The sequence below is a fragment of the Micromys minutus genome, assembly GCF_963924665.1.
Source record: "Micromys minutus genome assembly, chromosome: 15".
Taxonomy (NCBI): Eukaryota; Metazoa; Chordata; class Mammalia; order Rodentia; family Muridae; genus Micromys; species Micromys minutus.
The window spans coordinates 49,081,397-49,216,779 of record NC_137984.1 but is presented as its reverse complement, the minus strand read 5'-3'; the positions used below and the strand labels follow the sequence as shown (position 1 = coordinate 49,216,779).

The 135,383-nt window shown below is 41.3% G+C and overlaps 4 protein-coding genes and 1 pseudogene across 5 annotated transcripts; 2 read left to right on the top strand and 3 right to left on the bottom strand.

The window, feature by feature from the left end:
• Nucleotides 1-14,446: 14,446 nt before the first annotated feature.
• Nucleotides 14,447-26,413, bottom strand: RAB33B (RAB33B, member RAS oncogene family). Its single transcript, XM_080929193.1, has 2 exons — nt 26,028-26,413; nt 14,447-17,872 (listed from the first exon to the last, which is right to left on the bottom strand). The coding sequence occupies exons 1-2, from the start codon at nt 26,274-26,276 to the stop codon at nt 17,432-17,434; spliced, it is 690 nt and encodes a 229-aa protein (XP_080785319.1). The 5' UTR covers nt 26,277-26,413; the 3' UTR covers nt 14,447-17,431.
• Nucleotides 26,414-35,955: 9,542 nt separating this feature from the next.
• Nucleotides 35,956-95,426, bottom strand: NAA15 (N-alpha-acetyltransferase 15, NatA auxiliary subunit). Its single transcript, XM_080929478.1, has 20 exons — nt 95,069-95,426; nt 74,622-74,706; nt 72,223-72,327; nt 69,736-69,893; nt 68,768-68,902; nt 67,702-67,855; nt 65,530-65,649; nt 62,532-62,627; nt 62,073-62,179; nt 59,561-59,633; nt 55,063-55,232; nt 53,699-53,851; nt 52,617-52,745; nt 51,407-51,620; nt 47,819-48,012; nt 45,697-45,805; nt 43,584-43,682; nt 39,613-39,756; nt 38,253-38,350; nt 35,956-37,383 (listed from the first exon to the last, which is right to left on the bottom strand). The coding sequence occupies exons 1-20, from the start codon at nt 95,120-95,122 to the stop codon at nt 37,183-37,185; spliced, it is 2,598 nt and encodes an 865-aa protein (XP_080785604.1). The 5' UTR covers nt 95,123-95,426; the 3' UTR covers nt 35,956-37,182.
• On the bottom strand, nt 85,780-86,225 carry LOC308430514 (nudC domain-containing protein 2-like; annotated as a pseudogene). The gene has a single exon. The product of its transcript is annotated as a nudC domain-containing protein 2-like (transcript).
• Nucleotides 95,427-101,757: 6,331 nt separating the features above from the next.
• NDUFC1 (NADH:ubiquinone oxidoreductase subunit C1) lies at nt 101,758-105,836 on the top strand. The gene is made up of 4 exons (XM_080929401.1): nt 101,758-101,891; nt 102,511-102,614; nt 103,348-103,424; nt 105,693-105,836. The coding sequence occupies exons 1-3, from the start codon at nt 101,825-101,827 to the stop codon at nt 103,405-103,407; spliced, it is 231 nt and encodes a 76-aa protein (XP_080785527.1). The 5' UTR covers nt 101,758-101,824; the 3' UTR covers nt 103,408-103,424; nt 105,693-105,836.
• Nucleotides 105,837-113,073: 7,237 nt separating this feature from the next.
• MGARP (mitochondria localized glutamic acid rich protein) lies at nt 113,074-120,104 on the top strand (the record flags this gene model as incomplete). Its single annotated transcript, XM_080929599.1, has 4 exons — nt 113,074-113,155; nt 116,948-117,051; nt 117,597-117,690; nt 119,428-120,104. 4 exons carry the CDS (start codon nt 113,074-113,076, stop codon nt 120,102-120,104), a joined length of 957 nt encoding a protein of 318 aa, XP_080785725.1.
• Nucleotides 120,105-135,383: the final 15,279 nt, after the last annotated feature.

Below are 135,383 nucleotides of genomic sequence, written 5' to 3'. Positions count from 1 at the left end.
ACTCACAACGGCATCTCCAGCTCCAGGGGTCCTCATGATGGCCTCCTCTGGCCTCTGCACATAACTTCACACACGCATACTTATCCACGGAATTAAAGGTAAAATGGATCTTTAAAACAAAATCTTACGAAGACCTGCTTAGATGGCTCAGCAGATAAAGGCGCTTGCTGCCTAATTAACAGGCTCAGTTCAACCCCTGGAACCCATCCAAAAGGTGGCAAGAAAAGGACCAATTTTTGCAAGTTACTGCCTGCCATATACACACACACATATATATACACATGTATATATATGTAATACACATGTATATATATATATGTATATAAATATATATGTGTGTGTGTGTGCTGTGCCACATAGGCCCCTTGCCAATGATAAACATTTAGTTTATAAAAAAATCATTTACTGAAGGCACTATTCAGAGAGCCTGGACCCTAGGCTCCATCCCGTTGACAGCTGTAGCTAACTAGGACACGCCCCATCGATGACAAGTGCTCGGGGCTCTGTCCTCCTGGGTGTGTAGCGTGCATTCTTAATAACTGATGGCAGAGTGTAAAACCATGCTGTCTGTCCATCCGTCCCACATATCTCCAGCCTTACACACAGCAGGCCCACAGGCTGTCAGCAAGTGGGAAACAAGCCATCAACAAGCCTCACGGTGACCAAATGTGCACAGGTACTGTTGGCCTCGTGAAGAAGAGGGATAGAGTATGTGTAAGGTTTGACCCTCGTAGCTTGAAGTCAGGGAAATTTCCTGAGGTGGGGGAAAAATTTGGGCTGGAGAGATGGCTCAGTGGTTAAGAGCACTGACTGCTCTTCCAGAGGTCCTGAGTTCAATTCCCAGCAACCACATGGTGGCTCACAGTCATCTGTAATGAGATCTGATGCTCTCTTCTGGTGTGTCTGAAGACAACTATAGTGTACTTATATATAATAAATAAATCTTTAAAAAAAAGAAACTAAATTACCATTTCAGGCTGGGGAGAGACACCCAGAATCTGAAATCATTGTGTGTAGATTTCACAGGAACCTTAGAGGAACCTTGGTAGGAGGCAGGGCTGGCAGCACGAAGGAAGGAGAGGGCTGGGTTGCTCAATGAGCAGCTGGGACTGTTCCTGAAGGCCTGGAAGCCATTTCCCCGGAAGCCTTCCAGTGGAGTGAAGCTATGTTTGTCTTCAAAATAATTTTGTTCAACTGAGTTTATTACAGTTTTTAGAAACAATCTTGTTTTGTTGGCTGGGAAAGTATTGTAAATTACATTTGTTTACTGGGAGTAGAGATGAAGTGAGCACAAAGATGACTTTAGGGTGTTAGTTCTCTCCTTCAGTCAGTTTCTCCGGGGAGCTAACACAGGTTATCAACAAGCACAGCTACCCACTGAGCCATCTTGTCATCTTGTTTTGAGTCAAGGTCTGGCTATGTTACAGAGTAGCTTCAAACTGGGCAATCCCCCTGCATCCCAGGTTCTGGGATTACAAGCATGTACTACTATGGCTCAGAAACACTCTTGAAACCATGTTATCCCGAGACCTTTCTCCCATGTGCTAACACTATTGCTCCAGCTGTGGCAGGAAGACTTGGGTGAAGACGGAGGCCCGGGTGGAAGTAGGGAGCTATGCTGAGGAGAGGCAGAGCTTGGGTATATATATCCCCATACATACACACCTTTATATATAAACTTTTTATTTGTGAATTTCACACCATGCACCCCAATCCCAGTCACCTCCCCTTACCCTTGTACCTTGCAACCAACCCCCCTCCAACAGAGAAGCACCTCATTATAGAAGCTGTGGTGTGTCACAGTGAACCCCACAGTGAGGCCTCTGGCTTCTGCTACACTATCATACTCGAACCTCCCTGGGAACCCTCTTGAACACCCTGTTGTTGCCCTGTGCTCTGTAGTTTTGGATCCGTGGGAATTGGCCCCTTCATGCACTCCAGGAGTTCATCGATTGGCCAATTCAAAGTCCTGGATCTGGGCCTGAGAGATGGTCAGCCTGCCAGCTCTCCCACAACCACACTGTAGGGGTGAGCTCCCCTGCCCCATCCAGGCTCACCCAGTGCCACCGCCAGCAAGGGGCAGAGCCAGCTCCTCCGCTCTCCTGCCCCTCTGGGCTGGCTCATCTATGGCCATGCTGCCGTGCTGCCCAGGGAATTGCAGACACTGGTCTCCTTAGGATGTATTTCATAATAGCAGTTGCTGGACTGTGGGGCAAGGCTTTTAAAATGCAGAGCTGGAGAGACTGATAAGAGCACTTGCTGATCAAACATGAAGATTTGATCCCTAAGGACCCACATAAAGCTAGCTGTGGCCTCCACTCCATGCTGATCTCAGTGCTGGGGGAGGGGCAGAGACAGTGGAGACAAGAGGGCCACTTTGGGCTTGCTGGCCACCCTGTCCCAAGCATAAGGCAGAAAGTGGTAATGACCCTTTTCTAGTCCCAGGGCTCGGGAAGCTTAGAATATACAACACACACACACACACACACACACACACACACCACATGAATACAAAATGTGTTGTTGTTTAGGTATAGGGCAGAACACAAGTGTCAGTGAAGAGACACTTTGTCAATGACAGTTTTCCCGGCCACACAGAAGTACTAGGTTGACAGGAGACAGAGGAACCTAGAAGATTAGGGCAAGAGCTTTGCCTGCGTCTTCTGCAGGAAGGATGTTGAGGCCAGGGAAGCACAGAACGGATAGGCTCTGGGGTGCAGGTCCTTCCTGAGTTCCGACCTTGGGGTGGAGGTGACAGGAAGTGTTCAAGACTGTATGGAGACCCCTGGAGCTGTAGCCTCTGGCTGTGCTAGTTTGCATGTGAAAGACGCCAGTCTAGGGTTTGCAGTTATAGGAAAGAGCTGCCCTGAGCCAGACAAAGGCTCCAAAGCCAGCCAACTGCTGTCTTCAAAGCAAAGCTGCAGGACTAGGGATGTGGCTCAGTGATGGAGCGCTCACCTCACGCCATGTCAACCTTGAGGCTCTGGGTTTGGGTTTCCAGAAAAAAAGATGCAGGGCATTGAGTTAAGGGGAGCCCAGTGCTCGAAGTCTGAGCCACTGAGTGAGGAGAAGAAAGTGAAAGCTACCGCCCACTCGCTGGTTACTCAGGGAGGGGAAATCGCCTTCACCCCCAGCTTTTGTTTCCCAGACAATCCTTGACTTTCTCTGTGCCTCAGCTCCCTCTTGTGGCAAGGATTTATTATCATCGTTTTCTGAGGCCGAGATCCCATGTGTCTTCAAAAGAAGCACAAAGGCCAGGCATGTACCCCTTGGGAAAGGAGGCAGAGGCTGGAAAATCAGGAATTCAAGTCATCCTGGGCTATAGCAAGGCTAGCCTGGGCTACATGAGAACTTCTCAAAACAAACAAACGCAACAAAACAAAATGAAGAGTAAAGAGGAGAAAGAAGTTGGCCAGGGTTGGGTATGGCTGAGTAGCAGGACAAGTGCTCGATATGTGGGAGAGCCTAGCAACAAACACACGCACACAGACACACACAGATGCACATAGACACACAGAGACACACATTGACGCACACAGACACACACAGAGAGATACACAGACATAACAGACACACACAGATGCACACAGACTCACAGAGACACAAAGAAACACACACACACACACACACACAAAGAGACACACACAGACGCATATAGACATACACAGACACACAGAGAGACACACAGACGCACATAAACACACAGAGAGACACACACATACAGACACACATAGACACACACAGGTTCAAGCACACATCACAAAGGACAAAAACAGCTTTATCTAATCTTTTTCTTACTCACCAGATTGAATTTTGAATAGCTTTTTAATTGTTTTAAAAGCCCACATTTAAGATAGTACATTTGGTGCCTGCAGTAAACTGTATCAAACAAAGGTGGTTTATATTTAAAGACAAGAGCTCTTTTGTTTCAGTTTGGTGTGTGGTTTGGGTTTTGATTTTCAAGACTGGGTTTCTCTGTGTCCTGGAACTCACTCTGTAGACCAGGCCGGCCTCTAACCCAGAGATCCACCCGCCTCTACCTCCCAAGTGCTGGGATTAAAGGAGTGCACCACCGTCCCGCACAGAGGTATTTTTAAGTCTCTTGGCACTTTGAAGTGCTTAGCTGGACTGCAGTTATCAGATGTGGGTTATGCACCCATTAGTCCTGAAGGATCTAACCCTGAACTTCCCTAAGGAGTCGTCAGTGTCCAATGCCTGCTGGGGAGAGGCCTGGTTCATGGATGAAGTTGTCTTCTCCTTCATTATATCCACCAAACACAAGGAATTAAATCAAGTTGCAGGTAGTAGGCAGCGTAGTGTATTTCTCCGAGATTCTAGGATCCGGCTGCTACCTCTGGCAGAGAACACATCTCTCTAAAACAGGGACGTCTTAAACACCTTTACAGAGAGCTGGAAATAAGCCAGGGATGTCAGCACATGCCTTTCGTCCTAGCGCTCGGGAGACAGGAGGCAGGAGGATCTGTGTATGAGTCAAGGTTGGCATAGTCTACATAGCAAGTTCCAGGGCAACCAGAGCTACCTAGTGAGAACACATCTAAAAAACAGTCAGGGATGGCCAGGCCAGATGGCTCAGTGGGTAAAGGTGTCTGCTGCTGCCGTGGAGTCTAAGCATCTGTGTTTGGTCCCACGTGGTGGAAGGAGAGAACAGACTCCTGGGAGTTTTCCTTTCACTTCCACATGTGTACATGCATGTACAAAAATAAATTAAAATGCGAGTTAAAATTTTAACCATCACTCCATGTGTGTGTGTGTGTGTGTGTGTGTGTGTGCGCGTGTGTGTGTTAACGTGAACGTAGAGGTCAGAGAGCAGCTTGCAGAAGTCAGTTCCTTCCACCGCACAGAGCCCAGGGATGAAACCAAGATTGCCACAGCCCCAGCATGTGTGTTTTCACTGGCTGAACCATCTTGCCAGTCCTAAAAAAATAATTTTAGAAGATTCACATTCCAGCTTGCCATTCGAGTGGGTTCTGTATGTAAAGGAAGTAGCATACCTGTAGCAAGTAAATTGATTCCTAGAAGAGCAATGAGAGATTTACCATCTCTCGTGTATATAGCTATATTATAAACCTAAAATCATATATTACAATTATATACTTCACCCGAGTGCATGTGTGAACAGATGCTTGTGTGTGTGTACACGTGTGCACAAGAACACCTCTGGGATAGGTAATGACTTTGATACATGTGAGATACAGCTGGAAACCTGGCAGACGTCAACCACTGTTTCAAGTGTTGTGTACTTTGCCTTGACGCAGTCACTCTGGAACGGCAGATTTGAGTCTGTTTCAGGGCAAAGAGAAATCCAGCAAAAGGGGGAGGCGTGGGGAGCATCAGAAATACACAGCTGGCTGTCTACAGTTCTCCATGCGGGTTTTGAGGACCACACACCACCTATGAGCCTTGTTAATCACCAACAACATTCCTGAGCTCCCCTCCAGCTTCTGTGGAGTCGATAACTTCACACAGGAGATTTTCAAATGTCCGGTCTCTTGAACTCTATGCTCAGTCCCGTTAACTGCGTAGAGTTGCCTTGGCAGGACACAAAAGCCCTGGAGCTTTGCCCTGCCTTTGAGTCCAATAATTGATGCCTGGGGTAGTGTTTCTGGGTGGTCATGAACAGGTTAACAGTGAGCAGACAGAATGACTGTGACTGTCTTGAAAGTGCCCTCTGGGTTCTCTCAATGTCCCATCTTCTGCGAGAATGAAGACCATTCTCAGCAATCACTCTGAAGGGGCCCACGGTCATTGAGAAGGGCCCCAGGGGAACTCTGCAGAGAGACTTCAATCACATCAGTGTAGAGCTGAGTCTTCTTAGAAAGAAAAGAAAAGGTTCCGTATTGACAAGTGGTGGGGTAACAGAAAGGAGGCCACTGTCAGAAGCATCTGCAGTCATGTTTAGAACATGATCAAGGGTGTTAACCCTGGGCTTCCGTTACAAGATGAGGTCTGTGGATGCTCACTTCCCTATTAACGTCATTATTCAAGAGAATGGGTCTTCTGTTAAAATCCGAAATTTCTTGGGTGAAAATCCACAGGATGAGGACAAGTGCTGCTTGTTCAGTTTCTCAAGCCCCGAAGGATGAACTAGTCCTTGAAGGAAACGATGTTGAACTTGTTTCAAATTCAGCGGCTCTGATTCAGCAACCACACAGTTAAACACAAGGAGATGAGAAAGTGTTTGGATGGCATCTGTGTGTCTGAGAAGGGAACTGTGCAGCTGACAAGGGAGACCTCAGTTTCCTAGCTCCAGAAACAAGATCCTGGTCACAAGTACAATTTGGGGACAATAAAATACTTATATATTGAAAAAAATAAATAAAAGAAAGTGCTCTCTGGGGGTCATGTCAGCATCCAAACAGCAATATCTAACATCATCAGAGAGCATGAAGAATGAGTTTCAAGCCAGCAGGATGGGATTGAATAAAACACCTTTCAATGCCATCACAATGTTTGGAACTCTCTTCAAGCTAATCTAGGGGGTGGGAGAAGTAGTTGAGGTGTAGCTAAAACCAGACTGACCATCGATGGAAGCCGAGAGACAGGAGCTGGGGAAATTCATTGTTATAATGCCTGCTTTTATGTTTTCAAATCTGGAATCAAAAAACCATAAAACAATTTTAAGATTCCTGAAGGTTATTAACTATAAACATATCAAGCTCAAGAATCATTGAGGCAAACGTTACCGGTCACAATTCCAGCTGAGCAATCGCCTTTCTTTAGTTTCTGGGGCCGAGTGGCATCTAATCCCTGTTGTGAAATGAATGGTACAGGTGTCACTAAATGTCACTGCTATCAGAGAGCCCTCCTCCAGTCTGGTTCCCTGCTCATTAGGCTGCTCTGGGGAAAAGTGTTGGACCCATAAGCCCCTCTGTCCCTGTAGGACAGCCACGTTTCTCACCATGACTGCTCTGGGACTCTTGCTCTAGATGTCTTCAGGGCCATACGGATCCTGCACTGGCCACTCTAACATTCTGTGTTGGTTTGCCATTGTTCTGCACGGAGCGCCTTCTGCTGAGCACCACGGAGTTACAGCATTTGCTTAACCCTTTGTGTGGTGCCTGAAACACTGGAGAGTCTCATTCAGTGTTGACTGGACACACGGCTGGGTCTTTCCTGGGGATCTCCACTTGGAGCGCTTGTTCTTCAGTGAAGGAAGCATGGGCTAAGCGGTAGTGCAGGGCGGGAGTGAGGAATACAAACTCGGACACCCATCATAGTTGAATGGTGTCAGCACGAGGTAATCCAGAGCCAGATGAGTGGCAAATCAATCAATCAATCAATCAATCAATCAATCAATCAATCACTATAGCGAGAGAGTAACTGAGGTGGGCTGAAACTGGAAGATAGCAGGAGGCTTTGGCCATCATTCTATGACCCACTGTGCTAACCCTCTGGTCCAGTCTGATAGCGCAAGGTTGGGAGGGTGACCTCATAGAGTCAGCTCTCTCTTGACCTTTGATTGAAAGCTGTCTGACCTCCACACACTCTGTGTCCACACACACACACACATACACACACACACACACACACACACACACATACAATGAGGAGAAATTAAATTGGTATGAAGAAACAAGGTAAGAATTTAAAAAAAAAAAAAGAAATCAGGCTGGGTGTGGCGACACATGCCTTGAACCCCAACACTCAGGAAGCAGAGACAGGTGATCTCTGAGTTCAAGGCCAGCCTGGTCTACATAGTGAGTTCCAGGACAGTCAGGGCTTCATAGTGAAACCTTGTCTTGAACAAATCAAAAACTGATTTAGTTACAAGTAAACCTTTCAATTTGTAGTCAACACTTCACAGCAATGGTGAATATTATTATATAATGTGCTTCTGTCTGTCTCCAAATATAATCACTGTTTTCATAAATACTTGCTTTCTTGTGATCGTAGCTCGGTCCCACACAGGCTAGGTAAGTGCTCTCCCATTGAGCCCCACATCTCCAGCACCGGGATACTAATGGTTATCAGTTAACAATGTCAGCACCGGGATACTAATGGTTATCGGTTAATAACGTCAGCATAAATTTTAGTCATGGTTAGTTAGTTAAATGCATAGTTTGTTATATTCGTTTTCTTTTCATAGTTTTGGGCCAATCCGTTTTGCTTTTTTCTGAGTCTTCTGCATTTTCACAGATCATGTGAAAACTCCTTGGTCTAGTGTCAAGAATGATTAAAGAAGCCCCTGCAGAGGTCAGGAGCTAGAAGGCAGCTCAGTGTAGAAATGGACACCAGCTGGAGCCCGGAGGGAGCCACCTCCTCCACCAGGCGGCTCTGAAACTGAACCAAGGTGGAAGTGAGAAAGATGACTTGTGGCCCTGAGGACAAGGAAGAGGGAAGCAGGGCCAGATGGCAAAAGCCACTGCTACAAAACAAGAACTCCCAACCACGGTCTGCGAGTCGGTTGTAGAGGAGACATCTGTGAGAAGCTCTGCAGAAGCAGCCTGTCTCAGCGGGGCAGAAACAGCAGGACACGCCACGGAGCTCAATGCCTCTCTGGATCATCTGCCTCTGTTGCAGAGGTTTGTGAGTTCAAGACCTGCCTCCATTACAGAGTGTGTTCAATTCCACTTCAGCAACTGGGTGTGATCCTGCTTCAAAATAAAAAGTTTAAATTAAAATTAAAGTTCAAGTGGAGAGATGGCTCAGTGGTTAAGAACATTGACTGCTCTCACAGAGGTCCTGAGTTCAATTCCCAGCAACCACATGGATGGTGGCTCACAACCTTCTGTAATGGGATGTGATGCCCTCTTCTGTTATATCTGAGGACAGCTACTGCGTGCTCATATGTATAAAATAAATAAATAAATCTTTAAAAAAAAACTTAAAATTCAAGGCCAGCCTGGTCTACAGAGTGAGTTCCAAGATAGTCAGGGCTACACTGTGAAGCCCTGTCTTGAAAAACCAAAATAACCATCATCATCACCACCACCACCACCATCATCATCATCAAAGTTAGCCAGACAGTGGTGGCACAAACCTTTAATTCCAGCACTCAAGAGGCAGAGTGTGTGAGGCCAGCCTGGTTCCAGGACAGCCAGGGCTACACAGAGAAATTAATTAATTAAAAAATAGAACAGTGACAAGAATTTAACAAGCAGAAATGGCCCTTGCTTCTGTCAAAGTGTGTCATAAAGTGCGGGGACCGCTGATTGTCCTTTCCCTTCTGAGAGCCGGTCTGATGTGGGCTAAGTGGTCAGTTCTCCCTCAGCCTGCTGAGTGTTGTGGCTTCAGGTGAGTGCGCCATGCCGCCCCCATCACCCAGGTTCCCTTTCCAGTAACAAAACTCCCAGAAGGCACACGTTCCCAGCAAAGTCCCAGTGCCAGAGTGTCATCGTGCTGGGCAGAAATTGCTCATTTTCACAAAGCATGATTCAACCATCACATCAGGAAATGGTTCCTCTTGTAAAGCCCGTGGAACCAAATTGTTAGGGAATCAAGGGGAATCGTTTACAGAGTGATTTTCAAACATCAAATGCTTTGGGAAGAAGGGGTGATGGTGTGGCAGTGGAAGACAAGATACTGGCCTGGGAACTCGGAGCCTGGCACAGTCGAAGCTATTACAGACAGAATGAATGAGACCAGGAAGAGCCCAGGGAGGAGGCTGGAAGCAGCAGCCTTGCACAGTGAGGTGACATGGTGCCAAAGCTGTAAGCTAAAGTGGCAGCACCTGGTCCTGAGAAAGCAGCGTGGCCATCGTCTTCAGACTCTTCAGGTGACGAACCCTAGCCAATGTGGCTCTCAGCAAAGGGGCTTGCTGCCCAGTCTGGAGAACTGAGTTCAATTCCGGGGAAACACATAAGAAAGAATTGACTCCCCAACGTGCTCCTCTGACCTCTACACATGCCCATACTCTGAACACACTGTCCAAGTTTGCTTTCTGTGATAAACACTATCGCCAAAAAGACCTGGGGAGGAAAGGGTTTGTTTGGGTCACACATCCCCATCACACTTGATTGAGGGAGGTCAAGGCAGGCACTGAGACGCTACCTACTGGTTTGCCCCTCGTGGCTTACTGAGATTTCAGCCATCAAGTGAGCATCCCTGACCAGACTTAGCCTTGTCCCTGGGTTCTCTGTTCCACCATAAGCTATGCAAAAATCTTTACTGGAATTCATTTGCTAGATTGGCATCTCCCCCAGCTTGCTCTTGGGCATTAATTAGGTGTCACATTTGTCTTTTTAACAAATGGGTCCAGAGTCTAATGCAGCTCTAAACTTGGAAGGATTTTCAACAAGATGAAAAATTCTAACTTTTTAAAATGCTGACGGGGTGCATTTCAACATGCCATAGACTTCAGAAACAAAGGCACATCAGACCTGTTAGCATTCTGTCTAAGCTCCGCCCCACAGTTACCTGGCAACTGCCAGGTGTGCCTGACTCACTGTAAAAGGGGCTGCTTGCCCCCTCCCTGCTCTCTTATTCACTCTTGCTCCTCTCTTGCTCTTCCTTCCAGCTCTCTCTCCCTATTCCTTAATCCCCCCTCCCTCCTCTTGCTCATGGCTGGCTTCTACTTTCTACTCTCTCCTCCCTCCCTCCTCCCGCCCTGCCTCTACTTAACTCCCCTCCCCATGCCCTGAATAAATATAGTCTATACTATACCATCCTGTGGCTGGTCCCTCAGGGGGAAAGGGGTGCCTCAGCATTGGCACCCCTTCCCCCACACCACATCTTCATAGAACATATCCCCCCCTCTCTTTATTTTTTCATAAACACATTAATACCAAACCTTCCTAAGGAAGAGACAGCTTAAGATTCTGTCTCCTTTCCTTCCTTCCTTCCTTCCTTCCTTCCTTCCTTCCTTCCTTCCATCCTTCCTTCCTTCTATCCTTCCTTCCTTTCTTTCTTCCTTTCATTTTGTTTTTTAAGACAGGATTTCTCTTTGTAGCCCTGGCTGTTCTGGAACTCTCTGTAGACCAGGCCAGCCTCAAACTTGAGATCGGCTTGCTTCTGCTTCCCAAGTGCTGAGATTAAAGACATGCAGGTTTGAACCACCACTCCCTGGCTAAGTTTATGGTTTTCTAAAAATAACTATTAATGGCTAAGAAGTGGAACCTATCTAAATGATCATCAAAAAGATGAATGGATTTTTAAAAAGTGATATATAGACCTGGAATTTATTTTTCAGCCAGTAAAGTGCTCAGTTCTAAATGGGACCTCCCATTGATACTTGAGGATCATCTCAGAAAAGGGGGTAGAAAGAACATTAAGAGCCAGAACTAGAGGAAGACTTAAACGCCGGTTTCCAGACATGACAGGGGTGTTACACACGAGTTCACAGCAGCTGTGACTGCATAAGACCTGCACAAGGCGAGGTCTGTGAAAGGTTCAGCATAGCCTTCTCCATAGCTGAGGCTGTTGGCCATTGATGGCTGCTGGGGAAGGAGAATGAGAGAGAGAGAGAGAGAGAGAGAGAGAGAGAGAGAGAGAAGGGACCAGCAGGGAGGTGGCAAGGGAGTAAATGAGACCCGTGCACACAAAGAAACTGTCACAATGAAGTCATTACTTCAGGTGATAACCTAAAAAACAATTTTGAAGAAGAAAGGAAAATAAAGGAGTGGGTAAGGCAGCATGTGTCTTGGTTTAAGTGCATTCTCTGCAAAAAGTATGGCATAGCTTTCTGCATCACAGGGCTTTTCGTTGGTTCTGACATGAGAGGCCAAAAGGCCATAGTTTGTGGCAGACCTCTCATTCCAGACAGAGCCTAGCCACATAAGCCAGAGGAAGCTACTACGACCGCTGTTCAGAGTGACTTTTGTACCTTTTTATTAGAAATGGCACCGGGACCATGCAAATGTATCTTTAGTCACTTGCTTGGGGAGTTTTCCAGCTCTGGAACAGGAAGTTCACCCAACTTGAAGCTGCCATGTAGAAAGGGTACAAACAACAGGAAAGACCAACCTTAAGCTGCCCCACCTCAGCTGCCCAACCCTTCCCAACTACCCCTCAGATGCCATTGTCCTAGACACCCAAACCAGAAGAGTTTAGCTGAACAGCTTGCTATCCCTTACCTACAATAACTGAGGAATAACACACTGTTTTTATCAACTCAGCTTTAGGGAAGTTTGCTACGCAACAATAAATATGACATCATATTAAGTCATTTCATTGTACAGTAACCCAAAGAGTTCCTGTCAGTCTCTTTTCTAAAGTGAGGCTATGCCAGGTGTGGTGGTGCAGATCTTTGACCCAGCACTTGGGAGGCAGAGGTAGGAGGCTCTCTAAGTTCTAGGCCAGCTTGAGTCACACAGTGATGCCCAATAATTCAAAAGATGAGGAGACTGGAGACCACTAGCAGTGCTGTGGTTCAGCGGGTACTAAGCAAACCTGGCAACCAAAGCTCAAAGCCTGGAATTCATAAAGGTGGGAAGGGAAACTTGGGCCGATTTATAAGGTTGTCCTCTGACCAGCACATTGTTTCCAGTACACACACACACACACACACACACACACACACACACACACACACGAGTTATGATAAAAATTTGTAAATAAGAAACCTCACAAAAAAGGCCAAGGGTTAGGCAGAGCTCTGGGCATGAAGGCAGGCAGGAAACAATGGACAATCAGCCCAGTTCTGTGAACTCCAGTGGTCTCCTGGGTCACACATGCTGGGCTGAGACCTGAATGACTCCTTAACAAGATTCATCTGGCTTGACAAATATTGACACATTCAGGTGGCAGGACTGGAAATGTGGACAGAGCCTCAAAAATGTTTGCGTGCTTGCTGACCTGGAAGTGCAGGTGGGGGAGGCTGAAAGTCAGCTTAGCAAGGGCAAGGTGTGGCTTCTGTGCTGAGCACTCTGAAACTAAGGAAAATATAACTTCAAATACTGAATAGAGATTTTTCTCTACCTGTATCCACCTGAAGCTATCTGCTGGTCTGTGCCTCGTGACACTCGGTATAGTGAAGTACAGGCTGGTCGTGCGAGGATGCAGGTGGGAACGTGGTACCAAGTGACCAGTCCTTCAGGCACCGTGATGTTAGAGGCCTTCAGGACTTCTGCAGCAGCTCTAGGGACGTCCTGGATGTCACCGGTGCTGAGAGCGGTCCTGACAGAGGGCGCAGGTGAACATTCCTCTTGGATGTTGCCGTTCTTGTATTTGTCACACCTACACACCTATTTCTTTCCTGGGTCTGCCTAATGACTCTGAAAGCCACCCCAAGTCCACTAAGTCTTTCTGTTCTCTTTAATGTATTTATTGTGTTGGGGTACATGGTATTAAACCTTGGGCCTCAAGCATCCTAGGCAAGCACCATACCACTGCACAATGCTATCTATCAGCCTTTTAGATTTGTATTCATTCATTCATTCGTTTTGAGACAGAATCTCAACCCAGGCTGGCCTCAGACTTTGTGTGAGGATGAGCTTTAAATTCTGATCCTCCTGCCTCCACCTCTTAGGATTATAAGCATGCTGTGTGTTCTGCCGGGGTCTCAGTTATAGCTGTCTTTTGGGCTATTACAGTAAGTTGATTGTCATCATGACCTCACTGCCACATACCTTCCATCGCCACAGAGTTCCCAGCATAACTGTGATGATGTCATTCCCCTGCAACATGATCTTACTTGTTACCTGAGTAAAGTCCCCGTTTCTGTGAGGCTGTCCCTGCTGCTTCTTTTCCACCCCACCCCCAAAATCCTTTCTCTCATAAAATCCAAAAGACTGCCTTTGTTTATTTAAGATAATGGCCTTGGGCAAGTACCTGGATGGCCAGACCGCTCAACAATCCATTCTAGAAATAAGAACTTAGGACTGACAATCAGTTCATTTTTCTCTATATGGTTGCAACATCCAACATCAGAAATGATCAGTGGCCACATTTTCCTCCGTACTGAGCCGGAAAAAGAGAGAACTCCAGTTGTTGGAGGGAAAATGAGGACATTCAGTGTCTTTCTAACAGGTAGTCTAGGCTGTCCTCTCACTCACTAGGTAGCCAAAGATGACACTAGATCCTGGTCGTCCCATCCCAACCCAGGGCTTTGAGCATACTGGGCACATTCTGCCTACTACCTCCCAGGCCTGGTAGCTGTTTGATACTGTTCCCGACAGTCCCAAGCATACCAGGTCTGGCTCCTCTTTCCCTTGACTTAGAGAATACCTCACATGGACCTCAGAATATCATCCAGACGTCTTTGCTGCTGCAATGCTTCTACACGGCTCCACTCTGCGTACGCCCCTCTGCTGTCTGCTTATCTGACCAGTCACACTGTGACGGAATTCCTGCTTACTTGCAATGGTGTGCTTTCTGAGACTATCGTTTGCCTGCAGAGACTGAACCTTTGCTGGACCTTGCAGCCAAGTTAGGGAAGGTTAAGATTGTCCTTCACCTACTCTCCTACTGTGTGTTCAGCCACTTTACCTGCCTGCAAGGAAACAATGTCACCAGTCTTTTTTTAATATAAGGTTTATTTATTATATGTAAGTACACCGATGTACCAGAAGAAGGCATCAGATCTCATTACAGATGGTTGTGAGCCACTATGCGGTTGCTGGGAATTGAACTCAGGACCTTTGGAAGAGCAGTTAGTGTTGTTAAACACTGAGCCATTTCTCCAGCCCCTTCCCTACATTTTAAGTTCTTCAAAGACAGTCCAATTTGTTTATACAATCCCACAGCCTACAACCACTGGGGGAAACATAGTAGAATTTGGCAAACATTGGACAGACAAGATTATTTCAATCAACCAGATAAAGTAGCATGTACCAGTTCTAGCAAACCTAGGACATGGCCAACTGATGGTCCAAGTTAAGTTCCCGACATCGTGTCAGGTGCCTTCCCGAATCCATATCTGAAGGACGTGAGCTGATATCTGAGTAAGACAGCTATCACTGGATGCACGCTGGAGAGCTGAGTACAAGGGCACCTCAGATAGCACTGTCCAGAAGGGTCCAGGATACAGTTCTGTACCTGACACCCATCTCTAGTAACCTGTCATCTCTGTAAAACCCACACCAGCCATCTTTAGAGCATGGGATGTCTACACCGAGTATTCTTGAGAATCCCTTAGGTTTTAGACTTAGGGTTTGGTTTTAGTCATCTGTTTCAACTTCAGTGGCTGAGAATTCCTAATCCAAAAACTCTCAAACCAAAATCTGAAAGATTTTGAATGGAATAAAAATCACAGACTGGATTTTCAAATGAAGGAACTGCAGGCTGTACATATTTTCTGAAAACTACAGTAGACAGGAGGAGACATGTTCTTTCACTTTATAGTGAACCCAGGAAACAAAAGAAAGGAATACCATTCTTCATGGCAAAGATGATTTATTGTACATTATGGGAGAAATATTGAGTGACACTGTTTCACAGCAAAACTACTAACCTTGTTGAGAAAACATGAAAGGGCCTACCTGTCAATCAAGCTGTCTGTAGCCAACCACCACAGACGCCAGAGGAGTTTGCTTTGCTGTTCGAAAATTAAGATTTTTTTTTTCTAAAACATTTGTGACTTCCAATTAAATGTCAGCCAAAATAAACTCACAGATGTACAAAATGTGTGGTCTGTGCTTAAAAATAACTAGCTATTAGCTCACCGCCATGAAGTGACATCGACAGCCAATGAAGTGCTTTACAAACACTTTGGACTAAAGGCATTATCCTTGTTCACCTCATATGTATCTTTTTAAAACAAAACACTAAAAACTAAAGTGGTAGGTCGTTACAAATGCGATACAAATATGTTTTGATTAATAAATACTAAAATGAAAAAAAATTATGCTCTTCACAGAACTGTAAAGAATGCTCATTTTAAAAGTTACTTTTTTAAAAAAAAGTTATTAATTATGAGTACTGAGAAAACAGTGCTGAAACGGTACAGAAGAAAACATAGATGCGCTTGGCAAACATCAGCTCTTTCCTCGGTGTACAGAGCGCTGAAGAACAATGAACAGGTGCTCCTCCGTACCATCCTCAGCCTCCACAGGTGCTCCTCCGTACCATCCTCAGCCTCCACAGATGCTCCTCCGTACCATCCTCAGCCTCCACAGGTGCTCCTCCGTACCATCCCCAGCCGCCTGTCCCTGCAGCCATCATGTTTCACTAGTAAAGGACTTCACAGGTGAGCATTCATTTAGATAAAAGACAATCTTTAATGCATGATTATGAAAAATGTATTGGACTAGTCCTGGTGACACAGCCTTCAATCCTAGCAGCTGGAGGACCCAGGCTAGTCAGGTCTGCAAAGAGAGACCTTGTATTTAAAAAAGGAAGGAAGGAAGGAAGGAAGGAAGGAAGGAAGGAAGGAAGGAAGGAAGGAAGGAAGGAAGGAAGGTAGGTCAGTCTTTCTACTGCAAAGAAAGCCAAGCTGGGTGCTAATCTTGATTTCACTGTATTTTCTGAATTAATATTTAAGTTGTACAATCATCCCTTAAGTTACTTTCACCTACTTAATTAAATAGAAAAATTTTGCTTTTGTAATTGAATTGTCCAGCTGGAGCCTTCAGAATAATGAAACAAAAATCTGAAACTAGGTTGGATTATGTCTGTTTCCCATATTATGAAAATATTTAAGTAAAACACATTTTGGCTTCATTTCCTCTAAAATTGCCAAGGGTTGCGAGGTGTCACAGGAGGATGTGCAGACCCGGGCTGAGCGCGGCTTACACACCACTCTAACATCTTCATATGTAAACATGCTTTCTTTGTGCAAAGTCTTAACTTCAAATTACATGTACTTAGGGGAAAAAAATCTTTGTAAACTATTTCTTTCATCATTGAGGGACGGGTAAGATATTTTTCAATATTTAACCCATTTTTAATACCAAGTAACAGTTTGCTTTACCAATTATTATACCAAGGCCATAAAATTCAGGCATTTAAAGAACTCATCCAACAACACTATTACAGGATATTGGCTGAAACCAGCTTTGAGTCACCCAACTGACTGGGAACAGAGGACAAGGGGTACCAGAAACCAGCTTTGTATATATCTGATATTTCAATTAAATGTCACGGCTAAAATAAACTCCTGTTACAACTGCTTGCATTCTCTTGATTAGTTTTTAGTGCTTGAAGACACAGAGTAGAATAAAGCACCCTAATAGCTGCTCGCTCCAATTCTGCTCGGCATGTGTGCACCACACAGCATGTCTTTTGCTGCCCCAGGAACACAGAGTAAGGCAAGAGTGACCCTTAAGTTCCATGTTCACTTGAAGCTGCTTCATCTGGCTGGAACTAGAAAGACGGCCCTGGTCATCCTGCCTTTGCTTCCTTCCCAATCCCAGCTGTAAAGCGGCCCTTCCATTGCTGTCTCAGTGGCCAACTTGATTAAGAGGATGCAAACTACAAAAGGCGTCGTAACAATGGTAACAGCGGGATGATCCATTCCATTTAAGATTCACGAACTTAACCACTGTCACAAGCTTCTCTTCAGATAAGTCAGACCTGTGCTGGCCAGGCCTATGACTCAGCACCAGCAAGTCAATGCAGGTTTCGTTTCAGGTCTCAGGGTGACTCTGTTATCAGGCAGCTGGCTAAGCATCAGTGGTTTGTGGCTCTTTAGTTTATGAGCCAACGTCATAAATATAGCTTCTACATGGTCATTATCATTGGGGTTCTTGGCAGAGGTCTCAAACAAAGGCATACTGTGTGTGTCAGCAAACTTTTGTGCCAAGTCTGTGGGCACCTGAATCGCACTTCTCAAGTCACACTTATTTCCCACCAGAATGCGGGGTATGTCATTTGCCAGCAGATGCTGTTTGCATTCTTCTATCCAAGATGGCAGGCTGTGGAAGCTGGCCATATTTGTCATGTCATACACAAAGACGACAGCATGCACGTTCCTGTAGTAGTGCTGGACCATGCTCTTCCGGAACCGTTCTTGTCCCGCAGTGTCCCACAGCTGGATCTAGAGGGGGAAACCGAAAGCAGAGCTGACAGGCTCAGTCCAACACATACAGAGCAGCTCAACCACTGCTCCTGCTCCCTGACCCCTCTCACTTCTGTGTTACCTGCAGGGTCTACACTTCACGATTCTAGTCTAGTCACAATGGGACTAGCAAATATATATTATAAATCTGAACAGGTATAGCTTCTAAAAATATTTTAAGGATTACTGAAGGAAAAGGATACTACACACACACAAAAAAAAAAAAAAAAAATTAAAATACCCGTGGCTTGGTGCTATGAAAGGCCAGTGCTGAGTCAAATGTACTCAGTGGATTTTAGCTTTTAATCCTGTGTGCACACACATGCATGTATACAGGTGCACACACAGATCAGAGATCAGCTCACGAGTTGGTTCTCCACTGACCTTTGTGGGATGCAGGAATCAAGTACCTCTAACCTCTGGGCCTTCCATGTAGCCCTCAGTTTTGACTTGTATAGTTCTCAATGGCCTGGAATGCTCTATGTAGACTAGGCTGGCCTCAAACTCACAGAGATTCAAATGGCTCTGCCTTGTGAGTGTTAAGATGAGAAGCATACACCCCCGCCCAGCATCTTCATCTTCTTAGTAGCCTTCCCTTTTCCTAATTAATATAAGCATATTATCAGGGTATTTGTAAATCTTGGTTTCTGATATTTTCTTGGTACTTTGGGAGACGCAGCAACAGAACTGGAGTTAATAACATGCAACCAACCTTCCCAGGAAGAGGGCATCCCAGGAACGCTGCTGTCTCTCGGCCTGGGGGGAAGGTAGCGTGTCTGCTGGGCAAATCTGAGGACTGAGTTTTGTTGCTAGCACTCACAGCAGGTGGTGTACCAGTCATGCCAGTAACCCCAGCAGTGGGGGAGCAGGCCAGGCAGACTAACTGGACTGTTCAGTTTCCAGTGAGAAACCCTACCCCCAAAACTAAGGTCAATAGCAACTGAGGAAGAACTGTAGGCTCCTGCACACCTGCATACACAATCACAAACTTACACAAGTACAGCAGTGAAAGCAGGACACACGGCACAGCTCATCCTGCCCTTGCTGCCTGACAGCAGACATTTATCTTTCTAAGAGTAAGAACACAATTCTTCCGTCTATGAAGCCACAACTGTGCTCATTCCTAAACCACACAAAGACCCAACAAAAAAAGAAAACTTAAGACCAATTTCCCTTATGAATACTGATGCAAAAATACTCAATAAAATTCTTGCAAACTGAATCTAAGAACACATCAAAACAATAATCCATCATGATCAAGTAGGCCTCATCCCAGGGATGCAGGAGTTCAATATACGGAAATCCATCAATGGAATCTACTATATAAACAAACTCAAAGAAAAAAAACCACATGATCATCTCATTAGATGCTGAGAAAGCACTTAACAAAATTCAACAGCCCTTCATGTCAAAAGTCTTGGAAAGATCAGGAATCCAAGGCCCATACTTAAACACAGTAAAAGCAATATACAGCAAACCAGTAGCCAATATCAAACTAAATGGAGAGAAACTTGAAGCAATCCCACTAAAATCAGGGACTAGACAAGCCTGCCCACTCTCTCCCTACCCTATTCAATACAGTATTGAAGTCCTAGCCAAAGCAATTAGACAACAAAAGGAGGTCAAAGGGATACAAACTGTAAAGGAAGAAGTCAAAATATCACCATTTGTAGATGATATGATAGTATACTTAAGTGACCCCAAAAATTCTACCAGAGAACTCCTACAGCTGATAAACAACTTCAGCAAAGTGGCTGGATATAAAATTAACTCAAACAAATCAGTAGCCTTCCTCTACTCAAAGGATAAACAGGCTGAAAAAAAATTAGAGAATCAATACCCTTCACAATCGTCATAAACAATATGAAATACCTTGGGTTGACCCTAACCAAGCAAGTGAAGGATCAGTATGACAAGAACTTCAAGTGTCTGAAGAAAGAAACTGAAGAAGACCTCAGAAGATGGAAAGATCCCCCATGCTCATGATTGGCAGGATTAATATTGTAAAAAATGGCCATCTTGCCAAAAGCAATCTACAGATTCAATATAATCCCCATCAAAATTCCAACTCAATTCTTCATAGAGTTAGAAAAAGCAATTTGCAAATTTATTTGGAATAACATAAAACCCAGAATAGTGAAAACTATTCTCAACAACAAAAAAACTTCTGGGGGAATCATCATCCCTGACCTCAAGCTGTATTACAGAGCAATAGTCATAAAAACTGTATGGTATTGGTACAGAGGCAGGTAGATCAATGGAATAGAATTGAAGATTCAGAAATGAATCCACATACCTATGGTCACTTGATCTTTTGACAAAGAAGCTAAAACCATCCAGTGGAAAAAAGATAGCATTTTCAACAAATCATGCTGGTCCAACTGGCAGTCAGCATACAGAAGAATGCAACTCAATCCATTCTTATCACCCTATACAAAGCTCAAGTCCAAGTGGATCAACGGCCTCCACATAAAACCAGGTACATTCAAAACTAAGAGAAAGTGGGGAAGATCCTTAAATACATGGGCACTAGAGAAAATTTCCTGAACAGGACACTAATCAATGGTTATGCTCTAAGATCAAGAATCGACAAATGGAACCTCATAAAATCGCAAAACTTCTGTAAGGCGAAGGACACTGTCAAGAGGACAAAATGTCAACCAACAGAATGGGAAAAGATCTTTGCCAATCCTATATCCTACAGAGGACTAATATCCAAAGAACTCAAGAAGTTAGACTCCAGAGAATCAAATAACCCTATTAAAAATGGGGTACACAGCTAAACAAAGAATTTTCAACTGAAGAATATCGAATGGGTGAGAAGCACCTGAGGAAATACTCGACATCCCTAGTCATCAGGAAAAGGCAAATCAAAACAACCCTGAGATTCGACCTCACACCAGTCAGAATGGCCAAGATCAAAAACTCAGGTGATAGCAGATGCTGTCGAGGATGTGGAGAAACAGGAACACTCCTCCATTGTTGGCGGGATTACAAGATGGTACAACCACTATGGAAATCAGTCTGGCGGTTCCTCAGAGAATTGGACATAGTACTACCTGAGGACCATATTGTACCACTCCTGGGCATATACCCAAAAGATACTCTAACATACAACAGGACACATGCTCCACTATGTTCATAGCAGCCTTATTTATAATATCCAGAAGCTGGAAAGAACCCAGATGTTCTTCAACAGAGGAATGCATACAGAAAGTGTGGAACATTTACACAATGGAGTACTACTCAGTTATTAAAAACAATTACATGAAATTATTAGGCAAATGGATGGATCTAAAAAATATTATCCTGAGTGAGGTAACCCAATCACAAAAAAAACAAAAAAAAAAAAACACCCATGGTATGCACTCACTGATAAGTGGATATTAGCCCAAAAGCTCAAAATACCCAAAATACAATTCACAGACCACATGAAGCTCAAGAAGAAGGATGACCAAAGTGTGGATGCTTCTGTCCTTCTTATAAGGGGGAACATAAATGTTCTCAGGAGGAAATATGGAGACAAAGTTTGGAGCAGAGACTGAAGGAAGGCCATCCAGAGACTCCCATCTGGGGATCCAACCCATATACAACCACGAAACCCAAAAAATATTGCTGATGCCAAGAAGTGCATGCTGACAGGAGCCTGATATAGCTGTCTCCTGAGAGGCTCTGCCAGAGCCTGACAAATACAGAGGCAGATGCTCGCAGCCAATCACTGAATTGAGAACGGGGTCCTTAATGGAGGAGTTAGAGAAAGAACTGAAGGAGTTGAAGGGGTGTGCAACCCCATAAGAACAACAATACCAACCAACCAGAGCTCCCAGGGACTAAACCACTATCCGAAGAGTACACATGGACGGACCCATGGCTCCAGCTACACATGTAGCAGAGGATGACGTTGCTGGGTATCAATGGAAGGAGAAACCTTTGTCCTGCCATGTTCAATGTCCCAGTGTAGGGGAATGTCAGGGTGAGGAGGTGGGAGGGATGGGTGGGTAGATGAACACCCTCATAGAAGTAGGGAGAGGGGTGGTGGGAAAGGGATATGGATGGGAATCCAGGAAAGGAAATAACATTTGAAATGTAATAAAACATATCCAATAAAAAGAAAAGAGTAAGAAGAGCCTCACAAGAAAGGCACAGTGCAGTTAAGCATAAGCTTAAAATCCTACCAACAGGAGCCAGCACAGAACTGCTACCTGGACTGAAATTTTTTAAATGCTTCTTAAGTTTAGAGAGGATGTCTTTTGTACCATGGATAGGTCCTGGAAACTGTTTCTAAATTGTCACTATACCAATGAACCCTCCAAAGGTGTCTAATTTCTATCCTGGTGTGGCAATGCACACCCTTCATCCAAGCAGAGGCAGGTGGATCTTTATGAGTTCCAGGACAGCCGAAGCTACCTAGTGAGGACCTGCCTCAAAGGTATCTGAATCCTGTACTCAGGGCTGGCAAGATGGCTCAGGTATGGAAAGGTACTTGCCACCTTGCCTGGCAACTTCAGTTCAATGCCAGGACCCATACTATAGAAGGAGAAAACCACCTCCTACAAATCGTCCTTTGACCTCCACAGGCATGTGTGCATTCACACACACACACACACACACACACAATACATGCAATTTAAATTAAATCGTATGAAAATAACTACAATTCAGCAGCACATTGCTGTGTGTGGTCCTGCTACTCCAGAGACAGGTGCAGGAGTTTGAGACAAGCCTGTGTAACTGACTGTTCTAAATTAATGACTCAGAGGCTGGAGAGGCAGCTCAGCAGATAAGAGCACTTGCTGCTCTTCTGGAGGACTAGTATTTGGTTCACAGCTATCAATGACACTAGTTCAGGGAGACTTGTGGTGGTCTTGTGTGTGTGTGTGTGTATACACGTCTGTGTCTGAGACAGAGTCTCACTATTTCCTGGATAGCCCGAAACATTCTATGTAGACCAGGCTGACTTCAATCTCAGATCTGCCTGTCTCTGCTTCATGAATGCTGGGACTGAGGATGGATTCCACCACACTCAGCCCTGGAACCATAACCTGTGAGTGTGTTTGTTTTCAAAAAAGAAAGTACATCTTTTACTCTAAACCAAAGACTAACTTAAAATCAGACCCTAGGTATAAGGGACTATGCCTAATACCTCTCACTACCACCTCCTCTTCCACCCCACCACCACCATCACCTCCTCTTTTCTTTTTACTTTATTTTTCCAGTTGTTCAAGGGAGGGTTTCTGTATAGTCCTGGATCTATTTATTTTATGGGTACATTGTAGGTGTCTTCAGACACACCAGAAGAGGGCATCATATCCTATGGCAGATGGTTGTGAGTCACCATGTGGTTGCTGGGAATTGAACTCAGGACCTCTGGAAAAGCAGTCAGTGTTCGTAATCGCTAAGCCATCTCTCCAGCACTGGTTCACAACTTTATAGGTGGGCAAGCACTCCCAATAACCCATTAATCCATAATGAGATTAATTCACTAATCTATGAACTGAACTAATCCCAGTCAACAGATTAGTCTAATTAATCTATGAAGGAATTAATCCACTCATAAGTCTGAAGGACCCAATCACCTCCCAAATGTTGCACCTCCAAGTCTCATTATTTAGGAGCTTGGGAATTGTATTTCCAACACCTGAACTTGGGAGACAAATTCAAGCCACAGCTTCACTGGCTCACACTTGCACCTGGGGTGATTGGGCAACTTCCCCCATAACTGCTTACCCCAAAATGGACACACACCAGAAGCTTTCCTGTTTCCACAGGCTTCTATACTATACTGGCTGGGTTTGTGTCAAGTTGACACAAGCTAGAGTCATCAAAGAGGAGTTGAAAAGATGCCTCCAAGAGATCCAGGTAAGACATTTTCTCAGTGATCAATGGAAGAGGGCTCAGCCTATTGTGGGTGGTGCTGGTAATCCTGGGTTCTTTGGCAAGCAGGCTGAGCAAGCCAGGGGAAGCAGGCCTGTAAGCAGCACCCATCCATGGCTTCTGCATCAGCTCCTGCCTCCAGGTTCCTGCCCTGTGTGAGTTCCTGTCCTGACTTCCTTCAGTGATGAATAGCAATGTGAAAGTGTAAACCAGAAATACCTTTCCTCCCCACCTTGCTGTCTGGTCATGGTGTTCTGCTGCAGCAGTAGTAACCCCCAGATATATACCTAACCTAGTTTAGCTTTTAAAAGAAAAATTTACCTTCTACTCAACCAGCTCTTATTGCCATGCACACAAGTCTCTCTTTCCTCAGCTTCTGCTAGGACTTAAACATGGGGCTTATACATGTTGGTAAGCAACGTGCTGCTGAGCTACACCCATTCCCACACGTCTCCCTTTACTTTCTTTATACTATAGTATAGCCTGAAGATGAAGATTAATGTTTAGGGGGCTAGGGACATGATCAGACATGGTAAGAAAGTGCTTACCAGGGTAAATTTGAACCCTCAACACCTATACAACTACAATCCCAGCCCTAGAGAAGGGTTTCCTAGTCAGTCTCATGGAATCAGTGCACTCCAGATTCACTGAGAGACTACCTCAAAATGTAAGACAGAACCTAAGACTCCTGATCTCAACCTCTAGAGTCTAGATTTACCTCACTCACATACACACATGCTCATGCACACCTGTGCGTCCACACACATAAAATAAATGCAAATTTAAAAGCAAAGGGGGCCAGAGGAGGGTTGGTCTGTTAACTCAGATGATTTGCCCTTTATTGTTACTAGGGGTAAAAGTACAATCTCTTTGAAGGCAGGGAGGGTGAGTAAAGAAATGGAAACATCATGCCTCAAGGGAAGAAGGGTAGGAGGAGCAAATCAGCCTCTTCAAGTAGATGGATGTAGGGACTGCACTGTAAAGCAGAGTAAAACCAGTTGCTTAGGGCAGTCAGTAGTCCCAGGTGTGTGTGTGTGTGTGTGTGTGTGTGTGTGTGTGTGTGTGTGTGGTCTGTTTTGTTTGAGGCAGGGTCTCACTGTAGTCCCCCTGGTTGTCCTGAGACTAACCATATAGACCAGGCTGGCCTTGAACTCACAGAATTCCACTTGCCTCTCTTTCCCAGAATGCTAGACTTAAAGGCATGGGTGCTCCCCTCACCCACCACCATTCCACATGTTTAAGGAGTAGTATTAAGTAACCCTTAGTGGTTTTGCAATAAAGTGTCAAGGTTTACAGCATCAGGAGGCCCCTGGCTTGTCAAGGGTCTTTATTCTGCAGTTGGAACCCAACCCTTCAGAATCCCAACCTGGCTGTCTTGGACTTCCCTACTATGATTAGAATTTGAGTCTCAGAAGCCACCTGGGAGAGGGTCTGTTCTTGCATCAAGAGATATGATTTTGGCAAACCACTTAAGAACCATCATATATAAATGCCCTCAATAAGAAAATATTTTTCCCTAGATAAATTGGTTATAATACTGAAAATGCCTCAAAGGCAACAGGTTTTATTTCCACAATACTTAGCATTTATGCAATGCTCAAATGAATTCCTAGAAATAACGGAGGATTTTAGTTTTGTTTCTAAATTGGAGTGTTTGGGGTTTGTTTGTTTGTTTGCTCGCCTGCTTGCTTGCTTGCTTGAGACATGGTTTCTCTGTGTAACTAAGCCCTGGCTATCCTAGAACTAATTATGTAGATCACGCTGACCTCAAACTCACATAGATCCTGGTTTCTGTGAGATCCACCTGCCTGTGCCTCTTTAGTGCCGAGGTTTAAGGAGTGCCCCCCATGCCCGACTTATAACGGAGTTTTCTATGCTTGAGAAATTGCTGGGTTGCTTTCGGTCATGCCTCCCTGACTCCCAGCCCATAACTCTCACTCAAGCAACGGGGGTTGGGAGAGCGTGGGGGATGACCTCCCCTTAAACCCTTGACACTCAAAAGTGTGGTCCACAGACTCATTGCATGTGCGTTAGAGGGGAGCTTATCAAATCATAACGTGCTTTTGGAAAAACAAGATATCCCAGGTAAACCTGATGCACATTAGTGGTTGAGGAACACTGCTTCAGAAGTTCGATATATAGAAACACACTTTCCCACGCCACGGGGCGCACACTGCTGCCTAGACCCAGGGTGCGGTTCGAACACATGCCAAGAAGGGTTGACCTCCGCAGAGACAGCACCCCCGCCCCATCGGCTCACCTTGATGCGCTCTCCATCGATATCCACGGCTCGCTCTCGGAAGTCCACCCCGATCGTGGCCTCGGTGCGGTCGGGGAAGCGGCCGGCGCAGAAACGGTAAGTGAGGCACGTCTTGCCCACGTTCGAGTCCCCGATCACTATGATCTTGAAGATTCGGGAGCGGGCAGGAGGCAGGCACCCAGACGCCCCTGACACCGCACAGCTGGACGAGAAGCTGACCTCCAGCGACGACTCTATCTCCGAAGCCATCCTCCTGCCCCGCCCCGAGCTGAGCTGGAGCAGTGAAGCCGCGGGAACGGCGCCACGCCAGCAACAGCTCTTGCTGGCAGGGATACACAACGCCCCGCTCCCTACAGCCCGCAAGCACCGCAGCGCGCTTGCGCGAGCTGCCCCTACCCACCCAGATGTGGCGCCCTGCTAAAGCCCCGGCGCGTGCGCAGTAGGTCTCTGCCAGCCGGTGCAGTGTACCTGGAAAGATGCGTCGGTGCTCCCTGGCTGGAGGGCGGCGCAGAAGGTCCGCCTGAGGGACCTCTGTGTGCGACGCTCCAGCTTTGGACCGCCTCGCCACGTCCAGGGTTCCCAAGCTCTGGAGGAAGCGGCGCAGCTCCTGGGGGCGGGGAGAGACAGCAGAGAGGAAGGAGGTGCGGCTCGGCTGCCGTCTCGCGAGAGGCGGCGGCGCAGTGGTGTCGTGGCCGCTGTCTCGCTTTCGGGGTTGGGGTTTGGAATTGGGGTCTGAGGTCACCGCCTGGAACGGGGTGGGCCGGAGAGCGAGAGGCTGCTCAGCTCCTGGGTCTGATCTTTGTCATAGAGACTCTCTTCTGCCTCTGTCTCTCCAGTGCTGCAATGAAAAGTGTGCAGTAGCACGCCTAGCTCAGTTTGTTTTGTAAAAAAGAAAAATTGTTTTCGGGTGGTTTGAGCAACACAGGCCTTAAGTCTCTGTGATTCTCTTCATCTACATAGAGTTCCAGGACAGCCAGATTTCCCATGCTAACCCAGAGCTTACCCCATAGAGCTAGTCTTGGTAGCTAATTTGCTCTGGGATTCCCTCTCAGTCTTCCAAGGTAGGAATTACAGGAGAGCTTCCATGCCTGCTCAGCATTGCCCTGGGTCCTGAGGATCCAAATTTAGAACCTCTTACTTGCCCAGAAAAGACTTTAAACACTGAAGCCATCTCCTTATTCCCTTCTTTCCCATCCAGCCCCCCAACAGGGTTTTCATATTGTAGTTAAAACTGTCCTAGAACCTGTGTACAGAGACTGGCTCTGAACTTGTAGGAATCCTGTCTCAGTCCCCTGAATGCTAGGGTTATAGGTGTGATCACTATGCCTAGCTGAGTTTTTCCATTGGGTTTAAAAAAAAAAAAAAACCTAATGAAGCTGAGTGCAATACCACATGCCGATAATCTCAGCACAGAGACAGCTGGAACAGGAGCACGGTGAATTTGGGGCCTGCTTGCACTATAGAATGTTAGTGGTTACATGTTGGTGTCTTTTAGAGTCAACTGTGAAGGATCTGACATGTTAACTTTGTAAGTCAACAAGTTCCAGTGCCAGTTGGTAACTGGTATTTCATAAATGGCCCCTAGATCTGTCCAGCTTCATCCAGAAGAGTGATGGTCCCTTTTCTCATCCTTGAGATCAAACAAGACTCCCCCTAGAACAAGAAGAGAAAAATTTTATCACACAAAGATGATTGCTATACAAATATCCTGGAAAAGACAGCCCAGGAAGAAAGCTGTTGATCCCTTTGCCTGAATCTGCAGACACTGAATTAACCTTCCTTAAATGGTTAATGCTTCATGAGTTAATTTCACCATTTGTGTTCAGTGTTGGCATCATTTTTTTCCTAGAACTGAGATTTTCTGCATTCTTTGTATGCTAAGTAATTGGGCTTACATCCTGGACATTTTGAACATTTCATTTTGAGACTTGGGTCCTATTGAAATTCCATTGAAAATGTAGAACTGTATGATAGTACATGCTGAGGCAGGAAAGTAAGCATGACTTAAGTTCAGCCCACCTGCTACCAAGACGATCATGGACTAACCCCCTGAAAATGTAAGCAAGCCCCCAATTAAATGCTTTACTTTATAAGCTGTCTTGGTCATGGTGTTTCCCTAGAGCAATAGAAGAGTAACTAAGACAGAGGCCTCCTTTTTCTCCTGCTAAGGAAAAGTGCTTACATTTAACACAACGACCATACTTTCACTTGAGTGGAAATGAGCGGGCTCAGATGCTTGGATAAAAATCTCTGAATCCTTTCAGTGCATAGCACTCCTATAAGGCAACCCTGTGTGCGTTCAGGAAATACCTGGCCTTTGGGCTTCTATGGGAAACCTGCAGCACGAAGAAGTGTAATAAGGTGCTGCTTATAACCATTTTTGGTGTTGCATTGTGGGACGTTGTGATTGGGCCCTGGTTAATCCTCCTAGAAATAGGAATCAGACTCAGAACTACAAATACCTTGGCCATATAGCTAGCTAGACTCTTCTCTGACTAGATATAACTTAAAATACCCCATTGATTCTAGCCTGCATTGGCCATGTGGCTGGTTACCTGTGCTCAGGTACCATGAGTCCATCTTGTCATATCTATCTGGCAAATCTCCCTGCCTTCTTCTCTCCCTGAATTCTTTCTCCCACCTTCTATTTCCTGCCTAGGCCATAGGCTATAGGCTTTTTAATTGACAGGTGATGTATCCATACAATACACAGGTGTTCTCTCTACAGGATGTCTTGTAAAGAATGTCTCGGGTACTTCAGCTTCTGGCTTGACAAAAAGCAGCGGGATGAGAAGGTATAATGCACAGGAGTACATTCCACAGGATCCCAGTGGACTAATTCGATGAATGATGTCAAGGATGGTGATGGAGACGACAGGACAACTGGTTCTATGTTCCTTTCTGATTAGGACCAGGACAGTAATTAGAAAGGAGGAAGTGAGCGGGATACCTGCCTTGGGTCTAGTGCCAAGGGACTCAAGCCATGAACCATGGCTGCAAATTTTAAATAATCTGAACAAACCATGCTGTAGATCAAGTGTTCCAATAACTGATGAAGGAAATTTCTAGAAAAGTTAAGGATACAGGGTCCTTGGTGACAAGAACTTGTGAGGACCAAAACAAATTAGGAAGAGAGTCAGAAATTAGGCCAGATTAGGTGAGATTAAAGTTCTATACAATGGAGGCCAAGAGATGTCTCGTAGTTAAGGGCACTGGCTGCTCTTCCGGAGGCTCTGTATTCAATTCCCAGCACCCATATGGCAACTCACAACTGTCTGTAACTCCAGTTCCAGGGGATCTGAAACCCTCACACAGACATACATATGGCATAGAAGATAAAAATAAATCTTTTTTAAAAGTTCTATACAATGGTTCCTGGTGTAGTGGTGTGTGCCTGTATGAACAGCAAATGGGAAACTGAGGCTGGAGGCTCATAAATTCAAGGCCAGCTACAAACTTTTAGTCCAACCTCAGATATACAGCCAGACCCTAACCATGTCACAAACAAGTAAATGGGTAAAAAAAATATCTTTTGAGACAGAATTTTTATGTAGTCCTGGTTATCTTGGAACTCAATATGCAGACCAGGCTGGCCTTGAACTTATGTCCATCCTCTGCCTCCCAAGTACAGGGATTAAAGGCATGTATCACCATACCTGGCCAAATAAATGGAATTCATGGAAAAAACTGGAGTGCAAAATTTGGCAAGATGACTTCAGATTTCATAAAGAATAACATTTTGGTAAAAATGGCAATGTTCTTTAGACATAAAAACATAGTGAAACATAACCTGATGGTTTATGTTTAGTTTTAAAAAACTAAAAGCCTTTTCAAGAAAGAAAAAAAAAAAAAAAAAAAAAAAAAAAAAAGAGGCAAGCATGAGCATTGCCTAGACATCTGGAAACACTCCGGGATAAGCAACTAGACGGGACAGCAACATCAAGACAGTGGTAGAACATATAATTGCATGAACAAGGCATAGGTTCAGTACATTATGTTAAAAGAGAAAAGAAGCTGATAGTTTGTCAGCCAGGTCTCAGGCCCTCAGAAGGATAAGGCAGGAGGATCCCAAGTTCAAAGTCAACTGCTGAATGTAGCAGTAGCAGGATCTGCTCTCAAACAGTGTGTCTATCATGTTGACATAATGTCAAAAAATAATGTATGTATATACACACATATGTAAAGAAAAGCTCAGTGGTAAATCACTTGCCTAACAAGGCCCTGCATTTGATCCCCAAGGCTGAATACCCTTAGAATGTGAACAATTCTCTTAGTATAACATTTATCAATGACCAAACTTGGTTTTTTTTCCTACAGCAGACTTATATAGTAAAAAAGAGTTCTCCAAAACAGGATGATGGGAATGGCTGTTAAGCGATTCACTGGTGCCCTCTGGTGGCTACACAGGGAGGATGTAAAGGTGTAACTCAATGGTAAAACACATGCTTAGCACCTTTCCTCTTTACAAGCTATCTTTCCCCTCTTGATGTATTTCTTCAACTGGGTACAAATGATTCCTTCTGGGATATTTTGTATTGGTTGCATTCCATTTTTCCTTTATGTACATACCTGTTGTTAAATGTGTACCATGTATGCACCCAGATGGATGACAGAGATCAATGTCAGGTATCCTCTACCAGTATCAATCTTTTGGTGGGGGAAGAAAGTTTCTTTGTCCTGGAACTTGCTATGTAGAGCAGGCCTTTTTCTGTCTCCCAAGTGCAGGAACTGAACTCAGGACCTCTGGAAGAGCAGTCAGTGTTCTTAACCACTGAGCCATCTCTTCAATGCCCATCTTATTTTTTGAAGTATATTTCTGTGTGCATGTGTGTGAGCAGCCACATCACAACAAACAGATGGCTATCAATGGAATTCCTTCCACCATGTGAGTCCCAGGTCATCAGCCTTGATGTCTGATGCCTTCACCTGGAACTACCTCACCAGCCTTAAACCAGTTAGTGTTTAAGACAAAGTCTCTTGCGCTAATTTCAGCAGCACATATAATAAAAAAGACAAGGTCTCTCACTGAACCAGGCAATCTGATTCAGTTTGGTTTGAGTTTTGTTTCTCTGTGTGGCCCTGGTTGCCTTTGAGCTCACTCTTGGTCTTGAACCCAAAGAGTCCTGGAATTACAAGCATCCAACACAACTGCCCAGCAATATTCTTGTATTTTATACAAATATAATTTGTAAAAGTTAAAATTTGAAGGGTATCAAGGAAAGAATTATAAACTTCCTGAAATATTGGTCCAATGAGTCACAGCAGGTAATGATGATCAGGAATGAAAATAGCAATAGCCTTATTCATTTAAAGTGGGTGTCTACTCCACACTGGACTGCAGTGATAAAAGTTTAAAAGTTCTATATCTTTGACCTAGAAATTTTAGTAGTGTCTGAGACATCTTACCTGCAAGCTGCTGCGACAATTTCATCCTATTGCTGTGGCACTAAACCTTTAGAGTTTGTGCTGTTACTTGGCAATTGAGTCACAGGATGAAAGAGAATTACCTTAATAATGCTGGATCTCCTGTGAAGGCAGATCAAAAATGGAGACCTCCAGGTGTACCATGTTGAGGAATAATATAAATTCTAGAGAGGCAAAGAATAGTTTCAATCCTGCTCCTTGTTTAATAGCCACTAACTAGCAGAAAACATCTCAGATACACCTGAGGCTGGGTGACAAAGTTATCTTTTATTAACTAAAAATACTAACTAAATTTTAGAGTCCTACCCAGAATGTTTGTTGAATACCCTCAGCAGTTAGGTTTAGTTGATGACATTAAAGCCTGTCAAAACCTCTAGCAAATGCTCTACTGCCAACATTCCTGACACAACTAAGACTCATAATAGGGATTCATTCATTTACAAGTAAATTCAATCTTGTAGTAAAAACAAATGGTCAGATTTAGCTGAAGTAGTGGATTGGTATTTAAAAGGCCAAGGATTTGTCCTGTGTCCATTTAAAAGTGCTGTCGTCTATGGAAAATTTATGATTTCAATGACATAAAACTATGTAAGAACAAAGACTAATATGGAAAATATACTAGCACATCAGTAAATATGGTCACCTGTAGCATGCTGGCATGATTACATAAGGGCCAAGATGAAGCTTCTTATAGCCACAGATAAGGATTAAAAAGTTTGACTTTGTTACTTCTTACATCCTGTAGGGAATATAGTCACACATACCTCAACAGCTTGAGTATCTACTATGTACTGCTCTTATCCTTTAAGACAGCATAGGTTTACTCCGTGGGTGAAGGCACTTACCACAAGCCTGATGGTCTGAGTTCAATACCCAGGACTTACACATGACAGGACTACTGCAAGATGTCTTGGACCTCCAAGTTTACACACAAGGAATAGAATTTTTAAAAATTAAAAAATAGACTTATAGCCAGGCATGGTGGTCCCAGCACTGGGGTGGTGGTGGAAGAGGCAGATGGATCTGTGAGTTTGAGACTAGCCTGTAAGTTCCAGGACATCCAGGGCTATGCACAGAAACTGTCTGGGGGGGGGGGGGTAAACTTACAAGAATTTAAGCCAACACATTAGTCGTGTTACTTTATGTTAGACATTTCACTCACAAGAATTCTAGCAGTCAAACAGAAACTACTATGTTCAATGGACTGTTTTAAACTATAAAAACAAAAAACAAGAAGCAGTTGGCTTATTCTTTTTAATTAATTTCTGAACAAGTAATGTTAAATACATGATCCTAAATATACCTATTGATCTCATTTTTTTTTAAAGGTAAGAATTATTAGTATTTGGTATTCCAGAACCCAAGTGAAATAGTATTGTTACCATCTACTTGAAAATGGTGTCTTGATCATTTTGAAAGATACAAAGCAGCAATATGATTGAGGGCAGAGAAGTAGCACTCCTAAGAAAAGCCAGTTTGAAAGAACAATGTAGCCATGTGTGTGTCCTGAGAAACCTGCAATTACAAAGTAAACAAGTGGTAAATTCATTCAGGACCAAAGTCAGTGATGTACAGGTAAAGAGAAGACAAGTGAGCATCATTAATTGAAATAAATTCATGAGATCCAGAACACAATCTCAAAATCATCTCACTCCTAAATGAGAAGAAAATTAGTCCTTAGGAGACCAAACCATCTTTACAGTAAGATTTCCAACATGTAGAAATAGTCCACCTGCATGGAATAAAGTTCTTAAACTACAGAGCAAGGCCTCACTTATGGGTGGGTAAAGCATCTCACCAGGTGAAGGTGCCATGCAGCCTGAGTTTGAGTCCAAAACACATGTGTAAAGGTGGGAGGTGAGATAAGTTCTATGTAAGTTGTTCTCTGACTTACACACATGCACTTCCCCACACATAGCATGTGTGCGCACACATAATTTTTTTTTTTCATTTAGGCATGGTCCATGTGACTAATCCCAGCACTCAGGAGAGGAGGCTGACCTCTGTTGGAGGCCAGCAGGGGCCGCACAGACCTCAGAACAGTTTGTTGCACTGCTAGTGACATTCTTAAGTTTGTATAAGCAGCCTTTACACAAAGACTGCCATCTGGTTTCAGTATGTAAAACAGGTTATAACATCAGTAAATTCTAATTTATATTGTACTAAACTTTTCTTTCTTCTAGCTATTAACCCAAGATGCTGCCCAGGAACCCACTGCATTAACAAGTGGCAGAGGCAGACGACTCCTATAGGTTCTGTCCCTGCTTTACCTTTGCAGGGTGGTGCTCAACTCCCAAGTGCTGGGATGCTAAGTATGCACTCTCTCACATAGCACCCTCAGCTTTCGGCTTTTTTAAAATTATGAGTATGTCTTCACAGAAGTAGGCTTATTTTACATTTACTAGAGAGCATATAAAAGATACCCTTTGTTAAATACAGCATTCTTCCAAACTTTCTACACTTTCCACAACCATCGCATAGCTGCAGAAGGGAAAAGTCAAATTTGATAAATAACCTTTTCCAAAAACTTTTTATTGCTACAAGTTGTTAAATTTTTAACCAGCAGAAACTGAAACCATTTCTGCTTCATATGGCACAACATAGCCATTTCATGGGGTTTGTGTCTTAGACTGAACAGTGGGTTCAGCAAAGCTTAGACAATAGTAAAATGGTAGAATCCTCAAGTGTAAAAACCAGGAGCATGATGCAGAAAAAAAAAAAAAAAAAAAAAAAAAAGGAAGACTCCTTCCACCAGAAAGGTTGATCTGAATTCTCTTAATATCATCATTTTCAGAATTCAAGGACAGTAATTATCTAAAATAACAAATGCCAGGCAATTTCAGCACTATATTCCCCCTCCCCCCCCCCAAATAGATGCTGTGCCGGCAACATAAAGCCTACCAATTGCTTAGAAAGGATTTGTCACAACGCACCCGATCCTGGACCATGGTTTTCTGAGCTTCATACATTCACAGCTTTCATTTCACAGCTCTGAGAGTAGTAGGTAGAGCATGCAGTACAATCATGGTGAAAACACGGGGCCTCCTAAGACCCAGAAAGCTTTCCAACATCGGCACTACTTTTCATCATGCTATTAGACATCATTTTATTGTTGTGCATAAATAATAAATACAGAAAAAGGGTGAAAATGTATGACTCATCTAATAAAGCTAAGTAAACTAAGCTAGTCAGACTTTAGCTTTTCAATGAGAAATGACAGTGAGTATGAAGAAAAACAGAAGGATCTTTACTTTCCTATATTAATACAGGCCGAGGGACCCCTTCTTATTAAAGGGTTGATAACACCAGTTCTTAGCAATAAACATAAGGCACTTGTATAGATTACAACATCACACTGCATTTTTCCAACTTGTTTATCTAACCCTGTTTTCCCCCACAGTATCACTGGAAATTAACTGATATGAACGGGTAAATGTGAAATGACCCAGTTGATAGATATACTCAGAGTAAAGTACAATGTTTCAGGTGAACCCAGTCAAGGTCCTGTGACACCAATGTATCCACTATCAAATAAACCTGAAAGAAAATAAGATTTATTCAACAGTTCCAGTAAAATTGGGTTGGAATACAATATACACGACAGGAATTTGGCTCCTCTTGGGTGGCATCTGCATCAGAGTTCTGAGTACTTCTGAGTATTCATCCTAAGACAATCTACATCATCTAAACATTGTCAAGACAGACAGATTTCATTTCATTGAGATACACAGTAGAATCTAAACACACACACACACATACACACACACACACACCCCTACTATAATATGGCTGGTGCCTCCTCCAACACTGAATTAGTGGCGGACATACCACTAGTGTTTTTTCCAAACAATAGGAACCTCAGTTGCCACTCATAGGAGAAACATTTTAAAAGTTTGCTCACTTTATTTCGCCATCTGCTAAGATGTTCCTGAGACAGGGCCTGTTAAAGCAAAGCACTAGAGTTCAGACTGTAAGTATCTTTGCATCACTAACCTGCTAGACTGGGATGTGGAATGCAGATCATGTACTATGAAATAAAATGACTTGATCTTCTGAAATGTCCCTTTAGTGTATATACTATCTATAACTAAAATACTACAAAAGTTCAATTTTATATACACTTAATTCATTATACTTAAACTTATTTGCTCAGACCTTGCAAACATAAAGAAATATTGAGCCTGAGGCTAGTTCTCAGTGTACAGGTTTGACATGTTTAAGGCTCATTTTCCCAATCAAAATGGTCATGTTTAGTTTTCCTTTTAGATTATGAATTACATTCATAGGACCTGCCACCATTCTAGCCCTCAGTAAAATCTGAACAAAGGAGCAGCATTCTACTTAATTCTGGAACGTCCCTAACACCCCATTTAGCCACTCTAAAGCTCCCTCTATACACACTAGCCCTTCAGTGCACTTCACTGCCTCTGGCTTGCAACCTCTGTTTCCACCTGTGTATTTCACAGAAGCCCAACTCGGATTAGTGGAAATATTCACACAACTGTTTTTCAAAACAATTTATTGCATCATATTTGGTACCTTATGTTTGACAACAAAAAAGAAATTACATTTGTAACTGCAGGAAAAAGAAGCTGGTCTGTTATTGAAAAAAAAATCTTGGGCCCTTTAAAAATTACAAAGTCTTGGGCTTGCCTGAAACAACTGAGCAAGAAATATATTCTTAGAAATGAAGGGCTTCAAGTATTACAAACCTGTGACACTGTGGAAAAGTTCCAGAGGTATCTAAACTGCAGCACTTTTTCTGCATATCGTGAACAAGGCCTGCTGAGGTTTTTAGCTATTAGTCTCTTGATCAGTCATAGAATGGTAGTCAGGAGTTCTGCTCTTTAACTTCAAGCCATGGTAGAGTTTTCTTTTTTTCACCCTCGAGTGAAAAATTCATGCTTGCTAATTAGTTGGTGCCACATCACAGTGCATTTGGTTCTTGCATTACAGTTTTAACAAGTTTGGCCAAAACAATGCTAAAGCTTTGCATTGTTATTTTAGTTCTTCAAGTTTTAGTTAAATTGAGATTGTTCCAACTGGTTCCTTCGGTTAAAAACTGTGGTACAAGAACACCAAACTGATCATGTACAGTGAATTTTGGAAACACAACACACGTACTGAACACCTTCTAGGTTTCATTTAATCTGCTTGGTAGCTACGTGTCCCAGTCTCTACAACGTCAAGCATCTGTTGTAGATGGCTCTGTACACAGTGATTCACATTGCATACTTCCTATGGTCAATAATCAACCCCGTAACAAAATCAGTCAGATGCTAAAGCCCCAACAACTCTTTGTGCTCAGTGAAAGAATCCAGTGCTAAAACAGCATTTATGCTGTCTGAGATATAGTAAAATCTCACAAGACAAATTTAAAGTAATATTTCTGCCACACACCTGCTATGTTAGCTGTTATAGCCTCCAGAGTTTATATAAATTAGTTAAAAACGTGGGAAGGGAAGGTCGGAATAGGATATGGATTTTTTTTTTCTTTTAAACCCTTCAATTTTAGCAGCTTTTAATTTTTTAAGAAACTGAACCTATATCCTGTAATGTTAGATATTTTATATATAGTTTTCAGCAGGATAAAAAAACATAAGACTATTTGAAGGCAAGAACATTTACTCCTCTCATTCTGTGTAAGTGAGAGCAATGCAGCAGGTGCGTGACAAAAATATTATACACTAGATATGGTCCAAAGTCATTCCATTTGCTTGTTTAATGATGTTCAAATTTCATTGGCCAGTTCTTCAGTTTCTGCAGAACTATCTCCATTAACTGTGATCTTCGTATCCTCTTCATACCCAGGAGGCATGAACGCCAAAGCATAAGGGAAAAGCTTGTGACAGTTTGCTCTATAAGCTTCAGCAGCTTCTTTACAGTCTCCTAGGCTACCGTCACACAAAGCTTCTAACACCTCCATGCAAGTCTAAAGAAAAGAAAAGCTCATGTTAGAACTCTTGGCAGAAAACAGGTCTCACCATGAGACAGTTCAACATCAACCATTTCCAAAATAAGAATAAAACAAGTTTTAAATTTTAAGGGAAACAAAAGCATTTCTTCCAGCTCATAAATTTTATTATGATGGTCTTCAAGGCACAATACAACCATTTCTTCATAAATGGAGGATAAATACCAAAAAAAAAAGACAGAGAGAGACAGACAGACAGACAAGTATATGGGTATTTGATAAGATACATAATGTATTTTAAAAAGTATTCTTTTAGAAGAACCGCACAACCTTATGAAGTGACTTTACCTTAGTCTCGCTTGGCCCTGTGTATAAATGTTAATTTACATCATCAATGCCAATTTAAGCATACAGGCCATTTTACTTCTTTTCCTTCTTTTGGGAAAGCAATGTGCCAGCAAAACCAAATAATAGCCCTGAACTGGTAGCCCATGTTTAATCCAGCACTTGTAAGCCAGAGGCAGGCAGATCTTTATGAGTTCAAGGAGAGCCCAGTCTATATAGTGAGTTCTAGTCCAGCCAAGGGTACATACATAGTAAGACCACCCCAACAAAAAACAACAAAATTAAACTGTTATTTAACTCTGAATTCATATTAAGGAATCTTGAGGCTAGTAAGATGGAAATAGAGTTCCAACTGGTATACTTGTGCAGAAGCGCGTGTACGCGCGCGCACACACACACAGCCCCTCAAAACATTTAAGAGGAATTTTCTCACAGATAATGATTTTGGAAGTATTATGTATAAATAACAAAATTCATTTCATTGTTCTTAGTGAAAAGTAGTTTTTCTTATAGAAAGACTATTAAAGTCAATAGGCTGTTACCTGAAGGTCTCTGTTGGCGAGGGATCCATCAAGTGTCGTTGCCAGCTCTATTGCTCGCTTCTGACTAGAAGAATCTAAATAATACACCATTTTGGCAGCTAAGTAGAAGGAAAGAAGAGGTGTCTTAGTTAAGAAACCTTCAACAGAACTCTTGGCCCCTACTTATATAGATAAAAAGTAGAAAATGTGTGAGCAAAGCACTACTTGTGAGCCACTGGAGCCACTTCCTACAACAGCCTGAGGGCTGTGCTGTCTAAAGGAGGAGAAAGGTTAAGATACATATGTATATCCGCTCAATGGAATAGAGTGTGTTAGTAAACCATGCATAAAAACAAACATGAAGCAACACAAATACTCTAATTTGTTTCCTGATATAATGAGATCATGAATCATCTTTTATTAGATATTTTATTTAATTTCAAATGTTAATGAATCATTTTCCTACTAAAATAAATAATGAATGGTTCGTTAATTTCCTGTGAGGAAAAAAGCTGTGAGAGGAAAAGTAAACTTTAAAGGAATGAGATGAAAGCTTCCATTCAGCTGCCCAGCTTTCTAGGCTTTTGCCAGGTTTGCTTTGTTGTGTCTGAGACAGTTTGCTGTGTAGATCTGGCCTAGAACTTGCAAAATTGACCAGGGTGCCCATAAACACAAAGAAAATCTGCTATCTGTCTCCAGAGTGATGAGATTACAGGAGTGCACCACCACCACACCAGTCTTTAACCAGAATACTAGTAAATCCTAGACTTCAAAGTGAATGATTCTTCTTGACTTGGGCTTTCTGAAATGTAGGATAGCTTTCAGGTGTTTAAGCTTACAAGATAAACACATAAGCATGAGAAATAAAGCACATTAAGTGAGCTTTATGATCACAATAAAGGACGCATGAGAACACATGTCCTACCTGCACAGTACCGTAATGTACACTTAAATTCACTCTGGGGTGGGTTGGGAAATGGAAATAAAACCTACTTAAATTAACTTATACTTCTCGATGGGGTGTCAGATGCCATTAGAGCCAGAAATTGGAGACAGAAACAGGCAGACCTTTATGAATTAGAGGCTAGCCTTGACTACATACTGAATTCCAGGTTATATAATGAGAACCTGTGCAAAACCAAAACAAAACAATCAAATGTACTCATCTGTTTATAATGTTAGAGCTAAGCTTTACTGTAACAATCCTGTCTCATAATTATAGTATAAAGAAAGCATGTACATGTGGCCTGTTGTCCTAGTACTGAAAATACAGTGCACATTGACATTCTGAGAAAAATGTATATCTTACCTTGGCAGTGATTCATTAAAGCACTAAAATTGTTCAAGCGGGCTACTAAAAGGACCAAATAAAAGTGATTACCTGATAATCTATGTGGCAATGAATCAGAATTCCTTTTCAGAAAGGTTTCATTAAAATTCTTTGGATTTGTTGCTCCAAAAAGACGATTCATTTCTTGTTTTAATACTGTTCTAACTGCTTCGGGTAAGTCTTTACTTTCACACACTGTTGGATAAATTAGAAAACAAAGTCTCTTGGCAGTTAGATACTCTGATAAAGCTTATAACAATTTATCTTCTTATAAGCCCGAGTAAGGCACCTTTACTAAGTTAAAACAAAGATGAGATGTGGCCAACTCCCCTGACTTTATCTTCAGGAACTCTATGGATAGAGCTTTATAAGAAATACTAAACAGCATAGGAAGTAACCATTTTCCTCAGTTAAACTCTGCTGATGGGCCCTGTACCTCACCTGGGCAACACAGTAGAGCTGGCCATAAAGGGTTACATGTGGATGAGCTGGGGCAGGACAGGAGAGTGTAGATGTAGGAAAGCTGCTGGGCTGACCAGCCTAGATACCTCTCAAGCACAGATAAAGGGCTTTGAATTGATTGACCTACTCCTATATCTGCCCTATTGATGAACTGCTGAAGTGCATGAAGGGACTGACCCTTTAGATCCAAAACTACAGGGTCTCTGGCACAGAACAACAAGATATTCAAGAGGAATCCCAGTGAGGTTCCAGTATGAGTAGCCAAAGCCAGAGGCTTTGCAATGCAACAACTCAAGAAAATTGTGTGGATAAATGTTATAAAGCTTCCACAAGATTCCTATTCGATGGGGGAGGGGGCATGAGGGTGTGGGGGGTAAGCAAGAGTGGAGGGTGGGTATGAGAGGAATGGAGATGAGTGGGATTAGGATGCATGATGTAAAATTCACAAAGAACCAATAAAGTTAAAAAAAAAAAAAAACAACTCTGCTGATCAGTTTTAATGTTTATGTAACAAGCACACATCCCATAGCCTTAAAATACGCAACATATACCAACATTTTCTATGTATTTATTTCTATTTCATTTTTAAGTTATATAATGAGCTGCTGATAATGGATTTCAGCGTTCTTTTATCAACAAATTATTATCCTGAATTTAAAATAAACCCAACACTAAGAAGTAAATTTAGAAATAGCCTACACATAGCTATAAACCAAATAATTCACCAATATGAATTTATTTTTTGAAGCTGAGTAACCCAATTAAGTTGCTAAAAACTTGAATTTACCCTTTTTATAGTTGTACTTCTGAATTTTTCTGACCACTTATCAACTTTTCAGGAAGGATAAGCAGGAAGAAGTAAGAGTATTTCTTTTACTATTCCTAACATAGACTCTAGCCAATTGCAATGAACATTATCTTCTGTAAGATAAAAAGTAATTTCCATGGTCCCTGTCCTGTGGTATGGCTGCATACTTTGGGGAATGCTTTATACAGAAACAGAAAGCAACTATACAGATTTCATTACTTTTAGAAGAAGACTTAATGGTTTTCATTACTGTTTTTAATTTATTTCCCTCAGAGGGAAAACTAAAAGTAAAATGGTGTGTGTGTGTGTGTGTGTGTGTGTGTGTGTGTGTGTGTGTGTGAGAGAGAGAGAGAGAGAGAGAGAGAGAGAGAGGGGGGGGGGAGGGAGGGAGGGAGGGAGGGAGGGAGGGAGGGAGGGAGGGAGGGAGAGGGAGGGAGAGAGAGAGAGAGAGAGAGAATGAATCCTTATCTTATCTTCAGGCCTGAAGGATGACTTGGAGGGTGAAGGAACTTGTTGCAAAGCTAGCAACTTAATGATTCTCAGAGAACACATGGTTCCCACAGCTGTCTGCCCCCAAGCTTCCACATATTCACTATGGTGCTAGCACATAAAATAAAAATATAAAACCAAATACATAAATAAATTCCCATAGTCATTTGCAAAAACTATTCTCACTTAGTAATCACACACACACACACACACACACACACACACACACCCTTGACTTTGATGCTCATTCACTTTTGAAAAGTAGCAAGCTAGGCACAGTGGTGCTCCAGAGGCAGAGGTAAGCAGATCTGTGTGAGTTCAAGGCCAGCATAGGTCAGTTCTGGGTCAGCCAGAAAGACCTACTGAGACTCTGAAAAGAAACAGGAGATAGAAAAGGGGAAATGAGAAAAACAGAAAAATGAATCATGTACACTATAGTTGTGTTTCCCATGAAGGAATAAATTATCTCCTCCTTTAAGCACCAAAATAGGAAAAAGCAAAAGAGCACAACCCCAAAAGCACCACCAGCAACAAGACCCTAACTAACGAGGTGAAACTTAAATGTTATTTGAAGGCTAGAAAGATGGCTCAGTGGTAGAGAGTCTTGGAAAAAAGCCTGGTTCAGTTTCTGGCATCCTCTTCTAACTTACACCTGGCATTCACAAAATGCAAATACATATACACACACACACACACACACACACACACACACACACACACACACACACACACACACACACACACACATACATACAAAGAAACAATAAATTTTGGGTCCTAGGCAGGAGGACCTCTATGTGTTCCAAGCCAGGTTGGTCTAATTGATGAGTTCCAGGACAACATATATACAGAGACCCCCATCTCAAACAAACAAATTAATAAATCTTTAAAACAACAATAACAAAAATTTCATAATGACTTTATTACTAATGACTTATTGCTAATGACTAATGGACAAAATATATATACACAAAACTTGATTGCGTTTTTTAAAAAATTTATTTATTTTATATTGTGAGTGCACTGTTGCTGTCTTAGACACACCAGCAGAGGACATCAGATTCCATTACAGATGTTATGAGCCATCATGTGGTTGCTGGGAATTGAACTCAGAACCTCTGGAAGAGCAGTCAGTGCTCTTAACCTCTGAGCCGTCTCTCCAGCCCACTTGATTACTTTTCATAATAGTTTATTAAGTCTCACAAATAAAGATGGTCAAGTTTAAAAAATTACTCTCTAATGAACTTTTTATTTGTTCAAGCTATTAGTTTCTCAGCAGACAAAACTAAGTAATATCTTCGCAGGATAGTTGGCAACATTAAAATGGGTAAAGAATGCTCATATTTTATGTGAGATTAGTAAAAACCCACTTTAAGGTTGTAGTAAAAACTATTAAATAATTATTGTCAAAGATGTGAATGTTTTTAATACAAAAACTCAGGAGGCAGATGGTCTATTCACTGAATTCTAGGATAGCTGTGACTATGTAAAAAGAACCTGTCCCAAAAAATTAAAATACATTAAAAGAGGGCAAAATAAGTAAAAGCATTAGACATACAAGCCTGTGAACCTGAGCTTAATTCCTAAAACTCAATGTAAAAAGCCAGGTGAAGCAGGCACATCCATAATCCTAGCTCTTCTCTACTGGATGGAGCAAAGGGTTCGGAAAAAAGGTTTATTTTATGTTTTTACTATACACTGACACCAATGGATTAGTCTGGTTGTCAGATGACTATTTTAAAGGAATAAATTTATAGATTAGTTGAAGCTCAAAAGGGTGTTTTGTATACCATGTATGGGCTCTAGGTTCAATCCCACCACAGAGAAAGCCAAGGCAACTTCCAAATACTTGAACCAAACAATTCTATACCAGCACTATATAGCATTTAATAAGGCCTTAAAATAAAAACTTTTATTACAAAAGAACCCTCTTTCCCCCTCAGCTAACTAACTATGCAATACCTTTAAAATGACTGAGATATTTAGATTTTTAATGTATTGTTTGCTTTTACTTATGTACATGTACACCATGTATTATTTGGGTGCCACTGGAAGCCAAAAACTAGTGTTGGACACCCGACCCCAGAGCTGAGACACCCGACCCCAGAGCTGAAGTTAGAGATGATTGCCTAGTGCGAGTCCTTAAATTAAACTCACATCTTCTGGAAAAACAGCAAAATCTGTCTCCTGAGAGACACCTTCCAGCCTTATACCCATCACAAACTACTAGAAAAGTATAAGTGGTATGGGAATAAAAACCTACCAGAATTAAAGAGTCGAATCATGCACTCATGAAGCCAGGGATGACTAGAATCAATAGCAAATGCCCGCTTTACTGATTGTAGCATCAAAAGAAACTTTTCTATAAAAAGAAAAAAATAATATTTTGTTAAGTTGTTAAAATAAGTTGTCCTTCTGGAAAGGCCAAGGACCTTACAAATACAAAAAGTGAATTTAGACTCAATCGCATAAGACCTTTGAAGCAAACCCTTTTCTTCCAATCAACTACATATTAACTATATTCATATGCTAGTCTTCAAGAGGTTCTGCCAACAGAACTTAACATTCTGTGATGTGAACTAGTATCATATAAACAGAGAAACTAAACTGAAAGCCATTTCCTTTCTAGCTTCCACTACTCAGAAGAACTCTTGCATCTCCTTTTCTGTATTCTATGATTGACAGTTCCCTTTCTGCCACCTCTGGATGCGTCCACCCAGGCTATGTCTAATTGCTCTACACTATCCCTATTCCCATCTGCTTACCTTTCCCAAGTCTCAGCGGTGCCTCCACCTGTTAAACAGAAACTTACACTGAGTCTTCTTGATAGTCACCTCTTTGAGACTTTCCTAATTTGGTATCATGCTTCAAATATCTAAGTATAAAACCCTAACTTCTAAAACAATCCCTGTTCCCATGCTCCCCAAACTCAGAAAATACTAAAATTCCTGGCATGCTTCTTATCAGCATCTACCAAACAGCACTGCAAGGTACTGAGGCCCCTTTACACAGGGCAACTTCTGTGTATTTGGGGAATCTACCTAGGAACATATTCATTTTTTAAAAATTTAATTTTAGACAGGGATATTCACTTATATTGGGGCTGGCCTAGAACTCATGAGCCCCCTGTTGAGATTACAGGAACAGTTGCTACTTTGGACCCTAAGAACTGACTGACTTTGTGTCCACTTGTGGAGGTCAGAGCACATTAGTGGAAGTCAGTTTTCTCCTTCTTCAAAATGGGTTCTGGGGTTGGAACTCAATTGTGCAGCTTGAGGGGTACCTGATGAGCATCTTGCTGACTCTCTATGATTCCTTTTAGAAAGAGCTGGGTTGGAAAGGCAGAGGCCCTCTGTGTTATATACCTTCATAAATATATTAAGTACTGGACATGTTGACATATACCCATGATCTCAGACTCAGGAAGCAAAGGTAGAAGAACAGCTATCATGTTCAAGTCTAACCTGATCCACAAACTAAGGTTCAAGCTGGCTGAGGTAACAAAAGGACTTGTCTCAGTAAACAAATAAACATTCAATGAATGCTAAGTTTTGCATCCTATTTCAAAATAAAAGTTATTGTTACAATCTGTCTGTATTGCCCATGCTGCCCTGGAACTCGTGGGCTGCCTGCCCCCTCAAGCCTCACCTTTCTATTACCTGAGACTATAGGCAGGAACCACATGCCTGGCTACATAATAATTACTTTTTCATCTGATCTTAGGAAGAACCAGCTCCTTTTCACTTCAATTCATTCTACCTCAGATAAACTTTTCCAATAAACTACCTGAATTACATAAATTCAGCGCTATTAAGTTTTATTATCTACTGCATACATATATATATGCTGAACACTGTAAATGTGAAAGACAAAGTCATTAATTTATCTTCCACCTGACCCCTCCAAACAATACAGACACCAACACTGTCAACACTTTGTAGTGTCTTTAGTGGACACTATTTTCTTCAGAATGATGAACTATTCTTTTAAGATCTAGCTCAGAGACTAGTTTCTATTTATGACATCAACTCCTAACAGCTAAAGATTATTTGGTGCTTAACTGTGTCACCCACTATTCTAAGCTTTATATTTATTTAAAGTAACTTTATCCACAAAACCCTAAGTTCTTTCAGTGATTCACATATGAGGTAATCACTACATCTAACTCAATCCTAGGGACCAGTGTGCATCTACTGTGGGACTCTGGTCTTCAAGATGTCAAATACATTACTGTATTTCCCCACAACACTCTGCACAGCATGCATCTCTGTGAGGAATCTGTATGGCATCTGCCAAGAAATGCAACAGTGATGGGTAACACTAACCCTAAGAAATCTCACCAGTTTTATTAGGGCTACTATATCCTAATATCCTACCTTTCCTAAAGTAAATCTCAAAGGCAAAAAGATGAGTTTCTATCTTGTTCTTCACCAAGTTCTTCAATGGTGTTAAAAACTTAATAGCTTCTTCCAATGGAGTTTCAACCTAACAAAAATAAAAGACATTATACAAAGGATTAAAATGCTGTTTTCTTGTGCCAAAAGTAAAAACATTTTTCAAAGGCACTTACTTACCAGTTAATCAGAAATATACTATCAAATTTCAACCTCCCATAATCCACACTAAGACAACTTCAAACTCTACAACTCTCTTTCAATGGGTTTTTTCAAAATCTTATTATTTTATATATGCTGGTGTTTGTCTATGTGTGTGTCTGTATATCAAATTTGTGCAGTGTCCTGAAGAGGCCAGAAGGGTGTGGGATGCCCTGGAACTGGAGTTCAGACTGCCAATAAATAGGTGCTAGTCTTCCAGAAGGTAAGTTTAAAATGACTGGCTAGGCACTGGAGATAACGGCCTAGTAATTAATAGCAACTGCTGTCCCTACAGAGGACTCAGGTTTGGTTCCCAGCATTCAATTGGTGGCTTACAGCCATGTGCATCTCCATTTCTAGGGGACCTAATATCCTCTTCTTACCTCTGCCAGCACTAGGCATTCTTGTGGTGTACAGACAAACACATAAGAAAATACTCATAGACACAATCGCATACATACAAAGAACACTACAGCTTGATGGCCCCTGGAAAGTGTAAAGAGAAACGTGAAATCCATGAAGGAATTCATGAATACCAATTACCACCCCATGATAAATTGAAAAACAAGTAAATTAAACTTTTTGTTATTATACTGGGAGACAGGAGGGAAAAAGACCCTCCCATACAATATGTTTAATGAAGATTTCAATGCAATTTTTAAATTTGAAAATTGTATGCTAGGTATGATAATTCATACCTGTAATCCTAGCAGCTGAGTCTTAGGAAGCCTGAGAATAGCCTGGGCCCAAGTGAGTCCACATGCTTTCATTAAAACTTCAGATTCACCCTTAACTGACTGAGTATTAAACTAAGTAAACCCATGCCATCTTCCATTTCTCCATGGGTAGAACTACTGATGATCTAATGGTTCTGCTTTATCTTATACATCTGCTTTATCTTGAATTGATTATCACTGAATTTCCCATCTATAGGCTATTTACCCAGATTTGTCAGCTACTGTTAAAACAGACTTCAATGTTACGAATAGACAGGTCTGGATGCTGCTGGAGAGGGCATCTTTTAAGTACTTACACTAGGAAGGAAGTTTTGTGTTCTTAGTAAGAATAAGATTGTGGAGTGAGCAACAATCTATGAGAGGGGTTCCTTCTACTACATTCCTTTCAAACAAACAAAGCACTCAGAACTACTAGTAATCATTAGACCATACTGTTGTGTCTGGTACAAAAACAACACTACAGTCCAGACCTAGGAAAGCCTTCTAAAGGAGCCCTGGCACACCGTTCTGCTTTGTAGGGAACTCAGAGAATACTGTTCTATCCTAGTAGTTAGGTACTGTAAAAGCATGTAAATAAACGCATTAGATTCAAATCACATTGTTTTCCTTATACCTTTACTGCTGTGTCTAAAAGAAGGTACTCATTACTTGCCCAACTCTAAATGTGTTGTTTCATCCATATCTTAATTTTCTTACATAATGCAGTGAAGAAAATAATTTTAGATTTCAAGTGATTGGTAATGCTAAAAGTGGAGAGAAATGTGCTTATTCTATCAGCTTAACAAAATTACTATCAGCACGGAATAGGAATCCTGTGAACAAAGAAAGAAAGGTTACTAATCAAAATAACTTGTGTGATAGGGAGTATCTAGTTTGGGTTCAGTGATTAAAATCCACAAGTCAGAGTATGGACTTGAGAAAATTAAGACTTAAAAATATTTTTTCCAGACAAGTCTTGGATAGGTAGCCTTAGGTGAGCCTGAATTCACAAGTTGTCTTCTAACCTCCACATGCACAGCCACACACATAAATACACAAAAATACCAAAAAAACCACATCTGCACAAAACACACAAACAAATACGTAAATGAGACTAAACACTGTTTTTTAACGCCAAAGCCTATTGTGGCACACACTCACTTGTGCTAAGCATGACTATGAAATACCTTGGCCAATTTCTCAGGAATAAGTTCTTCTTTGGGGCCTCCAATTTCCTCATCGTCATCATCCTTTTTCTTTTTCTGATTTCTCTGCTGCTTTTCTTTTTCTGCATTTTTTTTCTCTTCTTCTATCTGGGCTTTCTTTTGAGCTCTTCTTTGTTTATTACGGAGTTTCTTTAACTCTTTGTCAGACATGTTTGCTGTAGGCAGTAAGTGTTAACAAAATTATAACCATGTTAACTAAATGTTTGTAACCACCTTTAAAACATTCAGAAACTCATTTTATGGGAACGGGTGTGTGGTAGTTTGAAAAAGAACGGCTCCCACAGGCACAAATATTTGAAGACTTAGTCATCAAAGTGGAATTATTTGAGAATGAGGAGGTATGGCCTTGTTGTTGGAAGTATATCACTGGGGTAAGACTCTGAAGTCTCAAAAGCCTAGCTAGCCTCTTTCTCTGCCTGAGGCCTAAGAAACCATTTCTTCAGTACCATGCCTCCTGCCAGTTTTGCACCGTGACGATAATGGAATAAAACGGTAAGCAAGCGCCCCCAAATGATTCTTTTGTAATGATTACCTTGGTCATGGTGTCTCTTCCTAGCAATAAAGTAAGGACTAAGACAGGATCTAATGCCTGTGTTTGTGTTATGTGTACTATGTACATAACTGGTGCCCTTTGCTTTGGAGCTTCTGGAACAGAACAGAAGGAGATATGGGAACCAATCTCTGATCTTTTGCAGGAGTAGCAAGTGCTCTTAAGTGCTGAGCTACCTCCAGGTTCTACTTTTCCTCATCTAAGATTTTAGTTATTTAACTATTTATTTATTTAAACTATGTATACATGGGGGGTGGGGTACTTAAATGCAATACCTACTCAGGCCAGAAGACAATGTCAGATTCCCCTGGAGTCATTAATCATGAGTAATTGTGAGCCATCCATCGATCATGGGTTCTAGGAACCAAACTTCTTTCTGCTCTTAATTTTTGTATTTATGTTAAACCAACTTTACTTTGTATGCAGTAATACTGTTTACATATTAAATTAACACTGTAAGAAAATGATTTGACATAAATGTTTTGCTTTTGTCCCCCACGCCCCAGTGTTGGAGGGAAAGAAGGGGAAAAGAAAGAGATGGGGAGAAAGAAAACAAAAGAATAGGCTTAAAGTAAATATAGTAGGAAACTTGGCACGACAGTTATAAATATTACAAAAAAAGTAAGTGACCTAGTTAATGTGATTTTCCAACCAAAGCCTTGAATGTTATACCTGCCTCTTTCTGCTGTAATAGCAAAATGCAACAAAATAAGAAGCTAAAGAAGTACCAAGGAGCTGACAACAAAAGCAAAAGGTCTGATAGTAAAGTGCAAAATGAAGCCTGGGGAGATGGCTGTTCAAGTCTCAAGGCCAGTCTGGGCTGTAGATTGAAAACCTGTCTTGGAAAAATAGATTTTAAAAGTAAGAAAATGGGGCTGGAGAGATGGCTCAGTGGTTAGGAGAACTAACTGTTCTTCCAGAGGTCCCGAGTTCAATTCCCAGCAACCACGTGATGATTCATAGCCATCTGTAATGAGGATCTGATGCCCTCTTCTGGTGTATCTGAAGACACCTACAGTGTACTCACATAAATGAAATAAATACATAAATCTTTCAAAAAAGGAAAAAAAAGGAAAAAACCTAGAGAAATTGCTGTGATTTTTATAGTAAGGTATCAAGATTTGTAGTGAGAAGTCATCCCTAGATAGTTACTTGAGAAAAAAATACCAAAATATAAAGATTTTTTAACTTATGACAGCTTTACTGTGGTGAACTGACCTGAGTCCTTTCGATGTAATGGCAGATAATACATATGCAACAGATGCAAGAGACTTTGCAGTTCAAGGCTAGTTCATAGCATGTTCCAGGATAGTCTGAATTACATAGCAAAACTGTTTCAGAGGAGCCAAAAGTAGTTGCTCAATTGGTAGATTTCTTTTCTAGCATATATAAAGCCATGCACTACAAAAATAGAGTCCAAAAATGTGTCAAATCTACACAACTATCTTGCTTTGATAAAAACCTTGTGAGTACAGTGAAACCTATTCATTTTCATGTCCTCTGTGCTGTTCTCAGGGTACAGCTGGTTCGTTACGAGAGCTTTACTGTAAAATTGACAGCACTTAGTATCTTGCCTACTGCAGAAAGAATGTTCTGATCTTAGTGTAGTATTCTATATGGTTTTTATATTATTTTTGGATTACTTATTGTACCTCGGATGATTTTTTTGATGTAATATAAGGCTTTTTGTTGTTGTTTAATTGGGGACTGTGCACAAAGAAACAGTGTACACATTTTTAGTATCAACATAATTTTTATTATTTTTGGCCTTTTTTGAGACAGGATTTTGCTCGGTATACCAGGCTATTTTGGAACTAACTGAATAGTTCATCCTAGGCTGCAAAGGGAGATTGTTTGGAAAAAGGGGAGGGGGGGGGCAAATAAATAGCATTTATTTTCAACTGTAGTTTTCTGTTCTACCCCCACAACATGGTAAAAATATGAGCATATAAAGGTCTCTTTATTTTGTATGACTTCTTTTTGGTCAAATTTGATGTAATTCAGCCTATACAATTCTATCAGCAACATGATGGCTGTTCCTGTGAATTTTGTTAGATTTCCTTTTTGTTGTTGTCTTCAGGGTGAATGGTAATCTTTGGCACGTTTTTTCTGTTTTGTTTTGTCGTTCTGGGTTTTCAGGACAGGGTTCTCTGTGTAACAACCCTGGCTTTGGAGACCCTGAACTTCACTTTGGAGATCTGCCTGTCTCTGGCTCCTAGTGCTGGGTTTAAAAGCATTCACCACCACACCTGGGCATCTTTTTGTGCTTTCTTTTTTTAAAAAAGATTTATTTATTTATTTTATGTGTATGAGTACACTGTAGGTGTCTTCAGACACTCCAGAAGAGAGCATCAGATCCCATTACAGATGGTTGTGAGCCACCATGTGGGTGCTGGGGATTGAACTCAGGACCTCTGGAAGTCAGTATGCAAGCACACACACCATGCTCACACACACACACCATGCTCGCACATACAAGCGCACATGCACAAACATGCACCAATTAAATGTTTATTTTAAAAGTAGCATGCTAAAGAGTCAACATACTAAGGTAGAGTTTCCACACTACAGTAATTACATCATTAGCAGTTATAGTACTATAGTTACCTGAATTAATCTTAAATTAGATGTGAAACTAAGGTAATTCAAGTGTTGTTAGGTACAAACATCTAACCACAAATTAATAAATCCCTGTCTGGGAAGCAGCTCGGTAACAGACCACCTGATAAAGAAAATGGGCTGAACTGGATCCTTAGTCACCTCCCAAACAAAATTCTCAGATCAGATTCAAACACCAAATTAAGTTATTTTGAAAGCATAAAAGTAATTTTTCCTTCTGTTGCTTAGAGAAATTCACAAAATACCCATATTTTTCTAGCCTCGGCTAACAAGTTCCCACAAAGATATTCAATAAAACCTCAGAGGAACTGTATTTATTCATGAAAATAAGTTCCTATAAACACAAGAGAACAAATAATAATAAATCTTGTAATGGATACCTGTATCAGCCTCGTGTTCTTTGTTCTCATCTGTAAGAGGGTTGTCATGAAGCTTCAAATAGATCTCAATAGCGATTCTTGCTGCTTTGAAGTAAAATGGATGCTGCCTGAGTACATCTTCTAGTTTTAATAAGTCCACATATGATCTAAGGGTGATCTTCCTCATACAGTACGTATGAAAGTCAAACTGGTCATCGGTGATTTCTATAAAATGCTAACAAAATTATCTTTTTATTATCACTGGAGTATAGCACTGCCTAAGAATAATAAAAGCAAAGCCTTGAAACTATCTGCTTCTTTAGCATGAAAAATTAAAATGTAAAAATTAGTCATTTTTATATTTGGCATATAAAACTAAAAAAAGTAGAGTTGACTACTGGCGAGCAAAAAAACAAAAGAAAATGAATTTAAAGGAAAGAGGATAATAATGTTTCAACTATATTTATAACTATACGTATTTCCTTCTTAATCATACTTAAGTAAAACTATTCTCACAAATGACTCACTAATTAGTATATATGACAATTCTATATAGTTCGCACACATACACAGAAATCTTCTAGGGATTATATAGCACAAAATATCTGAATTTTTTTGAGGTTATAAATACGAACTCTATACAACATGCTGTTGGTATATAAGTGAAAAATCAAGTAGCCAATAATTCTACACACAAACAGAAATCTCACCACTAGTCATAGAAATGAATTTACAGTAAAGAAGGCTAATAAAACAATGATTTTTTTGTTTTGAAGATACTAGTAGTAGTGTTCATACAGAGTCTTATACCACACCAGGACTGATTTTCAAACACATGTGAGTTATAGGTCTTGAATCCAGATCTTTCTGCCTCTACATCCCAAGTACTGGGATTACAAGTATATATCATACACTGATTGAAAAACGAGGACTTTATAAGAAAACTGCAAGATACAGAGAAACATTAGGAAAAAGCTTAAATCTTTATCAAGATTGATAGCATGAATTAAACCACAGAACTCTACAATTAATGGGATTTTATGTATTAGGGAATAAGCACAGCAATTCAGAATTCAAAGGACACTAAAAATATTTTAAGTTTTATAAAATAAAAATGTATTGTTGATGTTAAATCACATACTATGAATTATAAATGGGTGTAGACTTTGCCCAACCCAAAGACTTCAAGATCTAATGTAAAAACCGCAGTTCACATACTTAAGGTACTTACTCTCTCGATTTCATGGCATTTCTTGAGTGCTTCACCAAATTTGCTCATTGCTTTGTATGCCTGGGCGCACTCTGTCTGGAACCACATACACTGCATTTCATTCAGGTTCTCTACCGCTGATGTTCCTTCCTAATAAAAATCACATAGTAGTCCAGAAAATTCAAGCCAAATACATCACTTTACCATAAGATTTAAAAAAAAAAAAGGAATGGTCAACTGATCAGAATTCTCCTAAAACTGTTTTTATTTTTCCCTCGTTAAACAGATTCATTAGATTAAGTTCTCTTTCTAAGCTCTAGAGATAACTTTGCAAACAACTACACAAAGGTCTGCAATAAACAGGTGGCAGGGATTAACGTGATGCCAGCACATGGGAGATAGGTAATCTATCAAACAGTCAACCTAAATGGTTATAAGCTAGTTTTACTTTTTCTGTATTTAAGACAGGGTTTCTCTATGTAGCTGGCTGACTTCTACAGCTACAAAACTCATGTAGACTACCTGCCTCTGCTTCCCAAGTGCCGAAAATAAAAGCATGTACCACCATGCCCAGCTACAAACCAGTTTTAAAATCCATTGTCCAGGAGCCTAAGTGATGGCTCAGTAGTAAAGAGGACATGATGCTCTTCTAGAGGACCTGGGATCAATGCCCAGCACCCACATGGTAGCTCACAACTGTCTGTAACTCTAAAATGCCCTTGTACCAATGTGTATAAAATAAAATATATTGTAAAAAACTACTATCCAACTATATGAAAAGAAAATACTTCATCTATTGTTAACTCTTCTTTATCAATACAGTAATTTAGTAACTGGACAACTACAATATTGATAATAAACTTTAAAAAAAAATGGCCCAGGTTCAATTCTCAGTACTGGCATGGCTTCTCACAACTGTCTGCAGTTCAAGGAAATGCAATGAATTCTTTTGGCCTCTGTGGCCACCAGACCTGCACATGGTTGACAGGCATACTTGCAGGTAAGATATCTGTAAGCATAAAGGAGTTAACTTTGAAAGACACATATCTAAATACAAAGTCAATTATGCCCTGTTTATGCTCAAAAACATAAACTATACAAACCCTTGTAAATTTGGAACACATTTCTTCAGCCTCTTTAATCAGATTGGCTTTTAACATGTATTTTGCACACTTGGAATTAATAAATCTGTCAGCTGTGTCCAAGGCCTGGGCTTCATCCATCCACCTGGCAGCTTCTTTAATATTCCCAGCATGCTTGCAAGGCACAAAAACAAAATCACCAGTAAGTATGATAATTTTTACTATATTAAGTAATTTGTGACTTATAATTAAAATTAAACAACTGAAAAAAGAGTGTTCTTCTGACTCAAGACCAGCACCAATATTAACAAAAGACACATGTGGTAGCTTGAGTTTCTAATTCTAGAACTAGGGAGGTTTGACGGTTCCCTAGAAACCACCAGCATTGCAGAAAAGCTGAGCCTCGGGTCAGAAAGCTATTATGAGCATTGCCCCCACTATCCTAATTCTAATTTATTTATCTCAAAGCCACAAAACAGAGAAACTTGGCTTTAAAACATTTAGGGTAGCAAGTAAGATGGCTCAGCAGATAAAACAACCTGCTACCAAGCCTGATGATCAGTTCAAACTTGCAGATCCATAGGGGACAAAGGCAAAGTAGCTCTCGCAAGTTGTCCTCTGACTTAAACTCACATGCTGTAGAACACATAAGCCACCTACCTCAAAATAAACATATATCATTTTAGAAAATGTTTTTAAAGTTCTGGGTCAAAAAATACTGATACACACTGGTAATCCCAGAACCTAGGAGGCTGAGGCAAAAGAAGTCCCACATTTGAGGCCAGTCCACTAAAAGACCATGCCTCAAGCAGTAATAATAAAGACAGTAATAAATAACAAAACTTGCAGGTGGGTGCAGCTCAGCATCAGTGTCTATGCAGTACACATGAAGCTTTGGATTAATGCCTACTTCAGTCAACAAAAGGGGAGGAAGTTCTTTGAAATGCTACTTAATTCAACTATTTTCTTTCTAAAGATATATTATTGGTTTATAAAGAACTCCTTTTATAAAAGGCTTGATTATAACACAAGATTCTCATGCATAGCTTAAGAATTAAGTCAAGAGATAGTATCATGTACATCCAAAATAAAATTGTTTTACTTTATTAACATCAGATGCTTACCCACGAACATACTCAACTGTTAGCAGAAAACACACATTACAGTAAATAACCACCAACAGAATCATACATAGGTACCCATGTGTGCATGTGTGCACACACACACAGTATTATGTGTTTATTTAGTAGTTATTGATAAATGAGCAAATAAATGTGGCTATGACAAGTCTAAGGGGAAAGAGATCAAACTGATATTTCTCAAACAGTATTTTACTTTCTCTACCTAGAAGCTGTATAGGAAGCTTATAAAGAAAAGATTTTTACCTTATAGATTTTAGCCTTTACAAGAAAGAGTTCTATCAATGTTGGTGTACTTTCAATAGCAGTATTTATATATTCCAGAGCAATAGATGGCTGACCGATTTTATCATAATGCTGTGCCAAATAGTACTGGACCCAAAGTAATGTGGTTGGAGGTTCTTCCTTTCCATCATCTTAAAAAGGAGGAATGAGGAAATCAAGATTAGATATTACAAACATTAAGAGAATATCCCCTCTCCCATACTGGTCCTCCCATTTATAAGGGAAGCAGTTATATAGTTTGTGCATATAATTAGCTGTAATCTACTGCTAAGCACATTAAAACCTACCAAAGCATGTTTTCTTAAGGACACTTAAGTATAACACCTTGCATATAGTAAGATTTTAAAAAGAAAGTGTGACTGCTTAATTAAATTTCTAGGTAATACACAAACCACATACAAGTAAATGGTTTGTATATTACCTAGAAATTTATATAAATATATATTTATGTTTGTGATCTGGAATTTTGATTTTTCATAACAGTTTTAGATCTTATTATTATGCCAAATGTTGATCACTAATATACTCAGTTAAAAACTATATCCAAATTAAGTAAGACAAACAAAAAAGTATTCCATATTTTAGTTCAAAACCTTCAAGATGTAATCTTAATATATGTGAAACATAAGTATACAACTTATACATAAAAAAAAAACTGTCCTTAAATCTAAGTTTAAAAAAAAATTGTATTTTATATACATAACTACACTGGATCCCATTACAGATGGTTGTGAGCCACCATGTGGTTGCTGGGAATTGAACTCAGGACCTCTGGAAGAGTAGTCAGTGCTCTTCTTAACCACTGAGCCATCTCTCCAGCCCCCAACGTAAGTTTCTAAAACCAGACATTTGTTTTTTTTTTTTTTAATTCTCTCTATTAAAAGTAAGAGACACATAACAGGAGTGGAGCACACTAAATGTGATAAATTGTAACAAAGTGCTTCACTGAAAGTCACTGAACCTCTTACATTTTGTAGGAAGATGATGATTAATGGAATATCAGTGAAGCCATGGTGTGCCTTTTGAAAGTGCAGTTAAAATCAATCTGAGACCTAGAAACAATGGCCAGCTTACTAGCAATGCGCACCCCTGGTCCCACAGTGGGCTATTCCACTAGTGAAGCCAAAACTCTGTGGGAAAAATGACTCCAGATCTTCAGTGGTAGTGCACAAGGTTAAATACTCAAGATCTTGTCAGCCAGTAAGTTATCATCTACCACCACAGCACTTGAAAGACGCAGCCACGTAAAATTAAATAAGTAAAATATCAAGCATACTTAAATAAAATTATTTTCTCTCTAAAACACTTATATATTCATTTGAGTGTATCGTATGGGTGTGTGCCTGCCACAGTCCACATGCAGACATCACAGAACAACTTTCTCGAGAAAGTTCAGTCCTACTGTGTGGTATCCAGGGACTAAACTCTCAGGTAGCCAGGAACTGAATTCATATTTTTTAAACAAAATTAGCTGCCAAGTTTGAAGAATGCAATGAACCAGTCTAATCTTTTGGAAACTGAAGAAAAGACCAAAAGAGGGGGGGAAATTGTGTTTTTCCATCCAAGCTCAAACTTAGAAATCAAGTAGTATGTTATATAAACTTTTCCTTTTAAAACAACATTATCTGCCTACTGATAGATTCTGGCTCACTCACATTAGACTTTACCAAAAAAAGAAAGAAAAATCACCCCCCAAAAAAATCACCCCAAAATTGCCAACCTTCATCAAACCATTAGCTAGAGAGGGCTCATTAGAAAGTTTTGAAGCCAAAAAAAGAAAGACCAAAAAGTGGAAGCCTCAGTCCTTCTTAGGAAAAAAAAAAGCAACAACAAGTATATAGCACCTACTCAGAGTGGGGTACACCTACACCTTAAATCATTAATAACTCAAGAGCTAAAAAGATAGCCTTGTGGCAATTTTTGGCATTTAAAAATCACTATGTTTAATCTATACACACCAAGAAAACTTTGACTATTTCCATGTTACGTTTTGTTTTATATGTACTATGGTAAGTAGTAAGATTTCAATGCATACTCTCAAACCTTTAATAGAATCAAGTACTGACAAAAAGATATTCATATAGTTTTATTCCAAAATGCTCTTTAAAATCTGTACAGCTCTCTTTTTTAAAATAAAGTTGAAAAAAAGAAAAGAAAATCAAGTTCTGAAGCAACACATTTCGCTACCTGCTCTGTTCAGTAAGGACAGGCATTAGCTATGTGCACGCAGTCCCTGAACAGGATTGGAGCTGTAACCAAAGAACTAGACTAGCAGTTCTCAACCAGTTCTAAGTCAAATGATCCAATCACAGGACATGTCAGAAATTTACATTACAATTCATATCAGTGACAAAATTGCAGTTATAAACTAGCGATGAAAATAATTGTATGGTTGGGAGTCACCACAACATGAGGAACTGTTAAATATTAGGAAGGTTGATAAATATTAGGAAGGTTCTTTAAAATATAATTAGCTTCTCAGCACTGTGAGTTCAAGGTCAGCTTAGTCTACAAAGTGAATCTAGAACAGTCAAGGCTATTATTACACAGAGAAACTCTTGTCTCCAGGGGGAAAAGTAGCCACTGTGGATAATGGCAGGCAGGAAAAAATCCATTTCTACATCTAGCTATCAACTTACAAAAACATGAAAGGAAAGAAACATAGTATAGAAAGCAATATAGTCAACAAAACCTAGACAAAGAAAAATTCACTCTCAAATAAATTACAGGTGCATGAAATAAGAGACATAAAAGACACTATCCAAACCTGCAAAGTTATTTGACTCTTCAAACAAAAGAAAAGGGTTGGGAATGGTATAATCCCAGCACTTGGGAGACTATGGAAGGAGCACTGCTGAGCTGGATAGTCTTACACCCACTTGACACAATCTAGAGTGATTTGGAGGAGGAAGCCTCAATTGAGAACTACCCACCACCTGACTAGACTGTGGGCTTGCCTGTAGTGACTTTTTACAATCAGTGATCATGAGAGAACTCTGCCTACTGTCAGTAGTGCCACTTCCAGAAGGTAGTCTCTGGCTGCATAGGCAATCAGGCTGAGCCTCCTGGAAACAGGCTGGTAACATGGTCCATGACCTTGGCTTCAGTTACTGCCTTCAGGTTGTTTGCTACCCTACTTCCCTCAGTGAAGATGTGTGATCTGAGAGCTGTAAACTGAAACAAACCCTTTCCTCCCCAACCCCATTCTGATCATGATACTTATCACAGCAGTAGAAACCCCAACTAAGACAAACTACCATGGGTTCAACAAGAACATCTTGGATTACAGAGTAATAAATCTGGAAGAAAGAAAAGGAAGGGAAGAAGAAAGAAAGGATGAAGGGAGGGAGGAAAAGACAAACACAATACAACTGAAAGTGTGAATGTAAACTGGTTACTGTACATGTGTATCTGTTTAATTATGTGACCCTGTACACATGTATGTTATTTCTCAGTTTCAATCTACCCTGTTTTGTTAAGATAGAGTCTGGGAACATAAACATATGGCACTGGCCCTTGGTTTTTTAACTATGAACACTGAAATCAAGCGCGATGGGTCTCACACTTAGTAGCAAATACTTTATGAAGTGAGCTAATTTGGAATCCATGGAAGTACTAATATATAAGCATAATAGTACCTTGTTTTGTGAGTGCACGCAGGTGGCGGGGGAGACACTTTTTGGGGAGGGGAAGCATAGAATGCTTGAGATTGAACCCCATATTATGAAAACACTACCACTGAGCTGTATCACAGCACCCCTCTTTTTCTTTCTCTTTCTTTTATTTTTTTATTTTGAGGTCTCACTAAATTGCCCAGAAGCCTTGAACTCCTTACAGTTGTCCTTCCTCAAACACTTTAAGCAGCTAGGGTTACAAGCCCATGCCACCAGGTGAACTAACAGTACAGCTGTATGTGAAGTGAAATACTTCTCTTCAGACATGTTGAAATAGTCATGAAATAATGTTAAGTTTGGGATTTAGAAACAGAGGGAAAGCCAGGCATAATGGCACACACTTTTAATCCTAGCTCTTGAGAGGCAGAGGCCAGCCTGGTCTGCAGATTGAGTTCCAGGACAGCCAGGGCTACACAGAGAACCCCTGTCCAGAAACAAACAAAAGAATACAGAGGAGTAGGCAAGGCTATGATGACGAAATGTTCAACATGAACTTAAAATTATTGTAGCTAAGTAATGACTAAATGGAGGATCATTGTATTATTAAATCAAGTTTTATAGATTCTTTAGATTTTACATAACTTTCTACCTAATAAATTGATGTTTCTCAGTAAAATATTATAACATAATATGTAATTAAGGGGTAATAATCAAGGAAATTAAATACACTATACTTGCTACTAAAATAGTCAAAACCAATCTTCTGAATGGTAATTTCATAGTCCATTAAAAATTTCAACAAAATTTTTAAAAACAATGTAAAGACATAAAATATATTTACTTACCATTGGGGTTAAATAGGCGACAGCTTTTTAGAGAAGTCTCATAACCAACAACTAGTTCTTCTACGATTGCCACCTGGGGTATAAACACAAGATGTTTTAATAGAACAAAACTATGCTCTTGTGCAAAATATACTCCTTATGGAAAGGAATATATAAAAGGAATATATATATTTATATGGAATAAATAAATATCCCAAAACATTATTCCCCTCCCTTTATGAACGAACATCTTAACCTGAAGACAAAAACCTAAAGTTCTCAGGTGAGGGGCAGAGGAGTGTGTAGCACACACCCTCAATCCCAGTACTAGGGCAGTAGACAGGTGGACCTTTGTGAGTTCGAGGGCAGCCTGCTATACAGATCAAGTTCCAGGACAGCCAGGGCTACACAAAGAAACTCTATCTCAGAAAGGAAAAATAAAATCTAAAAATACTCATGATGAAACACTCTCCTAAAACCTTATTGCTAGGTTCCTTTCCCTGATAAAGTATAAACTAAACTAGCAGTTGGTGAATGTTGGACAGAGGCAATGCTATAGCCAACTTACATCTAAAATCATTTTTATCTCAAAACACATCATCTATAGATAACATTTGTTCTTTATGATCAAGAATAAAATGCCATGGCCTAGCATGGTGGCACAGGCATGTAATGCCAGCACATAGGTGATGAAGGCAGAGGATCAAAAATTGTTTGATCAAGGTCAGTCCCAGCTATGTATGGAGCCTGAAACTTGAGACATGAAGCTTAGCTATTAAGGAATGAATTGAGTGGATGTAGCTAGATCAGGTAGGGAGGTAGGTAAGACAGACAGGCAGACAGACATATGACAAATAGATGAGTAAATGGATGACTCTGTAGGATTAAATGCTATGTGAAAAGGGTACTTTTTAAGTGTCTGGTAAATGAACTCTTCTCATAATCCAGGAGAAACATACTAACCCTGAAATCCAGCAAAGTGGGGTGCCTAAGGTCCAGGAAAATACCTGTCTGTCCTGGTTGTACTTTCTCCTAAATTTTAACTACACTTCGGGCTTCCTCAGAAGTACTGAGTACTTTTAATACATTAGTTTCATAATATAGGCAAAGCACAATGGTGGATGCCTGTAGTCTTATATTCAAGTTTCCTAGGCAGGAGGATCAAAAGATCCCAGAAATTCTAGCCAGCTTGGACAGCATAGTGCAACAGTCCAATACCTGCATCAAATCTAAAAACAAAAAACAGGATTTACTAATTTGATTAATTAATCCATACTGACATTTGTTGCTATAGAAACTCTCTTCAGTGGCTCACAGATCAATGCAGTATACCTTGTATGTGAACTGTGAGCCCAAAATGAGCACAGCTAGGTCACTCTGATACACTTATGCTCTCCTCCCAAGTCAGGCTACACACTTATCCCAAGATGCAATGGCATATCTCCAAACTATTTGAAATACATGCATTTAGTAACAAATGAAAGAACAGCAGCAATAGTGGTACACCCCTTTAACCCTAACACACAGAAGGCAGGGGCAGGTAGATCTCTGGATCTCTGAGTTTGAGGCCAGCCTGATCTACAAAGTTAAGTTCCAAGACAACCAGTGCTACACAGAGAAACCCTATCTCAGAAAACCAAAGAACATCCCTGCCCCCCAAAAATGAAACAACTATCATAATGCAGAATTTAACCCAATAGTATATAAACTTAGAGGAAAAAAAAAAACATTTCTCTAAATTGAATGCTATAAAAAGACTAAAGATTATGAAAATATAAGACTGTCACACAAACATCAAATTCCAATGTTCCAAAACTAGAACATGTTATATGCAACCACAACAACAACCAAAAAAAAAAAAAAAAAAGTGAAAGAGAGAAATCAATATAGGCTAGACCTTGGACTTTCAACAAAAGACTGACAATTAAATGTGCATTATGTGCTATACATACTTAACTTCTTCCACCTAGTTTTTTTCAGTATCTTTTATGTTTTTAACCTAACATGTCTTGATGACAATGTTTTTGTAAGCAAGCAATCAACATAGATTAAAATTCCTTCTTAAAAAGCACTTGAAGCAAAACACGTATATGAAGCAGGAAAAAAAAGTTGCTGAACTAGCAAAAACTTTCCTGATTGCTCTTGCTCCTCACTTGCTCTTTCCTTCATGTCCCACTCTCTCCCCATGCCCTTCTCCCCTTCCCCACATGCTCATGACCAGCCTCTACTTCTCCTCTCTTCTCTTCTCTCTCTGCCTCTACTACCCTCTTGACTCCCTTCCCCATGCCCTAAATAAACTATTTTATACTTAAAAAAACTTTTTTGGCAAAACCTTTTTAATGAATAAAAACAGAGAACAATTAATGAAAAGAAATTAGAAAAAATGTTGGTGTGAGCTGAAGGATAGAAAGCAAATACTGAAGTCAAAAAGCACCAAAGAGCAAACAGACTACAAATGGAAAGGGTACATAAGCATTCACACTGTACAGCAGCCAGGCAGACTCTGAGCAGAGGGTACTATGGGTGGCTTTACCTTCTCTTTATCTCTGTACAAAGACCGCAGGGTGTTGAAGACAGGGGGACAACCCTTGCTGAAATTCATCCTTAGGAACCTATCCAAACACTCCTTAAACTTCTCTCCTGTAAGAGAAAGATTCCTTGAAACTCTAACATGGCACATACTAGCCTTCATACATACATACATACACACACACACACACACACACACACACTCTTTATCTCTGTATAAAGACCGCAGGGTGTTGAAGACAGGGAGACAACCCTTGCTGAAATTCATCCTTAGGAACCTATCCAAACACTCCTTAAACTTCTCTCCTGTAAGAGAAAGATTCCTTGAAACTCTAACAAGGCACATACTAGCCTTCATACACACACACACACACACACACACACACACACACACACACACACACATACATATTCATACTTAAATCAAACAGTACTTTCTTTCTGTTACAATTATTCTACTTACCAGATAAAAAGTTTAACGGCAGCCTTCTTGGCACGAGTCCCCTGGGGTATTTAGTCCAGGCCTCCTCATATATTTTTAGCCGTTCTAACATATTTGCTAGAGGGGGAGAGGAAAACTGTTTAGAAAACCACAACTTGCATAGATTTCTGCCAATTACAAGTTTTCCTAAATTAAAAGTACACCTGGCTGGGTGCAATGGCACACACCTTTGATATGTCAGAAGCAGGGGGGGATCTCTGTGAGTTTGAGGCCAGCATGGTCTACAAATTCCAAGCCAACCAGAGCTACACAGGGAGACTCTGTCTCAAACAAACAAAAGAGTGAAAGGGTAAGTTGTACAAGAAAATTAAGTGCAATCTTACCAAGTAAATATATCAGCAATCATTTTAAAGTATTTCCAACTATTTTCATTGTTTTAAATTCTCATTAGCCATACAAAGTAAATGATTTTCTTTAGCCTATGCTAAGTTAGGAAGACTTTCAAAAACCTGGAGACTCCACATGAAAACCTGAGTTAATTTACATTGCTTCTGTTCTGATCTTCTCCACTGTAACTCTCTGGTCTATTTGGAACCTCTGGTTCTGTCCTAATTTCAATGTCTTCATAGTTTGTTTTCTTTACTCTCAGAACAAAGGCATTCCTCAGTTTTAATCTTCCATTTCCCTAATTTCCCTTTGCCTAATGTGGTGGTCTCTGTCCTCACTGATGCTAGGTTCTTTATTTCAGAAATAGAGACAGTGTACTACCCACTCCAAGTAACTCACAGCTGCCTGTAACAAGAGGCTTGGGGGAGGCTCATGGGATGCAAAGGCCTGCCAAATGCACACACATATATAAACAAATATTCAAGATTTATACTTTTTTTCATTTCCCAGGAAGGATTTTCATTACTCAATAGTAAGTAGGGTTTTCATTTCTCAGATTTCTAACTAGTATTTTCTCAGAACTGCTTCATGAATATAATTCCCTATCTGAGATCCTCCATTATCTAACATGGAATGATGGTGTTCCTTTGAAAGAATCTACGTCACAAAGTAATCACCAGCAAGGTTTCTCCTGTATGCACCGATGATATCAGGAATGCCACACTATACCAGCTTCAATAGGAACTGAGTCAAACAAGACTGTGAGGGTGAAGTTTTCTGATGGTTTTGTTGTTGATGTTTTTGGTAGAGGTTTTTGTTTGTGCCCACCTGTCCCCTCAAAGTTTCTCTGTGTAGCCCTGGAACTCTCTTTACAGACTAGGCTGACCTCAAACTCCAAGATCCATCTGATTTGCCTCTCCAGTGCTAGGATTAAAACCACACCCAGCTGATGTTTTAATTTTGGTTATCCTTAGTTACTTAGCTCAGTACTTGGAACAACTGATTCTCAATTATTTGTACCCAACCATACATGTTGAGTCTTCCCAGCTTCCAATTCAGATGTTTCTATACATTTGTTCATCTTTGTTCTTTTCAGTGACTTCATCTGTTTTCTTCCCTGTGTGTCAGCTTCTATTTTAATGTGTAGGTTATGCACAGCTGTTGTTTCTTACTTCCTGACACCATTTACAGAAGCGTTAAGAAGACCATGCCGCATGCTGAGCATCCGACACTCACAGCTGTAGGAGCTGCCATGCTGCAGCCACAGCTTGCCAGAGGCTCTGCTCACTTCTTCCCTCCGTTACAGCAAAGCTGCTGTGCATTATCATCCTGCTCTGTTCTCAGAAGTTACCTCTGGGTGGGTATGGCAGTATGTTCCTTTAATATCAGTACTCTGAATGCTGGGGCAGATGAATCTCTGAATTTGTAGGCAGCGCAAAACAGTAAGACCTTTTTCAAGAAAAAAAATTATTTCTAATCATTTCTTTTTTCTTTTTCTTTTGTTGACAGGATCCAATTATGTCACCCTTGCTGACCTGTAACTTGTTATGTAGATAACCATGTTCTCCAACTCATAGTTAAAAAAAAAAAAGTAAAAATTCTAAAGTAAACAACAACAAAAAAATTATGGGGCTGAAGAATGGCTCCATGGTTAAGAACACTGGATGCTCTTGCAGAAGATCTAGGCTTGATTCTGAGCACAGTTCACAACCATTTGTAATGGTCCACGGCTACCTGATGCCTTCTTCTGGCCATGGGTAGCAGGTGTGTGAAAGTGGTGTACACTCATACATGGAGGCAAACCACCCATAAACATAAAAATGTTTGTTACATGTATTTAGTGTGATGTATGTATAGGATTAGGGAGCGCACACACATGCAGGAGTCAAGTCTCTCCCACCATGAAGGTCTACGTATAAGCTTATGTCATTAGGCTTGGTGGTAAGCACCTATACTCACTAAGCCAGCTCACTGTTCACTTGCAATTTCATCTTGTAAAAGGAGATTCCAAATTAGGCTCAATCCTCTATATGATTAAGAAGTAAAAGAAAAATTTAAAGATTTATTTATTTAATGTATATGAGTACACTGTCACTGTCTTCAGACACACCAGAAGAGGGCATCAGATCCCATTACAGATGGTTGTGAGCCTCCATGTGGTTGCTGGGAATTGAACGCAGGACCTCTGGAAGAGCAGTCAGCGGTTCTTAACCGCTGACCCATCTCTCCAGCCCAAGGAGTAAAATTTTACATTTAGATTTTGGATCTGTTGGTATTGTTGTTTTGTTGTTATTTCTGGGTATCAGTATATGAAATCTGGTCTTGAACTTATATGTAGCCCAGGTTGCTTCAAATTTAAGACTCTCCTACTTCATCCTAACAAATATAGACGTCACAGCATGCTAGACTAGGAACCAATTCCTGTTTCTTTGGTTGGTTAGTTTTCATGAGACACAAGTCTCACTATGTAGCCTTGGCTGGCCTGGAACTCACCTCCCAGGTCCTAATTAAAGGCATACATGGCTCTACATTCTGTATACCCTTAAGCACTACTCAAATAGCAATACTTTACAAGGAGTTAACACAATACTCATGAAGAAGGTTGAAAACAGTAAGTATTAAACAACACTACCTGGCTTCAATGCTTTTTCTAAGCCTTTGTAATAGGCCCAATTTTCAGGATTCCTCTCTTGTAATCCTCTATACACATCAGCAGCATCTTCCAAACGGCACAACTGCAGCAGAAGTTCCCCTATTTAACAAAAAGACAGCAATTAAAAAATCTCAGAACTTCCCCTCTACAGTTATCTTTAAAGTCTTGTTCTGAGTAAGAGTTTAACAGTGGCTAGTGTTCTCTTGAGTTCCCAACTTCCTTATTATTCAAGGTAACCTTAAATTTAAAAGCTATCAACTTCAAAGTCTCAATTTATTCAGGAATCTGCCTAACTCCAGGCAAAGTTCCCACATTCTTTGAACACACTGCTACCAAACCATCACCCACTCCTTAATTATTCCTGATATCATATGGACATCAGCATCTAACTTAATGATCCACTAAATATCCTAACCACATTATGACTTGAAATCAACTATAAAATAAAACCATGAGAGCAGCCCACAATTCGGCCACATTCAAAGCCATCTAGCAGTAAATACCTGAAGCTCACCTTAGTCTAATCAGCAAGCCCCAAAGGTTTGTTTTGTTTGGTTTTGTTTTGTTTTTAATTTCATCTCTCTAGCCTCAAAGGTTTTGTTTTTTAATTTATTTTTGTGTTTTGTATTAAGACAGGGTTCTCGGGCTGGGAAGAAATGGCTCAGAGGTTAAGAGCACTTACTGCCTCTGCCTTCAAAGTGCTAAGATTAAAGAAAGGCATGCACCACCATCATCTGACTAGTTTTATTTTCAAAAATTACTCTACTCTTATAACCTGTGCTTGTATCAAGTAACTAAAAATGATTATTTACTATAAAGACTTATATGCTTATGATTTCTAAAAATTCACATGATAAGCAATGAAATCTTTACAATTAAGCGATACTGTCAAAGGTATTTCAGAATATGGTAAAAATTAAGACTTTCAATTCCAACATGACATTGGATTCTCAACCAAGGTACATTTGACAGTACTTAAAAGACATTTTACTTGCCCTTCTAACAGGAGTAACCTCTGTAAAGTTGTAAAAGAACCCTACACAGAAGATATACCCAGTCTTAATAAACCAGACCAGGTCAGAATACAGAACAGGCTGAAAAAAGCTAATCTATAATAACATAAGGAAAAAAAAAAAAAAAAAAAAACCTGATCTCAACTAATCAACTAATACATGAGTAAGAATTACTAAGGTATTTTTTCCCTCAGCCTAAGAATAAATGGCAGCATTTAGAGATATATACTTAAATAACAAAAAGAATCCAAATCTTGTTCCTTTCCACCTAGAATTTATGGTCTTTTCTATTTTATCAAAGAAATGCAGATAAGCCAAGAGATCTTTTGGGTTGATGTTGTTTTAGGGCTTTGTTTTTTATTTGTTTGTTTTCATTAAAGACAGGACCTTGTTCTAGAATCCAGATCTCAAACTCCTAACCCTGATTTAGTCCTTTCAGTGCAGGACTGACTGTAGGACGATGTCACTACCTACAGCTCTCTCTGTTTTTAGTAAGGATTAATTTATAAATATATAGTACTGGTAAAACCTGGCATATAGTACTCACACTGTAATTTTTCCAGTGAGTTACCTCTAAGTCAGTAAATCTTGTTTTATAAAATTATGATTGTGTTTTGATTAAATTCTGGAATGATTTTTTTTTTTTTTTTTGACAGTACTTGGAATTGGAAAAAGGCCCCACACATGGTAGGCTTGTATTCTACAATGAACTATACCCCTAGCCCAGTATTTTCAATACTTTACAGAGGGGATGGCTAGGCTGGCTGTTAGCCTAACCTTGTAGTCTCATTTATTCCCAGCTGGAGAATAAGAACAGCTGAGCCCAGGAGTTTGAGACTAGCCAAGAGGACACAACAGTCAGCACAGCCCACTTTAAAGCAAACAATGAAAAATCAAAAATAAAAATGCTTTACCTAAATCATTTTATTAGATTTGTGTGGCTTTTCCTCCTCAATTTATAATCTCCATCTTATTTTCCTATATCACAAATTATTCAAAATGCATGAATAATACACATTTTCCCATCTTTAGCAAGCTGAATTTTATGTGGTGACTGTCAGCAACAACTATAAATTTTCAACCTGCCACTAGCTACAACTAGAAGTTATAAGTTACAATGCTATATATTTTTAAATACCTTTGGTTTCTTCAACAGCAAGTTTATCACAAATCTGCTTTTCATAGGTACAAAGATGTTCCAAGGCTTCCCTATAAAGACCTGCTTCCCGAAGAACTTGATTCTGATATAAAAGGAGTTCACTATATTCATAATCCACTTTATCAGGCGATGTCTGCATGAAGACACAAGGAATGCTAATAAGAATCTTATTTTTGTATTAGAAAATTATTTACACACCCTCAAACAAACAAAAATACCAACGGACAGCAATGCTTTTAAAACTCCTAAATATCTGTTAAAAAAATGTTAAATAAGTAACAGCAGTATCATCAATAAATAAATGGAAAGAGAGAAACTACTAGCAATAGAATGCAAATAAAAAAAATCTAGAAAAAATGGTGGAGTCAGAGAATTGGACTTCACAGCTGTCATTTTAACAGCTGAGCCAGGTTAAAGGCTAGTGGTCAAATTCTGCTGACAGATGTTCTGGTCTGGTCTTTGGTTGTTTATAAATAAAAAGTAAAACAACCAGTGTACAGCTACAAATACCATTACAGTAATAAATGGAACAAGCAAATTATATGCCAACTGATGTGCTGAACGGAATTCATCAGTCTGTGAGTTTCTGTGAAAAGCACAGCTCTAACTAACAATTAGGAAAAGCAAACAAATCTAACTCAAGAACATCCCAAAAGCATTGCTGTATGCTTGGCAAAATAATAAACAGAGAAAATACAAACTCTTTAAAACTGCTTCAGAGAAATGATTACAACATGGTTAAGTATGCTTCAAAACCAAACAATGGAACTGGAAAAGGCGGTTAGAAAGAGAAGTTAAGACAATTTACCCATCTACAACTTAGAGTCAGTGAATTTTGAAAACCCGTGATAGCATCGTCAGTACTAACAACTAGAGTAGTTCTTAGGAACACATGAAGTATGCGAAGGAGCATGTCTGTCATCATATAAGAACAAAATGTAAGCACACAGACATTAACCACAGAGATTTTCAGGTATGCATATTTATAAACTTCTTTCTTTCAGTTATACTTAGAATCAGACACAATAAACTGTCTTGGTATTACCTGCTGTGTTTTCCTAAACTCTTCTAAAATTTTTGCTGCCATTTCATAGTCTTCTAATAAATGGTAAGCAATAGCATAACCAATCCATGACGCTCTCTGTGCAGGTCGAAGCTGAAGCAACTGGTATCTTGTTTCCTTCACAGTGTGGGGAAAAACAGGATTTATTTTAGATCCACAAATCAAATGTCCCTCTACTAAATACAACAGGAGGCCCTGGGTTCAGTCCTCAGGGCCTGAAGAAAACAGATGATCACATTACTTTGCTTCACAGTTATTCACGCTATAATACAATACAGGTAACTATTTTAGAAAATTTTCAATAGCAAATATTATATAGCTTTATAGAGACCAAAAAAAAAAAAAAAAAAAAAAAAAAAAAAACTACTTTGAAGCCTCCAGTGCTAATCTCATTCTTGAGTTTGTTAAAAAGCTTGATGCCAGATATCCTTATTTCTTCCACAAAGGCAACAAATGAAATTCTTTAGAAAGAACAACACAAACATTTAATAAGGTATATAAAGAAAACAATATGGCAGGCACTACCATGAAGAAATAGATATAGCAGAAATAGATTTTATAGAGGAAATAATAAACCCAAGACTGATTTAAGGGTTAAATGGACGCTACTGAACTATAGATATAAAATATCAATGAATGAGTCAAACACAAAATTTAAAAACTTACTTTAATAAAAATGACAAAAAACTATAGTTACTCTACCAGGGTATTAATTTTTAATAAAGTGATTTCTAACAAAAACTTTAACAATATTTTTTAAACAGCTCTACATATTATTCCAACTCTATCCCTCAACAAAATGATGTATTTTTAAGATCTGTTCCAATCACAGATGTAATCGCCAAAGGAGCAGTCAAAAAATGGAATGAAATTTTTATCAGAATATATTCAAAGTTCTGAGGAACAAGATTTTTCTTTTATGACAAAAATAAAGAACATCTTTTATTTACCCTATAGCCCTCAAGATCTCGCATCTGAATCTGTAGTAAAGAGAGATCTCTTAAGATCTGAAGATTGTCTTTATCCCACTTCAGTGCATTTCGGTAGCACTTAATGGCTTCATCATACTTCTTGTCTGACCTTTGAAGAAGGCCATAAACATGCCAACCTAAAGGAATTTAGTTAAGGACAGTATGTCAAGAAATACTATTCCCAGCCAGGTATGGTAATACACGCCTTTAATCCCACTTAGAAAGCAGAGACAAGTTTTAGGTCAACCAGGGATCAATACAGGAAAAGGGTTTAAACTACACACATTTACCAAACAATCTCCCAAAAAAACTTGGGAAGCAAACATCATTTGTAAATTTCTGAATGTAAATGGGGACAGTGGGCAAGAATACAAAGATGAATGAGAATTTAACAAACAGAAGGAAAGCTTTTGAAGTCATAGACAATTAGCCTGCTATTTTAATGCTAAAACCTCAAACAAATTAGCCTTATTTTGCCTCTCATTTAAAAAATGTAAATAAGAATATCTACACCTGGCCTGAGAGATGGCTCAGAGGTTAAGAGACTGCTCTTCCAGAGGTCCCGAGTTCAATTCCCAACAACCACATGGCAGCTCGTAACTGTAATCAGGCTCCAAATGACTTGAAACCTGACACAGACACACATACAGGCAAAATACCAATGTACATGAAATAAAAGTAAACAAATTATTTAAAAAAATACATCCCTTCTACATGGCACAAAATTCCCAAAAGTCAGTCACATATAAAATCAAAACAAATAACTGTTACAAATTCTCAATAACTGGGGTTTTCTTTTCAACATTTAGAGATCTTACACCCTATTAAAGGAAAGAGCTAAGGAAGCAAAATGGAACTGTTCATAAGAATACCATAAACGAAGGAGGGCTGTTTTCAATGTCACTGCAGTCACTCAACCCTACCACCCCCCTTTGCTTTTGTATTCTATCCCATTACTCTTCTAAAAGAAGAAGAAAAAAAGATAAGTCCTAAACAGCCTATCATCTTCAAGGAGTTTAACTTTCTTTAAAAGTTTGTCACCACTAGAAAGGCAGCTCAGGATTCAGTGCACTTGATCTTATTTATAGAGAGCCTGGGTTCTGTTCCCAGTACCTACAGAGGTGGATCACGCCACTGCTAACTCTAGTTCCAAAGGAACTAGATGATATCCTCTCCTGGCTTCCAATGACACAGGGCAAGGCATGTGTTATATATTAATATATGCAGGCAAAAGACACACAAATATAATAAACCTTAAAAAACAAAAAAACAAACAATAACCAAAATATAAAATTAAAAAAACAAACCTTGTTCATCTACTGTGGCTAAGTAAATGTAGAGAAGAATACTGTATCATTCAAAATGGAAGGGTACCTCCAACTGTGCTGCTGAGCTCTCGCTTACCTTTCTAGTGCTCTGGTCACACTGTTTTGCACTCTTGTGTTTTCAAGATTAGTTGTACAGCTTTGCACAAGCCATGTTTTATATACACTCAAAATGTTCTATCTAGGCATCCAGTCTTTTCCTTCAACAGACTATTCACTTCACCTGTACTGTCCTAAGAGACCACTAAACACTGTGTGACTCAGCTCTTAAATGTTGCTCGCCTACAAAACAGGTAGAGGAATCCTTGTTAGAGACTGAAAAATACCAAAGTACATTTTTTACTCTTTTCCCTCAAACTTCTACTCAATCCAGCACTTGACAATCCCTTAATATAAATATAAATTTTGTTATGTATTTCAGCAGTTAAGTCACTACTAGTTGTAATATCTGAAATATCACAATTTCACAAATAAGGAAACTTGGGTAACAGGCAGAGAGAGCTTCAGACCTAAGTGAACACAATAAACTTACACTGCACAGCCTCTGCTCTTACTCAATATAACATATAGTTCTTTAATATTCCTTGTAATCTCTCTCTCTAAAGTTATGATCATAATGAATAAAAATCACCATGTACCTGTCTCAGACCATTTGCTATAACACAAAACCTTACTTGAATGGGGCAATTTATAAACAAAAGAGGTTTGCAGTTCATACTACTTCTGTAAGTCTCATCTCTCCTTTAAAGATGGCACATCCTATATGTATCTTTATGTGACAAAGGGGCTAACAAGTTCCCTGAGGGTTTTTATACAGCTTCCTAAAGGCTCATCCCCACTCCCTAGTCACTTATCAAACAACCCTACTTCCTAACACCATCACTCTGTGACCAGGCTTCAATGTATGAATTTAAAGGAATATGAATTGTCAGACCATAGTAACACCTCCTCCCAAAGTAAAACTAGCATTTATCCAACATATAGTTAAAATGTAGTGGGCATATTACAAAAAAGTTACCTGTTTTCAGTTTAAGAAAAAAATCATTTCCTCATGGTAAGAGGGAATTATATTTCTTGACTCAGTTTGTTTTCTTATAACAAAACAGCCCACTCAATCTTTAAGTACATTTCAAAAGGATACACACATGACTCTTTAAGTCATTTCTCAAACCTCTGCGAACCAATTCATAAGCTTCTTCCTTTTTTCCCAAACAGTTCAACGTTAATCCTTTCATAGCCAGGGTCTCTATAGTTTAATAACAAAGGAAAAAAGAAGGTAGAAGAAAGTAATCAATAAAAAATAACTATAATCTCAAATAACAAACAGTACAAACATTTCAAGTTTAACAAGGCATTTCCAAGCATTTCCAGAATTAAAATATTCCCAAACACTGACATGGCAAGTAAGTAAAAATCTCTAGATTCTGTTTTCTGAGGCACTCTTAGATTTTTTTTTTCTTAATGAATAAATAAAAGATAAAAACCTAGCCAAGCATGGTGGCATTTATCTTTAATCCCAGCATCTGGAAGGCAGAAGCAGACAGACCTCTTTTGAGTTTGAGGCCAGCCTGACCTACTTAGAAAAGTTCCAGAAAAGCTCAAATAAGCAACCCAGTAAAACCTGTCTATAAACAAACAAACTTCCAAAATAATATCTGACTAGGAAGACTACCTGGTAATAATCAACTCTATTGACATTCTTGGTCAAATTCAAGAGACGATTGCAAACAATTTTTTCCAAGTACAAAACACTATTTTGAAAACAGACTGTTTTATGAACCTAAGTTATATGAAGGCTAAATCAATTCATTAAGATACACATAAATTATCTACAGTTCAGATTCTGTGTGTGTGTGTGTGTGTGTGTGTGTGTGTGTGTGTGTGTGTGTATACGCTCTCTCGAATGTGAGTTCTATGTGTCTATGGGTTTATAATTATAAGTGTGGGTGGGCACTTAACAACACCAGCACATGTGCCTTGGATTTCTGTTCTTGCTTTCCACTTAATTTAAGGCAAAGCCTCATTGTTATCTACAGCCACATATGCCAAGATAGCCAGCCTACTAGTTTCTGGAGATTCTCTTGTCTCTGTCTCCCATCTCCCCATAAATGTGCTGGGATTATAAGGGTGCATACTGCCTTGGCTGGCTTTTCCTGTGGCTTAGAGGAATTCAAACTCAGATCTTCATGTTTGCTTTAGCAAGTACTTTACTCTCTGCTATCTATATATCCCACATATCTCTGGTTTTCCGAAATTTATTATTAAGTCTTTAGGATTACTATAAAGAACAGTTAAAGATGTCAAAAGCTCACCATTTCTAATCACCAGTTCAAAAGACTGTTGAGAGGCAGTTACTTTTAAAAAAAAAAATCTAATTTTATAATGCATGCTCCTATGAGTTAAAATAGACTCACTGTGATTTATTTGCTAATTTTTTTGTATTTGCCTAATTTTTAAGATCAATTTTTAGAATTCTAGAAAAGAATAAAGATGTGTATGGAATAAGACATGTCCACACAGAGCCCTTGCACTTAGAAGGTAGCAGAAGGACCATGGGTTAAAAACTGGCATGAACTCTGTTCTTACAAACAAATAAAGTCCTAATGTGTTATGCCTAAAAGTCTCCATAAATTTGTGACACTTCATATTCAACCTAATTTCAGTTATGTTAAAATACAGGGAAGGGGTACATTTCAGAAAAGAGAGGAAAACCTACTCTAAATTCATATTATAAATAAAATATGACATTTTCTGCTAATGAAACTACTATGGTTAAATTAGAAGTTCCATCAACAGTCTGCATACTTTACAAAATGGAATATAAAGGAACCTACTATTCAGTATCAACTGAAGATAGGTTTTCAATAAGGAAAAGGAGATCAACTCAGGTATGTTTTATTATCACTGCTTCCGTATCAGTTCTTCAAACTGCAGCACATGTAAAATGTCAAGCACGGGCAAACACAACAGATGCAGAAAGGGATGGTGAAAACTTGCTAGAAACTGTCCTTCTTCCTCAATACAGTGACAGTTCACCCCCAGTGAGTCATGCTTCCCAAAGCTGCACAAACCAGACCCACAAAACGTTATTTTCCTCTTATTTCTTTACAAGTTTAGTCACATACTCACCAACTGCTCTACAGTATCTAATCACCCATCTTATTTAGACAGAGCTATATATCTGGCAATTTTAAATACAAACATCTTAAACATGACTCCATTGTGATGAGCTAATGAAGATACAATAAAAATAAGAAGAGAGACTAAACAGTCGTCACTTCCTGAGCAAGCTGAGGGTAAAAAATAAAGTTCTTCCAGCACAAAGTTCTAAAGTGAAATTTTCCTAGATATACTTTAATAAGCATCAAGCCTGAATGAGCCCTTCTGTCTTTCCAGAAGAGCTAGTATAGGAAAAAAGAAGCCCTAACTGAAACTGGATGTGCTGTCATCTTTGCGGCATTTAACTAAAATCCATTATTAAATTGCAACCCGTCTGGAAATGCTGGTGGTGGAGCCGTGGACGTGCAGTGTTGAACTTACCTCCGTGCTCTGCGAACTTGGGGTTGGAAAGGATTTGTTTACAGAACTTCAATCCATTTCTGTACTGTTTATGTTCATAACATCTCTGTCAAAACAAAAAAGTATGTCAGTTTACCAACAAATGCAGAAACTTTCCAAGTTCACTATTAAATGTTTTGTTAAAGCAATGTTATTTTCAGATTTTTATTAAGTCCCACTAAATGGTTACCAAAGGGGGGTAAGGATGTAGTTTGGTGGCAGAACACTTGCCTAGCACACCAAAACTCTAGGTTCTACTTCAGCACCAAAAACTGAAAGGCTTAAATACAAAAAATTAAAAGTAGAACAAAGTAAAAAGTACAGACTTGAAAAATCAAAAACTCACTTGAAAAAAATCTAGTGGGGCTGGAGAAATGGTTCAGTGGTTAGGAGCACTGACTGCTCTTCCAGAGGTCCTGAGTTCAATTCCCAGCAACCACATGGATGGTGGCTCACAACCATCTGTAATGGGATGTGATGCCCTCTTCTGATGTGTCTGAAGACAGAGACAGTGTACTCATATACATAAAATACATCTAGTAACTGATGTTATAGGAAAAGTGAAAATAAAATTTACAAGATCTTTTCACATTCCCCAGTAAGATTTCTTTTGGGAACAAATAAATGAATTCTGTCTTGTAAACATGTAATAACAAGAAAATTGAGCCAGTTGTGGTGGCACATGCCAATAGGATTTGCTAAAGGAGGCAGGAGGATCACAAGTTCAAGGCCAGCCTGGGCTACACATTTTGGCCTGGAGACATGGCTCACTGTCTGCTCTCCCAACAGTCATGAGTTCAATCCCTAGCAACCACATGGTGGCTCATAACCATCTATAATTGAATCCGATGCCCTCTTCTGGACTGTCAGTGACAGGATGCTCATATACATTAATAAATCTTTAAAAAACTGAGACTGTTAGCATTCAGAGCTATGTACTCATACCTACCATTGGTTTGCTTTTGTAGTATTTGGTATTTTCCTAATCTTCATCTTCTTTCCTAATCTCTGTTAACTCTGATGGATTTGTCTTTATGTATGCCTTGAAGTCTATCTTTTGTAGTATTCTGTATTTTGTAGTATTACTGTGTTCAGAATGCTTACAAACATAGTGTAAGGAGGCTCTTTCAAGTCTTTTCTGTTTAGGTGTCTCCTACCTAGGTATTTGTTCATCTCTTTCCCTGAGTTCTGGAAATTTCCTGCTGTGATTTTATTGAGTGTGTGTTTTAAGCTTGCATTTCTCTGTGCAGATGGTGTCCCACGTGTCTATGGCTTTTGTGCTCTATTCTATCGGTGCCATTGTCTGACTGTTCTAATCCTTGTCTTCAAGCCCTCAAATTCTTGTTTTATCTTGCTTTTGTTTTTTGGAGACAGGGTTTCTCTGTGTAGCCCAGCTGTCCTGGAACTCACTACAGAGACTAGGTTGGTCTCAAACTCAGAGATCTGTCTCTGCCGCCTAAATTCTGGGATTAAAGGTGTGTGCCACCACATACTTCAAACCCTCATCTTAACCCACTTACTCTATTAGTGAGGCTTTCCAATCTTTTTTTAACTCCACTTACTTTTTCACTTCCAAACTTCTAATGTTTTCAGGATTCCTCTGTTAAAGTCTCCTTTTATATTATGTTGGTGTCATGTCATTCATCCGAGTGTTCCTGTTCTCTGACCTCATTCAGAAATGTGTTCCTGTTCTCTTTGATTTCACTGACTAGTCCCAATAACTGTTCTTTTGAATTATTTAGGATACCATCTTATTCTCAAGAACTACACTACTATAGAACTAGCAACTGTGAAGACTCATATTCTCCTGATTTCCATATTTCATATGCCTCTGAAGTCAGATTTGGTGGTTGGCTGGATTTTTTACTTAATTGCACTGTTGTTTCAGTCCAAGTATTCGCAATATTCGAGAGGTTTACAGTAAGTCAGTTTCTTCCTACGAGACTGGAGAAATTGTGAGACAGCTAACAACTAAGCCCTCAGCTCAGTCAATGCACTAGGCTTGATCTCTAGTATCACTTAACTTTTGACACAACCTCAAACAAAAGAGTTTACTATGAAAATACAGTAAAATTAAAAGTTCATTCTTTCAAATCCAATAATTTGGAAGGGAGGTAAATAAAACACCAGCCTAGTGGTGGTGGTACGCACCAATAATCCTAGCACTCAGGAGGCAGAGGCAGGCAGAACTCTGAGTTGAGGCCAGCCTGGTCGACAGAAAGAATTACAGTACAGCCAGGAGTACAGAGAAACCCTGCCTCCAAATTTAAAAGAAGAGGAAGACAAACAAAATGGTGAATAATAGAAAGAGGAAAAGTAGAGCTGGAGAGATGGCTCAGTGGTTAAAAGAATACTTGTTCTTGCAGAGGTTCAACTTCCAGCACCCACATAACAGCCCATAACCATGTCTAATTCCAGTTCCAGGAGACTCAACACTCTTCTAACCACTGCAGGCACCTGACACATGTAATGCAAACATATGTGCAGGTAAGACACATAACATTTTTCTAAGCTAAAAGAAAAAGCAGAGATAATAAAGAGGAAAGGAGAAAGGGTAGCTCCAGCTAAAGAGAATAAAAAGCTAAAGGCTGGAGAGATGGCTCAGTGGTAGAGTTCATACTGATCTTGTAGAGAACCTGAGTTAGGCTTCCAGCATCTACAGTGGGTGCCCCATAAGCACCTGTAAATACAGCCCCAGGGGATCCAATATCTGACTTCCACATGCACCTGTACTCACATTACACATGCACAATTAATTAAGAAGATAAAATAAAATAGAAACAAATAACTCTAGCACTTGGAGGCAGAGGCAGGTGGATCTCTGTAAGTTTAAGTCAGCATGCCCAGCATGAATTACATAGTGAAGTCCCCTCCAGCCAAGGCATACAAAGTGAGGTCTTGTCTCAAAAACACACAAAACAAAACAAAAACTTTAAAAATAAACTAGTCAAAGAGGTGGGGGGAGGGGAAAGGAGAGAAAGGAAGAGGAAGAAAGGAGGGGAAGGGGAGGGAAAACGAAGTATAACCAAACAACCTTAACTGATCTCAGCACTCAGCAGGGAGATTTATTCCCCGGCTCTAGGATAATCTGTGTTTTGGGCAGGATAAAGCAAGTCCATTAGACTAAAGCTAAGTATTAAATAAAGGATGTCTGGCTTAGAACGTCCAAGGTCAAGTCAGCAATGCTGCATCGTGTAGATGAAAAGATTTAACAAGCCCAACAATCTAGTTGAGGAGCAGCAGCTGAACACCACTAGGAGGCACATGATAGACTATGTTGCTGTGCACATGATCAACAAACAGTAAGTGGACCCAGCCAGTTATTAAAAGGGGTGGGTGGGGGGCATCTGGAGAGATGGCTCAGTGGTTAGAGCACTGACAGCTCTTCCAGAAGTCCTCAGTTCAATCCCAGCAACCACATGGTGGCTCACAACCATCTGTAATGGGATTCGATGCCCTCTTCTGGTGTGTCTGAAGACAGCTACAGTGTACTCAATACATAAAATAAATAAATGCTTCTTTAAAAAGAAAAAAAGACTATGATAAACACAGGAAGTTGGGAAGGGGATGGAGAAGTTGAGGGTTTGACTATAATATAAATACACTGTATATGAAATTACCAAAGGAAAAATATCTTTTTCTTAAAAGAAGGAAAAGAGACTGGAGTAGTGCTACAACAATCTATGTGGTCTTTGCTAAGCCTGGTAACTTAACTACATCATCTTCCATGCAGCAGCTGCTCAGACTGTCCTGCCTCTAAGCTGTCCCTTGGGACAACTGGAGGTATGGTGGGGGTGCTACAAAAGTATGCCTCTGTACAGTCACTTGTATGACTGGTGCCCACAGAGGCAAGAAGAGGATGATGAATTTCCCTACAGTTGGATTTTAAAATGGGTATATGTTACTGTGTGGGTGCTGACAATCAAACCTAGGTCTTCTGGAAGAACAGCAAGTGCTCATAAACTGCCTTAGCACATATTTTACAAAATAGAAAGGTAAACTGACATACTTAGTTTTACACAAATCACTGAATTAAATTTTAAAAATGAGTTTACTCAGAAACCACTTTGTTTCAGGAATTCTTGCAATTTCAAAATTGGGAATAAGAATTTCCTTAGTATGAAATGAATGTCATATGTTCTATTTGTCCTGTCTTCTATGTTAGTTCAAAATTTAAAATTACATTATAGATCTCATCACTGATTAAAATTTAAATATTAACACAATGCTATAGAAAAATAAAACAAAATAAGGTAATAAACAGTATGAATTATTCTAACAGATAATAAAATCTCATCTCTGGCACTCATATATTGAGAGACATCTGCTTCTAAATGTATAGGAATAACTGCCATCAACTCAGACACATGCCTAATATAAATGTGTACAGCAAATATGAAGATATCTGTTAGCAGCTGTTGGACAAAAAAGCAGCCCAGGACTGTTGTCTCAAAAATGAGTTAAATCCCTGCTTCTGCCTAAAGGCATTTTCCAGACTGCAGATTAGACACTGGAGAAACAAACAGTTCAGCAGTCTCACAATCTGAGCAGCTATAGAATGGGAAACTGCTGAAACAGCTAGAATCTTTCCAGAAAGGATCACAGTGAAGTTCATGGATGCAAGCTTTAGAAATGTCCATAGGAATCTTTGGTTAAAGATTAAACTGAAGAAGGCCCACACCAGACTTAAGCCAGAACAGCTACAGAGAGAGTAGCACAAGTCTAACAACTCCAGGTACTCAGCAACAAACACCTAGGGAAAATGTCTTTATTAACACTAGTGGATTTAGCTTAGATCCAGACTGCCCATGCCCCGGGAGCAAGAATCAGATCTGCCTTTATTAAAATTTGAAAATAAATCTTCAGTCACAGGCTGGAGAGATGGCTCAGTTGTTAAGAGCACTGACTGCTCTTCCAGAGGTCCTGAGTTCAATTCCCAGTTTGGTGCCATGTGCCTAGGGGGAGAAGCAGAAGAATCACAAGTTCAAGTCATCCTTAGTTACAGAGTATGAGGCATTGAGACAGTCTCCAAATAAAAACCCAACAACTCCTTCAAATATTAAAATCAAAATCAAATGTGGGGCTGGTGAAATGGCTCAGCTGTTAGAGTACTGACTGTTCTTCCAGAGGACCAGGGTTTGATTCCCAGCACCCACATGTCTGTAATTCCAGTTCTAGGGGTTCTGAGACCCTTATACTGACATATATGCAAGCAAAACACCCACGCATAAATTTTTTAAAAAGTTGTCTGCTAACCTCTATATTCATACTGTAGCATACCCTCCACACATATACACACACGATAATAATGATAAAGTGGGCACATGCACACAACAGGAGGAAGGTTGGACACAGAATGAAATAAATGGTTATCATAGCAAAGCTATAACTTAAGAAAATGTCTTGAATTAAAACATCTCTATTCTGACACACAGCACACACAAAGAGACACACACAGTTTTTTAAAGTCATAGAAAAAGAAAGTTGAAACTGATCTCAGTGGCAACCCTGTTCAACAGGAGTACCCCTTGCAGCTTTTCATTTAAGCTCTGTTCTAAAAGTCCTTCCTAAAACTCAGAGGGCAGGTGGGAGAGAGAACTGCCTTATCATGCATTGGCAGTGGTGACTAAAATAGTAAAGTAGGTACCATAAAAGTGCCCCAGATGCTGTGTAAAAGAGATCCAAGGCCTAGGCAGAAGAGCCAGGTCTCTACAATGCTGTTAAGTGGGGAACAGCAAACTCTGTGTATTAATGCTTGTTTTGAATTTGCTCCAATAAAATTAGCACATTGGGGAAACATTTAAATCTCTTTATATTTTATGTTTGCTTCTGTAGAAATTTAACTGCCAGCAAACTAACACAGAAAACAGTCAGTTGAAACACGTCCTGTGAGCACGTACAGCACACTGCTGCAAAGATATCAGGTACCTACCAGCTACCTCAGTTCTCCCTGTGTGCTCTTGGTCAAATTATGCCACAATTACCCACATCTGATACTTTCTTGTATCCAATTTCAAAAAGCCTTCTATCAACTCATAGTAATTAGCGAACTATAATTCCTCAAATGCTACTTCTGAAACAATCTAGCTTCAAGTGTTTTTCCAAGAAAAATGCACCATTTACATTATAGTATTTATATAACTTAATTATTTTACATATATAAATCTGTGCTGACTTTTTTAAGATTTCTTTTATTTTCATGTATGCGTGGTCTTGCATGATTGTCATATGGTTCCTTGGAGAAACAGGTAGTTTGCTAGCTGCCTGAAGTGAGTGCCTGGATGTGACTTCAGATCTGACAGAGCAATAAGCATCTTAACCACTAAACTACCTCTCTAGCCCCCACATGCTTTCATTGTTATTAAAGTCTCATTTTGCTGTTTTGTTAGGACTTGATTTTTTAAGATAAGAGTCTTTCTATGCAATCTAGTCTAGAACTTTGCTTCCAGAGTGGATCCCTGAGATTACACACACACATGTACCACCTTGCTTATCTTTATGATGCTGTGCTAGGCATAGGCCCATTTGCCCCATTTAGTTTTTATTACAACCTTTACACAATGCAACGTCTTTTAGGAACTTGTATGCCTTAATACAGATAGAGTTTTTATATACAAGGCAATCAGAAAGATACTTTTAACAATGTAATTTCAAGCATTACCTATCTTACAACTTTCTTTCTTACAACTTTATTTAAAAAACATAGATACATGTACAGATTTTTAAAAGCATTTTGGCATAAACTATATGAATATATTTTGTCAGTATTTGATTTTTTTAAAGATTTGAAAGTATGCACTGAAATGTTACTAGCTACAATGAGCATAAAGTACATGTAAAACAAAACATAACATGGAAAGAGTCAAAGTTTTCTTGGTGTGTAAAGATTAAACAATGATTTTTAAAATCTTATAACTTTTTAATCATTTGGTGTGTGTGTGTGTGTGTGTGTGTGTATGTGTGTGTGTTTTCCTTGCATTTATGTATGTGTAAGTATGTCAGATTCCTTGGAACAGGAGAGACAGACAGTTGTGAGCTGCCATGTGGATACTGGGAATTAAACCCACGTCCTCTAAAAGAACAGCCAGTATTCTTAACCATTCAGTCATTTCTCCACCCTTATTACAACATTTTAAAGGAATGCTAAAAGGTTTAGATCCATCAACATATACAAAGAAAAACAAATAAACAAAAAAACCCTACCATTCTGGCTCAAAGCAGATTTTCAACAAATACTACAGTTTACAAAAACTCATTTGACACAGTCCTCAAACACTGATTCTCAAAGTATCATTTTATATAGAACCTACTATCATGGAGAAGAGAAAAAAAGATTGCTATTTATTTACTTGGTACAGCAACACGTATGAAAATAGAAAATTTATCCTAAGAGTATGCTCCCCTACTCCCAGCTCTGCCTTTATAAAAGCAAGCTTTCATTTCCCACTTCATCTAAACAAGAAAAACCTCAAAAATCAAAACAAAACAAAAATACCCTTACAGTTTCCTTGTAAAGTCTAATAAATATTCCAAATTACTAACAAAAGGTAATCACGGTACAGGGGTGTTCTTAGGAATGACGGCACACACCTGTAACTGCAGCACTCGGAGAGATGAAATAGGATTGCTACAAATCTGATGCCAACCTGGGCTAAATGGTGAGTTCCAGACCAGCATGAGCTACAGAAGACTGTCTCAAAACCAAATTAAGAGACGCTAAGAGCACTGGCTTCTCTTGCAAAAGACCAGGGTTCTTCAATTCTCAGCATCTACATGATAGTGTACAATAAACTGTAGCTCCAGTTCTGGGAAATCCAAAACCCTCTTCCAGTTTCTGTGTGCACTAGGCATGCACATGGTACACACATATGTGCAGGGAAAACACTCACATACATAATCTTTTAAAAAATCAAAACCAGGCTGGAGGAGATGGCTCAGCAGTTAGGAGCACTGACTGCTCTTCCAGAGGTCCTGAGTTCAATTCCCAGCAACCATATGGTGGCTCACACCATCTGTAATGGGATCTGGTGCCCTCTTCTGGTGTGTCTGAAGACAGCTACAATGTATTCACATTTATGAAATAAATCTTAAAAAAAAAAAAATTAAAACCAAATGCTGGGCAATGGTGGCACACACCTTTAACCCCTCCACTTGGGAGGCAGAAGCATGCCAATCTTTGAGTTCAAGACCAGCCTGGTCTACAAAGTGAGTTCCAGGACTACACCCCATCTCAAAAAAAAAAAAAAAAAAACAAAAAAAAAAAAAACAAAAAAAAACAAAAACAAAAAAACAAAAAAAAAAAAAGATAGAATCAAAATTTAAAATAAATACCAGCTCCAATATCTATTTCTGCACAATTTTTGCTTTACTTTAAAACAGGGTTGGACAAAGAATGCGCAGGTGCTGAACCCAGGTTCCCTGCATGTGCAGCTTGACCTCCAGGCAGATCTCTGACCCCCCAATAACTGGAGCAGAGGTTGTTCCTGAACCTGGTGCTTGCATTCATCTAACTGGTCATCTTATATGGCCTCAGCCAGAGAGGATACACAGTCCTGCACTGATTTGATGTGTGTATGTGTGTGTTGGGAATGAGGGGTATATTATACACTGAGTGGGGCTTCCCCCTTCTCAGAGAAGGGGAGAGAGGAATTGTGAGAGGATCTGCAGGAAGGAGAGGTACTGGGAGGAGGAGGAGGGTGGCTAAGATTGGGATGTAAAGTGAGTAAATAAATTAAAAGAAAAGAAAATATGGTTGAAAGGGAGTTGGGCATGATGACACATGCCTTTAGTCACAGCACTCAAGAGGCAGAGGCAGGCAGATTTTCTGTGAGTTTGAGGCCAAGCTGGTCTACACATGAGACCTTAAAGTTAAGGAATTGTTTTAAAAGAAACAACATAATTCATATCTTAACAAGGAGGAAAAAGCAACTATACACAACAAATTGAACTATGTCTTTTGCTTCTGGTTAGTGTTTTGTTTCTGTTTGGGCAGAGGATGGGAAAGTGGTGCAGGAGACTAAAATGGGAAATGAGAAATAAATTCTCTTAACACTGAGTTACATCTCTAAGCATTGGGTTTTGAGACAGGATCTTACAAAGGAACTTAGAAGGACTTTGAACTATCCCAGGGTGATGACCTGCCCCTCTAAATCCTTCCTCCACTTCCCAGAATGCCATGACTGTCACTACTATCAGCTTGAACTTTAATGGAAGTTTATATGACAAGCAAAGCACTTTAAGAGTTTAGATATCTAAGTGTACACTTGCTATTCCAGGGAAATCCCTAAATGATCATAAATTATACTGGAGAAAAATAAAACCATAAAGAAAGACATTGGTTGAGAAATATTCCTGATCAAAGGTTTGACCAACATTAAGAAGACTCCACCTAAACACAGGCCCAAAAAGAAATGTTAGGGAAAGTTTCCTGGAAGAGAAACTTTCTAACATGCAATTCTTTGTGCATGCTCTCTCATGGACTTTTTTACATCTAAACACACTTTTATTTTTAAAAAAAATACACACTTGAATCAATCCTCTACCATTCTCAGAAGCAGAAATATTACAGGCAATGAGATAGCACACTAAAAAGAGTAATCCATCCCGTTGAGATCATCTGGTCAGTAGCACTCCAGTCCTCCAATCCTGCAGGATGCCAACTGTTCCTCTCTGGAAAACTCTAGTCAGTGTTTCACAATAGCTAGGATGGCAGTTCTACTATCAAATAATGAATCTATGTGAGGCCCACAAATGACCCTAGACTATATAGCTTTGCAATACCTTCAGAATGCAATGGTAAGCTCAGTTCCTATAAAGCTTTTGCCTCTTCTGTAAGAATACAGCATTGTCTATTAAGGTAGTGGACACCTTTACCCAGCACTAGGAAGGCAGAGGCAAGTGGAGTTCCAGGACAATCAGGGCTACACAGAGAAACCTATCTCAGAAATAAAGGAGGGAGGAAGGGAGGGAGGGAGGAGAGGAAACAAAAAAGCTGAACTGTAGTTATTTTTTTTTCTATCCTCCTCAAATAATCAACCAAATGTTTATAATGTGTTAACTTGTCTTGCCCAACATCATTTTTAATTGCTTTAGATTTTGGTTTTATTTCCTGTGTATGAGTGTTTTGCTATCATGTATGTATGTATGTATGTATGTATGTATGTATGTATGTATGTATGTATGTGCACCTCATTAAGTGTCTGGTACCCACTGAGATCAAAAGATATCAAATTAAGGATAGTCATGAGCCAACATATAGATGCTAGGAGCTGAATCCAGGTCCCCTGCAAGAGAAACAAGTGCTCTTAACTGATGAACCATCTCTCCAGTCCAAAAAGATCACTTTTAAAAAATTCATTCAAACAATAACATTTTTAAATATATGTATGCTTTGTTAATTTAAATGAAAACATAACAAATTTGTTCCTTTTTTTGAGGTGACATGTCAGTTTATTAGAAAAAGTGTAAGTTTTCAATCTGTTAATATTTTTACTTGTAAGCTTTTTATACGTTTCATTTTTTTTCAAGAATTAAAAAAAACACAAAGAGGATGAAAGAATTTTTGTCTAGATCACTTTGTCTGAATCATTAAGATTAAATGAAGCCTGTGACTTATACTCAGGGGCCTAAATTGTTTTCTGACAGTAAGAAGCAATGAACTCTTCTGTTATTAGGATTTTGTCAGTTTTCAGTTTTTCTGCGCACTGTTTCCGTGCTTAAACATTTTCCAGTTCTGTAATTTCTGTGCGCAGGCAAGCGTATTTACACAACAAGGTACACAATTCCTAACTCAGAAGTTTACTAAACATTATTTTTGCATCACACACAAAAATATTTTTCCATGAAGGCACCTTTTCATCTCATGTGATTTGTACTCCAATGTTTTTGTAGTAAAAATACAATTAAATATGAAACTAGGAAAATGTAGCATATAAAACTTAATGCAGAGCAACAAAAGTTACCATCTACCCACAGGAAAACTGCTGTCTCCTCTGCAAACCGTGTCTGAATGTAACCTTTTACAGGCATACTGAGATACACGCTGCAATCTTTAGATACCAGATGTTTCCTTCAGATCATCAACTGCATTAAGTTGCCAGCACCTGCCGGGATCCACAAGACAGAAACTACTCAAGAGCAGTCATTTCTCAAGGTTTGAGAAATCTGGGCCACCCTTCGTATAGTTCCCTGAGATTTCTGCCCCACTGAAGTCAAAGCCAGAATTTTCTTTCTGGAATCGCTCTAATGTAAGTTTTCTCTGCATTTGGTCTTGCACCCAGGGGTCAGCTGCATATTCGCAGCATCTCTCTTGGTTTTTGTCAGGACAATGCGGACCATTTTCCTATCCTCCGGCGTCCACGTTCCTTCATCAGCGATTGTAGAATCAAACAATTCCCCCTTGAGGATCTCGCGGCCACCCACGGCCAGAGCCACGTGCCGGCTCTGCAGGCCACACTGGATGTCCTGCGCGCGAGTGCCCGGGGGCACCTGGACTTCAATGAACACCTCCTCCAGGGTCTGGTACCACTGTCCCCACGGAGTCCCGCAAGGGACCACCCCGCTGCGCTCCTCAAACGGGGCGGACATTCTGAAGATGCCACGCAGGGACACTGCTCCGGGAGAGCACTACTCCGGCGGGAACAAATTTGTTCCTTAATACCACATCTCATTCCAAAAAAAAAAAAAAAAAAAATTGAGAGCAAACTTTAAAAGAAAATAATGAGAACCACATTAACAAAAAATGTTTAGGTCTTACTCAATTTGATTTTTATATTAGAATATAATTTGCATTATACCAAACCTGCATTTAGTATTGTTTCTTTTGTTTGTTTTTTGTTTGGTGATGGATGGTTATGGAAACAAGTTCTCAATACATAGCCTTGGCTGGCCTGGAGCTCACTATGTAGACAAGGGCCTCCAACTCAGAGATATGCCTGCCTCTGCCTCTGCCTCCTGAGTGCTAGACTAAAAAGCCTGATCAATCAATCTTTGTTTTACTGCTGGAGACAGGTCTCATATGCTGCCAGACCAGCCCTAACAATTCACTCTGCAGCAAGCAGAATTTGCTAGCCTCCTGCCTCAGCTTTCCTAGTGCTAGAATTACACGTGTAGTCAAGCACTTCCAGGCCCAGATACTGCTATCACAATATTCACAGAAAAGATACTTCAACACATATTAAACATAATATGTCCAAATCAGATTAACTGGTACATTCATCAATTCAAACAGCTATGTGTTGGAAACATTCAACTCTGCTAGATATCTGCTAGATAATTAACTGATGCCTACCAGAGCTGCATTAGTGTTCTACAGAACAGTGGAAGTTATTCCTCCAACTATCCCTTGACTCAATAACCATCTCTTCTCTTTCCTCCCCAGAACTCTGTTGTACTCTTCTTTTTTTCTTGCTCTGTGGACAGGGTCTCACTAGATAGCTCAGCTGTCCTACAATTTATAATCATCCATCCTGTTTTCCTACTGTTCTAACAGGTCTGGGTCAAGCCAGTATAGTCTTAAGGAGAAAAGAATTGCCCAGCACTTAATCACTAAGCTACACTCTCAGCCCAAAGTTAATGTCCAGAAGATGACCTTTTAGTAGGCAAAATTTTATTTTTATTTTTCTTTTATAGTTTAATCCAGTTTTTTCACATTTTAAATGTATTTATTTTGTGTTTGCACACATGTGAGAGTCAGAGGACAAGTTATTGGAGTCTATTCTCTCCTTTCCCTTTGTATGTTCTGAGAATCAAACTCTGATCATCAAATTTGGCACCTTTACCGATTAAACCATCTCACTGGCCTAAACCACACCATCTAAAACTGGTCCCAACCCTTTAAGACACTGACTTAAGTGTCATTAGCTATAACTGACCCTTGAGAGTTGGGAAATAATTTAAAATGTAGCAACAATAAAATGTCTTGGGGCTGAAGAGATAGATGGCTCAGCAGTTAAGAGCACTTACTTGTAGTTCTTACAGAAGACCTGCCTAGTTCAATTCTCAAAACCCATATGGTGGCTCACAACCACCAATAATCCCAGTTCCAGGGAATCCATCAGGCACACACTTGGTGCATATACATGCATGCCGGCAAAACATTAACACACACAGAATAAAAATAAATAAAATAAAAATTTTTCTGAATGTACAAGAACCAAAAGGTAATTCATAATTGAGTATGTAACCCAAGGTATTTCTAGCAAAATTCACCTACATCACATTCTACAACAGCAGCCTTGGTGCCAAACATACAACACGTGCCTATTGTACTGCATGTACAATCCAACCACATAATAGCAACTAACCCTGCCCAGAGCACTTCACCTAAGAATCAAGACTAGTACATAGTTACACTATGACTCACAGGCATTGTTAGAGCAGTTTTCTGCTCATAACTTGAAAAAAAAGACTATATTTCTGAGTATATTGGTATCAAATTATAAATTACTGTACTTTAGATTACACTTTTAGAAATGTTTGATCTATAAAACTATTGGCTTGAATTTTACCTTTAAAAAAATCACTTGATGATTTTTGGCTTGGGATTAAGACAACTCTGAAAAATCAATATTCCACAGTACCAAATATTCAGTCAAGACTTAATTCTTCATGTAAAAATAAGTAAGCCCACACAACTCACTTATGTATGTCTTAATGTCATTACCTATTGCTGTAATAAACTATGACAGATGCAACTTAGGAGAAAGGGTTTGTTTCAGCTCACACTTCCAGGCTAGTCATCACTGTAGGTAAGTCTTAGCAACAGGAACTTGAAAGCTGTCTTAGAAAGGGTCTCTAGTGCTGTGATAAAACACCATGACCAGAAGCAGCCTGGGAAGAAAGGGGTTTATTTCATCTTTCTTCCCAGGATGATGTCCTCTGGCTCCACATGAGGGCTGTGATATGCACCCCAAACAGGCAAAATAAATAAATGTAAAACAAATTTTAGCTAAGTTTCTTAAAATTTTTAAATGAAACTCATTACCTTGCATAACTAATACATGCTAATATAGACAGTAAGTTTTGTAATGAAATAAATTTTCTTTATGATCAGTTAGTAACTATCTGAACATCTATTTTATGTATCTTCCATATAGAATTGCATAAAAATTTCTCAGGCAAAAGGAGGTCACAAGTGGAAAAAGTTTAAGCAACCCTTGTTTACAAGCATGTAGTACAGGTTGAAGTGTATTAAAAATAGTTTCAAAAAGAAGGAAACCACTTTCAAAGTAACTGTCTTTACTCAGCTACAAAACTAGAATGTCACACTAAAACTTAAAATAGCTAAGACTGGCATGTATGTCTGATCTCCAACTTGGGAAACTGTAAAATAAATATGGCAGATGACCTTTCCTATGTATATGGAAATCAACTTGTTAATAATTCCTAATATGAATTTCATATGCAATTAAAACTAATTATCATTAATTATAAGGACACTTTTTTCTCTCTCTTCCCTCACAACTCTCCTCCAAATAGTAAGTACTAGATAAGTTTAATCTAATTGCCCTGAAAGAGTAAAGTCTGGTTTCTCACTCCTAGCTCTAGCTGTGAACCTGACTTTAACTTCAGTCTATTTACTTAATAAAGACATCTGCATGATACCAGCAGGATAGCTCAACAGGTAAAGATGCCTGCTGCCCAGCCTGGTCAAACTGAGTTCGATCCCCAGAACACACATGGTAGAAGCAGAGAACCCACTACCACAAACTGGCTCTGATCACCACACACTCCACTGAAGCATGTGTGTGCATTCAAGCACAAGTGTACACACACACACACACACACACACACACACACAATAAATAAAAATTTAAATTAAGAGCTGGAGAGATGGCTCAATGGTTAAGAGCACTGACTGCTCTTCCAGAGTTCAAATCCCAGCAACCACATGGTGGCTCATAACCATCTGTAATGGGATCTGATGCCCTCTTTTGGTGTGTCTGAAGACAGCTACAGTATACTTACATATAATAAATAAATAAATCTTTTTTAAAATTTTTTTAATTAAAAGTCTGCCTTTTGGGGCCAGAGAGGTGGCTTAGTGGTTGAGATCATTGGTTTCTCTCCCAGCACCTACATGGTGGCTCACAGCTATCTATAACTCTGGGATATGAACCCTTCACAAAGAAGACAGTACATACATACAGGCAAAACACAAACATACGTAAAAATAACTGATTTTTTAAAAAAGGTCTGCCTTGCAAGGTTTTGAGATTAAGAAAGAACTCACAAAAAGAGAAAGGCATGGTGGCATATACCCACAATCTAGTACTCAGAAAGTTGAGGCTACTCTACAAATGATCCAGAGCACAGCCTCAGAAATAGAAGTTGTTTAGTAAACCACCAACTATCACAAACCAAGCTGTTACCATTCTCTTAACCTTTTTCGAAGAAAGAAATATTTTGTCCTAAGTTCAAAAACTACTACAACTAAAATTCAAAGCAACAATTAATAACAGTAGTTAAATACTCCCAATTTGGATTTTATTTTCTCCTACCTCACATTAGTAGTGAAAGAAAGAAAGAGAAGGATGCAGCAGTGTAACAACCAACATGCAGGCATTAAGGAAGTTCCACTTTCTGAGTGAACTAAAATCTGAAAGGTATGAGTTTTGCCCACACTTCTGAAGAAAATCTTTCCTACCCTAAACCAGGATCCAAGAAAGTGAGATAAAGCTGGGTGGTGGTGCATGTCCTTGATCCCAGCTCTCCAAAAAGAGGCAAGCAGACCTCTGAATTCAAGGCCAGACTGGTCTACAGAAAGAGTTCCAGGACACAGAGTGTCTCAAAACACTGTGAAGGGGAGTGGGGTGGGATGGGGTAGGGGGGTAAAGCTCTGGGCAACTCTCAAACTATCTGAATGAACAAATAGCACCAAAGGTATGCAGAAGCCACAATTTCCTAATGACTTAATCTTCTAAATGTATTAGAACAATGTGAAATTTTAAAAGGGAAGACTAGCAAGCAATCAAGCAAATCTCACATAATACAATATACACATATTTGTAACATCAAATTTACCTTCTCTAATGTACCATCTTTTTCCCTAAATGAACTAGAAACAAGAAATACTTTGCAGATATTTTTATCAATTTATTGCAATGCTTAGTCATAAAACACAACCCTGTGGAGGAAAGGGACAAATATGCAACAGACATTATTGTAGGTATCAAACTAAACTACGCCAGGCAAATGCACTGTAGAAATTACAAAATTTTGCAAAGTGATACTTATACCAGGTTTCCATACTGAGCCAAACGGCTGGAGAAATGACTCAGTGGTTAAGAGTACCTGCTGCTCTTCCAGAGGTCCTGGGTTCAATTCCCTGCACCCACATGCATATGCAGACAAAATAGTTAGAAACATTTCATCATTCTGAAATTGAGGCTAAAAGTTCCTGTGACCTCTGTAAGTTTACAAAGAGAACAGGACAAAAGGAGTAAGTACTGCTGTCCCCAACCTACCAACACGTGGTTTTCACACTGGAGTATGCCCAACGTTTCCTTTAGTAAACCAGAAAAAAGGTGGGGAAAAGCTTAAAAATCTAGTGGTGGCAAACAATGAGTCCATTTTGGTCTATACAGTGAGATGCAGAACAATCAAAACTATGTGAGAGACATGATCCCTACCCCATCCCTGTCTCAAAAAAGAAAAAAGAGAGCTAAGGCCATAAAAACTGTAACAGATGCAATTCTGAAACAAAAACTATTACTTTCCTTGGTAACATTTTTTTTTCATTCCTAATGTCAGCCAAGAATAAGAACATTGTATCTCCTTATCTTTCATTTAGTGATTTACACATTTTTCTCATTTTATGTCTTATCACAATAAATTCTTATACTGGACTAGCAAATTGGCTTAGTAAAGATGCTTGCCCTCTGAACCTGAATTTAATCTCTGAGACCCACATGGTAGAAAGACAACCAATTCTTGAAACTGTTCTCCAACCTCTATACATGTGTGCCCTCGCAGGAAGGCATCTACAACATTCACATCCACAATTAATAAAATGCTTTTAAATAATAAATCTTTTTGTACTGTGATTTCAGCAATGAAATTCAAGGTTTTGTCCCAGGCTGGAGTGATGGTTCAGTAAGAGTACTGACTGCTCTTCTAGAAGTCCTGAGTTCAATTCCCAGCAACTGCATAGTGGCTCACAACCATCTGTAATGGGATCCAACATCCTCTTCTGGTGCATTTGAAGACAGCTACAGTGTACTCCTATACATAATATAAATAAGCAAGTCTTTTAAAAAAAATTTTGTCCTATCATGACCAACAATTGTTAATCTACAGATGGCTAAACAAACCCTACTAAGTCTATAATGGGAATATTATTTTGCAATAAAATAAAACAGACTACTGATACAAGTGAAAACTTAGGTGAGCCACAAGGAAATTCTTCAGCATGGAAGAAATGTCAATCTGTAAGTTCTATACTTTCTGATTCTCTTTAGTAAGTATTCCTTTGAAATTCCATAAATAGGAGACACATCAGTCATGGCTGCTGAAAGGTGATGGGAAGGACATAGGGCAGATGTGGTTCTAAAAGGGCAGCACAGGGCTCCTTTGTGTTTATATAGAACTGTCTTATGTCTTGACTGTAGGGACAGAACCTACCTGTGTAATAGTACTGCAGAGAACTAAACACACAGCTACAAGCAAAATTTGGGAAATATGAGTAAAATTGATATACACTAACAATGTTACAATCAACTACAAGACTTGTAAGATACCAGGTAAAGTATACAAAGAATGTTTTATTTCTCAAACTGTATGTAACTTTATGGCTCTCTCAAAATAAAAAATAAAGTGATTTTTAGGGGAGAGACTATATACAACTCAGTGGTAGAGTATTTGCCTAGCAATGCTCAAAGCCCTGGAGTCAATCCAGCATGAGCACATACACAGGCACACAAGTTGATTCTGCTCAGCATAGTGGCTCACATCTGTCATCCAAATACTGGAAGGCTGAAGCAAGTGGAATACCAAGAACTGGGGGCCAGCCTGAACCACAAAGTAAGACCTTGTCTCAAAAGAGAAAAAAAAAAAAAAAACAAGCAATAAAAGGACATCATTAACTGTTGGAAATATTGACTATTTGAAAAAACTGTCAATCATATTACAACTATACAAGGCAATTTCTTTATTTCTAAGGGTGAAGCATAAGTCTACAGCTTTCTTTTGTTTCAGATAAGTGTATTTTTGGTACTCTTAATTTTTCAGGGTTTTTTTTTCCCAATAGTCAGTGTAAACTCCCAGATGGGAGCATATCTCTGCTTGTATTTAGCACAGGGTTCAACCTCCAACATTACAAGGAAGAATAAAAGGGAAAATGGGGAGCAAGGGGGGGATGGGTAAGCACTAAAAGAAAACGATGCAATACAGTTCTACCTACACATCACTTAGCCTTAAAATAACTGGGTCTAACTCAGATGGATGACCTGCTTCCATGCTGAAGACCTGGTGAAATCTCCGAACAGAAATGATAACAGCACCTGTTCTTTGGCTGGTGAGATGCTGACTTGTTGCCAAATCTGTTCCTATTTTGTCTTTTGTTTGTTTTTTCAAGCAGGGTCTCACTATAGATCTTACTTTCCTGGATCTCACCACTAGAGCCAGCTAGCCTCCGCCTCCCAAGTGTTGGGATTAAAGGCAGACAATACTAAACCTGGCTTTTGCTGCCAAATCTGATGACCTGAGTTTAATCTCAGGAACCCCCACATGATGGAAGAAGAGACCTCCTCACACATAGATAAAAAATAAACTATTCTAGACTATCACAAGAAGTTCGTAGTAGTTCCCATCTGTAATCCCAGCGCTTGGGATGCTGAGGCAGAAAGATTGCCAAGAGTTCCAGTCTAGCCTGGCTACAGAAAGAGAGATCTGTTTCAGAACACTGAAAACAAAAAACTATGCTACAAATCCACTTAGACTTCTAAAGATTTGAAAATAAAACACTGAAAAACTGAAATTAAGTAGTATGACTACTTACTACTAATATGTTTTCAACACAAATTGATTAATCTAACATAGACATATCTGTAAAATCAATTCTCAATATAAATGATTATTTATGATTTATGCATTTTATGTATATAAATATATGAGTGTTCTATTTCCTAAATGTCCTGCACACCAGAAGAGGGCATCAGATCACATTCTAGATGGTTGTGAGCCACCATGTGGTTGCTGGAAACTGAACTCAAAACCTGTGGAAGAACAGCCAATGACTGCTTTTAACCACTGAACCATCTCTCCAGCCCATAAATGGCTAAACAAAACAACAACAACAACAAAATCAGATCTCCTTATTTCTTTGTCAAGCAAATGAACTATAACTGCAATCAAAAAGGCTAACAGACGCACATGCTCCAAAATTCAAGTTGGCAAATAGTTAATTATTTCACACGCAAAAAAAGTTTGTGTTAAAGAAGCTACCCTCACACTAACAACAACAAAAAGTGCTACAATGTATTAATGACAGCGCCAATACTGCAGGGCAGTTTACAATGTAAACAGGTTCAATCCAATACCCCTGCAAGTATCACTACTTGTATTTTTATGCAACTACAAACATCAGAAACTCCGGGAATGAGTTTGAGATAGTGTCAACGAGATCCATCTTAGAAGATTCTTATATTATCTCCTGCTAAGTTTTTGCTCCGCTGTTTTAAAAACTTCAGAGTAAGGGGGTGGGGGTAAGTCTGTCCTGAAACTTCTACCGGACCGCCCCCTAGAAACAAGTCCCACCTTTTCTAGAAAGGTGACGGGGTGGGGCCGTTTTGCCCACAAACTAAGAAATAAATGTTTCTTTTCCCACTTTACAAAAGAGGCCGAGGGCTGCAGGATCAAGTACGAAAGTGACTAGATGGAGGTGAAAGAGTACCCTTCGCTTCTACGCGGTTCCATCCTGTCCAGTCAAACAGTGACCCCGGCCGGGCGGGGACAGGTGAATCCCAGGTGGGGAGGAAGAGGGAGGGACGGGCCGTGGAGAGAGAAGCACGTTCAAGCAATGAATGAGTCCTGCCTCAGCCACACCACCTGTTCCTTCCGAGGGTGCCACCCCGACCAGCCAGGAGGATCCCTGTCCCGAGCGGGCCGCGACTCCCGGCCCGTGCGGCCCGATGCCCCGCTCAAGGCCAGGCTGCTCCTCCCTTCGTTCTAGGAGGGTAAAAAGGCAGCCGTGTGGAAGCCGGGGAATCGGGGCCTAGTCCGGAACCCAGGCCTCCGAAGCCCGCGATACGCGGCGCGCGGACGGAGGTGGGCGCCACCGGGGCGAGACGAAAGAGTGCGCTCCGCCAGCCAGCACAACCAAGGTGGGGTCCCCGCGGGGTGGCCCGGTGCCCGCCCGCCCGGGCTCGGGACTGACAGGCCCGGCTACCAGCGAGCCGCTCTCCGCCGCTCGCTCTCCGCCTCACACTCACCAAGATCCGCTTGAAGAGCGCGTTCTCCTTGGGCGGGAGGCTCACGGCCGGCATGGTTCCGGCTCCTCCCGCGGCTCCCGCCACCGCCCGGCTCGGTCAGTCCGTTTGTCCGCCCGCCGCCACTGCCGTTCCCGAGCTCACTTCAGCCTTGAATCCTCCACCCCGCCGCCACTAGGCCTCCGGTGTCGCCGCGCCGCCCTGTCCCGACACTCCCTTCTCCTTTTTTTTTTTTTTTTTTTTCCTCCTTTTCCCCCTTTCTCACTTAACGCTGCCGCCACCTCCCCCCTCACGGGTCTCCGTCGGCGGTTCACGTGGTAACTGAAAAGACCGACAGAGGCAGCCAAAATGGCGGACTCGGAGGGCTTTCCCACCCGGGTCACACCTTCCAGCGCGCAGGCGCGGTGACCCGCTCTCCCCACCCTCGATGCACCGGAGCCTGCCGGGAACGTGGAGGCCGGGTCTGCGGAGCGGCGGATTCTGAGTTGGCTCTGCTGGTCCTGCCAGTGCCGAGTGCTGGGAGGGCCGCCAGTGACGCTTCCGCCGCCTCCTCTCTGAAAGCAGTCTTTCTGCCCCTTCTCGCCAGACCGGCCCTTCACTAGTTGGGGTAGACTCACCCAGATGGTGTCATCATAGTTTGAGCATCAAGTGCCAAAACAGAGATGTTTTTAAGAAGAGATGTAGTGGTTTAAGGCGCAAGTGCCGAGAAACAGGCGAGCGAAGGGTAAGATGAGAGAACCTTCGCCTCTGTGAGGATTTGTGAACCGATCCGAAAAAGGGAGCTTAATCGTCTTGAAAAGCCTCTAAGAACTTGACCTATGAAATGGGCCCGGCTGGCTAGGATATCAGTGATTTTTGTTGATAACCAGGAAAGGTGTTAGCTAGAGAAGCCTCTGAAGGTTGAGGTGTATATTTATTTCATTGCTGAAGTCATATAATGCAGGGTTGAGGAACTAGCTATGTCGGTCACCTTGACGTAGTGGAGTTGAGGGTCTAGAGTTGTCCTCTAATTCATACTTAGGATTGTATCTGTTGAACTAACTGCCTGTTAACAGAAATCCACTGAGCAAGGTCAGGCCTGAGAATGAAGATCCAGACATTTCATTACACTTAACAATCAAACTTTACAAACGTGCATGCCATTGAGTCATAAGAGCCATTTTACCCTTGATTATCTCCTGTAGGCTTGTTGTAATCTGTGTATCATGAATCATAAAGATGTGCAGGAGTTTGGCTCCTTTAAGTCTTTTTTGTTATATTTTGTTTTGTTTGGAAGCAGGGTTCCCCAGTGTTTCCCTGGCTGTCCTAGCAGACAAATCCTGGGGTATCCTTGGACACTAGTCTCTCTAAAGATTAGGAAAATTAAGGGAGTGAGATGGTGCAGTAGATAAAGGAACTTACTTTACAAGCCTGGCGACCTGAGTTTGATCCCTGAACCCACCGAAAGATGGAAAAAGAGAAAAGATTCCAAAAAGTTGTTCTCTAACGTCACTGTTGGCACATATAAATAACATGAAATTATGGGTTGGAGAGATAGTTCATAGAGTAAATGCCCTGTTGCTCTTGCAGAGAGCTTCTACTGGGTTCCCAGCACTTCTTAAGAGACCGGGTGTGCAAAGGGTACACATATAGACAAAAGGGCTCATACATATAAAATAAATAAACCTGAAAGAAAATTCATCACATACAAAGACACAAATAAATAGCTTTCTGCAAGTGTGTACTGTGTCAGATCTAACCTGGCTTTATGCACCTCTACCATTGCACTAGCTATACTCAGCACTAAATACAACTCTTGTTTTTTCAACTGTAATTTTATTGGTGTATTAATCATACATAATAATGCCCACTAAATAGTAATTTTGTTGGTTGGTTGGTTGGTGTTCCTAGGTAGCTCAGGCTTACCTCGAACCCATATCATTCTCCTCTGCTGAGAGTACAGACATAGTTACCAGTCCAAGTCTAAGCAGCAGAGGTTTGGGTGGGCAGCTCCTGTTATAAAGATCTTTTTCTTTGTGTGTATTTATGTGCATGTGAATACTGGTGCCCAGAGAGATCAAAAGAGAGTATCAGATACCTTGGAGCTGGAATTACAGGTGGTTATAAGCCACCTGACGTGGGTGCTGAGAAAAGAACCTAGGCCTTCTGGAACAGCAGCAAGTACTCAACTGCCCAGCCATCCCTCTTGGCCCAGACAGCAGTTTTTAAGGTTCAGTGAGCAGTGGTCTAATTATAACATTGATCTGATTCTTTTCTGAGTTAAAATGCACCTGTAAAAATAGTAGTCTAACCACACAGTCGGTGACACATGATAGCCTGAACTCAAGAATAAAACACCTACTGTGATCACTACAACAGAGACTGAATGTGAGCTGTGCTTTGTGTGCTTTCTGTGCTTCCAGGAAGTAACAGCCAAAACCAGCAGTTGATGACCTTGCATCCTTCCCTGTCACTATGGTTGAAGGGCTCTCTCCAGCTGGGTGTGGTGGTGCACATGTGTAATCCCTGAGCTAGGGAGGCTAGGGCAGAAGGACGAGTGAAGTAACACCAGCACTCAGGAAGATTGCCTTGGACGAGAGACCAGGGGCCAGTCTGTACATGCATTTTATAGAAAAGAATCAGAAAAGGAAACTGTCACCCAAATTTAACAAAAGAACTGTCACATTTTGGGGTAGCTTCTGATTTTGTTGTTGTTGTTTAATAAAAACTTGCATATACAAGAAGCCACTCTTCAGGTCCTGAGTTTGATCTATAGACTTCTGTATCTTCTTTCTCCTCATTCCAACTCTTGCTCTTTCTACCTCACCCCCTTAAACACATCAGTTAAGTAACACACTTCTTCATGGAAAACTCCAGTGCTAAACCTTGTTTTCTAGCTGCTACCTCTAATCTCCTCTTTCCTAGGTTACAAACAAGGCTTTTAGCATTTAAGTTCAGGACAGGGTTTAAATGAATGTTGAGAAAGACATCTACTAAGCTATAGCTATTAGCTCCTGGCTGGATTCTTTTCAGGGTAGGAGTTTCAGCTACAGCTCCCCCTCCAACTGTAGGGGCCCAGTGAGCTCTAACATGCTGAGCCTGGTACATCATTACTTCCCCCAAAATATACACTAGTAAAAGGACACGGGGATCAAAGTTCCAAAAGAGAACAAAGTGGCCTTTCCCAGCATAGATCCTGGAGTTAGTGGTGTGCTCACTGGTTCTGTGCACAGACAAGCTGTGGCTTGTGTTTCAACCTGTTGAAGACAAGCACAAGCTGTGTCAGGACAAGCTCTGGTGAGACCGTGGAGAAAGCACATTCAGCTGCCAGGTTGCTGAGTGGACAAGACCAGTGAGCTGAGAGCCAGCGACTGACTCAGCGCATTCGTAGGCTGGTCTGCTAACTTGAGCATTAGCCAGCAAGCTCAAACTAGGTTACAAACTCATTCACAGTTTAGTAGCCTGTTTAGCCATCTTTTGCGTTTTAAAATTAGCCACAAGCACAATATGATTATTTTTCCTTCTACCAATAATGTGTTTTCTTTTCCCCTGCTTTTTAAAATGCACTTATCTAGTAAGTGTAAGTATGATATGTACACTTGTGTACACGTGTTTGCTTGTCAAAGCACCCGTGTAGAGATCAGAAGAAAATGGCTTGTCTGTGCACAGAAGCAGGTAAGCACACCACTAACTTCAAGATCTATGCTGGGGAAAGTCGGTTTGTTCTTTTTCAGAACTTTGATCTCTCCTTCCATCATGTGGGACAGGGCAACTGAACTTAAGGCTTCCGGCCTGACACTAAGCGACTTTACTCTGAGTTATCTTTTTGGTCACGCCCTTTATTCTTTTATAAAATGAGGTTTTACAATATAGTCCAGGCTGACCTGGGACTCACTATTAAGCTCAAACTACTTTCAAAATGGAGGCACTCCTGCCTCAGCTACCCAAGTGCTGGGATTAGATATGAGTTACCGCATTCAGCTAAAGACTTTTTTTTCCAAAGTTTATTTGTACAAACAGCACAGGACACTGGTCATCTGCACTAGTGTGAGGTGGGTATGTCACAGCAGTCTGTCTGTCTTCACTTTAGCAGGAGTCTTTTCTGAGGAGCCTTCACAGGGGCCTGGGCACCTTTGGGAGCCTGAGCTGGAGCCAAAGCCTGGGCCTGAGCTGGAGCTTTGGCCTCTGCCTTGGTCTGAACCTTGGGCTTTGTTTGGCAGAGCCTACGACCCTTGGCCATGTAGATGCAAACCCTCTTCCCAAGCTTGGGGTGAGCGATGAAAGCCAGACAGCTGAGTTTGCGGCTGGGACTCTTTGGCATCTCAGGCTTGATGGCTTCAGGCTTCTCAAGGGCCTTGATGGCCTTTGTGCGTGCACTCACGGCCTTTGTATTGCTGGCCTGCATCTTCTTCAGGACTTTCTTGTGCTTCCTGACAAAACACATGTTCCTCAGAAACTTGGGGTCAGCTCTCTTAAGAGATTCGTATCTTGGTGACTGGGATTTCTTGATGCCATTTCTGTACCATTTCTGGGCCTGGTTGTAGGTGGTGTGGTTCTTGAACTTGGCCATGTCTGCATGGTAAACCGAGGCTCCCACAACACTGAAACCAAAAGAGAAGACTTTTCATTTTAATAAAAAGATTTTAGGAGCTGGCGGGATGGCTCAGCAGTTAAGAGCACTGGCTGCTCTTCCAGAGGTCCTGAGTTCAATTCCCAGAACCCACATGGTGACTCACAACCATCTATCATGTGATCTGATGCCCTCTGATGGAGTGCAGGTGTACATTCAGATAGGCTATTCATGCATAAAAAAAATAAACCTTAAAAAAATAAATTAATAATTGCTAAAAGTACATAGAAATCTACTGACACCTATTTTACTATTAAAGTGGACCTAAACAGCTTTAGGTTTTAGCAAATCACTTTTCTGGGCAAGACTGTGTCATCTGCAGGTTGGAGAGATGGCTCAACTGTTAAGAACCCATATTTCCCTAACAGAGGCCTAAGCTCGGTTCCCAGCGCCCACTTCTGTGTTTGACAGGCACTGATAAGTCCTGATGCAGAGAGAATGATACCCACTTCTGGTCCTCAAAGGGAGCTTCATTCTTAGACCCTCACCACCACCACATGCACACAAGACTGAAAATAAAATCTTTATAAAGGGCTCGTGAGATGGCTCAGCGGTTAAGAGCACTGACTGTTCCTCCAGAGGTCCTGAGTTCAATTCCAGCAACCACATGGTGTTTCACAATCATCTGTAATGGGATCCGAGGCCCTCTTCTGGTGTGTCTGAAGACAGCTACAGTGTACTCACATATATAAAATGAATAAATCTTAAAAAAAAAAAAAAAACCCAGCTGGTCATGAACTGGAAAGATGACTCAGCAATTTAAGAAGTTGTGTCGTTCTCACGGAGGATCAGGATTGTTTCCTACCACACAGGTCACATTTGACAACTCGGGGGCATCCAGAGCCCTCTTCTGGCCTCTATAGACACGTGAGGGCACTGACGCCCTTGACAAGCAGGCGCAAACACAGATACAAGAGTAAATGAAAATGTTTAAACCAGCTGACCAACCGGGGTGAGACATGCTACTGGCCTTGCAGGCACCTGCACACATCCACGTACCACAACATAAACCTCCACATAAAACAATTAAAACAGCTTTTTTTTTTTTTTTTAAGAACAGTGACTTGGGGCTAGAGAGGTAGCTCAGTGGTTAAGAACACTGGCTATTCTTCCAGAGGACCAAGGGGATCTGACACTCTCACACAGAGATATGTGCAGTCAACATAAAAAAAACAGCAGTGTACATAAAATAATAAATTATTTGAAAAGAAAACAGTGTCTTGAGTAGGCAAACAGGGTATTTAGTACTCCCAGACAACACCTAAACTTCCCAATAGCCTACAGGATAAGTTTTCTGTTACAGGTATATAACTATAGTAGAGATTAAGTAAAAACAAAACAATATATTGTTGAAATGTGGTAGACACAAATGACACAGAGACGTAACAGTATGTATCTTGTTCTACATAGGCGCATGGCATTATAGCCAATCCCACCTTGTTAGGTAAGCTAACGGGATCACTAGACCTAGGGTTCCGCACACTGGACACCTCTGCCATCTGACTGTCAGACCACGTTCATATATCAGCTATGAGAATTCTATCAGGGCCTGTGGGTAACGGCCTATAATCCCAGGAGGATCAAGTTCATAGGCCCCTTAGTGAGACCCTTTCTCAAAACAACTATGTGGGGCTATGTAGTTCAGTGGTAAGGCACTTGACTAGGGTGTAGGATTTCTCCCCGGTGAATAACAGAGCCTACCTCACAGGACTGAGAGGAATCACTGTGATCTTGAGTACAAGTGGATTTTAGGAACTGTTAAGAGGCATTGCAAATACTTAGTTGACAAGTTTGTCTTTGAGCACATCTCTTAATTGATGCTAATAATCACAGCACACCCTGCAGTCCTTGTAATGACTGTAAGCTACAACGAACACTGTGGTAAAGCTGACAAGCACCCTGGATATGAACAAACTGTTTTCCCAGCCCCAACCCTCTTTTTCCCCTTTGTTTTATGCACAGCCCCCTAAGTCTGGGTTCTTGGGAACTTTGTCCTGTAGCAAGGACTCTGGCCCACCTACGAGTCCCATTTCTATTGCCAGGGGGCGCTGCGCTCTGCGCGACCCGGCGGAGATGCGCGCGCAGGAAGAAGGCGGTGCCCGTTCGGCGAAAACCAGCAAAGCGAGAAGAGGTGGAGCCTGCAGGGCAAGATGGCGCCGTCCATAGTACTGCGCTCGTTTTCGCGGCTGCTGGCCCCAACCCGGCTACCGAGCTGCTGTGAGTGTCTTTTCAGGCCCATTCGGCCTTCAACCTACCCTCACCCAACACAAGCTACCCTGGAATCTCTGTAGTAGGAGGAGGTCGCGGTCCAGACCTTCCTGCAGTGACCTTCACCGTCCGCGAGCCGGGTTCTCTACTTCTCATCAGCCGTCAGCTTTCCCCCAAACTAACCCCTGACCTCTACAAATGGATTTGGGGTATTTTGTCCCAGGCTCTTGAATGCCTAAGAGACAACAAACGGAGATCCTTCCAGGGCTGCCTCCCAAGCCTATGAGGGCCGGCGAGACTTTAGCCTAAGCTTTGAAGGTACCCTGAGTCTCAAGGACGACCTTCTGTCTCTGCTGGTGTCCCCGAACGAATGGCCTCGGTTCTCTGAACTGTGTTTCCATGACTGTCTACATTGGGGCTGGACAGATAGAGGATAAATAACAGTAAAGCCATGGTGGAGCTCTCCAGGAATCCCTGACATGCAGGAAGTGGAGACAGGCAATCAGGAATTCGAGGCCAGCCTGGGTTACAAGAACCCCTATCTCAAAAGAAAATTTACTACACTAGTGTATATGTTAGGTTTTTCCCCCCTGTGTCAATAAAACACATATTCTCTCTCCATTTTCAGCTTCAACACGATCAAAGTTCTATGTCCGGGAGCCAGTCAATGCGAAACCTAACTGGGTGAAAGTTGGGCTGACCTTGGGCGCCTCAGCTTTTATGTGGATTTATGTGAGTATGGTACTCATTGGATCCCCTGGAGCTGAAGACGTTTATGAGCTGCCTGTTGTTGGTCCTGGGAACCAAACTTGGGCCCTTTGCAAGCAGTCCACGCTCTTAACTGCAAAGCTATCTCTGTAGCTCCAAGTTAATGCATATGCTTGAAAGTTTTTCCTGATGAAAGGCTTTATTGCTGCTGAGAGTATTAAGGATTGAAATTAGATCTTCAATTCCCATGAATATTGTCATTGCATTAGTCATTGTTCCAGTTATATAGTCTGTCAGACTGTGGTTCTAAGAAAGTAGCTACCCTCTGACTTCTCTCTTTATTTTTCCCCCTTTCTTTTTTTTTAATTTTTAAAATTTTTCTTTCATATTACCCTTTGACTTCTAATTAACATACCTAGAGGTGAGGGATGGAGTTGGTCATTTGCTCACAGTGTCAGGCTCCTAAGATTGGAAGCACAGCATATTATACATACACATTGCATGTACACACACACAGTCAACAGCTAGAGTGTCACATTTTATAATTCTTCTTTCATTAGATGCTTCCCACTGTATCATTCTTGAATTGAATGTCAGGTAGTAGCCAACAAATTATTCCACTAATAATTTTAGAATTTAAATTTGTTAGCTTTTTAGTTGTTTTAACCTACCCAGTTTAATAAGGATTTTTACATGGTTTTTTCCTCTTTAAGCTGCCAGGAAGCTTACATTTCTAGTTTTAACCATTAACTTGCAGCTCATCCACCAACACAATGAAGATGTTTTGGAGTATAAAAGAAGAAATGGATTGGAATAAACTTTGAAAATAATACAGTAAGTATATTTATAGAGTACGTAGATTATGGAAGTTAATTTATCTGTTTCGTTGTGACTGAGGCAGGGTCTCACCCCTAGGGGTAGTGGTGTACTTCTTTTAGTCCCAGCACTAGAGGGGCAGAGGGAGACGGATCTCAGTGAGGCCATTCTGGTCTAAGTAGTGAGTTCCAGGATAACCAGGACTAAGTAGAGAGACTGAGTCTTACTGCATAGCTTTAAGCTCACTCTATAGACTAGGACCCATCTGCCCCTGCCTCTGCCTCCTAAGTGTGAGATTGAAGGAGTGTCCCTGAAGGGTCACACCAGCACTGGATGGGGTCATTCACACCTATAATGCTAGTACCACAGAGACAGTGGCAAGGAGATGATGAGTGTGAGGCTAGCCTGGTCTACACATCAAGACCCAGTCCCAAACAGAGAAAAAAGGGAAATAAGCCAAAACCACATTAAGTCATATCTTCTTCACTAGTACTTTAGGCGTTGTGTTCCTAATACTTGGGACAAGGTAGCATAACTTGTGTGTGTTGCCTAATGTGTTGGCCGTGTCTTATACTTGAGTATGAACTCTATGAAAGCAGGACTCTGGTCTACCGTGTTAGTGCTCATGTTCTCAAACTGTACTGAGTGTCCAGCCGCCCTGGGAGTTCAATGCTTTACAGCAAATAAGTGTATGAAGGGAGTGGATTTCTGAATTTTTTTCTGCTCGGCCTTTTTGTTATGATTGTCACTGTAGCTAGCATCCAGTTGAGGAATTCAGGTCAAACCTAATATGAATAGTATAATATATTTTCCATGGTCTGTGATTTGAGAGATTTGTGAATGTGTCTGTGCATACAAAATATACATATATTACATAAACATATGTAATATACTTTGTTCCTGAAAATTATTTGAAAGAAATTCTTTGTCCTTGATAAAGTGAAGTCTCTCATTAAAAAAAAATAAATAAATCTTAGCTTCTAGTCTGAGGAGTTAGCTCAGTGGTTAAAGCAACTGCCACACAAGCATGAGGAACAGAGCTCAAGTACTCTGAATCCATCTGAATACAGGGTTGGCATGGCAACCGTTTATAACTCTAAAACCCTGAAAGTGAACAGAGGGTTCCCAGAATACGATGGTTAACTAGATTATCCACTGATGACCTCTGGGGCCAATCAAGAAACCCTGCCTCAATGAATAGGGTGGAAAGCCATTGACAAAGGTCCCCAGCACCAGCCTTGGGCCTTCATGTGATTATGTACACACACCACAGATGTGCACACACTTGCAGACATGCACATATGCCACAACAAAATATTGCGGTTTCTATGGGTTAAGTTGATAAAATAACTTATGTTTGCTAGATAATAAACATAGTAACCACAAAACAGTTTTTCTTTATTTAAGAACTCTGAAATTGGGCTGGAGAGATGGCTCAGTGGTTAGGAACACCGACTGCTCTTCCAGAGGTTCTGAGTTCAAATCCCAGCAACCACATGGTGGCTCACAACCATCTGTAATGGGATCCGGTGCCCTCTTCTGGTGTGTCTGAAGACAGCTACAGTGTACTTACATAAAATAAATAAATCTTAAAAAAAAAAAAAGAACTCTGAAATTTAATAATTTAGAGTTTTTTTAATTTTATACATGTGTATTATGTGGTTTTTTTTTCTTTTATTGGTAATAGAGTTTTAAAATTTTATTTATTCTGTGTGAGTACATTGTAGCTATTTTCAAACAGACCAGAAGAGGGCATCTGATCCCATTACAGATAATTGTGAGCCACCATGTGGTTGCTGGGAATTGAATTTAAGACCTTTGGAAGAGCAGTCAGTGCTCTTAACCACTGAGCCATCTCTCCAGCCCCACTTCAGAGTTTATTGTCCAAATCTTTTGCTTCTTTTTTTTTTTTTGCTAATACCACTTTATCCATTTTAGTATTTTTGCTATGAATTTAAAATTAAGTACTGATATTATTTTTTTTTAAAGATTTGTTTATTTATTTCATGTATGTGAGTACATTGTCATTGTCAGACACACCAGAAGAGGGCATCAGATCTCATTACAGATGGTTGTGAGCCACCATGTGGTTGCTGGGAATTGAACTCAGGACCTCTGGAAGAACAGTCAGTGCTCTTAACCGCTGAGCCATCTCTCCAGCCCCTGATATTATTTAATAAATATATTTCCTAGATTTTTTTCTGATACTCTAAGATGAATTATTCAGAGCTGTTTTGATATTGTCAGTACCTTGGGTTGACTGGTGTTTTTCCCTCTTCCTTGTAGGTCTGCTTCATGTGATGATCATTGTCCACCCAGAGTTGTGGATATGAGAAGAGAAGTTGCATGTGAATATGTGTCAGTCAAGGCAACACATGCTTTGCATTGTTAAATTAAAGGAATAAAACGATTTGTGTTCTTCTATATAGAGATGGACTCCCTGGTCACTGCTGTGGACTCTCTAACTTTTCACTATTTAGTTTTATGTGTGAGTTCTTGCATATCAGTGTGTGTACCCTGCGCACTTGGTAGTCATAGAAGTCCAAGGAGAGAGCTGGAGCCACGGGTGGTTGACAGGGCCCTGGGGACCAAACTTTGGACATCTACAAAAGCAGCCAGTGCTAACTGCTGAGCCCCTCTTGTCATCTTTTCTCTTTTGTTTTGGTGCAGGCTTTCACTATAGATCTCTGGCAGTGTAGTCCACTGCAGGCTGGCCTCTGCCTCCTGAGTGTGTCCCTATGGCCATCTCTCGTTTTTTATCAAAACATTTAGATTTCCAAAGAGACAGACTACTTTACTACCCAAAATACGGAAGAGCCGAGAACTATTTTGTTGGTGACAGTAAAGAGTCTATCAGAGTCTCCACTTGAATCTTAATGGTTCTTGTTGAAGTGACTGTCTGTTTAAGCATGTGTGTGTGTTTGCCCACATGTATGCACACCATACACGGTCTTGGTGCCCTTTAAGGTCAGAGGAGGGCATGTTAGCCTCTATATGAATGCTGGGAACTAAAAAGCCAGTGATCCTAACTGCAGAGCCTCCTCTCCAGCCCCATAGTGACTTCTGCTCACTTGTGGCCACATGAAGCTTTTCCATTGGCTTCAATCAAGATATAGAAACTGGGGTGTTTTAAAGAGGGAATTGGGCTGGTAAGATGACTCAGTGGGGAAAGCAAGTACTCACCTGGCAACATGAGTAGGATCTCTAGAATCCTCAGAAAAATAGAATAACGTTCACTTTATAAAATGGCACTGTCTGCTCTTCAGAGGTCCAGAGTTCAATTCCCAGTAATGATTTGGTGTCTCATAATCATCTGTTATGGGATCTGATGCCCTCTTCTGGTGTGTCTGAAGACAGCTCCAGTGTACTCACATATATAAAACAAATTTTAAAAAGTTGGTCTACTAACCACAACAGGCAGAGTAACAAACTAAAAAATGGGGCTAATGGCTTTGAAACTAGCCACGGCTACACACAACAAGATCCTTCTCAAAAAACTGAAAACATGGGCTGGAGAGATGGCTCAGCGGTTAAGAGCACTGACTGTTCTTCCAGAGGTCCTGAGTTCAGTCCCCAGCAAACACACAGTAGCTTGCAACCATCTTTTACCTTTATGTCTAGGGGTCGGACTGATTCTCAGGCTCTGGAGACCTCCCTGAGGGATCGCTTACTCATTCTAACTACCTGTTGTTACTTCAGGCCAGATGACAAGGTGTCCTCAGATACCCTGCATGCCTGCAGCTGTCCTTGACTGACCACAGGATCTCATTTCTGGAAAACAGAAACTTAGTCTCCCAAACTGCCAGTTTACAGCCGGCCATGGTGTCAGCCTGGTTCTGGCCAACTCAGTCCTCTCAGCTCCGACAAAGTATGTCTACCCTAGAATTGACAGAGGAGTTAAAATTGCAGGTGGAGCTAGGGTTGCCAGGAGTCCAACCTTGAGATGAAATTACACTGGAGTATCCATTTGTGCCCAGTATCATGACAAGGGTCTTTATTAAGTGGCAATATGAAATACAAACCTCTATTGCTGGGATGTTTGCTATTCTGTTTGAGTTTTGTACAAGTCACCAATCTAGGGCCTTACACGTATCACACAGCACCCCCTAAGCTCTCTCTACACCATTTCTGGGTTTGAAGGAAGAAGGAAATCAAGAGCCAAGGAATTAAAACACACACACACAAAACTTCAAGTTAATAAATATATTGTTTCTTGTTGCTTCATTTGTTAGAGCACCTATAAGAAACTGGTGGGGGGGTCACATAGAAATTGAAGGGGAAAAGTCAATTAACTCTAAACAAGTAGCACTTGTCAAAAAAAAGAAGGAAAGAAAGAAAGGAAGGAAGAAAGAAAGAAAGAAAGAAAGAAAGAAAGAAAAAGAAAGAAAGGCACTTAAAAAAAACCTTGTAGCTGAGCCATGGCGGTGCTTGGCTTTACTCCCAGCACTCAGAGGCAGAGACAGGCAGATTTCTGTGAATTTGAGGCCAGCCTATTCTAAAAGGCAAGCTTTAGGACAGCAGAAGGCAATAGAGAAACCCTGTTTCAAAACAAAACAAAAGACTCTAAAGAGTTCAGAAAGCATAAAGATACCTGCACCTGCAACATTGGAAACAAAGTTTCAGTTGAAAATATACTCTTAATAAACAGAATCTACTGTGTGCCAGGCTTGCAGAGCGCTTACCTTGCATGACCCTTTCTCTTGAGTTTATCCATTTTCATTTTAGAGGGAGACATTCCCTGTAGCGTGTAATTATTAAAAAAACAATCCACGCCAACACTAGCAACTCACAGGCAAAGGTGCTCTCTTCGCCCCCATGGCTATCCCCAAGCCGCAGTCTGCCCAAATTCCCGAGGTTCCAGCCGAACTGCTCGAATTCCGGGTCATCTGCCTTCTGAGCCCAGTCTGCCAAGACTGGTTCTAAACCCCGAGCCCCGTGTAGAAAACTTGAGAGGCTTATAATTTATCAGTCAGATTTATATCAGTAAATTCTCAACCCACAAACCACCTACACAAAGAACTCAAAAGGAATGATATAAACACAAGCTGCCACCTAGCTGGGGCAAATGCACCCTACATTACTCTATTGTCCTTCTATGATATCCGTAGCTACCTGTGACTCTTTCAAGCCATGTGGATCTGGTTCGTCTTCCTATCCTATTGGAAGCATCTTCTCCCTCTCTCCCTCTCAGCCCGCCTTCTTTTCCCACTGCCCAATCATAGCCTCTAGCCGTATCTTTCACCTGCCCTCACCTGCATATAGACAGAAATCTACAATTACAGATAACTGTCTAATAGAACCTTTTACCATAAGAGAAGTACTCTATAAGCCCAGCTCTCAGGACACTAATGCTTGTGTCCTTGTGGACACACACACACACACACACACACATACAAGCTGCCCATATGAGACAGAGCAAGCAAATCGTGCCAGGGTTTACAACTCAAAAAGCTAGAGCATCAGCAATAATCATTCTGGCTCAGCTGGGCCGTGGCACTCTTATTAAGCACTCAGGAGGCAAAAGTAGGTGACGCTCTATGAATTCAAAGCCAGTCTGATCTACAAATTAGGTTCCAAGACAGAAAAAAACAACTACAAGAAAAAAAAAAAAAAAAACTTTCTTGGGGGGAACAATCATTCTAGATTCCTGAAAGAACTTAGATCAAAGGACTTTTAGAAATTGTATTTTTTAGAGATGAGGAGTTTCACTGTGTAGCTCTAACTCTGGTTGGTCTGAAGCTCCCCATGCAGACCAGGCTGACCTAGAACTCTCAGATCCACTGTCATGATTATCTCCATTTACAACCCAAAGGATTCTGGGAAACAACAAAAGCTAGAAAATGAAGGTCATGGCTCCACCCATATCATGGTTTCAGTATCTGGTCCCCAGCTAGAACTTAGCATGATGTTGTCTCTAAAATATAAAAAATTAAATTAAAAATTAAAATAAAAAATTCTCTTTTCTCCTTCCCCCCCCCCAAAAAAACCCCCTTTTAACTGTTTCTGGCTTTTTAAAAAAGATTTATTATATATAAGTACACTGTAGCTGTCTTCAGATACACCAGAAGAGGACATCAGATCCCATTACAGATGGTTGTGAGCCACCATGTGGTTGCTGGGATTTGAACTCAGGACCTCTGGAAGAGCAGTCAGTGCCATTAACCAATGAACCATCTCTCCAGTCCATTCTTGCTTTTTTATATTGTTTTTATTTATTTTATGTACATGAATATTTTGCTTGCATGTGTGCCTGTATGTTGGTGAGTATCAGATTCCCTGGAACTAGACTTATTAGACAGTTGGAAGCTGATATGTGAATGCTGAAAATTGAACCCAGGTCCTGTGGAAAAGCAGTCAGTTCTCTTCACCCTTGAGCCATCACTCCAGCCTTTTAAAGAAATGTTTCTCTCTCTCTCTCTCTCTCTCTCTCTCTCTCTCTCTATATATATATATATATATATATATATATATATATTATATATTATATATTATATATACATGTGTATAATATTATATACATATGTGTATAATAATGCATATACATATATATTATATAGTGTGTGTGTGTGTGTGTGTGTGTGTGTGTGTGTACAAGAGGTAAGAAAGTTGTGAACTACCTGATGGGGGTGCTGGGAACCAAGTTCTGACCCTCTGGAAGAGCAGAAAACACTCCCATCCACTGGGCCATCTTTCCAGCTCGTGTTTCTGGTATTCTACAGAGTTTAGGAAATGATTTTTTTAGTGCATTTGTTTAAGTGTGGAGGGCACCGTGTTTGCGTATGAATGAAAAAAGAAATGAAAAGGAAAGGAAAGAACATGATTACTTCTCAGTATGGTAGAGGAGAAAGCTTACTAGAGCTAAGGGGAAGCATAGGCAGAGGCAGACATACTTCCAAGAATCCAGAGTGGTCTGGTCATGAACTTGAGCCAAAGGAGAGGGGAAGAGAGAGGTGAGAGAGGGGACGGAAAGAGAGATGGGAGAGGGAAACCAGGTGCGACAGCCAACAGCCAAAGATACAAAAGGGGCGTGTAACAAAAATTGTCTGGATTCTGTATGGAAGGGCCTCTGGGGGAAGAGCAGCCAGCTGCTGGGAAGGGCTGGATAGTCGGAGTGGGGGATGCTGGGAGAACCTGGGAGTCAGGTCTGCTTTGATATGTTAAATATGCACCTCAGCCATTTGTCCCAGGTTTGAAACTCAACAGGTACACATGCCATTGTTGTATCAGGAAGCCTGTGTGAACCCCAAAAGACCACCAAGGAGCCGCTTCAAATGCAATAGCATTAGGGTCTCTATCACAAGCTCTGGCTTGGGTTCCCCTCCAACCCAGCCCGGCCACAGCAGGACAGGAAGGGAAAGTGGAGCAGCCTCGAACCCTCAGCAGAACAATTGAAATAGGAAAATAGGAGCAAACAAGAGAGTGTCCAGTCTGGCAAGCATCTAATAGAATGACTATAAGCAGACAGGCAGATACTCTGAAGCAAGGCCATATACAATACCAAATAGTCTGAAAGTACATCTGAAAAAAAAAAAAAAAAAAAAACAGACTAATCTTTGACTCACTGTTGCTAGGAAGTAGCTAGGGAGGAACCCTGCTCAAGGACAATTGTGGGGTCCTTCCTAGGATGTGGTTGCAGCTTGGATTTTGCTGCCCGTCAAGTTCTCAAGCTTTTTTCCTTCTTTCTTTTCTTTTTCTTTTTTTATTTATTTATATTATACACTGTAGCTGTCTTCAGACACACCAGAAGAGGGCATCAGATCCCATTACAGATGGTTGTGAGCCACCATGTGGTTGCTGGGATTTGAACTCAGGACCTATGGAAGAGCAGTCAGTGCTCTTAACCACTGAGCCATCTCTCCAGCCCCTTTTTTCTTTAAGTTGGAGGCTGGTCTCGAGATAGAGTAGGTTTGGTCTCTCACCGTGTGCATGGAGGTCAAAAGACAACCTTCCAGAGAGTTGGTTCTTTTGTTTCCATTATGTGAGTTCAGGAGATCCAACTCAGGTCACCAGGCTTGCAGTCTCCAGACCCCCAAACCTTAAAGCTGTAAAATATAAGCTGTAAAATCATAGTTACTGTTGGCGCTGGACCCTTACATTGTGTTCAATTTTTTATCTTTATCAACAAACAAAGATTAACTGGAGGTCATCTGACTTAAGCCAACTTATTTCTGACCCTCGATGTTTTCCTAAACAGAACAGAAAAATGTCAAGGATTTTCTCAAGGGCAGTGAAGAATCTGACCGGCAGCTGGGGAAATGCCTGCACCTTCAGTCAGCTACAGTGAAAAACTAACATAAAAATGCCCTGGGGTGGCCGGGAAGTTGCTGTAAATTCAGCAAATCTGACAACCTGTTTGTTTGGGGGAAAAAAATGAAAAGAACCCACCAAAGCTCACAAGAGTGGGGTAGAAGGTTCCTTTGCCCTGAGGCATGAGCCTTTAGAGAGGTATTCAACGTCAGAGTACTGTCTCTCCCATCTGGGACTTACAAAGCAGATACAAATATCATTTACCAGACGGAAAGAGCAGTGACACGCAGCATGGACTCTTCCGTCAGGCTGAGCATATATCACATCCACTTTGCTCCAGAGCTCTCCTCAGCCACTTTTCTCAAGGCAACAAGATTCATCACTCTGGCCGGAGTGGTGGTACCAGCGGCGTAGCCTTTAATCCTAACACTCGGGAGGCAGAGGCAGGACTCCTGGTTTCCTGAGATGGTTTCTCTGTGTAGCCCTGGCTCCTGAAAATAGCTGCCCTCGCCTGGTCTACAGAGCGGATTTCAGGACACCCAGAGCTACACAGAGAAAACCTGTCTCAAGAAACCAAGATTCACAATTCAGACTGGAGAGATGGCTTAGTTAAACAAGAGCGCTTGCTACTCCTCCAGAGGACCCTTTATCTAATTGTCCTGTTAGTGGATTTTTATTTTTTCGCCTAATGTCCTCAGTGGCTTGTTCGTTTGATTGTTTTTGTGGCAGGATCTCGTGTAGCCTACGGTGTTCTCAAACATGCTATCTATGTTCTCAAAGGTCTTGAACTCTTGAACCTTCTGCCTCCCCCTCCTGAGTCCTGGGAGTAACTTCTTGTGCCACCACGTCTGGTTTTATGCGCTGTTGGGTATGGAACCCATGCTAGGTAAGTACTTTTTAAAGTCCGGGACAAAGAGGCTGGCTTAGAACTCAGCCATCGCCAGGGGGAAACCTTACCCTTCCTTTAATATTGAGCCTGTAAAGTTGCCTGTTAACTTTTCCGCTACCTTTTTCTAGGAATGCTAAAACAGTTTGTGGGATAATAGGGTCTTCCACCTGAAGAATAAACTCTGTCTGCGCATAAATCCTGAATCAGATGCGCTTCTCTGAACGTGTCCTGCGTGCTCTGAAGATCCACTCCATGAGACAGAGCGGGTCAGGCACGTAACAGCGACTTCTAAGCTCCTATCCTCTTCTGAGATGCAGCCATTAAGCGGCTGATCAGGAACATTAGGAAAGCAACGCTACTAGACTTGGGTAAGGGGACCAAGGTGCTAAGGACTAACTAGATCCCCTTCCCTCGGTCCCTCGGGGCTGGGACGCAGGGGATCTCGAGTCCAACCCGGGGCGGGGCGCTCCTGAGGCTCCTCCCTCTGAGCTTGGGTAGCTTGCTCACCGCTGCATCTCAGCGCATCCGGCAATGTATCTCCGCAGGGCTGTGTCCAAGACTCTGGCGCTGCCCCGGAGGGCGCCCCAAGGTCCCGCGCCGCTGGGGAAGGACGGTGAGTGCCCCACACTTCTCCATGGGTCAAGGATGGGGACCAGCGCCCCGAACCCGCCAGCACCTAGTTGCAGAGCCCTGGGCCAGTGTAGGAACAGTGAGGGAGGGTCTGGGGCGAGCTCTCCGAAGTTCTTGGAAGCTTTGGAAATAACCTTTTTCAGGATAGCCTCTGAATCCAAATTAGACTTCCTGGGTTCCAGTCTTGAAGTCCGGGTCTCCGGCAAGTTATGTTCCTTCATTTTTTAAGTGAGGGCTTCAGTGGCTTCATAATCAATAGATATGGGTGAAAAAGACCACTTCGAAGAGGGTCTGGCTCACTCCTAGAATCGCACGTTGACCATTCAATGAACGGCTAGTTTCTCTGAAGAGGTAAAGGAGCGGATGGGCGGGTGGACGTGAGGTGTTCACGTGTTCGCGGGTGGGCTCCAGTCGGTTCACTGAACACCGGTGGTGCTAAACCCGGGGTTCTTCTGGTCCGGATCATCCCTTCCAAGTGCGGCCTCCGGGCACTCTTCTGACGTTGCCGACAAGCTTACAGCTCCATCAGCTACGGATTAGGGAATGCGTGAGGCAATGAGGCACTCTTGGAAATCTTCTAAGGAAGAAGCTTCCTGGAATATAGGAGCTTAACAAGTGTCACTGCTCTGGGCCGGTTTGCGGGGGTCCTCTCCCAACCGCACACCCTCTCTGCCCATCACTCACCGGGGCACAGCTCTTTGAATATTAGAAAGTTAATTCTTGCTGTATTTTGCCCCACTTCTTGAGGCATCCGAGGCAGCGTCCGGAGCAAGGACTTGAGCGAGAAAGACAGAAAGCCTGTGGAAATCCATGAGCCACAGGATGTTTCGGTTTGCTTTGGTTTGGACAGTTTCCCCTGCTTTGATTAGGCCCGTGTTGGCGGTGGAGGGTCTCAGGAAGGAGATCTATTCACCTATTCTTTTAAATGCTGCTTGAAAAAAGCAGCCCAAGTATTAAGATGCCTCCCCTCTGTATGTATACCTTATAAAAAAGCAACTTGCAGAGGTGAGAAGAAGCCATTTATTTTAAACCTACTATAATGGGGACTGTTCTGGTGTTCAGATAAAGAAAAAGATGAGACCACAGAAGTCTCTCCTTCACTCCCCCCCCCCCCAGGCATGGGCACACGCCTGTCAGAACCTGCATGTGCTCAGAGAACAGCTTGCAGGAGGCAGTGGGTACCAGACTGGACTAGGGACTAGGTCCTGAGGCTTGGTTGCAGACTCCTGTGCTCCCTTGAGTCCTGCATCTGCATCATTCTTTTTTACACCCCCCCCCCGTCTCCTACTCCATCATATCAAAATAAATATCCTGTTAACATTAACGTGCAGTTAGCAGTCTGGATGCAAGGGCACTGACCTTATTTTAAGTTTCACCTAATTTTTTTTTTTTTTTTTTTTTTTTTTTTTTTTTTTTTTTTTTTTTTTTTTTTTGTGGTACTAGAGACTGAATCTAAGGTTCATCTAAGGTCCCCATAGGCAATAATTCTATTGAACAATTACTACTAATAATTTTCGAGACAGGGTTTATCGGTGTAGACTTAGCTGTCCAGAACTCACTCTGTAGACCAGACTGGCCTCAAACTCAGAGATCCTCTTAACTCTGCCTCCCAATTGCTGGATTAAAGGTCTGGGCCACCAGGTCTGGAGTTGGTTGAAATCTTAAATTTGTTTTCCTTTGTGGGCATTAATTGATGTATTATTGGTACTTCCTACTTTAGTAAAAAATTTGTTTCAGTGTTTTAACAATCATTAAGTTTTGTCCTTTTGCTGTAAAATGTAACTTTTAATGAATAATTTAGACTTACAATAGTTTATTGGGAAAATATCAGAAAGACAAAATATAACATAAAAATGACTTATAATCTTCCTATTCAGTAAATACCGTTATTTATTGTTAGCCTACTTGGTTTTAGGGATTTTGTTGTTGTTGTTGTTGCCTTATAGAAACAAGGTCTAGCTATCCAGGCTGGCCTGAAACACTTACATCCCCCTGCCTCACCCTCCCAAATCTTAGAAGCACAGATGTACACCAACATTCAACAACTGTAGGTCTTTTTCTTTTTTTCTCAAGCATACTTTTCTCATGTACCTTGAGCCCACACATCTGAGGTCCTTTGCTATAGGAGTATTGCTATGCAGTGTCGCACAAATGTGGCTGCATTTTATCACAGTCTGGAGAGCAGTTTAGAGCACTGGCTGCTCTTGCAGAAGATCTGGGTTCGATTCCCAATACCCACAAGATTGCTCAAAACAGTCTATAATCCAGTACTAGAGAAACCGAAACCGGTCTCTGTTCTTCAAGGGCACCAAACATGCACATGTTGCACATATATACACAAAACACTCAGACACATACAATTATAAAACAAATCCTGTCTCAAGAAACAAACAAAACAAACAAAAAGTAAATCCTAGTTCTTCACACATTGTATCAAACATACTAAAATATGTTTGATACACTTCTATTCGATTTTTCTCTTATTGCTATTTTAAATGACTCAGCTGAAATTGTATTTAAGTCTACTTGTATTGTTGATAATTTTTTTATTTCTTCCTATTTAATAAGATCTTTCTGAATTGTACAGGGTGTAGCTTGCTCAGCAATAGAAAACTTGGATTTGACCCCTAATATTAAAAAAAAAAAGAATCCTGGTCTTCCTCTTCAAGATGCAATAAAGGTTTTGCTGCAGAAGGAAAAAAAAAAAAAGAATCCTGGGTCAAATAAGAAACCTATAGTGGTACACATGTGTGAAAACGTTGTGAGGTGGAGCTTTTTTTTTTTTTTTTTTTTTTTTTTTTTTTTTTTTTTTTTTATTTACTTATTTACTTACTTATGGTGCTGGGGAGGGAACTCAGCCCTCCTGCATAGCAAACAATTTCTATGTCATAAGTGGGGTGGGGTTTTGGTAGGGTTGTTTGTTTTAACAATGAGATGTGGGTCAGAGAGTTGGTTTAACAGGTACAGGTACTCATTATCAAGCCTGATGAACCCCAGGTTTTATCTTCAGGATCCACATAGTGGGAGAAAAAAAAATTAGCTCCCACAAGTTGCCCTCTAACCTCTACACACATGCTAAATAAATTCTCAGAAGTGAGATTTCATTATTCGATCCAGGCAGATTCCATTTGTCTCTCCCTCCTCGGCCTCCACAGCAGCTGGAACTAGAAAATGCACACCCAGATCACAGATCTGTTTTCAAGTCTCATCACAAACCATCTTGTGGCTGCAGTGCAGAAGGAGGATTTGGGAGGGCTGAGACAGGAGGATGAATAAGAGTGTGGCTGGGAATGGCTAGGCTACGTAGGGAGAGCCCAGGGCTAGTGCATTCTGAGCATGTGCTCTACCCATCCACTAGCACAGATTTTATCCTTACGTATAGGGCACTTGATTTTTAAAACAAGCCTTCCTCTTTTCTCAAATGAGCAGCTGACAAAAAGAACAGAGGAAAAGGAGAAGTGACTATTTCTGAAAAAGTAATTGTTGGACATGTATGGAGGAATGTGTTTCTTTTACATCTCACTTGGCTGTTGAGATTACTTCTGTCCTTTATCCTCACCCACATCTGCCCTTCCTGACATCAAGATGGCAGGCTTCACCAGGATCCCTCAAATCAGAGGAGAGGCTGTTGGATAAGATCACTACCCTGCCTCTAGCATTGCTTTCCCAGAAGTGAAAATCTCTGATGATAGGAGAAACTACATAAAAGATGTAATTATTTAAGATGCCTGTATTACTTGGGGGAAAGTAACCATGTTTAAACTCGTTTTCCCAGCATCTCTTCGACGAGTGTCATCCAGCAAATTCCTCGGAACATCTGGCTCCAATATGATCTATTACCTGGTTGTAGGTGTGACAGTCAGCGCTGGCGGATATTACGTAAGTGCTTAAAGACTTAAATAACTCATATGCCTTGTTTTCTAGTCCATGCCAGCACTCTGTGTTCAAGGCCAGTCTGGTCTGCATTCCAAGTTTCAGGTCAGCCAAGGCCCTTATGGAGAGAGGTTCTGACTCCAAAAAGGTGGGGGTGGGAGGGAGGGGTTTGACTCAAATGATGGTGGGCATGATTTCTCTTCTGTGCGGCACTGAAATTGTTCTTTAAGCGTCCTCTTCTTCTTCTTCTTCTTCTTCTTCTTCTTCTTCTTCTTCTTCTTCTTCTTCTTCTTCTTCTTCTTCTTCTTCTTCTTCTTCTTCTTCTGTTTGTTTTGTTTTTGAGACAGGATTTTTTTTGTGTAGCCCTTGGTAGTCCTGGAACTCACTTTGTAGACAAGGCTGCCCTTTAACTCACAGAGCACAGAAATCCACCTTTCTCTGCCCACAGTGTGCACCACCACTGTTCTTTGAACGTCTAATGGTGGCCTCATAGAGCTTGTGTGAGATAAACCTCAGGAAGAAATACAGCTAAGCGTACTTTTTTTTTCCAGACTTACAAGGCTTTCACATCAAAGCAAGTCAAACATACAGAACATGTAACTGACTCGAAAGAACAAACAAAGGCGGAGTTACAACCTCTTCCAGGTAAAGTAACTTTCTTATTCTGTTTATTTATGAGAGACAAGGTCTCATGACTCCACGGCAGGATCACCCTAATTGTGTGGTCATCCTGCCTCCACTGAGTGAATGATGGATTACCATCATCACACTTGGCTAGCCCTCTTCCTCCCTCCCTCCCTCCCTCCCTCCCTCCCTCCCTCCCTCCTTCCCTCCCTCCCTCTCTCCCTCCTTCCTTCCCTCCCTCCCTCTCTCCCTCCTTCCCTCCCTCCCTCCCTCTCTCACTCCTTCCCTTTCCCTCCCTCTCGCTCTCCCTCTCCCTCTCCCCCTCCCTCCCTCCCTCTCTCTCTCTCTCTCTCTCTCTCTCCTTCTTTTACCTCTTTAATACTTTAATTAAGAATTTCTATGTGTGGTGTTCACTTGGGAAGGAAAGTCCCAGAGTTCCAAGGAATGCTAGATGACACTCAACAAAGAGACATTAGGAAACAAGTTTAAATATGGTTACCTGCACCACATAATGGAGACATCGTAAAGAATTTTCAGGGAAAGCAACTTGTTTTGGCTGAGCGCATTTGATCACTGAAGGCGAGTCCTGTATGTCCTGCTGATGGGCAGCTTTAACTCTTTGCCGTGATAGCTCCTCTCAGACATCCACTCATGCAGACGTGACTCCAGACTCTGTGTCCTCAGCGGTGCCTCTCATTCCCCTCGTTATTGTTTTAAATTATACGCTGACTTTTTTCTGTTTGAACAAGCACCAGCCTTTCTCAAAGTTACTTCACATGAGTTGAACCATGTACTGAGTCCTCAGTGGAGAAGTCAGCCACCGTGAGAATGGAAGCTTACAGTTTCACACTGACATCCCTTTCCTGCCTCACATAGCTCACTTTAACTTCATAAAGATTTATTTTATGTGTGTAAGTGTTTTGCCTGCATATAGATATGTATACTATATGTATAACTAACTGCTCTCTCTCTCTCTCTCTCTCTCTCTCACACACACACACACACACACACACACACACACACACACCACAAGAGGTCAGAAGAGATCTGGCTCCCCTGGAACAGAATTACAGTTGGTTGTGAGCCACCGCGTGGGTGCTGGGTGCCAAACCCTGGTCCTCTGAAGGTGTAGCTGGTGCTCTTAAGGCTGAGCCCTCTCTCTATACCCAAGCCAATTACTTTAAATTGATACTGTTTTCTATCTTCATTTTAAGGTTATTATCAATTACTGTTATCTTTATTTAGGAAATTTATATTAGCAGCTCAGGAGTCAGGTTTTGATTTGCAGGGGTTTTATTTGTTTTGTTTTTTGTTGAGATTGGTTTGTTTTGTTTTGTTTCTGGTTTGTTTGGTTAGTTGGTTTGGTTTGGGGGCTTTGGGTTTGCTTTGTTTTTGGTTTGTTTTTGTTTTTTGGTTTGTTTTTGAGACAACCTCTCAGCATGTAGATCAGGTTGTACCCTGAACTCACAAAAATCTATCTGCCTTCACCTTGGGTCGCTGGAACCAAGAGTGTGCACCACATTAAAGCTAAAGCATTTAGCTTTAACTTCTTTGTCATGACATTAGGAAACTGTATTAGAGCCAGCAAGATGGCTCTGGAGGGTAAAGGCAATCACAACATTGAGAAATGGAGGCGCGTGCGAGGGGGGGGGGAATTCAAGATCATCTCAGGCCTAGTAGCAGATTCATAAATTGTAATTTTACTTTACTCCCATGCTCTCCCAATTAACACCTTGCTTAATTAACTAAATCTTAAAGGTGAAAAGGAGCACGTGGCAGAAGCCGAGAAAGCATGTTCAGAGACTGGAGACATTTCTGTAAAGGAATCTGAATCAGTAGATGCTGAGGAAGCTGTGCTTCCAGAAGAGCCTCAGGCCTCCGCCTCTGAGGTCCCTGCAGAAGCTGCCCCGGAGGAGACATCCATATCCGGCTCAGAGCCTGAGCTGGAGATCACCGAGGACAAGGACGCTTCCCTGCTGGAGACCACTGAGGGTGTCCCGGAATCCACTCCGGAGGTGGAGAGTGCAGCGCCAGACCAGGCTGATGTTTGCAGTGAGGGGTCTGCTCCCTGCAATGAGGGGGCTGACACCAGCAATGAGGGGTCTGCTCCCTGCAATGAGGGGGCTGCTACCTGCAATGAGGGGTCTGCTCCCTGCAATGAGGGGGCTGCTCCCTGCAATGAGGGGTCTGCTCCCTGCAGTGAGGGGGCTGACACCAGCAATGAGGGGTCTGCTCCCTGCAATGAGGGAGCAGACACCAGCAATGAGGGGTCTGATACCAGCAAGGAGGCTGAAGGTACCACTACTGCTGACAGGAGCTCCGAAGAGAGTGCCAAACTAGAAGAAAGCCATCCCTTAGGCTCAGAACCCTCTGCCCAGCCTGAGTCACAAGAAGAAACCGAGGTCACAGAGGAAGCAGCATCACCCCAAGGCTGATCTGCAAAATTCTAAACTTGCTTTTGTAGTTTTAGTAACCTTGGCTCTCCTTTCTAGAACATTTTAATATACCTTAAAGAATTTGGCTTTACTAATTGGATATTAGATTGGGATTTGGTATTTTACATGTCTTTATAGTTTTCTCCCCCTCTAAATGCTGTGTTGACCTTAAATAGTGTTGTGTTTGGGTTTAAGTTTTACAATTTAGAAATTATCTGTGCAACCTACATCGCTTTGATTTTGCTTTTGCCTTCCTCTTACTTTATTATATATGTAAGATTAGATTCTTGGGTTTGATGTGAACTCATTTAAATAAAATTAGAAAATCCTAAATGTTTCTAGCCTTTCTTGTTGGGGGAAGGGAGCTTGTGATGTGGATAAGGATGGCTATGGCCCAGGCTGGCCTGGAGCTCACTTCATAACCTGGGCTGGCAGCCTTGCTCCGTGCTGGGTTTCAGATGTGAGCCTCGAGCACACGCAGCCCAGGGGTTCTGTTCTTACTCTGTACATGTAGAGATGCAGTGTACCGTACATTAAGATAAATGTATACATCTTCACACGGAGAAACCAAGCTTGTGATAAACAGTACTGAAGGGAACCCAGGGTTCTGGAGAGCTCTGCCCTCTCCCTAACTTGTTATGTAAGGGAGGATGCCATGCGTCTGTGGATCAGCTTGGCGTTCACTGAGGTCCTCGGCTTCCTGCCACGAGTAATTCATGCACGTATGCATCGCATGGGACAAAGATGCTCAGAGTGCCTTTCAGCCTATCAGCACTGTTTTAACTAGTCCTCCGTATGTATATTTTTAGTAGAGTTAGATAGTAAAACTATATATATATAGGGACTAGGTAGGATTTGTAAGCATTGGTTGGGAGTGAAATTGTCATTTTTAGATATGACAGTAAAAGCAGGTCTTTTTGTTTTATTTTATGAAATCTTTGCCTCAAATTCACTCTGCAGCCCCAAAGCTAGCATCAAACTTCAAATCCTCCTGCCTCAGTGTCCCAAGTCCTAGATTTACAGACATGTGCCACCATACCCAACCAGAGCAAACCTTTTTCCGACAGTGTCTTTTAATAAAGACTGGTGACTCCACAGAGGGAGTGATGCCAGATGAGGAAGCAGAAAAGCACAGTTCGGCAGCTGGTGCATGCTGGAAGGTTCCAGAATTTGGAGGTGGCCAGTATGCGTGAAATGGGGTAAGAATGAGGGAGAATAACTGGAGATGTCTCAGAAAAGAAAGGGCGTGGGTGAACCCAGGCAGGATGATGCTTACCTGCTTTACCCTAATGCTCAGAGACTGGGCATGAAAGTTCATGAAAGAGTTCAAGGTCAGTTTTAGCTGCAGACATTGAAAGAAGTTGTTTGAAATGAGAATGGGGTGGGGTAGGGGGAGATGGCCTAGATAACACTGAGTTATGCAAGATTTGGGGCATTACTGGGGTTAAATGTGGCCACTGCTGACGTTCTGTTTTGATCCCCTTAACTGGATACATTTGCTCCCAGCTGCTCTACTCACATCATTCTCCAACCCTCTCTCTGGTTGGCCCTCACCCTAGGCAGCTCCTAACCAACGACTGACTCTCAGAGCCCAAAAACTGGGGCCAGCTGCAAAGCCCTACCTGAGTCGGATTGGATCGGATCAGAGCTGAAGCAGGTCCCTGAAGAGATTACATCCTGCTTAATGCAAACGTTCCTCTCTTTCCTGCTTTCGTCCCCCACTCTCCGAGGGCCTTCGTCCAGTAAATAACAATGCCCACTGTTGACCCTGTGTTTATGGAGTGTGACCCAGGATGGGTGATGGTGGGCATGTCTAGGTTAGGAAGGAATAGGTGCACGGAAGTGGAATCCTAAGCAGCTAATGCCCTGGGATTTGAGAAGTAGAGACAGAAACTGCAGGGCTTAATCATGACCCGAGGACAGAATTACACCTTCTATTTGCCTCTCATTTGATGTAGTATCAAGTCTTCATGAGACTCATAAACCTAAAACCTGTGGATGAATTTAAAAAGTTGCTTATTTAGGGCTGGAGAAATGGGAAAATAATTCACAATTTCTCTGATGCTGTCTTCTGATTTGCAGACGTACATGCAGACAAAGTACCCATATAAATAAGTAGATAGATAAATAAATAGAGATGAAACAGAAGACACATAAAGAGACAGGGAGAGAGAGACTATTTTTGTCACTGTTTTAATTTTTAATCAATTAATCTTGTTTCGGAGACTGATTCTCTGTGTAACCCAGGCTGCCCTGGGACTCAGTCTGTAGACCAGGTCCCACCTCTCCAGTTCCACGTCTGGGATTAAAGACACGTGCTACCACCATCTGGCCCTTGGTCACTGTTTTAGTTGAGATAGTTCCTGCTGTGAAGAAGAGAAACTAAGTGATTTCAGAGCAGAGGCAGTTATCACACAATTCGGTGCCCAGGGCTGGTTCTCCGACTCAGCCATCAATAGCTGAGAAGTTTATCATCATGGCTTCAATCAAGCATTCTTGGCAGTTGGCCTGGAGACGTGGTTCAGTGGCTAAGAGCATATATTGTTCTTGCAGAGAAACTGGGTTCAATTCCCAGCGCCCACATCTGGTGTCTGTGCTGTTGATAAACTTAAACTTAAGGTAAACGTCCCATATTGCCTTCAACCAGAATGCCTTAGGCTCTGTCTGCAGCTCATAACCAAATGTGGAAGTGAGGCTCTACAGTCCAGCCTACAGAATAAAATCTATGCACGAAAACTGATAATGATAACTTGGCTCAGGAGTAAGCACAGCGGCAGTAATGCCTTCCTGACATATTGAAGGCTTTGTGTTCAGTCGCCAGCACTGCACAACAAGAAAGCAACATTTAAATGTAGGTCCATCCAGGATCATGCCCAGGGACCCACTTTCCGTAAAGAGGCTACACAGCCTTCCAACAAAGCACCAGCAATCAGGGGTCAGGTATACACACAAGACCCTACAAGGGACATTTTACAAGCTGAAACCCTCAAAGATTGGCTGAGAGATGTGATCACTGATGGGATAAATACTAACAAATTAGTATATTGTTATTTGCAGAGCTTCGCTTCCACCAGGCAGGCTCTCTTATCTCTTAGCCAAACTGTCATGAATAAAGTCAAATATAACTGTGAAATATCCACTGACTGACTTGGAATTGACCTCCACACATGCTTACACACACATACACACGCACACACTTATAAACACACACATATAGATACATACACATAGATACATACAAAATAAGTAAGACCCTTTATTCTGGTCACTGTGTTTTCCTGCAGAGCTCAGTCACTCTCCCTCTGCACAATTCAGACATCATAAATGAGTTCACATTAGTTCTTGAAACAGACACCTCTGTTCTATGCCTCAACAATTATGCAAATGTAGGGACTGGAAAGACACTCCACGGTTTCTTGCTTGCTAATTGATGTGGGAGAGTCCAGGCCACTATGGGTGGTACCATTTCCTAGTTGGTAGGCATGCGCTGTATGAGAAAGCTTGGTGGCACTTGGGAGGTAGAAGCAGGTAGATTTATGAGTTTGAGGTAAGCCTGATCTACACAGTGAGTTCCAAAACAGCCAGGGCTACACAGAAGAATCCTGTCTTGAAAAACTAAAAGAAAAAAACAAAAAAGGAAAGAAAAAAAAAAGGAGGAAGAGGAGGGGGGAGAAGAAGAGGGAGGAGAAGGAAGAACCAGAGGAAGAGGAGGAGAAGGAGAAGAAAAAGAAGAAGAAGGAGGAGGAGGAGGAGAAGAGGAAGAAAAAGAAGAGGAAGAAGAAGAAGTGACAATCTGCTGAAAGTGAGCATGAAGAAGAAAGCAGAGCTCCATCATTCAGGGCTCTGCCTCAGTTCCTGCCTCAGTTCCTGCCTCCAGGTTCCTGCCTCCAGGTTCCTGCCTTGAGTTCTTGAGCCGCTTCTGTAGATGATGGACTGTAACCTGCAAGCTAAATAAACCTTTCCTACCCACACCCCACCCCGTGCCTTCTGTGCAGTGCTTCAGCACTGCAACAAAACCCAAACTAGAACAGCTGGTCTGCTTTGATATTTAAAGTATGCACTGCCATTCCTTGTCCCAGGGTCTGAAACCAAACTGATACATTATCATAACTTCCCTAAACTAATTATAACCTTTGATGTAAACGTTCCTCAGATTCCACAGGTGCTCAGCTAAATACATTCTCAAATACAAGTACAAATGCTTTGCCTAAAGAAGTGAGCCTGTTTTCCCTCTCTGTACAAGGCTTGTCTGTTATCCTAAGTGGGATTTTCCACTGATTTCAAGAAGCACAATATTGGATCTAGTACTCTGATTTCCCTATAGTCCACTGCCCTTCACATCTCTTGCACAAACCAGAGAGGGCACATGCAGGGTGGGGCTGGGCAGTGCTCTGGGGCTTTCTGAACGGTCCACCAAGCAGCTCAAGCCTAATCAGCTTACATAAGAACCGCCACCGCAGGCCAGGCGCATCCCAGTGTGAATGCATCTGCCGCTTCGAATTAGTGTAGCTTCACTGTTCCTCAAGAGATGTTCCCAGCTATTTTCAAAACTGACTCTTCATATCAGAGTGACTAGTTCTGTCCTAAGCTGACTGCCTAACACCCCACCTCATAACATGTCTTAAAATTCCTTCAAGAAAAGTCAGTCAAATAAAATTATTGTGAGAACTTACATAAGTTCTTGCAAGGACCTTGGTTTTTGTCCAGTGGTATGGTAGCTTCAAGAGAAGTATCATGAGGACAGTAATGAAGCCTGATTTCTAAGGCTGTCTTTATTCTTTCTACCTAGTGACTGTTTTCAGTTAAGGGAGCATTTCCTGCTTCTCTAAAACTTAATTTCCTGTTTCCTTGCAGCTATTAACTGGAAGCAGACTGTCTCATGTCCTTCTTCAGTCTCAAACCTGGCCATCACCTTAACTCTCTGCAACTATTATCTTGTGGAAGAAATTTCTAGCTAAAAATATGTGGTTGGGAATAAAGGGGCCGACAAGTGTCAGCAGAGAAGGACACTTGCTTTCATGACTGATGAGCTGAGCTTGCTCCCTAGGCCTACATGGCCTAAGGAGAGGACCAACTACTGGAAATTGCTTGTTTGTTTGGGGAAAGAAAGAGTTGATCCTAAGAGTTGAACCCATGACCTTGCACATACTACATGGTGTTTTACCACTGCCCATACCTTTAGCCTATTTCTGCAGTTTCTTCTCTCTTTCCTGAGCTATAGCTCCCTGTGCAGCTGAGGATAGCCTTGAACACCTGATCATCCTGACTTCACTTCCCAAGTGCTATGCTTACAGATGTGCACAGCCACAGGGGACTCACGGTCGCTATTCCCTCCCATAGTCTGTCTCCATCCTTCTCCCTTTTTTCCTCTTCGCCTTTTTTCAGAAGGTATTTTGAATATTTGAAAGTAAGTTACTTCTCTTACCATAATCTATTTCTACTCTTCTTTCACTATTATCCTCCAAATGAATATGAATAAAAAAAGTTTTTATTTTATAATTATCATATAGCATCATATATTGCATTATGCATTTATTAATTAATATATTTATTGACATTTAAAAGCATTATTAGTTGTGTGTGTGTGTGTCTGTATGTGTCAGTATGTGTGCCAAAGTATAAGTGTACAAAAAAATGCAGAGTTCAGAAGACAACCCATCTGTTCTCTCTCTCTCTCTCTCTCTCTCTCTCTCTCTCTCTCTCTCTCTCTCATACACACACACACACACACACACACATACACACCTCCTCGGATCTCATATATAACCTTGGCTGGCCTAGAATGGGTTATGTTGACCAGGCTGGCCTTGAACTCACAGAGATTTGCCTGCCTCTGCTACCTAAGTGCTGTGATTTAAAGGCATGTGCTACCCCATGAATAACTCTGTCTAACACCCTATCCAACCCTCATTCTCTGTTCCACCTGTGAGTCCTGAGAAGTAAATGAGGTCATCAGGTTTAGCATCAAGGCTTTCACCTGCTGAGCTGTCTCAGCAGTTCGAATTGTGTATCTATTAACTGAATTGGTAAGCATATTCTGACTTCAGTTTCAATTTTAATATTAGAGGTGCACAAGGGATGGTGAAGTGGTTCTGAGGGGAGAAGAACTTGCTGCTCAAGCCTGACAACCCAAGTTCAATGCCAAGAACTCAAGAAGAAACAAGAAACCAACTCTTGAATGTTATACTCTGACCTTGCACATCTGCAAACCCACCCATACCCACAAGGAAATGAAGAATAAAGGAGTCCGAATATTTAGTCTCCTTAACACAGTAAAGAGATACAGTGGCAAGAATTCATTCTATCAAGATGAGAATTCATTCTATCAAGATGAGAATGAGGTCCAGCTACCACATTCTAAAACTCTGAGTACTTAGTAAAAATTATAAAGGAGATGAGATATGATAGTCTGTGCTTTTGATCCAGTACTCAGGAGGAGGGGCAGGCAGAGCTCTATAGTTTGAGGCCAGCCTGGTCTACGTTCCAAGCCAACCAAGGGGTACACAGTGAGACCTTCTTTTAAAAAAATCATAAAGAGAATCCTTTTCTGACTCAGAGCGAGAGGGAGAGGGAGAAAGAGTGAGAGAGAGAGAGAGAGAGAGAGAGAGAGAGAGAGAGAGAGACTCTGAAAATATGATCAGAGACATTTTTAACTCCCTACTGCATGCACTCCACATCCAGAAAGGATTAAGCAGATAGACCTACCACCAGTCAGCAGAGTAAGCACAGACATTTGGAAGCACACTGGGATGCTAAGGGTAAAATAGACTCCACAGCCGAATCAGAGAGAAACAAGGAAGCTGGCCTGGTATGAAGGGATTTTTGACCAGTACTCAGGAGGCTCAGGCAAGAGTATTCTAAGTTCAAAACCAGCCTGAATAATTTAGTAAGACCCTCACCCAGAATAAAAAGTACAAGAGGGCAGGGCTCAGGGCCGGAAGTAGAACGCTCTCCCAGCAAGTACAAGCACAGCCTTCTAAGTCCAACCATGACCTTCTTTAAAAAATAAGACAAACCTCAGAGGAAGCCATCAGCTTTCTCCTCCTGGGTCTCCTGGGACACAGGAGGTCCGAGGAAGCCTGGTTGTTCTCCCAGATACAAATAATTAATAGTTCTGCAAGGTGTCCAGACAGGATGGACAGCTGAACATTTCCTTTCCCTTCCTTATTTGTGTTTTTAAGAATCAGACAGTACTGGGTTTTTATTCCGTTTGGCCAATTTTATTAATTCAATTAAATTAAAAATAAAAAAAATCACCTTTCTTTGAATGGTTTGGACATACTCTCTTTCTTCATTCCAGGGATTTCCTTGAAGTAATTTCCTGTTTTATTGTCAGGAATGTAAAATATGGATCAAGGTTAGAGAAAGCTCTATCTGGGTTTAGGACAAATAATGCTCGTGTCTTAGTTTCTGTTGTGATAAAATATTCTACCCAAAGCCATGAAAGGGACAAAGGATTTATTTTGCCTTACAGACCCTGAGGGCAACAGTCTATCCACAGCACATCAGCTTGTCACATTGTATCCAGCACATCAGCTTGTCACATTGTATCCTCTGTCAGCCAGCTTGTCACATTATATCAGCTGTCAGTGGAGCAGAGCAAAACAGGAAGTAGGGTCTGGCAGGATGGCTCAGCAGTTAAGAGCACTGGCTGTTTGTTCTCCAGAGGACAGGGGTTCAATTCCTCCCTCGCATCCAGGTCCAGGGGATCTGATACCCTTCCACACGGGATCCAAGCAGGCAGAACACCAATGTGCGTAAAATAAACAATAAAATAATTTAACACCAACGTGCGTAAAATAAATAATAAAATAATTTTTAAAAAGAATAGGAAGCAGGCCTGATCTCTAAGACCCCAAGGCCTGGCCCCAGGGTCTATTTCTCTCAACTACAGTTTCATAATTTTCTCAAAGTGCTCCACTAGCTGAAGATCAAGTATTCAAACACATAAGCCTTGGGGGGGGGGGGGACACTTTACTTTCAAACAACTATTTGTAATGTAATGAAAAGAAAATTATGTGCCCTCCTTTACTTTTGTTCGTATATTTAATTTTTCTAACTTTCATGTCATGTGTATGGGTGCTTTGCCTGCATGGGGGTCTTCACATGCATGCCTGGTGGCTGTGGAGGCCAGAAGGAGGCCTTGGATCTCCTGAAACTGTCTTCACAGATGGTTGCGAGTTACCACGTGGGTACTGGGACCTGAGTCCTGGTCCTCTGGAAAATCAGGCAGCACTTACAGTTACTAACCCATCTCTGCAGACCCTCTCCTATTTATTTTATTTAATCTGGGTGTACGTTTTGCCAGCCTGTGTGTCTGTGCACGAGTTGTGTGCCTGGAAGAGGCCACAGCAGGATGAGACTGAGACTCGGTGGCAGACGGTATTGTGCTACCACGCGGATGGTGGAAACTGAACTTGGGTTCTCTGCCAGAGTAAAAGGTACTGTTAACTAATGGCCATCCCTATGCCTCCTCCTAGATCCCTCCTTTATGAGTGTATGCACGCGTGCATGTGAACAATTTTTTAAAAAGTAAAAAGTCCAGGGGCTAGAGAGATGGCTCAGTACTTAAGAGCAGTGCCTGCTTTTCCAGAGGACTTGGTTTCAATTTCCTGTTCCCACATAGCAGGACATAACTGTCTGTAACTACAGTTCCAGGAGATCTCCCCTCTCCGGATTTCCTTGGGCACCAGACATGCATGTGCACACACACACACACACACACACACCAGAGAGAGAGAGAGAGAAAGAGAGAGAGAGAGAGAGAGAGAGAGAGAGAGAGAGAGAGAGAGAGAGAGAGAGAGAGAGAGACCTGTTTTACTGATGGCGGGTCACTGACTTCCAGACCTCACGGCTCTGCCTTTTGTCGCCAGTGACTTTCCATCTCCTTAGAACATCTGGGTGCCGCTGCTGCGCTTTGAACATTAAAGTGTCTTGACAGGCTTTCAGGGTGGGGCAGGGCAGCGAGGTCAGAGCCATCTCCTCAAGGTAGGAGGATGGTCCTGGTGAGAACCAGTCTGGAGTCCAAGCCCACAGTTCTCACGAGTATTAGCTCGACCGTCCGAGGTGGCCTGGGGTGATCTGCGCGCCTCCTGCTGTACTCCAGGCCGGCGTCACAGAGGAAATCCTTGTGTTAGTCCGTGCATCTCCCACTCAGTTTTCCTGTAGTTTACAGTTTATTTAGCTCACTCACGTCAGCTGCACAATTCAATGGCTTTTATACACTTAAGTTCACAGTTTTACACGCGCAACCATCGCTGTAAACCACATTTAGGATTTTTGTCTCTCAATAGGATCCCTAAAGACTGTATGACCAACCCCCACCCTCAGTTCCCGAGCCTCTGGTCCTTCCAAATGTCATACTGCCTTAGGCCGGTACAGTTTCGTTGTCTCTGGAGGTTTCATGAAAACAAAAACCACACACTCTCTGATCTCATATCCACCTCTTTTGTGGTTCAGCATGAAACATGTTTAGAAAGGAATGTGTAGGCACGATAAATAATCTTCATTTGAAAATGATCTTTTATGGTAAGTAGAGAACTTCTGCAGGATGCCAATATTACAGAAGAGATTATGGCCTTTAGTTACAGCACCAGCGGCAGGTCTGCGGAAGACATCTCAGGCTCCTGTTGTTCCACGCTGCCCTCTACTGGCAGAGACTAAATTGGCTAAAATAGATTTTTAATGGTCTCACCTTTAAAACAAAAAGTAGGCAGGGTAAATAGCTTGACTGACTCTACCATATCATAATAGATAAAAACACACATCAGACCATGAATTTGTATACACAAATATTATTTTCCAATTTAAAAAGCAAGCAATTTTATTTATCGGTGTTTTTTGAGACAGGGTTTCTATATATAGCCCTGGTTGTCCTAGCACTCACTTTGTACATGAAGCTGGCCTCAAACTCACAGAGATCCACCTGCCTCTGGAGTCCTGGGATTAAAAACATGCTACACCACATGTCTTAGTTAGGGCTTTACTGATGTGAACAAACACCATGACCAAGGCAACTCTTATAAAGGACAACATTTAATTGGAGCTGGCTCACAGGTTCAGAGGCTCAGTCCATTATTATCAAGGTGGGAACATGGCAGCATCCAGACAGACATGAGGTTGGAGGAGCCGAGAGTTCCACTTCTTGTTCTGAAGGCTGCTAGGAAAGGTATTAAAGCTTAAGCCTACAATGACACACCTACTCCAGCAAGGCCACACCTCATAATAGCGACATTCCCTGGGCCCAGCATATTCAAAACATCATATCATGTCAGCCCCCAAATAAAAAATAATTTAAAAAGCATTAAAAACTCTATGTACGTGCATGCCTGGTGACCTTGGAGGCCAAAGGCTGTTGAATTCTCTAGAGCTAGAGTTAAGATGGTTGTAAAGTCCTGAGACCAGGTCCTGACTGCAAGAGCCAGATCTCCAGCTCCTAAACATGATTGTTTTCTTCTCTAAAAATCTTTCTGTTTGCTTGTCAGACTGCTCCTGAAATAAGAGGATCACATGGTGTCCGCAAGCAAAATCTTTTTAAGGGGCTGGAGAGATTGCTCAGTGGTTAGAGCACTGACTGCTCTTCCAGAGGTCCTGAGTTCAATTCCCAGCAACCACATGGTGGCTCACAACCATCTGTGATGGGATGCAATGTCCTCTTCTGGTGTGTCCGAAGAAAGTGACAGTGTACTCACACACATAAAATAAATAAGTCTTTTAAAACCTTTTCTCGTTTAAATCTTAGCTGTACTGGTTTAGTTATGGGGCTTGGGGTAAATCACTCATTCAGCAATGATATCCCAGAAGCAGTCTACCGGGTTGTTCTATTTGTTTGTTTGGGGGCTTGTTTTGTTGTGCTTTTGTTTTTGAAATAAGCTATTGTGTCTCCAAGCTGGCCTCAGACACTGTATGTGTGAGGATGACAGGGAACTTCTGATCCTCCAGTTTCCACATCCTCAGTGCTGAGTGCCCTTGGGAACAACAAAAACGAGCACATATCATCCCCTAAAGATGTTATTAAATATAAATGCTTGAATTCCAAGTCTCCTTTGCTGTTTCCATGTCTACACAAGCTCTGTTAATAAAAAGTCTCTGTGACCATAAGTGCCGGGAAATGAGGCATGGCTTCCTCTTTTGTGAGTAGCTGGGGGGGGTGAGGGGGGATGGGGGGACGGGGTGGGGTGTCCTCTGCAGGATGTCATAAGGTTTAGGACATGGAGATATAATCTTGGGAGGGAAATGTAGCTCGGTGGCTAAGAGCACTTGCTGCTTTTCTAAAGGGTTGGGTTCGGTTCCCAGCACCCGGGCCAGCCAGTTCGCAGCTACCGTGTAACTCCAGCTCTGGGGGAGCCGATGCTCTCTTTTGACCTTTGGGAGCAGCTGCATTGCCATGAGCAGACACCACAATACAACATAATTTAAATTAAATCTGAAAAAATAAATAAGTCGAGGGCTGGGGTATGACTCAGAAGTTAAGAGCACTGACTGCTCTTCCAGAGATCCTGAATTTAATTCCCAACAACCACGGGGTGCCAGGTTATCTGTCCAGAACTATGTATAACAGGATCTGGCGCCCTCTTCTGGCATGCAGGCAGAACGCCGTGCGCATAAACAAAACTTAAAACATGGAGATGGCCCATCCATTAAGATCAGATGCCCTCTTCTGGTGTGTCTGAAGACAGCTACAGTGAACTCATATACATAAAATAAATAAATGTTAAAGAAAAAAAAGAAGTTCAAGGCCACCGGGGAGCGAGTCTGAGACTTGTCTAAAACAACAGCAAGGGTCTCGTTGCCACTGCTCCTGCTGTTGGGACTGGAATGTTAAAAATTGCTAGCAGGGCAAGGTATGCTCTCTCCATCACCAGAAACACAACAAACAAACAGAGTGCACATTTGTATAATCTTCCCCAAAGGTAATTCAACAAAAAAACATTGGATCGCACCGAGGTCCAAATTCATACACTGAAGTCCTAACCCCCAATATTGGAGACAAGGTCTTCAAGGAAGTAACAAAGATTGAATCAGGATGCCCTAAAGCAGGGTAGCCCCTCTCCCCTCCCTTCAACCCTACTCTTCTCTCCATGTACATAGAGGAGAAAGCGTGAGTTATCACAAAAAGACAGCCGTCTACCCGACTGGGAGAGTACTCACCAAGGACCAAATTCCAACGCAGGCCCTCTGCAAACCAGGGCACTGCTCTGGGTTCTAGTAGTGAACAGAGCTTTCCCAGTGGTCAGGCAGGAAGCCTGAGGCCATGGCTTCGGGCTCTTTCCAGCCAAAACTGTAAGTACTTCTGAAATGTTACTTTCTTCTTTTCACTGCAAAAATAGGAATCTCTTTTTTTAAAAAAAGATTTTAAAAACTTTTGCCTGTTTGCACCGTTTTGTGAAGACAGGGTCTCCCTATGTAGTCCTGGCTGTCCTGAAACTCACTCTATAGACCAGGCTGGCCTTGAATTTACAAATCTACCTGCCTCTGTCTTCCCGCTACTGGAATAAAGGCGTGGCCATGATGCCCAGCAGATTTAAAAATGGTACTACCTTACATGAGTGGGTGTCTGCCCCACCTGCTTGTGTGGAGCTCAGAGAACAACGTATGGCTGTCTTTTCTTTCCTTCTACCATTTGGGCCCCAGGGACCAACTTCACATCATCAGGTTTGGTGGCATGTTTACCTAGCAGGCTTCTTTGACAGCCCTCAAAAAAAGCTGTATATATGCCCCATGTCAACAATACAAATAATTCAAGAGCATATGGACTTCTATTTCCCACCCTCCTTTTGTTATTTAATTTTTTCACTTTTATTTATATGTATATGTGTGTGTCTGCTTGACTCTGTTTACCAGGTAGGTGCAATTCCATTGAAGACCAGAAGGAGGCGCTGTATCCACCGGAACTGGCGTTCCATCACTACATCTACTTCCATCACTACATCTACAGTGTACAGTGCATTTGGTTAGGTTATTGGTACAAAGCAGTGATTTTGTTAGGTCAAGCTTACCAAATGTATTTTTGACTTATGAAGTTTTCAACTTCTGCTGATTTTATCAGGTTTGAACCATATCTTAATATACAAGGAGCACCTTTGCATGTATGCTAAGGGCCTTGTGAACACTACAGTGTTGGAAGCAGGCAGAGGTGGAGACAAACAGACTTAGATACTTGTTAATATGTGAGCCACCATGTGGCTCCTGGGAATTGAACTCAGGACCTCTGGAAGAGCAGTCAGTGCTCTTAACCACTGAGCCATCTCTCCAGCTCCCGATCTTGGGATCTGAGGAGCTGTCATCAATGTTCTTCATGATGACAGTTTTGCATCTGCATCTAGCCAAGGACCAGTGCTGATTCCCAGCTTTTGTGAACTTGCCCATTTTCCAGCAAGAAGCTGGCACCAGGGGAGTTGCTATCTTGTGGTGATTCATGGGAGCTGTAGGACTAGAGTTCCTGAGACAACTTACTCTTAGCATCATAAAAGATTCCTTGGGGGGGGGGGCGGCTGGAGAGATGGCTCAGTGGCTGAGAGAGCTGACTGCTCTTCCACTGAGTTCAATTCCCAGCAACCACATGGTGTCTCACAACCATCTGTAATGAGATCTGATGCCTTATTCTGGTGTCTGAGGACAGCTACAGTGTACTCACATATACAAGAATAAATAAACCTTAAAAAAAAAAAAAAAGACTCCTTTTCTCAGTAGCTGTCTACTGCTTCTGTGAGCTTGGGAAAGGATGGGTGTAGTCTGAGTCTTGTAAATTTCATGACGTTCCTGAGCCTTATGAGGCTTCCTTCTCCTTCAGGAGCGGATGTTTCAGTTTGGAAGAAATAATCACATAGCACTCCACCCTTTCCAGCAGTTCTCATGTTCTTTCTGTCTCTTTCTCTTCCTCTTTGATGTTTCTCCTTGAGCTTTGGAGTGGGTGACACAGATATCATATATATGTTTGATTTTTTCCTTCTATTGATGTCTGAATATTGAGTCACTGTACCACAGCAATAATTAGTTACAATAAGCAGATGACTGGTTATGCACCCCCACAGTAATCTCTCATTTCCAAAAAGGGTTTCCTCCACGACCAGGAGGGGAGTGTTGGAAGCTCCATGAGTATATACGGTGAATGGTCACCCTAGAACCTGCTGCTGGAGGCAGATCAACTTTACTTTGGGTGATTCAAGGCTTATAAAGTTTTGGGAAACTGAAGGTAGGAGCATCTAGGATGAGCAATAGTCACTCGCTGAGGGCTCAGGGTACTGAAATGCCTCATTAGCATGGAGAAGCATTTCAGGAGTCTGAGGTGCTAGCTGAACAAGTTCTTACCAGGAGAAAGGAAATTCATCAAGTAATCTAACTGAGGCTATATGACATTCCTCGTGTGTGTGTGTGTGTGTGTGTGTGTGTGTGTGTGTGTGTGTGTGAGACAGAGAGAGAGACAGAGACAGAGACAGAGACAGAGAGATAGAGACAGAGAGACAGAGACAGAGACAGAGAGATAGAGACAGAGACAGAGAGATAGAGACAGAGACAGGGAGAAGCCCTGCTAATGAAGGAAGTCTTCCATTACACACTAAGCCTCAGAAGGCAATCTGGCTAATAGTAGACTTTGACCTTAATTTGCAGTTTTCCCACCGTAATCTATGCGTGTAAACACAAAATTTAACTATGAGTGTAAATACAAATCAGAAGACAATTTGACAGGCATAACACATCTGTGTGATGCAACAGCAGCCGTAGCCTCTTTACAGGAGCCTATGTCATACGCAGCCACAAGTTTTTGCCCTCACATACAGTATCAAGTTTCCTCCTTTGGAGAAGCCTTAAACGAATCCAGGGAGCATTTGGTTGCAGACACACTAGTCATGCCCCTAATGAATCAGTGGGTTTATCTTGCTTAGAGTGTTGGTAGTTGCACTGGATGCTTTCATGTCAACTTTATTCAGAAGGAGAGTCTCAACTGAGAAAAATGCCTTTGTAAGATTTGTCCATACACACGCTTCTAAGATATTTTGTTAATCGGTGATTGCTGTGGGACGGTCCGGTCCATTGTGGGTGGTCACTACCCCTGGGGTGTATAAGCAGGCTGAACAAGCCGTGAGGTGCAAGCCAGCATGCAACACCCTCCGTGACCTCTGCATCAGCTCCTGGTTTCAGTGTCAGCCCCGTTTTCCCTGGAGGATGGAGTACAAGTTGAACGATGGAATAAACCCGCTCACCCAGATCGTTCTTGGTCATGATGCAATATCATGGCGGTGTAGAAACCTTAAGTAAGATGGGAGTTAGCACACAGGG

Coding starts and splice junctions, on each gene's coding strand:
- NDUFC1 (XM_080929401.1), top strand. CDS start 101,825: ATGGCGCCGTCCATAGTACTGCGCTCGTTTTCGCGGCTGCTGGCCCCA. Junction 101,892..102,510: donor AACCCGGCTACCGAGCTGCT/GTGAGTGTCTTT, acceptor CTCCATTTTCAG/CTTCAACACGATCAAAGTTC. Junction 102,615..103,347: donor CAGCTTTTATGTGGATTTAT/GTGAGTATGGTA, acceptor ATTAACTTGCAG/CTCATCCACCAACACAATGA.
- NAA15 (XM_080929478.1), bottom strand. CDS start 95,122: ATGCCGGCCGTGAGCCTCCCGCCCAAGGAGAACGCGCTCTTCAAGCGG. Junction 69,894..72,222: donor TGACTTAAAGAGTCATGTGT/GTATCCTTTTGA, acceptor AAATTCCTTTAG/GTTGGCATGTTTATGGCCTT. Junction 43,683..45,696: donor TGAGATTTACTTTAGGAAAG/GTAGGATATTAG, acceptor TTCTTTTTATAG/AAAAGTTTCTTTTGATGCTA.
- RAB33B (XM_080929193.1), bottom strand. CDS start 26,276: ATGGCTTCGGAGATAGAGTCGTCGCTGGAGGTCAGCTTCTCGTCCAGC. Junction 17,873..26,027: donor TCGATGGAGAGCGCATCAAG/GTGAGCCGATGG, acceptor TTCCCCCTCTAG/ATCCAGCTGTGGGACACTGC.